General features: G+C 43.8%; 3 protein-coding genes, 3 long non-coding RNA genes, 1 other non-coding gene and 1 pseudogene across 7 annotated transcripts; 4 read left to right on the top strand and 4 right to left on the bottom strand.

The window, feature by feature from the left end:
* The first annotated feature begins 15,376 nt into the window (after nt 1–15,376).
* Nucleotides 15,377–118,876, top strand: LOC137312581 (uncharacterized). Its single transcript, XM_067979111.1, has 4 exons — nt 15,377–15,743; nt 65,772–65,782; nt 79,334–79,348; nt 118,460–118,876. The coding sequence occupies exons 1-4, from the start codon at nt 15,377–15,379 to the stop codon at nt 118,874–118,876; spliced, it is 810 nt and encodes a 269-aa protein (XP_067835212.1).
* On the bottom strand, nt 22,017–22,415 carry LOC137312472 (histone H2A.J-like). Its single transcript, XM_067979018.1, has one exon. The coding sequence runs from the start codon at nt 22,413–22,415 to the stop codon at nt 22,017–22,019; it is 399 nt and encodes a 132-aa protein (XP_067835119.1).
* On the bottom strand, nt 26,032–40,015 carry LOC137312647 (uncharacterized). Its single transcript, XR_010960770.1, has 4 exons — nt 39,495–40,015; nt 39,032–39,118; nt 34,401–34,486; nt 26,032–28,845 (listed from the first exon to the last, which is right to left on the bottom strand). It is a non-coding gene; the product is annotated as an uncharacterized lncRNA (long non-coding RNA).
* On the bottom strand, nt 43,286–43,612 carry LOC137312536 (histone H2A type 1-H-like). The gene has a single exon (XM_067979074.1). The coding sequence runs from the start codon at nt 43,610–43,612 to the stop codon at nt 43,286–43,288; it is 327 nt and encodes a 108-aa protein (XP_067835175.1).
* Nucleotides 44,137–44,208, top strand: trnag-ucc (transfer RNA glycine (anticodon UCC)). The gene has a single exon. It is a non-coding gene; the product is annotated as a tRNA-Gly (tRNA).
* LOC137312505 (uncharacterized) lies at nt 80,891–84,370 on the top strand. Its single transcript, XR_010960749.1, has 3 exons — nt 80,891–80,995; nt 82,281–82,370; nt 84,341–84,370. It is a non-coding gene; the product is annotated as an uncharacterized lncRNA (long non-coding RNA).
* On the top strand, nt 85,179–87,746 carry LOC137312441 (uncharacterized). The gene is made up of 3 exons (XR_010960738.1): nt 85,179–85,224; nt 86,600–86,640; nt 87,551–87,746. It is a non-coding gene; the product is annotated as an uncharacterized lncRNA (long non-coding RNA).
* LOC137312471 (zinc finger protein 501-like) lies at nt 111,440–118,226 on the bottom strand (annotated as a pseudogene).
* Nucleotides 118,877–122,518: the final 3,642 nt, after the last annotated feature.

Here is a 122,518-nt window from a genome sequence, read left to right as displayed (position 1 = left end):
TATCTCTGTTAATGATCATTTTGAATATCGACAAATGAAAACCAGCGATACAAACAATATCAGTGTCCGACTCCACTGCAGTACAGCAGCACTCAGGTTCTGCACACCAGGTGTGTTGGGCGATTTTTTAAACAATGACATCCAGACACAAACCAAACCCTCCACTGATCCAGAAATGGGACTACCCGAAGGGGCGGGGACTTTTGTACAGGCCTGGTTTCTAATCCCCTCTCCCATGGGACTAACCGTTTAACCGAAACCAAACAGCCGCTGTTTAAAATGTGTCCTTCACACTTCTCACCTGGTGCCTGCAATAGATGCTCTTTGTATAACTCCCCACATCCTTACTGTCCGGCTCTGTTTCAACTCTTCACTGTCCAATAACAACAAACAGGGTGAGACTGGAACTAAACCAGGAACATTCACTACTGGTTTGGGGAGAGAAAGCAGCAATGATTTTAAATAGCAGATTCTTCCCATTCTCTCTCCCTTACCCTGGACACACCCTGTACATACACAGCTCGAGAATGACCTCTCCCTTCCCCCGCTCATTCCATTTTCCGGGACCAGTTCCTGATCCACTCCGCCTCCTACAAACAGCACCCGGACTCCCCCTGCCCTTCCCCCGGACTCAATGCCGATCTCTCAGCCCATCTGCGGACACGGTCCCGAAGAGATGATCTGCTTTATACGAGGCTGCTCTTTGCTCCCTTCCCCCAGGGGCCGTGATCACTCCATTAAGCTATTAATCCCCCGTCCCACACACTCTCCCTCCTTGACAGGTCCTCTCTATTTGAAATCCATATTAATCGCAGCCTCTATTTTTTCTAGTTTTCTCTCCTGAAGGTGCTGAGTGATGGTGGGGTTCGGGCCCAGTCACTCTTTGCCCTCCAGTTCCCGGCCAAGTGGTAATTCTGCACTTGTGAGCCTTCACAGCGAGCTGTCGGCATTTCAACCATGGGGAGCAGCACAGCCGCAGAACCTGGCTGATTCTGTCCGGCAAAGCTGAGGGCAACGGGAACAGATCAACAACAACCTGCATTTACAATGAGCGGAGTCTCAGCACGACTGAGTGCGGCTCAGGCCCGGAATCAGAGCCGGAGTGCCCGGCGGGCAGGTGGGCGGGCTCCCCGGGATCCATCAAACCCCTCATCCAACGCCTCCCCCGTACAACCCGCCGCTACCCTGTTTCTTCTCCCGTTTCGACCGAGTCCGACTCGCGACAAACGACAGGGCCGAGGCGATCTGGAATGCAAGTCAGCCTTAGGAGCATGCGCAGTCTGATCAGGAAGTGAGCGCCTTGTAGAGACAGAGGGGTTTCTGTAGCGCGGGGGATTGTGGGGCCTGCGGCCGCCATTACTCGCCGGGTGTTGGTCAGTGCCCGCGTCCCCAACAGAACTGTGTCGTGAAATACAGACTGAGGAATTCAGAACGGGTTTACTGAACAGACACTGACCGTACAATGTAGAACAGTGTTTCTCAAACTGTTTTCCTCGCGACCCAGTGGAGGAAAAAGATTTCCCCAGGGACCCGAAACAATAATATCTTCTGACTGGAGTTTTCATCAAATCCCAATAAAGGTCAATACATGCTCGTTCTTCACTTCACTTCAAGTAATAAATAAAATTAGACATCCACGTTCCTTGAAAATCAATTTAAATACAGTTTAAATACAATAAGAAAACGGTCAGGTTGAGTTTCACTTAGTTAATGTGACGGGTGGGTCTGCCTGTTGTTCATGATCGCGTCCAATCTGGATCACAAGATGAAAGCGCTACACGCATATCAGATGCACTGTTGAGTCGGTTTCTTTCTCTTGTTTTTAACCTTGTCAGAGTCGAAAATCCCAGTTCGCACATGTAGGTTGTTGTGAACGGCAGCAACAACAGAACACTAATCTTACTCAACAGAGGATAGTCTTTGAAAGCACTGATCGAAAAAGATGACAAACTGAATGACTTGTGGCGTGTTTTCAGTGTGCTCACAGGTGAGTCGCATCAGCTCGTTTTCTTGCTCAAACATCAAGTTTAGCTTCATTATTGATTCAGGATTTTCGAAAGCAAAAGGATCTTTCACCCAACGCTTTCCCATCAAATTTTCAAACCCCTCTGCAGTGAGGTAGAGATCAAAATGGTCAGACAGAGCAGCGAGATGTAACTGTATGACAAATTTCACTTCATTCCCTTTATCTTCATTGATGCTGTTCTCTCCACCCCAGAGGGCTGTGGATGTTCAGTCGTTGAGTGTATTCAAGATTGAGTTTGATAGATTTTTGGACTTGGAAATCAAGGGATATGGGGATAGGGCGGTAAAGTGGAGTTGAGGTTCAAGATCAGCCATGATCTATTGATTGGCGGAGCAGGCTCGAGGCGCCGTATGACCTATTCCTGCTCATATTTCTTATGTTCTTATCCTGCCAGGGGTACGGTGCCCAGAACTGAACACAGTAATCTAAATAAGCTCTAACCAGAGCTCTGTATAACTGTGACATAACTTCCATTCTTTTTTATTCCAGATCTCTTGAGATAATGATCAAAATTCCATTACCATTTTAATTTTTTTTGCACCTTTTCGTGAATTCTGTACTTGGTCCCATAAATTTCACTGCTCATCCGCAGTTCCTGGTTTCCTGCCATTTAGAAAATACTCTAATCTATATTTTTATGATCCAAAGTGGATGATCTCATACGTCCCCACGTTGAACTCCATCTGCCACAGTTTTGCCCACTCACTGAATCTATCAATGACCCTTTGCAGCTTTCTGCTCCCATCTACAATGTTAATTGTGCCACCTAACTTAGTCTCATCAGCACACTTGGATATAAGGCTCTCTACATAAGAACGTAACAAATAGGAGCAGGAGTAGGCCATACGGCCCCACGAGCCCTCTCTGCCATTCAATCAGATCAGGGCTGATCTTCGACCTCAACTCCACTTTCCCTCCTGATCCCCATATCCCTTGATTCCCCGAGTTTCCAATAATCTATCGATCGCAGATTTGAATATAATCAAACACTGAGCATCCACATTCCTCTGGGGTAGAGAATTCCAAAGATTCACAATCCTTTGAATGAAGAAATTTTTCATCATGTCGGTCCTAAATGGCCGACCCCTTATCTTGTGACTACAAGCTTCAGTTCTTGACTCTCCAGCCAGGGGAATCAGCCTCTCAGCATCTACCCTGTCAAGCCGTCTAAGAATGTTATACATTTCAATGATATCAGCTCTCATTCTTCTATCTCCACAGAATATAGGCCAATTTTACACAATATTTCCTCATACGACAATTGCAGCAAGACCTCCTTACTCTCATATTCCAACACCCATACAATAAAGCCGACCATATCATTTGCTTTTCTCACTCTCATTAGACCCTTTGTAGCTCACTATTTCCAGCATGTTTTTCCTCTGTTCCTTTTATAGGGAAAAGAAAAGAAGGCTGAAATCATTTTACTATAATTACACCCGTTTATGTTTTGGAAACAATATCCAACTGAACTGTATCAAATTCGATTGCAAACTTAAGAGTTTCTGAAGGAAATAAACTAATATGAACACTTAATTAAGATGGCCGGGAATGGAACCCGAATCAACTGCTTAGAATGCAGTTATGCTCACCACTATGCCACCATCGCTGATAATGCACGATATTAAAATAGTTGATAAACACCAGACCCTGAACAGACACTGCAGGTTGTTGGATTTTTTCTTCGTTTAAACTGGTTTCTGACCGATCCTTGCTCGCTCTGTTGCAGTACCCGTATCCGCCCAGTAGATGTCGCCAACCCCCCAATCAATGGAAATTACACACCAGCCAGTAATCCTTCTCCTGATATCGGCAGCATCACCCATTTAGTGAGGTTAAATAATTACATTAAATTACGGAGACCTGACTACCAGCTGGGCACGACTGGCTGCTTAATATTCAACTCTATAAGATCTTTAGAAAGGACAGAGAAGTAGGGAAAGGAGGGGGAGCAGAAATATTGCTCAAGGACAGTTGAAAGATTGTATATCAGTGAGGGTGAGCGGGCAGTGTAAACACTCTGAGAGAGACCCATCACAAATGCCCCCACTGTACTCCCCCAGAAGGTATAAGAGGGGCGAGTGCTGGAGATTTCTTTATTCTGCATGAAAGTATTTGTGAGATTGTGGAAATCGGATCGGTCAATGCCCTGTGGGTGGCGGAGAGGGCCCAGGGGCGATGTGGCCGGGTCCTGCTCCGACTTCTTGTGTTCTTTAGATTTGTGGTTGGGATCAGATCAGCCATGATCTTATTGAATGGCGGAGCAGGCTCGAGGGGCCGATTGGCCTACTCCTGCTCCAATTTCTTATGTTCTTATGTTCTTATAAATGTCTGGAAGAGGAAAAACCGGCGGTAAAGCTCGGACCAAGGCCAAGCCTCGCTCATCCCGGGCCGGACGCTAATTCCATGTGGGCCGTGTTCACAGGCTCCTGCAAAAGGGGAACTATGCTGAACGTATGGGTGCCGGAGCCCCGGTCTATCTGGCTGTTGTGCTCGAGTATCTGGCGGCTGGAATCCTCGAGCTGCCGGCAACGCGACCATCGACAACAAGAAGACCCGCATCATCCCCAGACATCCGCAACAACGAGGAGCTCGACAAGCTGTTGGGAGGGGTGACCAACGCTCAGGGTGTTGCCAGATATCCAGGCCGTGCTGCTGCCGAAGAAAATCAGCATTGTCAGCTCCAAGAGCAAGTAAAGCGGCCAAGAGTAAATCTGATAAGCCGAAGGACAGGACCAACCTTATTGAATTCTTTGAAGAAGGAATAGAAAGTGTATACAAGTTTAATGCAGTCGATGCAATATATTTGGATTTTCCGAAGGCCTTCGATAAGTTACCGCATTGTAGACTCATGGGTAAGTTCAGAGCACGTGGAGTCAGGGGACAGGTGGCAGAATGGATAGCAAGTTCGCTACAAAACAGAAAACTAAAAATAGAGGTTAGGGGTCGCTACTCAGACTGGCAAAAGGTGGGAAGTGTTGTTCCAGTTGCTGGGACCACTGTTCATCACAATTTACATTAACGATTTGGATTCGGGAATCGGAAGTACAATTCCAAAATTTGTGGACGACACCAAATTGGGGGATATCGTTAATACAAAGGAAGAATGCATCAAAATGGAAGAGGACATTTATAAACTTGCAGAATGAAGAATAAGGTGATCACACACTGCTTGGATAATAAGAGTCTAAACGGGATAGAGGAGCAAAGGGATCCAGTGGTTAGATATACAAATTACAAGAAGTAGCGACGCAGGTCAATAAGGTCACAAAAAGAAAACTCAAACACGAGGATTCACTTCTTCTGAGATAGAATGGAAAAGCAAAGAAGTTATTTTAAACATGTATGGAAACTTGTTTACACCAAACTTGAAGTATTGTGCACAATTCTGGTCTCCATATTATAGAAAGGACGGAGAGGGATTGGAGAAGGTGCAAAAACGATTCTCATAATACGAGAAATGAGAGAATATTCTGATCAGGAAATGCTGGGTGTGTTTTCTCTGGAAAAGTGAAGGCTGAGCGGTGACCTGATAGAGGTCTTGCGATAGGGTTTCATGTGTTAGATATGGAGAAAATGTTTCGACTTGTGGGAAGTCCAAAACTAAAGGTAATAAAAATAAAATAGTCGCTAATAAATCCACTAGGGAATTCAGGAGAAACTGATTTACCCAAAGAGTGGATGGAATGTGGAAAACGCGACCACAAGCAGTAGTTGAGATAAATAGCACTGATCCATTCAAGGGGAAGCTGGATTAACACATGAGGAAGAAAGGAGTCGAAGGTTATTCTGACAGAGTTAGATAAATTAGGGGGGGAGGAGGCTCGAGTGGAGCATAAACGCCGGCACAGACCAGTTGGGCCCAATGGACTGTTTCAGTGCCTTTGTTTCGATGTAACTCGATGTAAAGGCTCTTTTCAGAGCCACCCACTGTATCTGTGAAAGGGCTGGTTACTGACTGAAGGGAGACGCTGATATCATGACACCAGTGTTGCTTTGAGCTGCTTTTGTCTCGTTGCAGACGTGATGAGGTATTAATGGGACTGGAGTCGGGGCACCGACCACAGTCCGGTACTTTAAACGGTGACCGATAGACCCAAGTCCACACATCACCAGATTTCTTGTATTTATTTAAACTACTTGCCATGCTGGGTTCGTAAAGCATCACCAGAACTGATCGACTAACCTTGCTGCATCTGTGGGATTCAGCGCTTCGCTCCGTTTCTGTTCTATTTTGTTGGATTATTAACATAACGCATCGAACACACTGGGGAATCACTGAAATGTAACTATGTACATGTGCCCAGTAGATTAGAAACATTAATCGCCTTTCGTCCTGTTAACAAGTAAACCGTGTTTAGAGTCCACCTACCCGCTTTGGTTCCATCTGGGGGATTAAACTGATAAAGCGGGAGGGGAGGAGTCAGAATGAGGGCCAGAGCGGAGAGCGGCCTCTGAACTTCCAGCTCCACCTCCAGCTTTCTCCATCTGCCAATTTCAAACCGTTTATCGATAATAGAACCGAAACACAGCGCTCCGCACAAAACCTTACAGACTCGGGCTTCATTTTCAAGGATTTCCAGATACCCGGAGCTTTAAATAAGCCCCGTTACAATTAACAGTCAGTAATATTCCTGCCGAAATAGAGTCCCTTCTATAACAAGTCAACCCGCCTCCTTCCATTTCAGTGGTAGACCCGATTCCATCTCCGCACACATCCCTCCCAGACGGGTTCAGCAGTTTACAAACACTTTATTCCAGCTGATTTGGAGAATCTCATGTGTTGTGCTTTGAATTATGACGCGTAGTTTTACCCTCTCAAAGAGACCCTCTCCCTGAATCTGTGAAAAGATTATGACCATGAACTGGGACTGGAACCGAACAAATCCCCAGTTGCAGTGAGGCCCGGCCTGGACATCTCATTCTCTCTGCTTTACATCGGACAATATCGCACCTTCATGTCCAGCACTAGAGAGAGAGAGACACACACTGTCATTCTTACACTTCCTATCAGTGTGCTCATATCACTCCCAATAGCAGCATCCCACCTTCATATACAGCACCAGAGAGAGAGAGACACACGTACACACCGTCAGTCTTACACTTCCCATCAGTGTGTTCATATCAAGCTCAATAACACTACCCCACTTTCATATATAGCACCAGAGAGAGAGAGAGGGAGAGGGCGACAGATACGGTGCGAGAGAGCAGAGAGACAAAGTGCCACATTATCAGTTGCAGACTGACCTGTAAAGTTTCGTTTTATCCAGAAAGATCCCATTGGAGTGACAAAAGATGCAATCTCATCTCTCACTGATATTGTACCAGAGGCAGACACACAATTAATCCCACACTCAGTGCAGAGAGTGATAAAAACAATGGGCCACATTTAACCCTCTCTTGCCTGTTGTACTATTTTTTTTTTGCAGCACAGGGACGTTTGGTATTACTCCCAGTAATCGAGAATTTCAATCTGATTAAATTAATCTGGGACCGGTGCTGTCAGATATTAATCCTACACGGTCCCAACAAACACACCGACTCACTCTTTCCTCCTCTTTTTCCCCAGGATTGGTTTGAGAAATCCTCCCCCCAATTTCTTCCTCACGCGTCAGTTTTATCAGCAAAGAGTCCAAGAATGAATCGAAGCCATAGGCCCATTTCACAGCCGCCCACTTTGTCTCTGAAAGGCTCTTTACCATCAAAAGATACCGAGAGAAACAGCAGGGATGGAAACATCTAGTTTCATAGTTAGAGATTGTAAAGTCAGTCACGATTCCAGCGTTAGGCACTGGTGGAATCCCAACTCTTTCCCATTCTGGTGCATGTTCCTGCACCGCCTGTGGACCCCATTCCCTCTGACCTTTCCCCCAGCCCCACTTCCTTTGCTCAGACTCTGAAAAATTCCAATTGGGGAAAGTTTCCATCGATTTTTGTATTGGGAATTAAACCAGATATCTGCGCATGCGCGACTCAGCTCCGCCCCCAGGGCTGCTTGTTGGTGAGTAGAAGAGCGCATGCGCGGTCCCTCCCCCAGTTCGGCCTGTGAGCGCCATTCCCTCAGTGAGCGGAAGAAGATGGTTTAAAACAGCCGGGAATGGAGAGATCACGGCCCCCGGGGGAAGGGAGCAAAGAGCAGCCTCGTTACAGCAGCTCATCGCTTCGGGACCGTGTCCGCAGATGGGCTCAGAGATCGGCATTGATTCCGAGTGAAGGTCAGGGGGAGTCCGGGGGCTGTTTGTAAGAGGCGGAGTGGACAGGAACTGGTCCCGGAACATGGAGTGAGAGGGGGAAGGGAGAGTCCATTCTTGGGCTCGAGGTGTGCAGGGTGTGTCCAGGGTAAGTGAGACAGAATGGGAAGAACCTGCTATTTAAAATCATTGCTGCTTTCTCTCCCCAAACCAGTAGTGAATGTTCCTGGTTTCGTTCCAGTCTCACCCTGTTTGTTGTTATTGGACAGTGAAGAGTGGAAACAGAGCCGGACAGGAAGGATGTGGAGAGTTATACAAAGAGCATCTATTGCAGGCACCAGGTGAGAAGTGTGAAGGACACATTTTAAACAACGGCTGTTTGGTTTCATTTGAACGGATAGTCCCATGGGAGAGGGGATTAGAGACCTGACCTGTACAAAGGTCCCTGCCCCATCGGGTAGTGCCACTCATGGATCAGTGCAGAGGTTGGGTTGTGTCTGGATGTCACGAAATTGTTGTAAAACAGCCCAACACACGTGGTGTGCAGAAGCTGAGTGCTGCAGTACTGCAGTGGAGTCAGACACTGACACTGTTTGTATCGCTGATTTTCATTTGTGGATATTCAAAATAATCATTAACATAGAAATTAATTCGAACACTTTTGTATTTTCTACCTCACTGGTTCTTGAGTTACAAGAGATAAATTTCTTCCGACAGGCAAATCCCTGAAGGACCCAGAATCAGTGTTATGTTTCCTGCACTCGAGGCACAAGGAACAGTGCAGCCAACTCCTTCTCCCACACAGTAAGTACATTATCACACACAGCGCACAGAGACACAGACAGGTCATCAGTTCCACAGTTTCAGACAGTAGAAGCACTCAGTCCCACACTGATCCCAAGTTCCACAGACACATTTTCAATCCAACATTCAAACAGAGCAGGTGAGGCAGACGCTGTTCCATTTGCTCCGAGCTGAGTCCCGCTGACAGGCAGATACAAAAATCCCAGTCCAAGATCACACTATCAGATTGAAAGGCACTGTGTCAATCTCACAATAGGGCAACATTAGGTACGAATTAAATAACAGATCGAAATCACACATGGCACCCGATTGGAAGGGACAGAATGAAACCCAATAATGTACCCTGAGTTTCCAATTGAATACTTGCCCAGAACTCACACACACATGTTAGTTTAGTGCACTATTCGAATGGATATTGCATGTATCATGTGATACAAATTCCATATATGTCCAAAACTCATGTACAGTATCAGATTGAGAAATGCTGTGACAGTGTAACCTGAGAAACAAATTAGATATCAGTTTATAATACACTCATAGTATGAGATTTATAGATACAGTATCAATTCTATTAGTGCAGACTGAGATACACATTATATACCATTTGAAAAGTGTCACCATATCAATTTGAAATGTACATTATCATTCACAATTGTACTTTCAGAGATACAGATTTAAAAGTAGTTCAAAAAGCACACAAATTATCTGATTAAAACCTACAGCGTCAAATCCTAAAGTTTACCCATATTTACCAGTTAAATAATGAGAAATATGACCTAAACATGAAGATATTAAAGCTACAATTTTGAACGCAATAAGGCAATCTGAGAGAATAATTACATGCAAATACAGAATGAATCTCACACTCAGATACAGTACCAGAGACTGACAGATGCAGAAGGAATCCCAAACTCACATACAATACTAGAGACTGACAGACACAGAGCGAATCCTACACTCACATATGGTACCAGAGATAACAGATACAGATTGAATCCCACACTGGCATACAGTACCAAGGACTGCTAGATATCTGGTTAATTACTCACTCTCATAAAGTACTAGAGACTGACAGATAATTAATGACACCCACATTCACACAGTACCAGAGTCTGACAGATAGAGAATGAATCACACACTCACACAAAGTAACAGAGACTGACAGATAGAGAATGCATCCCACACCAACATGCAGTCTGAGAGGCTGCATATATAGAATTAATTCAACACCCACATACAAGACTGGAGACTGAAAGACATAGAATAAATCCCACACTCACAGTATCAGAGACTGCATATATGGAATAAATCACAAACTCACACACACTACTGACAAGATACAGAATGAATCTCACACTCACACACTGTTCCAGAGACTGGGAGATACAAAATGAATCACACATTAGTGCAGGCTGAGTAACACATTACTTACCAGTCCAAGAAGTATCAGATTGAAAGATACAGTATCAATTCCATTAGTGCAGACTGATCTACACATTATAAACCACGACAAAAAACTGATGCAAATTCACTCTGAAATATACAGTATTCCATTCATGCAGACTAAGCTACACGTCATATACAAGTTCAAAAATGTCACTTTATCAGTTTGGAAGATAAACAAATGCACAATTGTGTTCACATCGATACAGATTTAATAGTATTCTCAAAAGTGCACACATTCTCTGACTATATTCTACAGAATTTCATTATCAGCCAATTAAACACTGGGAAAAATATGCATACATTGAGGTATTAAAGATACAGATTTGAACACCATACTGTAAATGGAGATACAAATTACATAGAGATAAAGAATGAATCTCACACTCAGATAGTGGGCCAGAGACTGACAAACTGAAGGAAAGCAGCGCTCACACAATGTAACAGTGACTGACAGATACAGAATGAATCCTATATTCACACACAGTACAAGGGATTGACAGATATAGAATGAATCACATACTTCCAAAGTACCAGAGCCTTGCAGATACAGAATGAATCACACATTCACAGACAGTACTTGGGACTGACAGATACAGAATGAATCTCACAGTCACACACATTAATGCAGTCTGAGTTACACAATACTTATCAGTGCAAAAATCTCACAGTGTCAGATTGAAAGATACAGTATCAATTGCATTAGTGCAGACTGATCTACACATTATAAACCACTACAAAAAACTGATACGGATTCAGACTGAAATACACTGTGTTCCATTCATGCAGACTGAGCTCCACATGATATAAAAGTTCAAAAATGTCACCATATCATTTTGGTAGATAAACTAATTCACAATTGTTTTCCCATCGATACAGATTTAATTGAAGTCCAAAAAGTGCCCACATTCTCTGATTATAACCTGCATTACATTTTAAAATGTATCATTATCTACCAATTAAACACTGGGAAAAATATTGATACATTGAGGTATTAAAGATAGTTTTGACCACCATAGTGTAAACGGAGATGCAAATTACATAAAGATAAAGAATGAATCTCACACTCAGATAGAGGGCCAGATACTGAGATGCAGATTGAAACCAACACTCAAACAATGTAACATTGACTGACAGATACCGAATGAATCCGACACTCACACACAGCACAAGGGACTGACAGACATGGAATGAATCACACACTCCCACAGTACCAGAGGCTGACAAATAGAATGAAACCCACACTCGCACAATATACCAGTGATTGACAGATACAGAATGAATCCTACACTCACACAACGTAACAGTGACTGACAGATACCGAATGAATCCGACACTCACACACAGTACAAGGGACTGACAGACATAGAATTAATCACACACTTCCACAGTACCAGAGACTGAAAAACAGAATGAAACCCACACTCGCACACTGTAGCACGGACTGACGGAGACAACATTCATATCACTCACAAACAGTACTAGAAATTGATAGATGCAGAATGAATGACTCCCTCACATATATCGCCTGACACTGAGGGGAACAGAATGAAACCCTCATTCACACACAATACCAGGGTCTAACAGATATTGAATGAATCCCACACTCACATACTGTACCAGAGACTGACAGATACAGAATGAATCCCACACTCACACACAGTAGCAGGGACTGACAGATACAGAATGATTCCCACACTCACATTCAGTACCAGGGACTGACAGATACAGAATGAATCCCACACTCACATTCAGTACCAGGGACGGACATACACAGAATGAATCTCACACTCACATGCAATACCAGAGACTGATCGATACAGAATGAAACCCACACTCACACACAGCACCAGAGACTGACAGATACAGAATGAATCCCACATTCACACACAGTACCAGAGACTGACAGATACAGAATGAATCCCACACTCACATACAGATCGAGAGACTGACAGATACAGAATGAATCCCACACCCACATACAGCACCAGAGACTGACAGATACAAAATTAAGCTCACTCACACACAGTACCAGAAACTGACAGGAACACAATGAATCCCACACTCACAGACAGTACTCACAGACATTATTGCAGATCTGAGCTACACATTACATACCAGTCCAATAATTTCACCATGAACAGATTGAAAGGTACATTATCATTCACATATGAGTTTAGAGATTAAGATGAAACACTACTCCAAAACCCACACACTTTGTTTGATTCAAGAAAATCGAAAAATATATCCATATTTACAAATTAAATACTTGACGAAAAACTGCATATACTTTAAAGTATGAAAGATACAGTTTCAAGTAAAATACTGGGAACTGAAATAAGAATACAGAGTGAATCCAGATTTGCACTTTGTCTCAGGGACTGAATTACAGAATGAATGCCACACTGAGATAAAGTAGCTGAGAATGGCAGATGCAGAATGAATCCCACACTCACAGATAGCACCAGAGACTGACAGTTACAGAGTTAATTCCACACTTATGCACAGTACCTGAGACTGGCAGATACAGAATTAATCCCTCTATCATATACAGTGAAAGAGACTGGCAGATACAGAACGATCCTAAACTCATATGTAGTGCCAGAGACTGAGAGATACAGAATAAATACCATGCTCATACTCAGTACCAGAGAATGACAGATGCAGAATGAATCCCACACACACAGTATCAGAGATTGACAGATACAGATGAAATCCCGCTCTCATACACAGTACAAGAGACTGACCTCTACTGGACGTAGGCGAGAACTGTGAAAGAGCGGAACAAATTCACATTATCTGTCGTGGTTGCAGAAACAGGACAATGTGCAATGTGAGGAAAGTTTCTGTCTGTCACTTCTACTCTCGTAATTTTGCACGTTTTGTGATTGCAAAATGAAGACAATTGATTCAAAATAAAGTTTTTGTTTCACTCATTCGATAGTTGTGAATTTACCCCGTTATTTTTCACTTACATTGCGCAGTATTTCTCTCTGATTTCTCAGGACACGATTTACATTGCTCCTCTACCCCTTTTAAACTCATATTTTCCAAGCAGCATGTGGCCTCCTTATTCCCCCTAACAAAATGCACCAGCTCACAACTTTCTATATTGAAATTCAATACGCATTTACACGGCCGTTCTGCAAGTATATTTTGTCGAAGTATTGGCTATAACCCAGCATTAAAACCAATGTTTGGTCCAACAAAATGTATTTGCATCTCGTCTCCATTCCCAGTTTTTCTAAATCACACTCGTGCAAGATATTGTGAAGAATGAGTTTATCTTCTGTCCCTCTCTCATCTGCAAACTTCAATGACCCGGGGTTTGGGGACATCTACTGGCCGGAAGCAGAACTGCAACAGTTCGGAACAAATTGCTGAAACCGGACAATGTGCAGTGTGAGCGTGTTTGTGATTGGTGGCAGGTTCTAAATCTGATTGGTTTCTTCAGGTATCCAATCAGAGAGTTACAGTGAATAATTATTGTTACATCACTATCAGTGGCCCAATCACAATCATTGCCTTCCCCCATCCCTCATTAGCATAGGGCTGTGGGGCTGCCTATTTAATCCGAGCTCGGAGCGGATTTGGGTCATTTCTGAGTCTCAAATTGAGTTTGAAAATGCCTGAGGACAAGAAAGCAGTTCCCAAGAAGGGCGCCAAGAAAACCTTGAGTAAAGCACCAGCCAAGGGCGGCAAGAAGCGGAGAAAGTCGAGGAAGGAGAGTTACTCCATCTACATCTACAAAGTGATGAAGCAGGTTCACCCCGACACCGGCATCTCCTCCAAGGCCATGGGCATCATGAACTCCTTTGTGAACGATATTTTCGAGCGCATCGCGGGTGAGGCTTCCCGCCTGGCCCATTACAACAAGCGGGCGACCATCAGCTCCCGGGAGATCCAGACCGCCGTGCGCCTGCTGCTGCCCGGGGAACTGGCCAAGCACGCTGTGTCGGAAGGGACAAAGGCGGTGACCAAGTACACCAGCTCCAAGTGAAACTCCACAATGTACTGAAAAAAAACCACAACGGCTCTTTTAAGAGCCACCCACAACCTCTCTGAAAGAGCTGCAGTTCCTATATAATTGCTTAGTATCTTTTTAATACCGCGATATTATTCCAATCCAAAACTGATACTGTAACTGCACCGTTGAAATTTCTGACCCATAAACTGAACGCGAGTTTCTGATCCGCTCCTTCCCATTCGTTTTGTTCTTAAAGCGTTACTATTCCAGCCACGAACACACCCTGAATGACCCCGGGAGCAATTCCATTATCTCTATGAATTCAATCTCAGAAATGTTTAATGTCTGAGGTGAAAATCCCCATATTAAAAGCAAACGCACCCCTTGCAGAAACACAGCGGAATAGGGGCAGAATGAGAATTCCGTCCGGGTCCCTCGTTTCATAGAAGCACTCCCGGCTCTGTGAGAAGGGAACAAACTATAACGTGTGACTTTCATAAAGACTGAATTCAAACGTGTCCCTTCACGGAATGCTATGAATGGGGCTTTAGTCCCGTCCGGTACAGTTTGTAAGCGATAATAGAATGAGCCATAAATTAAAGCAGATTTTAAAACAGCGCCAGCGATTGGTGACGGGTAGCGCTGAATAAGACAAGATAAAATGAATGGGTTTAAAATCTTGTGCTCAGGGCGACATTGATCTAAATCCGGTCCTTTACGACACTGGCGGGTTTTTTGAAATTCATAAAATTCCTGGCCGTTATAACGGCCGTTGAGGCCGTTATATCCCGCCCTCATCTAATTTCCAGCTATCTGATTGGTTATTGAAATAGGCAAATGAGGTGTAATAATGCCCAACCAATCAGATGATCTTTCAGTCAATAAAAAGGGTTAATACAGCCGTCATTCTTCATTCTTTGTGAAAGTGTTTGTGAGATTGTGGAAATGTCTGGAAGAGGAAAAACCGGCGGGAAAGCTCGGGCCAAGGCCAAGTCTCGCTCATCCCGGGCCGGACTGCAGTTCCCTGTGGGCCGTGTTGACAGGCACCTGCGAAAGGGGAACTGTGCTGAACGTGTGGGTGCCGGAGCCCCGGTCTATCTGGCTGCTGTGCTCGAGTATCTGACGGCTGAAATCCTCGAGCTGGCCGGCAACGCGGCCCGAGACAACAAGAAGACCCGCATCATCCCCAGACACCTGCAGCTGGCCATCCGCAACGACGAGGAGCTCAACAAGCTGCTGGGACGGGTGACCATCGCTCAGGGCGGGGTGCTGCCGAATATCCAGGCCGTGCTCCTGCCGAAGAAAACCAGCAGTGTGAGCACCAAGAGCAAGTAAACCGGTCAAGATTTAATCTGATAACCCAAAGGCTCTTTTCAGAGCCACCCATTGTATCTATGAAAGGGCTGAAGCGAGTCAGAGCTTAATTTAATAACAAATCGCTTAGTTAGAAACTAACGATATATTGTTAAATACAAATGATCTGTTCAATACTCGCTTCTGGACAGTAGATGTCGCCAACCTCCAATAGGTTGAAATTTACAGATTGTATCGGAAATGAGGCACAAAATAATCAGTTCATTAAACTGGGAGGGTGGAATCGAGGCACTCTATTGTGTTGCGGCCATTATTGTAAGTGTTATTTACAGTCTCATCCTCCCAGAACACTTACTCTGTCTGACTTCCAATACCCAGATTTGTCCGCCAGAAGGTGACGGATGTGTTGATTATTGTGTCAGCGATTGCTGAATCAGTGAATGAAATTTGTCTGTTATTGGCTGAGTGAGGGATTTATTCTGTCCCTGTCAGTCTGTTCCTGTGTCAGTGACGAGTACCGCAGTGAATGTGACACTAAGTTTTACACTGCTTCTGATTCTAGCGCTGAGCGAAAACACTTAAGTTCTATTCGTGCGAGTTACAGTGAAACAGCCTCTGTCACAATAACTGGAGAGGAAAAATAGACAAACTTTATTTGATCCGAGTCTGGTTCATTAGAGATGAAAATATTTCCAACAGTGCCAAGCTGATACTATATCGGAAATGAAAACTTGCATCTCTTGTACTTTGCACGCGTGCCCGAGCCTCTCCCTGTATCGATGTCCAAGTTACATTGACACTGCGGGTGTAGATGCCTCACGTGAAAGTGTAGGACCGGAATCAGACCATTCTGTACCTGTTTGCCAGTAGTTTCCCTGTCCAAATGTGCCACTGGATGTGTTGATGGGTTGACAGTTATTAAACTGATCACTTACGTATTTTCCACCTCACCTGTTCTTGAGTTACATGCGATACGTTTCTTTCGACAGGCAAAACCTTGATCGAGCCAGAGTGAATGTGACGTTTCCTCCACCCGAGGCAAAGGAACAGTGCAGCCAGCGCCTTCTCACACACAGTATGTATATTATCACTCTCAGAGCACAGAGACACAGACAGGTCATCAGTTCCACAGGCTCGGACAGCAGAAGTAGTCAGTCCCACACTGATCCCAAGTTCCAGAGTCACATTTTCAATCCAACAGCCAAACAGAGGAGGTGAGGCAGACACTGTTCCATTTCTCCCGAACTCAGTCCCGCTGACAGGTGGATTCTAAAATCCCAGTCCAAAGTCTCGCTTTCAGATTGTCAATTTCACAAAATGGCAATACTAGCCGTGAATTAAATACCAGATACCCCGAGATTCAAATTGAATACTAGCCCAGAACTCTCACACACACGTGAGTTCAATACATGCCTTATTCATTCGAATAGTGCTTCATTCGGATACAAATTGCAAGTCCAAAACTCATGTACAATATCAGATTGAGAAATGCTGTGACAGTATAACCTGAGAAACACATTAGATACCAGTTTATAATGTACTCATGTTAAGAGATTTAATGACACAGTATCACAGACACACAAGTCCAAAAATCTTACAAAAAAAAATTAAAGATGCAGTATTAATTCATTTCGTGCAGACTGATCTGCACATTATATACCAATTAAAAAATGTCAGTTTGAAAGATACATTATCATTCACAATATTACTCAGAGATACAGATTTAATAGTTGTCCAAAAAGCACACAAATTATCTGATTAAAACCTACAGCATCAAATCCTAAAGTGTATCCATATTGATAAAAACTATTTAAACATTAAGATATTAAAGCTACAATATTGAACACCATAATGTAATCTGAGAGAATAAATATAGACACAGAATGAATCTCACACTCAGATACAGTACAGAGACTGACATGCAGAAGGAATCCCAAACTCACATACAGTACTAGAGACTGACAGATACAGAGTGAATCCCACACACACACACAGTACCAGAGACTGATAGATACAGAATAAATCCCTCACTCACACACAGTACCAGAGACTGACAGATACAGAATGTATCCCACATTCACACACAGTACCAGAGACTAACAAATACAGAATGCACCCCACACTCACACACAGGACAAGAGACTGACTGATTTAGATTGAATCCTACATTCAAATACAGTACCAGAGACTGACAGATACAGAATGAATCCCACACTCACACACAGGACAAGTGACTGACAGATACAGAATGAATCCAACATTCACACACAGGCCAAGAGACTGACAGATACGGAATAAATCCCTCTCTCACACACAGTACCAGAAACTGACGAATACAGAATGTACCCCACACTCACACACAGGACAAGAGACAGAGAGATTTAGAATTAATCCCACATTCAAATACAGTACCAGAGACTGACAGATACAGAATGAATCCCACACTCACACATAGTACCAGAGACTGACAGATACAGGATGATTCCCACACTCACACACATAACCAGAGACTGACAGATACAGAATGAATCCCACACTCACACACAGTACTAGAGACTGACAGATACAGAATGAATCCCACACTCACACACAGTACCAGAGACTGACAGATACAGAATGAATCCCACACTCACACACAGTACTAGAGACTGATAGTAACAGAATGAATCCCACACTCACACACAGTACCAGAGACTGACAGATTCAGAATGAATCCGACTCACATACGGGACCAGAGACTGACAGATACAGAGTTGCTGCTTTACTCGGTCATCATGCTTTGAATCTGGTGGATAAATTGAAAGAAAGTCAGTGAAACTACTCCATTTTAATGTTTGTCTCTGTCGAATTTACTGCCCAATAAAGTGAACACGGGGCCGGGGTCCGTTCAATTCCCTTTTGCTTTGCTCTCGCTCTCATTCAGATTTACACCGCCACCGGTTTTCCCGTGAACCACCACTTTCAGGGCTATGAATCAGAATTCAGTTCCTTCCTCTTTCTCACTGTGGAGCCAATCTCTGAAATAATTAATTACTGATCTTAATATCCCGCATATTAGCAGCACGTTCCCCACAGTGTAACAATCCAGAATGAATGATTGGAGAAAAGAATTGGCTCATTTTCAGGCTTCGTCCATGATTCCGTTTTCAGGACACACGGTTCCTGTTCAGTCCCTGCAACGGAATCAATTGATAACCTGGAGTTTGTTATTTTTACAGGTAGAAGTGAAATTTGTCCATATCAGCAATCTATGATTGGGATTATATTCCGCAAGTTATAGACAATGTGTTTTTGAAACAGCGCTCGGAATTTGGGACGTGTAATACGGAATAACATTATTACAAAGAGATTTTAAGTCCTTGTGTAAAAACGACATGGCCGAGTAATTCACTTATTTCATACACTGAAATTGGCGGCCTTTTTCAAATTTTAAAAAATCGGTCAATTGTGGCCAACAATTTGCTCCGTTTTCTTATTGTCGTCTCTCCGATTTGTTAAGGAAATTAGTTTTCAAGCAAAGCAACCAATGAGAAGTAGTCTCGGTTTTGAGCGGGCTTTGCCATTTGGGCCTGTGGTAATTCCAGGTCCCCAATGACTGAGCTCAAACGGTTCAATTTCACAAACCCTCTCAGTATCAGTGTCAGAAACAACCGTCAGAGGGAAAATCCATATCACAAGCTGGGCCCTTATCACAGCGGCTCAGCTCAACCTGTTCTCCCATGGAAACCCCCGGTCCCACATCACAACATCTGACTGATAAATAGAACCAAAACAGAGCGAATGGAGTGAAGGGGCATTTCAGCGAGGGGGGGGGGGGGGAATTCAGCTCCGGGTAAACTCACTTGTAACGTTCCCTGGACAATTCAGTGCACTCAATAAGGGAAAGTTCCCTCTCAGTAACCGGTGCAGCTCGCCGCCGATCCCACCTAACCGTACTGTGTGTCACAGAAAACTCTTTAATTATAAAACTATTCCCTAGCCCCATATAACCCCGCACCAGTTCCCAGGTCAGTGCTCTCTCTCTGTGAGGCGGTGGGTGGCTCTTGGAAGAGCCTTTGGTTTGTGTTCCGTTAGAAAGGGTCGAGTCGTTCAGCCGCCGAATCCATAGAGAGAGCGTACACCACATCCATGGCAGTGACCGTCTTGCGCTTGGCGTGTTCAGTGTAGGTGACCGCGTCCCTGATCACATTCTCCAGGAAAACCTTCAGCACCCCGCGGGTTTCCTCGTAGATCAGACCCGAGATCCGCTTCACACCGCCACGGCGAGCCAGGCGGCGGATGGCTGGTTTGGTGATCCCCTGGATGTTATCACGAAGCACTTTCCGGTGCCGCTTGGCTCCGCCTTTGCCCAGTCCTTTGCCTCCTTTACCTCTGCCAGACATGATAATTCTTCACTCAGATCGCTGCTGAATGAAAAACCCTCGCCTTTCTTCTGTATTTATAAAGCCCGCCCCGACCTGGTTGAGAAAGGCACATTATCGGAGAGGCCGGGGAGGAGTGTTTGAATGACAGACAGAGCATGAAGTGCGGGAGGGAGGAGAATGGCTCAGAATGACGGACAAGCGGACGTGCAACTTCAAGCTCCGCCTCCAGGAATTAGTTACCATCCTTTTTAAAATTTTCACCAGTATCAAATGCGGAACATAAATTCGGACACAATCATTACAGACTCCGGCTTGATATTCAAGGATTGCTCGAAAAAAAAGGCGGAAAATAAAATTTAAATTCAATAATTGAGGCACACTACAGTTCCAATACAATCACTATCATAACAGAATCAATCAGTGCCGCTCCGGGACCGTTGGAAGAGGGAGTTTTAGTTTTCAGATTTGTAGCTGACAGGAGGCGCCCAATAGTTCAATAAACATAAATCGGTGTGGAAGGCACTCTATACCTTTCCGTGCTTGGGTCAGTATGGGACTGGATCGATTCAGGCACTGGGATGGATGGAGAATGATCCTGTGTGGGGACTGCATAGAATCAGGCACTGAGATGGATGGAGACTGGTCCTGTGTGGGGACTGGATAGATTCAGGCACTGGGATGGATGGAGAATGGACCTGTGAGGGGACTGGATAGATTCAGGCACTGGGATGGATGGAGACTGGTCCTGTGTGAGGACTGGATAGATTCAGGCACTGGGATGGATGCAGACTGGTCCTGTGTGGGGACTGGATAGATTCAGGTACCGGGATGGATGGAGAATGATCCTGTGTGGGGACTGGATAGATTCAGGCACTGGGATGGATGGAGAATGATCCTGTGTGGGGACTGGATAGATTCAGGTACCGGGATGGATGGAGAATGATCCTGTGTGGGGACTGGATAGATTCAGGTACCGGGATGGATGGAGACTGGTCCTGTGTGGGGACTGGATAGATTCAGGCACTGGGATGGATGGAGACTGGTCCTGTGAGGGGACCGGATAGATTCAGGTACTGGGATGGATGCAGACTGGTCCTGTGTGGGGACTGGATAGATTCAGGTACTGGGATGGATGCAGACTGGTCCTGTGTGGGGACTGGATAGATTCAGGTACTGGGATGGATGGAGACTGGTCCTGTGTGGGGACTGGATAGATTCAGGCACTGGGATGGATCGAGAATGGACCTGTGTGGGGACTGGATAGATTCAGGCACTGGGATGGATGGAGACTGGTCCTGTGTGGGGACTGGATAGATTCAGGTACTGGGATGGACAGAGACAGTTCCTGTGTGGGGACTGGATAGAATCAGGTACTGGGATGGACAGAGACAGTTCCTGTGTGAGGACTGGATTCAAGGACTGAGATGGACAGTGAAGCGGAATCATAAAACTTCGCAACCTCAGCGTCCAATTTACCCTGAGATAAGCATCTGACCCCATTTCCGCTCCACCAAGACCGCCAACTTCCACCTCCGAAACATCGCGCGTCTACTCCCCTGCCTCAGCTGATCTGGTGCTGAAACCCTCATCCACGCCCTTGTTACCTCCAGATTTGGCTCTTCCAATGCTCTCCTGGTCAGCCTCCTATCTGACGCCCTCTGCAAACTTCAACTCCTCCAAAACTCCGTTCCCCTATCCTAACTCCCACCAAGACCCGTTCACCTATCACCCATGTGCTCGGTGAATTACATTGCCTCCCATAAGTTTAACCGCTGTAGCGATGTAATATATTAACGTAGACCGGGGATAACTGTGATCAATAGGTCAGTCTCTTCAGACAGTAACCAGCCCTTTCATAGATACAGTGGGTGGCTCTGAAAAGAGCCTTTGGGTTATCAGATTAAATCTTAGCTGCTTTTCTTGCTCTTGGAGCTCACAGTGCTGGTTTTCTTCGGCAGCAGCACGGCCTGGATATTAGGCAGCACCCCGCCCTGAGCGATGGTCACCCGTCCCAGAAGCTTGTTGAGCTCCTCGTCGTTGCGGATGGCCAGCTGCAGGTGTCTGGGGATGATGCGGGTCTTCTTGTTGTCCCGGGCCGCGTTGCCGGCCAGCTCGAGGATTTCAGCCGTCAGATACTCGAGCACAGCAGCCAGATACACCGGAGCTCCGGCACCCACACGTTCAGCGTAGTTCCCCTTTCGCAGGAGCCTGTGAACACGGCCCATAGGGAACTGCAGTCCTGCCCGGGATGAGCGAGACTTGGCCTTGGCCCGAGCTTTACCGCCGGTTTTTCCTCTTCCAGACATTTCCACAATCTCACAAACACTTTCACAAAGAATGAATAAATCTTCCCGCACTCGCCCTTCTTTCCATTCTGGAGGAGTGCAGTGGGGGCACTTGTGATTGGTTCATCTGTTCTCAATCTCATTGGTTCAACGAACAGCCAAATGAGAGAGCTGTTTTATTCACCAATCAATAGCCGGCAATGAGAAAAAGGCGGAAAATACCGAACTGAACCGTTTTATTGAAATTTGAAAAGCCCGCCAATATATTTGTAATACAAGAAGCGGATTAAGTAAATAATGTCGCCTTAAGACAAAGATTTAAAAATCTCTCTCCTTTTACTCTGTTATTCCACATTTCCAGTCACAACTTCCAGAATCTTTTACATTCCGGTTAGAAGTCGCTTCATTCACCGTTCGCTTTCAATCCGGCGGGAATAAAGTCCCATTTTGTAACGGGACAGATCCCAGCTCAATCTTTGTAAAAGTAACAAACCACAGATTGTGGATTGATCCCTGTTCACAGGAGCTGCAGCGCGATCGAAACCGGAGCCGAGACTCCTGGTGTAAGAAGTCGAACAGTGACAGAGCCTTTAGACTATTCTGTAGTCGGTGTGAAGTCCCTTTCAGGGTTGTTGCTTGAAAGAGGATTGCGGTTCTGAAAGTGATATTCCCGAATAATGAACAAAAAAACGTGAAAAGGAAAAAGAAATGACCTTAAAACGGCTCTGAAGGGGCAGATGCGGAGGAAGGGGCGGAATATGACCGGGAACGAGAGGATCAGGGATACGTTTTTGGTTATTGAAACTAAATAAAACAACGACAGAGATTATACCGGGCAGTGATTATGAGAATCTACCAGATTTCAAGTGAAATTACAAAAGCACAAGTTAGAGAGACAGTGAGTATCAAACTATCGACAGTAAAATGATTCCATAGAGGTGTTGGTACAGTTTTTCAGAGAGACTGTGGGTGGCTCTGAAAAGAGCATTTGTGTTTATTTTCTTTTCAGTATATTGAGGAGTTTTACTTGGAGCTGGTGTACTTGGTCACCGCCTTTGTCCGTGCTTGGCCAGTTCCCCGGGCAGCAGCATGCGCACGGCGGTCTGGATCTCCCGGGAGCTGATGGTGCGCCGTTTATTATAATGGGCCAGGCGGGAAGCCTCACCCGCGATGCGCTCGAAAATATCGTTCACAAAGGAGTTCATGATGCTCATGGCCTTGGAGGAGATGCCGGTGTCGGGGTGAACCTGCTTCATCACTTTGTAGACGTAGATGGAGTAACTCTCCTTCCTCGCCTTTCTCCGCTTCTTGCCGCCCTTGCCTGGTGCTTTACTCAAGGTTTTCTTGGCGCCCTTCTTGGGAGCTGCTTTCTTATCCTCAGGCATTTTCAAACTCAATTTCAGACTCAGAAATGACCCAAATCCGCTCCGAGCTCGGATTAAATCGGCAGCCCCACAGCCCTATGGTAATGAGGGATGGAGGAAGGCAATGATTGTGATTGGGTCATTCGTAGTGAGGTCACAATAATTAACTGTAACTCTCTGATTGGTTTCTTCAAATATCCAATCAGATTTAATACCTGCCACCAATCACAAACACGCTCACACTGCACATTGTCCGGTTTCATCAATTTGTTCCGAACTGTTGCAGTTCTGCTTCCGGCCAGTAGATGTCCCCAAACCCCGGGTCATTGAAGTTTGCAGATGAGAGAGGGACAGAAGATAAACTCATTCTTCACATTATATTGCACGGGTGGGATTTCGAAAAACTGGGAATGGAAAACAGTTTGTTCGACAAAACATGAGTTGTAATGCTGTATTAAATGCTTGTAATTAATGTTGGGGGTATAGCTTATACTGAGGAAGACTACGACAAAATACAAGAAGACTTTAATAAGCTTGCTGAAAGGCGGTGTAAATGGCCATTGAATTTCCATATAGAAAGGTGTGAGGTGGTGCATTTTGCTCGGGGGAATAAGGAGGCCAAACACTGCTTTGAAAATAAGAGTCTAAATGGGGTAGAAGAGCAATGGGATTTAGGGGTACAGATTGACAAATCTTTAAAAGTAGCAACACAGGTTGATAAGGCCATGAAATGCAAACACAGAGGTTTATTTCTAGAGGAATATATTTGAAAAGCAGATAAGTTATGTTGAACTGTAATTTTAACTGTCAAACCTTCTGTCAAACTATTAAATCTTCCCTTTCTGAAATCCGTGCTGACTATTCTTTATTATATTTTCGGTTTCTGGATGTTTTTCTGTTGCTTCATTGAGTAAAAGATTCCATGATCATTCCTACCACTGACCTTTAGTTAACTGGTCCACAGTTCCCTGGACTTGTTCTATTTCCTGTTTCAAAATATAAGAATCACATCAACTGTCATCCAGTCCTCTGGCACTATTCCTTTCTGTAATGATTTTTTCTATATATGTAACAATGCCTCTGCTATCTCTTCCTTTGCTTCATTTAATAAGTGCAGATGCAATCCATCAGGATCAGGAGATTAACCACCCTTTCTAACTTAAATGCCTTGATATCTTTATTGACCTCTTCCTCTATATCATATTCACCCTGTTAATCTCCCGGGTAAATACTGAGGGAAAGTAATAATTCAATATTTCTGCCATTTCGCTGACGTTACCTGTGAGTTTATCTTGTCAATCCCTTAGTGGCCCTCAAGATATTCTGATTTTCCTTCTGTTATTTCTGGCTCTGTACAATAATTTACTATTTCTTTTTATATTCCTTGATAATTTGATTTCGTGATTCCTGTTTGCTTCCCTAATTGTTTTTGTGACTTCTTCCTAACCTCTTCCTATTCGCTTTTGTCATCCTCTTATTTAATATCTATAAATGAGAAATTCGACCAGCTTGTTGTGTCTGTTCAGGGGCTGATGTTTGGGAACTGTTTATTGTCTTTGATTAAAGTGCCAGAAACCCAAAGGGAGCAATTCAGTCCGAAACTCCACAAAAACGCTCTATTTCTCCCTCCCAGTGAACTAAGGTGCTATGATGGTGAGTATCGCTCCCTTCCAAACAATTAATTCCAACAGGTTTGAATCCCAGCACGCTGAATTCAGAAACACCAAGACTGGAACCGAATTTGATGATGTTCAGAGTGATAGTGTTTTCAAAACACAAACGGGTCTAATTTATATAAAAAAATATTTTTAAAATTCATTTATTTCCCCCATATCGTTGAATTTAACTCTGTTCCTTTGTATTATTATTTGCCCTGATCTGTACAGTGGATACGGGACACAATTGCTCGGATTCAGTGAAATTAATTGATTTTCTGAAGTTTTTCCCTCTGCTGATTCCCGTTCCTTATTTAAATTAAGTCGGATTAACCTTTCTGATCTATAGAAGGGTCATAGTCCTGAACCGTTAACCCGAGCTTCCCTTCTCCACAGATGCTGCCGGACCTGCTGAGCCTTTCCAGCATTTTCGGTTTGATTTTTTTCTATATTTTATCCCTTTCACTTTTGACGGTCGCCGTTGAAACTTGCAGATTTGCACTCAGTTTTTATTTGTGTTTCAGTTCGGTTTATTTGAATTAATATAAATCGTCTCCTGAGAATTCAGACAGAAATATTGCGCAATGTAGATTGAAATATAATGGGGCAACTTTCGAATGAGGAAAACAAAAACTTTATTCGAAATCAATTGTCTAATTTTTAACTGACAAAATTAGAAAAAGTGCGGGAGTAGAAGTTACAGAGAGAAACTATTTCCTCACATTGCACATTGTCCTTCATCTGTCACAACGAAGATAATGTGAATTTGTTCCACCCTGTTAGATGTCAGACTGCATGTGAGTGTGGCATTAATTCTATGTCTGTCATTCTCTGGTACTGTATGTGAGTGTGATATTCATTCTGTATCCGTCAGTCTCCAATACAGTCTGTGAGTGTGGTATTCATTCTGTATCTGTCAGTCTCTGGTACTGTGCGTGAGTGTGTGATTCGTTTTGTATCTCTCAATCTCTGGTGCTATCTGTGAGTGTGGGATTCATTCTGTGACTGTCAGTCTCTGGTATTCTATTTCAGTGTGGGATTAATTCTGTAACTCAGTCTCTGGGCAAAGTGCAAGTCTGGATTCGTTCTGTATTCTTATTTCAGGTTAGAGTATGGTACTTGAAACTGTATGTTTAATTAATTAATGTATGCAAATCTTTCGTGCTGCATTAATTTGTAAATATTGATACACTTTTGGATTTTCTTTTAATCAAACAATGTGTGCGAGTTTTGTTGAATGATTACATCTTAATCTCCGTGAAGATAATGTGTATTTCAATCTTTTACTGTGAAATTATTGGACTGGTATTTATTTTGTAGCTCAGTCTGGGCTAATAGAATAATTATTGTATCTTTCAGTCTGACACTGTATGAGATTTTTGGACTGGTATGTAATGTGTGGTTCAGTCTGTACTAATGGAATTCATACTGTACCTTTCAGTCTGATACTGTGTAATATATTTAGACAGGTTTGTAAGGTGTAGTTCAGTCTGCACTAAAGGACTTGATACTGTATCTTTCATTTTGACACTGAATGTGACTTTTGGACTGGTATCTAATCTACACCTCAGTCTGCACTAATTGGATTGATACTGTATCTTCCAGTCTGAAAGTGTGTGAGATTTTTGTACTGGTATGTAACGTGTAGGTCAGTCTGTACTAATTAAATCAATACTATTTCTTTCAGTATGGTACTGTACGTGATTTCTGGACAGGTATCTAATGTGAACCTCCGTCTGCAGTAAGGGAATTGATACTCTGCCTTTCAGTTTGATAAATATGATTTTTGGACAGGTAACTAATGTGTACCTCTGTCTAATGGGATTGATACTGTATCTTCCAGTATGATACTTTATGCAAATTTTGGACTGGTATATAATGTGTAGCTCAATCTGAAACAATAGGATTGAAACTGTACATTTCATTCTGACACTATGAGGTTTTTGGACATATATGTGAGTGAAATATGGGTAACATCTGAACTGGTATCTAATTTGTATCTCAGTGTATAATATTGGCATGAATACTGCATCTTTAAACTCATAATGTGGTGTGAGTTGTGGGCTGGTATTTAATTTGAATCTCGGGGTACACTATTGTGATTCATTCTGTACCTATCAATCAGTACCATGTGTCAGTTCTATCTGGTATTTAATTTGTAGCTAATTCTGATCTCATGTGAGATTAACACAGTGCCTTTCAATCTGATACTGGGTGTGATTTTGGACTGGGAATTATTTATCTGCCAGTCAGCGGTATTGAGTCATTGTGAAATAGAAATTCCGTCAGTCTCTCCTGCTCTGTTTGACTGTTGGATTGGGATCAGTTTGGCATTGACTATTTCTGCTGTGTGAGACTGTGGGATTGATGACCTGTCTGTGTCTCTGTGCTCTGTGAGTGATAATATACTCACAGAGTATATTAAGAAAGATTGGTAGGGTGGTAAATAGCGAGGAGGATAGCCTCAGTCTGCAGGACTAAAGAGATGGGTTGGTCAGATGGGCGGAACAGTGGCAAATGGAATTTAACCCGGAAAAGTGCGAGGTGATGCACTTTGGAGGGACTAACAAGGCAAGGGAATACACAATGAATGGGAGGACCCTAGGCAAGACAGAGGGTCAGAGGGATCTTGGTGTGCAAGTTCACAGATCCCTGAAGGCGGCGGAACAGGTAGATAAGGTGGTAAAGAAGGCATATGGGAGACTTGCCTTTATTAGCCGAGGCATAGAATATAAGAGCAAGGAGGTTATGATGGAGCTGTATAAAACACTGGTTAGGCCACAGCTGGAGTACTGTGTGCAGTTCTGGTCGCCACACTACAGGAAGGATGTGATCGCTTTGGAGAGGGTGCAGAGGAGATTCACCAGGATGTTACCAGGGCTGGAGCGCTTCAGCTATGAAGAGAGACTGGCAAGATTGGGTTTGTTTTCCTTGGAGCAGAGGAGGCTGAGGGGGGACATGATTGAGGTGTACAAAATTATGAGGGGCACAGATAGGATGGATACTAAGGAGCTTTTTCCCTTCTTTGAGGGTTCAATAACAAGTGGACATGGATTCAAGGTAAAAGGCGGGAGGTTTAGAGGGGAATTGAGAAAGAACTTTTTCACCCAGAGGGTGGTTGGAGTCTGGAACTCACTGTCTGAAAGGGTTGTGGAGGCAGGAACCCTCACAACATTCAAGAAGCATTTGGATGAGCACTTGAAATGCCATAGCATACAAGGCTACGGACCAAATGCTGGAATATGGGATTAGAGTAGACAGGGCTGATGGCCGGCGCGGACACGATGGGCCGAAGGGCCTCTATCCGTGCTGTATAACTCTATGACTCTATGACTCTATACATACTGTGTGTGAGAAGGAGCTGGCTGCACTGTTCCTTGTGCCCCGGGTGGAGGAAACATCACACTAATTCTGGGCCCTTCAAGGATTTGCCTGTAGGAAGAAAAATTATCTCTTGTAAGTCAAGAACAGTTGAGGTAGACAATACAAAAGTGATCAATTTAATCTCTCTGTTAATAATCATTGTAATATCCACAAATGAAAACCAGCGATACAAAGAGTGTCAGTGTCTGACTCCACTGCAGTACTGCAGCACTCAGCTTCTGCACACCAGGTAAGTTGGGCTGTTTTACAACAATTTAGTGACATCCAGACACAACCCAACCCCTGCACTGATCCATGAATGGGACTACCCGATGGGGCGGAGACCTTTGCATATATCAGATTTCTAATCCCCTCTCCCATGGGACTAACCGTTCAACCAAAACTAAACAGCCGCTGTTTAAAATGTGTCCTTCAAACTTCTCACCTGATGCCTGCAATAGATGCTTTTTGTATAACTCCCCATATCCTTACTGTCCGGCTCTGTTTACTGTTCTATAACAAACACTAAAGGTTAATGGGCAGGTTTAAAAAAATCAGATTTAATACCTGCCACCAATCACAAACACGCTCACACTGCACATTGTCCGGTTTCAGCAATTTGTTCTGAACTGTTGCAGTTCTGCTTCCGGCCAGTAGATGTCCCCAAACCCCGGGTCATTGAAGTTTGCAGATGAGCGAGGGACAGAAGATCAACTCATTCTTCACATTATATTGCACGGGTGGGATTTAGAAAAACTGGGGATGGAGACGAGCTGCAAGTACATTTTGTTAGAGCAAACACTAGTTGTGATACTGTGTTAAATTCTTGTAATTTGTTTCGGAGATATAGTCAATACAGATCAAGACTGGGACAAAATAAACATGCAGAACGGCCTTGTAAATGGCCATTGAATTTCAATATAGAAATGTGTGAGGTGATGCATTTCGCCAAGGGGAATAAGGAGGCCACATACTGCATGGAAAATAAGAGTCTAAATGGGGTAGAGGAGCAATGTAAATCATCCTGAGAAATCAGAGAGAAATACTGTGCAATGTACAGTGATATATAATGGGGCAAATTCACAACTATGGAACGAGTGAAACAAAAACTTTATTATGAATCAATTGTCTTCATTTTTCACCGTCAAAAAGTGCAAAAATACGAGAGTAAAAGTTACAGACAGAAACTTCCCTCACATTGCACATTGTCCTGTTTCTGGAACCACGACAGAGAATGTGAATTTGTTGCCTTATTATAGTTGTCGCTTCCCGTCAGTAGAGGTCAGTCTCTGGTACTGGATATGAGACTGGGGTTTATTCTGTATCTGTCAGTCTCTGTAACTGAGTGTGAGCATGGGGTATATTCTGCATCCATCAGTCGCTGGTACTGTCTGTGTGTGGGATACATTCTGTATCTGCCATGCTCTGCTACTTTATCTCAGTGTGGGATTCATTCTGCAATTCAATCTCTGTGACAATGTGCATTCCATACTCTTATTTCAGTTTCCACTATTGTATTGAAACTTTAAAGTATATACATGTCTTCATCGAGCATTTAATTTGTTTACACAGATACACTTTTTGATTTTCTTTAATCAAACAACGTGTGAGAGTTTTGGAGTCATGTTACATCTTAATCTCTGAACTCTATTGTGAATGATAATATACCTTTCAATCTGTTCACGTTGAAATTACTGGACTGGTGTGTAATGTGTAGTTCAGTCTGCAATAATGGGATTAATTCTGCATCTGAGTCTAACACTTTATGTGATTTTTGGACTGGTATGTAATATGTAGCTCATCCCGCACTAAAGGAATTGATACTGTATCTATCATTCTTATACTGTATGCAATTTTTGGACTTGAATGCAATGTATAGCTCAGGCTGCACGAATGGAATTGATACAGTGTCACATTGAAAGATTCAGTATGAGATTTTTGGACTGGTGAGTAACGTGTAGCTCAGTCTGTGCTAATGGAATTGATATTGTATCTTTGAGTCTGATACGGTATGAGATTCTTGGATTGCTATATAATGTGTGGCTCAGTTTTCACGAATTGAATCGATTCTCTATCTTTCAGTCTAATATCGTATGAGATTGTTGGACTGATATATAATGTTCAGCTCAGGCAGTGCGAATAGAATTTAAATTGTATCTTCCAAACTGATCATTTGTGATTTTTGGACTCGTACGTAATGTGCAGCTCAGTCTGTACCAATGGCATTGATAATGTTTATTTCAGCAAACACGAGTATTTACCACTATATCCAATATGTAGCTCAGTCTGCACCAATAGAATTTAGACTGTATCTTTCAATCTGCCATTATGAGATATTTGGACTGGTCTGTAAAGTGTAACTCAGTCTGCAGTAATGTGACTGTGACATTCATTCTATATCTGTCGTCTCCAGTTCAGTCTGTGAGTGTGGAGATTCATTCTGTATCTGTCGGTCTCTGGTACTGTGTTTGAGTGTGGGATTAATTCTGTATCTGTCAGTCTCTGGTACTGTATGTGAGTGTGGGATTCATTCTGTATCTGCAGGTCTCTGGTGATATGTGTGAGTGTGGGATTTATTCTGTATCTGTCAGTCTCTGCTACATTATCTCAGTGTGGGATTAATTCTGTAATTCAGTCTCTGAGACAATGTGCAAGTCTGGATTCATTCTGTATTCTTATTTCAGTTTACAGTATCGTATTTGAAACTGTATCTTTAATACTTTAAATTATATACAGTTCTTCGTCCAGTGTTTAATTTGTAAATATGGATACACTTTTCAATTTTCTTTAATCAAACAACGTGTGTGAGCTTTGGAGTGGGATTACATCTTAATCTCTGAACTCTATTGTGAATGATAATGTACCTTTCAATCTGTTCGTGGTGAAATTATTGGATTGGTATGTAATGTATAGCTCAGTCAGGAATAATAGGATTAATTCTGCATCTCAATCTAATATTGTATGAGATTTTTGAACTGGTATGTAATATGTAGCTCAGCCTGCACTAAAGGAATTGATACTGTATCTATCAGTCTGATACTGTATGAGATTTTTGGACTGGAATGTGATGTGTAGCTCATTCTGCACAAATGGAAGTGATACTGAATCTTTCAATCTGATATTCTATGAGATTTTTGGACTCGTCATCTGTGCTAATGGAATTGTTATTGTATCTTTGAGTCTGATAGGGTATGAGATTCTTGGACTGCTATATAATGTGTGGCTCAGTCTGCACTCATGGAATTGATACTGTTTATTTCAGTCGAAGATTTTATGGGATTTTCAGTCTGGTATGTAATGTACAGGTCAGGCAGTGCTAATAGAATTGATACTGTATCTTCCAGTCTGATCATTTATGAGGTTTTTGGACTGGTATATAATGTGTAGCTCAGTCTGAACCAATGATATTGATCCTGTTTATTTCAGTATATTACTCTATGAGTATTTACTAATATTTCTACTATGTAGCTCAGTCTGCACTAATGGAATTCATACCGTCGCTTTCAATCTGACACTATGATATCTTTGAACTGGTATGTAAAATGTAACTCAGTCTGCAGTAGTGTGACTGTGAGATTCATTCTGTGATTGTCAGTTCCTGATACTCTATGTGAATGTGGTATTCATTCTGGATCTATCAGTCTCTGGTACTGTGTGTGTGTTTGGGATTCATTCCATATCTCTCAGTCTCTGATTTTGTATGTGTGAGCGATTCGTTCTGTTCCTGTCAGTCTCTGGTGCTATATGTGAGTGAGACATTCATTCTGTATCTATCAATTTCTGAACTGTATGTGAGTGATATAAATTCTGTATCTGTCAGTCTGTGCTACAGTGTGTGAGTGTGGGATTCATTTTGAATCTGTCAGTCGCTGGTACATTGTATGAGTTTGGGATTCATTCTACATATCAGTCTCTGGCACTCTATCGGAGTGAGAGATTCATTCTTTATCTGTATCTAATTTATATCTTCATTTACAGGATGGCGTTCACATCTGTATCTTTAATACTGAAATGTATGAATAATTTTTCCCAGTTTTAATTGGTAGATAATGACATTTTAAAAAATGTAATAAGATAATGTGGGCATCTATTTTTGGAATTCTATTAAATCTACATTGGGAACACAATTGTGAATTTGTGCATCTTCCAATTGATATGGTGACATTTTTGAACTTGTATATAATGTGTAGCTCAGTCTGCATGAATGGAATACTGTATATTTCAGTCTGAATCTGTATCAGTTTTGTTGTCGTGGTTTCTAATGTGCAGCTCAGTCTGCACTAATGGAATTGATACTGTATCTTTCAATCTGACACTGAGATTTTTGGACTGGAACGTAATTTATAACTCAGCCTGCACTAATGTAGGTGACTGTGAGATTCACCTTGTATCTCTCAGTCTCTGGTACTGTGTGTGAGTGTGGGATTCATTTTGTATCTGTCAGTCTCGGGTGCTGTGAGTGAGTGTGGGATTCATTCTGTATCTGTCAGTCTCAGGTGCTGTGAGTGAGTGTGGGATTCATTCTGGATCTGTCATTCTCTGGTACTGTGTGTGAGTGTGGGATTCATTCTGTGTCTGTCAGTCTCTGCTGCTGTGTGTGAGTTTGCGATTCATACCTTATCTCTCAGTCTCTAGTGCTTTATTAGAATGTGGGATGAACTCGGTATTTGTCTGTCCTTGGTACTGTCTGCCTGAGTGGGATTCATTCTGTTTCTGTCATCTCTGGTACCATACTTGAGTATGGGATTCACTCTGTGTCTGGCAACCTCTAGTACTGTATGCGAGTTTGGGATTCCTTCTGCATGTCTGTCTCTGTACTGTATCGGAGTGTGAGAGTCATTCTGTTTCTGTCCATAATTATTCTCTCAGATTACATTATGATGTTCAATACTGTAGCTTTAATATGTTAATGTTTGAATAGCTTTTCTCATTATTTAATTGGTAAATATGGATACACTTTCGGATTTGAAGCTGGAGGCTTTAATCAGATAATTTGTGTGCTTTTTGGACTACTATTAAATCTGTAAATCTGTGAGTAATATTGTGAATGGTAATTTATCTTTCAAATTGATATGGTGACATTTCTGAATTGGTAAATAATGTGTATCTCAGTCTGTGCTAATAGAATTGATACTGTATCTTTAAATCTCATACTGTGAGTATATTATAAACTGGTATCTAATTTGTTTCTCTGGTTACACTGTCACAGCAATTCTCAATCTGATATTGTACATGAGTTTCGGCCTTCATTTTGTATTTGAATGATACACTATTCGAATGGATACTGCATGTATTAAACTCACGTGTGTGTGAGAGTTCTGGGCTAGTATTCAATTTGAATCTCGGGATATCTGGTATTTAATTCATGGCTAATGTTGCCCTTTTGTGAAATTGACAATCTGATAGTGTGATTTTGGGCTGGGATTTTTGAATCCACCTGTCAGCGGGACTGAGTTCGGGAGAAATGGAACAGTGTCTGCCTCACCTGCTCTGTTTGACTGTAGGATTGAAAATGTGACTCTGGAACTTGGGATCAGTGTGGGACTGACTACTTCTGCTGTGTGGGACTGTGGAACTGATGACCTGTCTGTGTCTCTGTGCTCTGAGAGTGATAATATACATACTGTGTGTGAGAAGGAGCTGGCTGCACTGTTCCTTTGCCTCGGGTGGAGGAAATTTCACATTCATTCTGGCTCCTTCAAGTATTTGCCTGTAGAAAGAAACGTATCTCTTGTAAATCAAGAACAGGTGAGGTAGAAAATGCAGAAGTGATCAGATTAATATCTGTTAATAATAATATTGAATAACCACAAATGAAAATCAGCGATACAAACAGTGTCAGTGTCTGACTCCACTGCAGTACAGCAGCACTCAGCTTCTGCACACCAGGTGTGTTGGGCTGTTTTACAACAGTTTAGTGACATTCAGACAAAATCCAACCCCTGGACTGATCCATGAATGGGACTACCCGATGGGGCGGGGAGCTTTGCACATATCAGATTTCTAATCCCCTCTTCCATGGGACTAACCGTTCAACCGAAACAAAACAGCCACTGTTTAAAATGAGTCCTTCAAACTTCTCACCTGATGCCTGCAATAGATACTCTTTGTATAACTCCCCACATCCTTACTGTCCGGCTCTGTTTACTCTTCAATAACAAACACTAAAGTTTAATGGTCAGGTTTTAAAAAATCAGATTTAATACCTGCCACCATTCACAAACACGCTCACACTGCACATTGTCCGGTTTCAGCAATTTGTTCCGAACTGTTGCAGTTCTGCTTCCGGCCAGTAGATGTCCCCAAACCCCGGGTCATTGAAGTTTACAGATGAGAGAGGGACAGAAGATAAACTCATTCTTCACATTATATTGTACGGGTGGGATTTAGAAAAACTGGGAATGGAGAACATTTTTTCGATAAAACATTGGTTGTAATGCTGTATTAAATGATTGTAATTAATTTAGGGGGTGTAGTCAATACTGAGGAAGACTACGACAAAATAAGCTTGCAGAACGGCCGTGTAAATGGCCATTGAATTTCAATATAGAAAGGTGTGAGCTGGTGCATTTTGCCAGGGGGAATAAGGAGGCCACATACTGCTTGGAAAATAAGTGTCTCAATGGGGTAAAGGAGCAATGCAAATCGTGTCCTGAGAAATCAGAGAGAAATACTGCGCAATGTACAGTGAAATATAATGGGGCAAATTCACAACTATCGAATGAGTGAAACAAAAAATTTATTATGAAACAATTGTCATCATTTTTCAATAACAAAACGAGCAAAAATACGGGAGTAGAAGTTACAGACAGAACCTTTCCTCACGTTGCACATTGTCCGATTTCTGTAACCACGACATAAAATGTGAATTTGTTCCGCTCTTTTACAGTTCTCGCTTACGTCCAGCAGAAGTCAGTCTCCAGTACTGTGTGTGAGAGCGGGGTTTACTCTGCATGTCAATATCTGATACTGTGTGAGTGTGGGATTCATTCTGTATCTGCCAGTCTCTGGTACTGAGTGTGAGCATGGTGTTAATTCTGTATCTCTCAGTCTCTGGCACTACATATGAGTTTGAGATCATTCTGTATCTGCAAGTCTGTGGCACTGTATATGAGAGTGGGATTAATTCTGTATCTGCCAGTCTCAGGTACTGTGTATAAGTGTGGAATTAACTCTGTATCTGTCAGTATCTGGTACTGTGTGTGAGTATGGGATTCATTCAATATCTGTTAGTCCCTGGTATTTTGTGTGAATGTGCGTTTCATTCTGTTTCCGTCAGTGTCAGGTGCTATATGTGAGGGAGACTTTCATTCTGCATCTCTCAATTTCTGGTACTGTTTGTGAGTGATATAAATGTTGTCTCTGTCAGTCTGTGCTACAGTGTGTGAGTTTAGGATTCATTCTGTATCTGTCAGTCTCTGGTACCGTGGGAGTGTGTGATTCATTCTAAGTCTGTCAGTCCCTTGTAATGTGTGTGAGTCTGGGATTCATTCTGTATCTGTCAGTCCCTTGTAATGTTTGTGAGTGTAGGATTCATTCTGTATCTGTCAGCCCCTTGTAATGTATGTGAGTGTAGGATTCATTCTGTATCTGTCAGTCACTGTTACATTGTTTGAGTGCTGTTTTCAATTTGCATGTCAGTCTCTGGCCCTCTATCTGAGTGTGAGATTCATTCTTTATCTGTATGTAATTTGTGTCTCTGTTTACAGTATGGTGTTCAAAACTCTCTCATTAATACCTCAATGTATCAATAATTTTTCCCAGTGTTTAATTGGTAGATAATGATACATTTTAAAATATAATGTTTTCGGTTATAATCAGAGAATGTGGGCACTTTTTGGACTTCTATTAAATCTGTATCGATGGGAAAAAAATTGTGAATTAGTTTATCTTCCAAAATGATATGGTGACATTTTTGAACTTGTATATGATGTGTAGCTCAGTCTGCTTGAAATGTATACTGTATATTTCAGTCTGAATCTTTATCAGTTTTTTGTAGTGCTTTATAATATGTAGATCAGTCTGCACTAATGGAATTGATACTGTATCTTTCAATCTGACACTATGAGATTTTTGGACTGATGTGTAATGTGTAACTCAGACTGCATGAATGTGTGTGACTGTGAGATTCATTCTGTATCTGTCAGTCCCTAGCACTGTCTGTGAGTGTGGGATTCATTCTATATCTGTCAGTCCCTCGTACTGTCTGTGAGTGTGGGATTCATTCTGTATCTGTCAGTCCCTAGTACTGTCTGTGCGTGTGGGATTCATTCTGTATCTGTCAGGCTCTGGTACTGTGGGTGTGTGTGATTCATTCTATATCTGTCAGTCCCTTGAACTGTGTGTGAGTGTCGGATTCATTTGGTATCTGTCAGACACTGTTACATTGTGTGAGTGCTGGTTTCATTCTGTGTGTCACTCTCTGGCCCTCTATCTGAGTGTGAGATTCATTCCTTATCTGTATGTAATTTGTATCTCCGTTTACAGTATGGTCTTCAAAACTTTATCTTTAATACCTCAATGAATGCATATTTTTCCCAGTGTTTAATTGGTTGATAATGAAATGCTTTAGAATGTAGTCAGAGAATGTGGGCACTTTTTGGACTACTATTAAATCTGTATCGATGGGAACACAATTGTGAATTAATTTATCTTCCAAACTGATATGGTGACATTTTTGAACTTGTATATGATGTGTAGCTCAGTCTGCAGGAATGGAATACTGTATATTTCAGTCTGAATCTGCATCAGTTTTTGTAGTGGTATACAATGTGTAGATCAGTCTGCACTAATGGAATTGATACTGTATCTTTCAATCTGATACTTCTTGGACTGGTAAATAATGTTACTCAGCCTGCACTAATGTGTGATTCATTTTGTATCTCTCAGTATCTGGAACAGTTTGTCAGTGTGGGATTCATTCTGTATCTTGTCAGTAGTGTGTGTGAGTTTGCGATTTAATCTATATATGCAGTCTCTGATACTGTGAGTGTGGGATTTATTCTGTGTCTTTCAGTCTCCAGTCTTGTATGTGGGTGTTGAATTCTTTCTGTATATGCAGCCTCTCAGACTGCATGTTGGTGTGGGATGCATTCTCTATCTGTCAGTCTCTGGTACTGTGTGTGAGTGTGTGATTCATTCTGTATCTCTCAGGCTCTGGTACTGTGTGAATGTGGGAGTCATTATCTTTCTGTCAGTCTCTAGTACTTTATGAGAGTGAGTAATTAACTAGATATCTATCAGCCCTTGGTACTGTATGCCAGTGTGGGATTCATTCGATATCTGTCATCTCTGGTACCATATGTGAGTGTCGGATTCGCTCTGTGTCTGTCAGTCTCTATTATTGTATGTGAGTTTGGGATTCCTTCTGCATCTGTCAGTCTCTGGTACTATATCTGAGTGTGAGATTCATTCTGTATCTGTATGTAATTATTCTCTCAGATTGCATTATGGCATAACATTTTTTAGCTTTAATATCTTCATGTTTAGATCATATTTCTCATTATTTAATTGGTAAATGTGGATACACTTTAGGATTTGACACTGTAGGTTTTAATCAGATAATTTGTGTGCTTTTTGAACTATTATTAAATCTGTATCTCTGTGAGTACTATTGTGAAAGATAATGTATCTTTCAAATTGATATGGTGACACTTTTCAAATGGCGTATAATGTATAGCTCAGTCTGTACTAATAGAAGTGATACTGTATCTTTACATCTCACAATATGATTCCATTATAAACTGATATCTAATTTGTTTCTCAGATTACACTCTCACAGCATTTTTAATCTGATACTGTACATGAGTTTTGGACTCGTATGCAATTTGTATCACATGATACATGCAATATCCATTCGCATAGTGTATCAACTCACATGTGTGTGAGAGTTCTGGGCGAGTAATCAATTGGAATCTCAGGGTACATTATTGGGATTCATTCTGCACCTTTAAATCGGGTACCATGTGTGATTTCGATCTGGTATTTAATTCGTAGCTAATGTTGCCCTATTGTGAGATTGATACAGTGCCTTTCAATCTGATAGTGTGATCTTGGACTGGGATTTTTGTATCCACCTGTCAGCGGGACTCAGCTCGGGGGAAATGGAACAGTGTCTGCCTCTGTTTGACTGTTGGATTGAAAATGTGTCTCTGGATCTTGGGATCAGTGTGGGACTGACTGCTTCTGCTGTCTGAGACTGTGGAACTGATGACCTCTCCGTGTCTCTGTGCGCTGTGTGTGATAATGTACTTACTGTGTGGGAGAAGGAGTTGGCTGCACTGTTCCTTGTGCCTCGAGTGGAGGAAACATAACACTGATTCTGGGTCCTTCAAGGATTTGCCTGCAGGAAGAAATTTATCTCTTGTAACTCAAGAACCAGTGAGGGAGAAAATACAAAAGTGTTCGAATTAATATCCATATCAATGATTATTTTGAATATCCACAAATGAGAACCAGTGATACAAACAGTGTCAGTTTCTGACTCCACTGCAGTACTGCAGCACTCAGCTTCTGCAAACCAGGTGTGTTGGGCAATTTTACAACAGTTTAGTGACATCCTGACACAACCCAACCTCTGCACTGATCCATGAATGGGACGACCCGATGGGGCGGGGACCTTTGCACACGTCAGGTTTCTAATCCCCTCTCCCATGGGACTAACCGTTCAACCGAAACCAAACAGCCGCTGTTTAAAATGTGTCCTTCACACTTCTCACCTGGTGCCTGCAATAGATGCTCTTTGTATAACTCCCCACATCCTTACTGTCCGGCTCTGTTTCCACTCTTCACTGTCCAATAACAATAAACAGAGTGAGACTGGAACTGAACCAGGAACATTCACTACTGGTTTGGGGAGAGAAAGCAGCAATGATTTTAAATAGCAGGTTCTTCCCATTCTGTCCCCCTTCCCCTGGACACACCCGGTACACACACAGCCCGAGAATGACCTCTCCCTTTCCCCGCTCACTCCATGTTCCGGGACCAGTTCCTGATCCACTCCGCCTCTTACAAACAGCCCCCGGACTCCCCCTGACCTTCCCCCGGACTCAATGCCGATCTCTGAGCCCATCTGCGGACTCGGTCCCGAAGCGATGAGCTGCTGTAACGAAGCTGCTCTTTGCCCCCTTCCCCCGGGGGCCGTGATCTCTCCATTCCCGGCTGTTTTAAACCATCTTCTTCCGCTCACTGAGGGAATGGCGCCCACAGGCCGAGCTGGGGGAGGGGAGCGCGCATGCGCTCTTCTGCTCACCAAAATCCAGCGCTGGGGGCGGGGCTGAGACGCGCATGCGCATATATCTGGTTTAATTCCCAATACAAAAATCAATGGAAACTTTCCCCAATTGGAATTTTTCAGAGTCTGAGCAAAGGAAGTGGGGCTGGGGGAAAGGTCAGAGGGAATGGGGTCCACAGGCAGTGCAGGAACAGGCACCAGAATGGAAACAGATGGGATTCCACCAGTGACTAACGCTGGAATCCAGACTGACTTTACAATCTCCAACTATTAAACGAGATGTTTCCATCCGTGCTTTTTCTCTCTGTATCTTTTGATGGTAAAGAGCCTTTCAGAGATAAAGTGAGCGGCTGTGAAATGAGCATGTGGTTTCTGTTCAGTCTTGGACTCTTTACTGAAACATCTGACGTGCAGCTCCGAAACTCGGGGATGGGGGAGGGAGGATTTCTCAAACCAATCCTGGAGAAACATGTGAGGAAAGAGTGAGTCAGTGTGTTTGTTGGGACCGTGCAGGATTAATATCTGACAGCACCGGTCCCAGATTTATTTAATCAGAGTGAAACTCTCGGTCACTGAGAGTATTACCGAACGGTCCTGAGCTGCAAAACCGAATATAGTACAGCAGGCAAGAGAGGGTTAAATGTGGCGCATTGTTTTTGTCACTCTCTGCACTGAGTGTAGGATTAATATTGTGTCTGCGTCTGGTACAATATCAGTGAGAGATGAGATTGCATCTTTTGTCTCTCCAATAGGATTTTTCTGGATTCAGCGGAACTTCACAGGTTCTTCTGAAACTGATACTGCGGCATCTGTCTCTCCGCTCTCTCTCACCGTGTCTGTCATCCCCTCTCTCTCTGATGCAGTATATTGGGGTCGATACTGCTTTTGAGCGTGATATGAACACACTGATAGGAAGTGTAAGAGTGACAGAGTGTGTGTGTTTCTGTTTTGCTGGACATGAAGGTGGGATACAGTCTGATATAAAACAGAGAGAATGAGATGTCCGGAACGGGCCTCACTGTAACTGGGGAAGTCTAAGGCTCCAGTCACAGTTCATGGTCATTTTCTTTTCACAGATTCAGGGCGAGAGTCTCTATGAGACGGTAACACTGGTGGAGAAACTCCGCATCACAACTCAAACCACAACACACGAGTTTCTCCAAATCAGCTGGAATAAGGTGTTTGTAAACTGCTGATCCCGTCTGTGAGGGGATGTGTGGGGAGATAGAATCGGGTCTGGGACTGAAATGGAAGGAGGCGGGGTGACTTGTTTTCGAAGGGACTGTATTTAGGCAGGAACATTACTGACTGTTAATTGTAACATGCCTTAGTTGAAGCTCCAGGTTTCTGGAAATCCTTGAATATGAAGCCCGAGTCTGTAAGGGTTTGTGCGGAGCGCTGTGTTTCGGTTCTATTATCGATAAACGGTTTTAAATTGGCGGGTGGAGAAAGCTGGAGGTGGAGCTGGAAGATCAGAGGCCGCTCTGCGCTCTGTCCGTCACTCTGACTCCTCCCCTCCCGCTTTATCTGCTTAATCCCCCATATGGAACCAACGCGGGTCGGTGGACTCGAAACACGGTTTAGTTGTTAACAGGCGAAGTAATGTTTCTGATCTCCTGGGCACCAGGCCGTTCACTGTTATTTGTTTCTGCTCAGAGTTAGATCTCACTGATTCTACAGTGTGTTTGATGCGTTTTGTAAATAATCCAACAAAATAGATTAGAAACGTAGCGAAGCGCTGAATTCCACAGATGTAGAAAGATTAGTCGATCAGTTCTGGTGATGCTTTACGAGCATGGCATGGCAAGTAGTTTAAATAAATACAAGAAATCAGATGATGTGTGGACTGGGGTCCAGAAGCGGTGGTCGGTGCACCGACTCCAGTCCCATTAGTACTTCATCTCGTCTACAACGAGACAAAAGCAGTTCAAAGCAACACAGGTCGCATGTTATCAGCGTCTCCCTTCAGACAGTAACAGATACAGTGGTTGGCACTGAAAAGAGCCTTTGCATTGAGTTATATCGAAATTAAGGCACCGAAACATGCCATTCGGCCCAACTGGTCTGTGCCGGCGTTTATGCTCCACACGAGCCTCCTCCCTCCCTAATTCGTCTAACTCTATCAGGATACCTTTCTATTCCTTTCTTCCTCGTGTCTTAATCTAGATTCCCCTTGAATGGATCTGTGCTATTTGTCTCAACTAATCCTTGTAGTAGCGTTTCCCACATTCTAACCACTCTTTGGGGAAATCAGTTTCTCCTGAATTCCCGATTGGATTTATTAGCGACCTTTTTATATTTATTACCTTTAGTTTTGGACTCCTCACAAGTGGAAACATTTTCTCTATGTCTACCCTATGAAAGCCTATCGTAAGACCTTTATCACGTCATCCCTCAGCCTTCACTTTTCCAGAGAAAATACACCCAGCATTTCCTGATAAGAATATTCTCTCATTTCTCGTATCATGAGAATCGTTTTTGCACCTTCTCCAATCCCTCTCCGTCCTTTCTATAATATGGAGACCAGAACTGTGCACAATACTCCAAGTTTGGTCTAACCAAGGTCCCATACAAGTTTAAGATAACTTCTTTGCTTTTCCATTCTATCTCTCAAGAAGTGAATCCGAGTGTTTGAGTTTCCTTTTTATGACCTTATTGAGCTGCGTCGCTACTTCTTGTAATTTGTATATCTGTACCCCTAGTTCCCTTTGCTCCTCTATCCCGTTTAGACTCTTATAATCCAAGCAGTGTGTGACCTCCTTATTCTTCATTCTGTAAGTTTATTAATGTCCTCTTGCATTTTGATGCATTCTTCCTTTGTATTAACTACATTCCCCAATTTGGTGTCGTCCACAAATTTTGGAATTGTACTTCCGATTCCCAAATCCAAATCGTTAATGTAAGTTGTGAAGAACAGTGGTCCCAGCAACTGGAACATCACTTCCCACATTTTGCCAGTCTGAGTAGCGACCCTTAACCTCTATTCTCAGTTTTATGTTTTGTAGCCAGCTTGCTATCCATTCTGCCACCTGTCCCCTGACACCACATGCTCTGAACTTAGCCATGAGTCTACAATGCGGTACCTTATCGAAGACCTTCGGAATATCCAAATATATTGCATCTACTGCATTAAACTTGTATTCAATTTCTGTTCCTTCTTCAAAGATTTCAATAAGTTGGTCCTGTCCTTTGGGTTATCAGATTAAGTCTTGGCCGCTTTACTTGCTCTTGGAGCCGACAATGCTGATTTTCTTCGGCAGCAGCACGGCCTGGATATCAGGCGACACATTGAGCGATGGTCACCACTCCCAGCAGCTTGTTGAGCTCCCCGTCGTTGCGGATGGCCAGCTGCAGGTGTCTGGGGATGATGCGGGTCTTCTTGTTGTCGCGGGCCGCGTTGCCGGCCAGCTCGAGGATTTCAGCCGCCAGATACTCGAGCACAGCAGCCAGATAGACCGGGGTTCCAGCATCCACACGTTTAGCATAGTTCCACTTTCGCAGGAGCCTGTGAACAAGGCCCACAGGGAACTGAAGTCTGGCCCGGGATGAGCGAGGTTTGGCCTTGGCCCGAGCTTTACCGTCGGATTTTCCTCTTCCAGACATTTCCACAATCTCACAAATACTTTTACGCAGAATGAAGAAATCTCCAGCACTCGCCCTTCTTATACCTTCTGGATGAATACAGTGGGGGCATTTGTGATGGGTCTCTCTCAGAGTGTTTACACTGCCCGCTCACCCTCATTGATATTCGATCTTTCAACTGCTGTAATATTGTCCTTTAGCAATATTGCTACTCCTCCTCTTTCCCTACTTCTCTGTCCTTTCTAAAGATCTTATAGACTTGAATATTAAGCAGCCAGTCGTGCCCAGCTGGTAGTCAGGTCTCCGTAATCATTTAATGTAATCATTTAACCTCACTGAATGGGTGATGCGGCCGATATTAGGTGAAGAATTACTGGCTGTTGTGTAATTTCCATTGATTGGGGGTTGGCGACATCTACTGGGCGGAGACGGGAACTGCAACAGATCCGTCAGAAAGCAGTTCAAATGAAGAACAAAATCCAACAGTTTGCAGTGTCTGTTCAGGTTCTGATGTTTATCAACTATCTTAGCATCGTGCATTGTCAGCGATGGTGGTATAGTGGTGAGCATAGCTGCCTTCCAAGCAGTTCATCCGGCTTCGATTCCCGGCCATCGCAATTAAGTGTTCTCATTTGTTTATTTCCTTCAGAAACTCTTAAGTTTGCAATCGAATTTGATACAGTTCAGTTGGATATTGTTTCCAAAACATAAACGGGTGTAATTATAGTAAAATGATTTCAGCCTTCATTTCTTTTCCCTCCAGAAGGAATAGAGGAAAAACATGCTGGAAATAGTGAGCTGCAAAGGGTCGAATGAGAGTGAGGAAGGCCAATGATATGGTAGCCTTTATTGTAAGGGTGTTGGAATGTAAAAGTAAGGGGGTCTTGCTGCAATTGTAGTATGAGGAAATATTGTGTAAAATTGGCCTATATTCTGTGGAGATAGAAGAATGAGAGGTGATGTCATTGAAATGTATAACATTCTTAGATGGCTTGACAGGTAGATGCTGAGAGGCTGATTCCCCTGGCTGGAGAGTCAAGAACTGAAGCTTATAGTCACAAGATAAGGGGGACGGCTATGTAGGATCGACTTATGGAAACATTTCTTCACTCAAAGCGTTGTGAATCTTTGGAATTCTCTACCCCAGAGGAATGTGGATGCTCAGTGGTTGAGTATGTTCAAAAGTTGAGATCGATAGATTTTTGGACTCTCGGGGAATCAAGAGATATGGGGATCGGGAGGGAAAGTGGAGTTGAGGTCGAAGATCAGCCCTGATCTGATTGAATGGCAGAGAGGGCTCGTGGGACCGTATGGGCTACTCCTGCTCCTATTTCTTACGGTCTTATGTAGAGAGCCTTATATCCAAGTGTGCTGATGACACGAAGTTAGGTGGCACAATTAACATTGTAGATGGGAGCAGAAAGTTGCAAAGGGACATTGATAGATTAAGTGAGTGGGCAAAACTGTGGAAGATGGAGTTCAACGTGGGGAAGTGTGAAGTCATCCACCTTGGACCATAAAACAGATAGATCAGGGTATATTCTAAATGCGGAGAAGCAGGGAACAGTGGGGGAGGAGAGACATTTAGGGGACCAAGTACACAATTCATTAAAGATGCAAAAAAAAGTTAAAACGGTAATGGAATTTTGATCTTTATCTCTAGGGATCTGGAATAAAAAGGAGTGGAAGTTATTTCACAGTTATACAGACCTCTGGTTAGACCTCATTTAGAGTACTGTGTTCAGTTCTGGGCACCGCACCTCTGTCAGGATAAGAACATAAGAAATATGAGCAGGAGTCGGCCTTACGGCCCCTCGAGCCTGCTCCGCCATTCAATAGATCATGCCTGAACTGGAACCTCAACTCCACTTTACCGCCCTATCTCCATATCCCTTGATTTCCTTCTCCAAAAATCTAACAAATCCATTCTTGAATACACTCAACGACTGAGCATCCACAGCCCTCTGGGGTGGAGAGAAAAGCATCGACGAAGATAAAGCGAATGAAATGAAATGTGTCATACAGTTACATCTCGCTGCTCTGTCTGAACATTTTGATCGCTACTTCCCTGCAGAGGGATTTGAAAATTTGATGGGAAAGCGTTGGGTGAAAGATCCTTTTGCTTTCGGAAATCCTGAATCAATAATGAAGCTAAACTTGATGCTTGAGGAAGAAAACGAGCTGATGCGACTCACCTGTGAGCACACTGAAAACACACCACAAGTCATTCAGTTTGTCATCTTTTTCGATCAGTGCTTTCAAAGAATATCCTCTGTTAAGTAAGATTAGTGTTCTGTTGTTGCTGCCGTTCACAACAAACTACATCTGCGAACTAGGATTTTCGACTCTGACAAGGTTAAAAACAAGAGAAAGAAAGCGACACCTGATATGCGTGAAGCGCTTTCATCCTGTGATCCAGATTGGAACGAGATCATGAACAACACCCGTCACATTAACTAAGTGAAACTCAACCTGACCGTTTTCTTGTATTTATACTGTATTTAAAATGATTTTCAAGGAACGTCGATGTCTAAGTTTATTTATTACTTGAAGTGGAGTGAAGAGCGAGCATGTATTGACCTTTATTGGGATTTGATGAAAACTCCAGTCAGAAGATATTATTGGTTTGGGTCCATGGGGAAATATTTTTCTTCCACTGGGTCGTGAGGAAAACAGTTTGAGAAACACTGTTCTACATTGTACGGTCAGTGTCTGTTCACCAAATCGGCTCAGAATTCCTCAATCTGTATTTCTCGACACAGTTCTGTTGGCGACGCGGGCACTGACCAACACCCGCCGAGTAATGGCGGCCGCACGCCCCACAATGCGCCGCGCCCCAGAAACTCCTCTGACTCTACAAGGCGCTCATTTCCTGATCATTTCCTGATCAGACTGCGCATGCTCCCAAGGCCGGCTTGCATTCCAGATCGCCAGATACCGGGAAGCGGCTAATAGAACGGGTGAGGCGCTGGATGAGGGGTTTGATGGAGCAGGGGTAGCCCGCCCGTCCACCGGGCCCCCGGTTCTGATTCAGGCCTGCCCCGCACTCGGTGTTGCTGAGACTCCGCTCAGTGTAAATGCAGGTTGTTGTTGATCTGCTCCCGTTGGCCTCAGCTTTGCCGGACAGAATCAGCCAGAGATGGCGGCTGTGCTGCTCCCCATGGTTGAACTGCCGACAGCTCGCTGTAAAGGCTCAAAGGTGCAGAATTACCACTTGGCCGGGTACTGGAGGGCAAACAGTGAGTGGGGCCGAACCCCAAGATCACTGAGCACCTTCAGGAGAGAAAGGGAGAAAAAATAGAGGCTGCGATGAATCTGGATTTCATAAGCGAGGATGTGTCAAGGAGGGAGAGTGTGTGGGACGGGGGATTTACAGCTTAATAGGGGCAAGGAGGGAGAGTGTGTGGGACGGGGAATTTACAGCTTAATAGAGGCAAGGAGGGAGAGTGTGTGGGACAGGGGATTTACAGCTTAATAGAGAGATCACGGCCCCCGGGGGAAGGGAGCAAAGAGCAGCCTTGATACAGCAGCTCATTGCTTCGGGACCGTGTCCGCAGATGGGCTCAGAGATCGGCATTGAGTCCGGGGGAAGGGCAGGGGGAGTCCGGGTGCTCTTTGTAAGAGGCGGAGTAGATCAGGTACATGGAGTGAGCGGGGGAAGGAAGAGGTCATTCTCGGGTTGTGTGTGTACATGGTGTGTCCAGGGGAAGGGAGAGAGAATGGGAAGAACCTGCTATTTAAAATCATTGCTGCTTTCTCTCCCCAAACCAGGAGTGAATGGTCCTGGTTTAGTTCCATTCTCACCCTGTTTATTGTTATTGGACAGTGAAGAGTGGAAACAGAGCCGGACAGTAAGGATGTGGGGAGTTATACAAAGATCATCTATTGCAGGCACCAGGTGAGAAGTGTGAAGGACACATTTTGAACAGCGGCTGTTTGGTTTCGGTTGAACGGTTAGTCCCATGGGAGAGGGGATTAGAAACCTGACGTGTGCAAAGGTCCCCGCCCAATCGGGTAGTCCCATTTATGAATCAGTGGAGGGTTTGGTTTGTGTCTGGATGTCAAACATTTTTTCTTAAATCGCCCAACACACCTGGTGTGCAGAAGCTGAGTGCTACAGTACTGCAGTGGAGTCAGACACTGACACTGTTTGTATCACTGGTTTTCATTTGTCGATATTCAAAATGATCATTTACAGAGATATTAAACTGATCACTTTTGTATTTTCTACCTCACCTTTTCTTGAGTAAGGAGAGTTTATTTTATTTCTACAGGCAAATCCTTGAAGGACCAAGAATAAATGTGATGTTTCCTCCATCCAAAGCAGAAGGAACAGTGCAGCCAGCTCCTTCTCACACACAGTAGGTACATTATCACTCACAGAGAGCATGGAGTCACAGACAGGTCATCAGTTCCACAGTCTCAGACAGCAGAAGTAGTCAGTCCCACACTGTTCCCAAGTTATAGAGATACATTTTCAATCCACTGTCAAACAGAGCAGGTGAAGTAGATACTGTTCCATTTCCCCCTAACTCAGTCCCGCTGACAGGGAGATACAAAAATCCCAGTCCAAAATCACACTCTTGGATTGAAAAGCATGCGTCAATCTCACAATAGGGCAACATTAAATACTAGATCGAAATCACACATGGTACCTGATTGAAGAGGTACAGAATGAATCCCAGTAATGTACCCTGAGATTCCAATTGAATACTGGCCCAGAACTCACATACAGTATCAGATTGAGAAATGCTGTGACAGTGTAACCTGAGAAAGAAATTAGATACCAGTTTATAATACTCAAAATATGAGATTTAAAGATACAGTATCAATTCTATTTGTGCAAACTGAGCTAGACATTACATACCAGTCCAAATATCTAATGCAGGATTAGACTGAGGGATACGGTATCAATTCCATTATTGTAAACTGAGGTACATATTATAGCTACTATACCAGTTCAAAAATGTCACCATATCAGTTTGAAAGATATATTGTTAATCAAAATTATACTCACAGAGATACAGATTTAAGAGTAGTCCAAAAATTGCACACATTATCTGACTAAAACCTAGATCATATCCTAAAGTGTATCCATATTTCCCAATTAAATAATGAGAAAAACTATGTCAGGATTAAATTATTTAAATCGTAGTTTTCAACATCATAATGTAACCTGAGAGAAAAATTCCATACAGATACAGAATGAATCCCAAACTCTCATACAATACCAGGGACTGACAGACACAGAATGAATCTCACTCAGATACAGTACTAGGGACTGACATATATGGAATGAATCCCACACTCACACACAGTACCACAGATACAGAATGAATCTCACAGTCACATTACTTCAGACTGAGTTACGTATAACTTGCCAGTCCAACAATCTTACAGCATCAGATTGAAAGACACAGTATCAATTCCATTAGCACGTACTCAGCTACATGATACACACCAGTCCAAAAATCTCATACAGTATCAGAATGAAAGATACAGTATCAATTCCATTAGCATGTACTGAGCTACATGTTGCACACCAGTCCAAAAATCTCATAGAGTATCAGACTGGTAGATGCAGTATCGATTCCATGAGCATGTACTGAGCTACACATCACATCACATTTCAGTCCAAAAATCTTATACAGGATCAAACTGATAGATACAGTATAAATTCCATTAGTGCAGGTTGAACTCCATATTACATTCCATTCCAAAAATCACATACAATGTCAGACTGAGATAGAGAATTAATCCCATTATTGCAGAATGAGCTACCCATTACATACCAGTCCAATAATGTCACCATTAACAGCATGAAAGGTACATGATCATTCACAATAGAGTTCAGAGATTAAGATGTAATATTATTCCAACACTCACACAAGTTTTATTGGAGAAAATCGAAAAGCGAATCCACATTTACAAATAAAACACTCGAAGAAAAACTGCATGTTCTTTGAAGTATTAAAGATATAGTTTTATGTAAAATAATGTCAACTGAAATAAGAATAAAGACTGAATTGCAGAATGAATCCCACACTGAGGTAAAGTACCAGGGACTGACAGATACAGAATGAATCCCATTCTCACACACAGTACCAGAGACTGACAGTTACAGAATGAATCCCATTCTCACAGACAGTACCAGAGACTGACAGATACAGAATAAACCCCACACTCATATACAGTGTCAGAGACTGACAGATACAGAATAAACCCCAAACTCATATACAGTGTCAGAGACTGACAGATACAGAATGAAATCCAAACTCGCATACAGCACCAGAGATGGACAGATGCAGAATAAACCCCACAATCATATACAGTATCAGAGAGTGACGAATACAGAATAAACCCCACACTCACACACAGTACCACAGACTGACAGATACAGAATAAACCCCACTCTCTTATACAGTATCAGAGACTGAACAAATACAGAATAAATCCCACATTCATGTACAGTAACAGAGACTGTCAGATACAGAATAAACCCCACATTCACATACAGTAACAGAGACAGACAGATACAGAATAAACCCCACACTCATGTACAGTAACAGAGACTGTCAGATACAGAATAAACCATACATTCATGTACAGTAACAGAGACTGTCAGATACAGAATAAACCATACATTCATGTACAGTAACAGAGATAGACATATACAGGATAAAACCCACACTCATGTACAGTAACAGAGACTGTCAGATACAGAATAAATCCCACATTCATGTGCAGTAACAGAGACTGTCAGATACAGAATAAACCCCACACTCATGGACAGTAACAGAGACTGACAGATACAGAATAAACCCCACATTCATGTAAAGTAACAGAGACTGTCAGATACAGAATAAACCCCACATTCATGTACAGTAACAGAGACTGACAGATACAGAATAAACCCCACATTCATGTACAGTAACAGAGACTGTCAGATACAGAATAATCCCTACACTCATGTACAGTACCAGAGGCTGACAGGCACAGAATGAATCCCAAACTCACACACAGTAGCAGAGACTGACAGATAGGGAATAAACCCCACTCTCATATACAGTGCCCGAGACTGACAGATACAGAATAAACCCGACTCTCATATACAGTATCAGAGACTTACAAATACAGAATAAACCCCACTCTCACACACAGCATCAGGTACTGACAGATGGAGAATTAAACCCAAACTCGCAGACAGCACCATAGACAGACACAGAATAAACCGTACTCTCAAAAACAGTATCAGAGACTGACAGATACAGAATGAATCCCACACTCGCACATAGCTCCACACACAGACATATACAGAATAAACCCCACATTCATGTACAGTAACAGAGTCTGTCAGATACAGAATGAATCCCACACTCACACACAATACCAGAGACTGACAGATACAGAATAAACCCCAAACTCACACACAGTACCAGAGACTGTCAGATACAGAATAAATCCCACACTCATGTGCAGTACGAGAGACTGACAGTTGCAGAGTTAATTCCACACTTATATACATTCCCGGCTGTTTTAAAGAGACTGACTGATACAGAATAAACCCCACATTCATGTCCACCGCTCACTGATGGAATGGCGCCCACAGGCCGAGCTGGGGAAGGAAGCGCGCATGCGCTCTTCAGCTCACCAACAACCAGCACTGGGGGCGGTTCTGAATCACGCATGCGCAGATATCTGGTTTAATTCCCAATACAAAAATCGATGGAAACTTTCTCCAATTGGAATTTTTCAGAGTCTGAGCAAAGGAAGTGGGGTTGGGGGAAAGGTCAGAGGGAATGGGGTCCACAGGCAGTGCAGGAACAGGCACCAGAATGGGAAACAGATGGGATTCCACCAGTGCCTAACGCTGGAATCCAGACTGACTTTACAATCTCGAACTATTAAACTAGATGTTTCCATCACTGCTGTTTCTCTCGGTATCTTTTGATGGTAAAGAGTCTTTCAGAGATAAAGTGGGCGATTTTGAAATGAGCCAATTGATTCTGTTCATTCTTGAACTCTCTGCTGATAAAACTGACGGGAGAGGTAGAAACTGCAGGGCTGTTTGGGAATTAGAACAGCAATGATTGATACAGTAAATCTTCTGAGGTTTGGGTTGAGGCATTTTGTTGTTACATTTTCCTGCACCTGAATTTTGGGTGCTTGATGCTGACACCGAGTGCCTGAAGTGGGACACGGTCCCTTCCCAGCAATAGAGATCCTGACCATGATGAGAGCAATCTTTCTAACGAAACACAAATGATTTACGGTGTTGTTCTGGGTACACGATCCATTCTAACCCCTTCATCCTATGATCACCGTCTAATAGTCAAAGGCTTCTATGTTAGATCATTGCAATGTTCCAAACCACATCTTATTTCGGGTTGTACAAAACTCGGTGCTGTTGCTTTAATTGTGGGGGGCAATTCATTTCCACCCAGCCTCTGTATCCGCTCTCAGTCTCTCAACCCGTCCGGGTTTGTCCTTCTTTGATTTGGAACAAGTGACTCAGTCGCCGTTCCTCACGGCTCTGATGCCTCAAAGTAGCACTTCTTCGAAAATGGATACAACCGCGTTTTTACTGTTGTTTGGTGAGTCGTGAAACAATTTTATACCAATTCCCGGTCTGAGTGGGCAATTGTAAGCGGGAGAGTGAGACTGAACCGGTAGCTCAGTGGATTGAAGCAACTCATAATTTGGTGTGGTGCCCTCCACATTGGAAAGCATTCAGAGCGATTGCTTGCTTGTGTTGAATTCTCTGCAGGTAACGGTGAGGGGGGTGTAACGAGTGTTAGTTTACAGGAATGGTGAGCGATTAGTCCGGAGAAAGAAGCAGAGAGAGTGGCCGTGGCGCCGGTTGTAATGTGCTGATTGGTGGATGTCTGCTGAGGACATTATCAGGTACTCGCATTTTCTGTGTTCAAACTGTCTGCGGACAAACAGCATCTGAGCTCAGGCATGGAAAGTGTCCACTCTATCGGAGCGCAAAACCGATAGGCGCCGCCCTTCGAACCGAGTTCCAGGGAGAGTCCACTCCTTCATAACAGAAAGGGGATAGATGGAGAAACAGAAATAAAACGGTCATGTATATGTCAGATAATGCGCGATTTCAGCCCGTGAGGTTTGAGGTTTCAAAAAGGCTTTAAGTTGAATTGAATGTTACTCTATTGGTTCCATAACACACTGGTAAATTTGCGGCACAGGACAGGAATGTGTCCTGCGCCAAACGATGTAAAATGGCGGGGGGTGGGGCGGGGGGATTCGCTCTGAGCCCGTTTCGTGTTACTGGTGCAGACCAACTTCACTCCCATTATATGGAAGACAATCTCTCTTCATATCGGTATTAAAGTATCTCGGATCCAGTTTTTCTTTCACAATTGAATCTATGAGAATCTGTCTGTTAAAACCGACAGCTTTGACCGACTGTTGGTCACCTGACCTAATATCTCCTTTAGCGGCTCGGTGTCACATTTTGTTTGTTAACGCTCCAGTGAGGCGCCTTGGGACGCGTTGAAAAGGGGAGATATTGGTCTGCCGATTGCCCAGTTACTGTCTATAGTGTAGGAGTAAGTTATATTTAAAAGGAAAATTCAACGATCAACATCCGCTGAGTTTGCCGTTCTCTATCAAGGGGCGGGGGGGATGGGTGGTAGCGGCGATACCATTGGGCTCAGTGTCCCAAAGCCATTGAATAAAATATCGGCCAAGTGTCGCCTTATCGCATCTTATTGCATCTCGGACGAGCACTGCTATTTTTGGCAGGGCAGTGGGACTCGCTGGATTTCTCATGCATTGAGCCGGCGCGGACTCGATGGGCCGAATGACCTCCTGCCGTGCAGTCACCTTCTCTGATTCTCTGATTCTATGATACTATATGTTCCATGCTTGGAAATGAGCATGCGCGGTAGGAGGGTGCATTTGTACAGGGGTCACCACGGCTGACCTCAGGTCAATCAACCCCTGCACTCAGACATGAGCAGATAATGCGGTGGGGTATTGGAGGGCGGCCCTGAGCAACTCCCTTCGTGAATACACGTCTTTGGGGGAGATAGAGAGAAAAAGGGGAGAAGAAACATTTTAACACATTCAGTGGATAAACTAGTAAATATATTTTTAGCTATTTCGTTGGTGCTGAGACATTGTTCCTTTTGTCAGAGGTTAAGTTCCTCTTTCTTTGAACTAACCCACCGCTGAGTTGAAACCGCTGTCTTCAGTCATGAAGCCAACTGCTTTTACTGTTCTCTTCAGTACTGGCCATTTTCAGTTTGCTTGCATATTTTTCATTCTCTATTCCGTCTTTCACCTCGATTTTAGGGGTTTTGTGATATTTGTGAGCGTGTGTGTACTGTCTGTAGAACGAAATGTTTCTGGTGAATAACTCAGCTCTAGGAATTTATTTTAACTCCACTTGCTCCTTCAGTGTGCTAGAATTGACCATGTCATTAAGATACAGATCTACACAGTGGGTGGAGACTAATGTTCCTCAATGAACACAGTGCTGCAGCTGCAAGTTGGGCTCAGTATTAACCCCTTATCTCCAACTTTTCATGCTGTTTTGTGTAATTAGGCCCAAGGGCACCAATTGATGCTTACCATGGATTATTGGAATTAGTTACAAATTTACACCTCTCGATAGTCCTTATTCAGTTATGGTGGTGAAATGGAGAACAATGGGGCACAATCTAATATATCCCCTTATTGCTAGCTTAGGAGATATTAGGTGGAATATTAAACATCTCAATCAATTTCAAGTGAATTCAATTCAATTTTATTAATAAATGAATGCCTGATAATCAGTGTGCTCCTGCACCACTATTAGGGGTGGATTTCAAAGAATTAATTAATTATTCGGTTAAAAGCCTATCAGAAAGATTGCCACAATATATTTTCATTCAATATATTTCAATACATTCTTGATTCTGCTCCAATGTTCTTACTGTCAGGGGTTCCCATTCTGTTTGAGTGTTGTCCCTAAATAGATCCCCTTAATTATAGCTTCGGAAATGTTAGTTGCAATATTAAATATTTTTATTTATTTAAGTGTCTTGAATTGTATTTTATTAATAAAAGAATGCCTGAGAATATATCTGTTACTGCACCTCTAATAGTGGTTGCTTTTAAAGAATTAATGAATATAACCATCGGTTGGAAGAAAATCAGAAAGATTGGCACAATGAATTTTCATTCAGTGTGTTTAAACACATTTTTGTTCTGCTGACTGTCCTTACTGTCAGCGGTTAAACTTCCTTTTTGTCCGAGGTGAAGCGCTTCTGAGCTGAAACCACTGGTTTCCGTTCTAAGTATTTGAGGTCACTGTTAAATTCTGCCTGCAATATTTTCAGATTCTTTCCTTATTCTTGTTCAATTTACTTCCTCCTTCCATGCCGTTCACCCGAATTGTGACATTTGTTAAAATGAGTGAACAGTTTGTAAAAGTATCGGTTCCCAGTGAGTTCAAACACCATTCTGTTCTCATTATTTAGACTCCACCTCCTCCTTCAATATGCTGCAATTGACCACAGCACTGAGATATAGATCTGCACAGTGGGTGGAGACTAATGTCCTTCAACAAACACAGTGCTACTGCTGGCCGTTGCTTAGAAAAAAATAGTGAAAGGTTTTAATCGAGTAGATGGAGAGACTGTTTCCACTGGCCGGAGGGTTGGCATTTACAGTTTAATCTCCAACTACCACCTTCAAAGATTTGTGTATATGAATCCCCAGGTCTCTCTGTTCCTACATTCACTATGAAATTTGATTATTTCGGTTATATTGCCTCTTCTCATTCTTCTTCCCAAAATATATCACTTCACACTTCTCTACATTAAATGTCATCTGCCATTTGTCTCCCCATTTCACCGTTCTATCAATGTCCTCCTGAGCTCTGCCAATATGCTCCTCACTGCTTACTACAATTTCAAGTTGACAAGAATCATAGAATCATAGAATCTTACAGCGTAGAAGGAGGCCATTCGTGCAATCCTGCCTATGCTGGCTCATTGAACGATTTGGATGAAGGCATAGAATGTCTCATCCACATTTGCCGATGCCACAAAGATTGGTCCAGCAATTTTATTTTAAATTCACAAGCTTTCGGAGGCTACCTCCTTCCTCAGGTGAACGATGTGGAAATGAAATCCTCGAAATGAAATCGCATTTATAATTCAGAGAACAATGCTTGGTGATTACAGACAGTTTTTTCAACTGCCCGTTGCCAAGGGGCAGTTGAAAAAACTTTCGAGGAAGGAGGTAGCCTCCGAAAGCTTGTGAATTTAAAATAAAATTGCTGGACTATAACTTGGTGTTGTAAAATTGTTTACAATTGTCAACCCCAGTCCATCACCGGCATCTCCACAACAAAGATTGGTGGCATTGTAAGCAGTGTAGATGGAAACATAAAATTACAAAGCGATATTGATAGATTAGATGAATGGGCAAAACTGTGGCAAGTGAAATTCAATGTAGACAAATGTGAGGTCATCCACTTTGGATCAAAAAAGGATAGAACAGTGTACTTTCTAAAAGGTAAAAAGTTAAAAACGGTGGATGCCCAAAGGGACTTCGGGGTTCATGTACATAGATCATTGAAGTGTCATGAACAGGTGCAGAAAATAATCAATAAGGCAAATGGAGTGCTGGCCTTTATATATAGAGGACTGGAGTACAAGGGGGCTGAGATTTTGCTGCAGCTATACAAAACCCTGGTTAGACCGCACCTGTGGGCAGTTCTGGGCACCACACCTTCGGAAGGACATATTGGCCTTGGAGGGAGTGCAGCGTAGGTTTACTAGAATGATACCCGGACTTCAAAGATTAAGTAACGAGGAGAGATTACACCAATTGCGGTTGTATTCTTTAGAGTTTAGTAGGTTAACGGGTGATCTGATCGAAGTTTATAAGATATTAAGGGGAACGGATAGGGTGGGTAAAGAGAAACTATTTCCGCTGGTTGGGGATTCTCGGAGTAGGGGGCACAGTCTAAAAATTAGAGCCAGACCTTTCAGGAGTGAGATTAGGAAACATTTCTACACACAAAGGGTGGTAGAAATTTGGAACTCTCTTCCACAAATGGCAATTGATATTAGCTCAATTGCTTAATTTAAATCTGAGATAGATAGCTTTCTGGCAACCAAATGTATTAAGGGATATGAGCCAAAGGCAAGTAAGTAGAGCTAAATCACAGATCAGCCATGAATTTATCAAATGGCGGAGCAGGCAAGAGTGTCTGAATGGCCTACTTATGTTCCTATGTTCCTATGTTCCTATCCAAATTTATCACACGCCCCAATTTTTCTCCATAACCCTGCAAATTAGTCCACATCAAGTACATGTCCAATTGCACTTTGGAAGTTCCTGTGGAATCTGCTTCCATCAAACATTCAAGTAGTCCATTCCAGATTTTCACAAGCCTCCTCATGTAGGCATTTCCACTCATTTCCCTCTAGTTCCTTTGTAAATTGTTTGAAATCTGTGACCTCTGGTTACAGACAACTTGTCAGAGGAAACAATTTCACCCTGCTTTCTCTGTTAATGCACCTCGCTATTTTGAACACCTCTATTTTTTTTATTCGGTCATGGGATGCGGGCATCGCTGGCGAGGCCAGCATTTATTGCCCATCCCAAATTGCCCTTGAGAAGGTGGTGGTGAGCCGCCTTCTTGAACTGTGTGCTGAAGGTACTCCCTTGAAGGGTCTGCCTTGACACTTATATGATCTAAGGAGAACAATCCCAGCTTTTCCATTCTCTCCACGTAAGTGAAGTCCCTCGTCTCTGGGATCATGCTGGTAAATTTCCTCTTTACCCTCTCCAAGGCCTTGACATCCTTCCGAAAGTGTGGTGCCCAGAGTTGTACACTCCCAAGGCCTCAGTCACTTCCTGGCAAGCATCATAACCCACATCTCCTTACTTATTTCAAATCAAATTACTTCTGCGTTCCACCTTTGGAATAAACACTTTCGCTCTCCCCGTTGAATAGGCTTTGACCCGCTATTCGTCATCATACTTCTGCGGCTGTCCATCCGCTCAACCACTCCCATTCCCCAACCGTTTGTCCTTGTCCCTAGTAAAACGTTTACTCTCTTCCATCCTGATCGTTCCTGCTGGTCCAGCCCCTCAATTCCAAGGGGTGCAGACTTGAGCATACCTGGATCATACCTTGAGTATACCTGGTATTAAGGGATATGGGCCAAAGGCAGGTACATGGAGTGAGATCACAGGTCAGCCATTATATTATCAAATGGCGGAGCAGGCACGAGGGGCTGAATGGCCGACTCCTGTTCCTATATTCCTATCCTCCTACAATTGGTTTAGCCATCCATCACCAGGTATGTTTGACCCAGAACTAAAACAAAGACAATATCCTCTCTGAAAACCGCCTGCTGCTCCAGGATGACTCTAGGGACCAAAGATAACCTCCAGCTTCTTTTGCTCACTACACACAATCTCCATAAATCTCTTTCCCATCCCTCTCCACACTCATCTCTAACAATAAATACGAGGACCTCGTGAACTTCATGAAGTCTTTCAGCACAGAGGAAGGCCACTCGGCTCCTCATGCATAAGCCAGCATTTAAAAGAGCGATTCAATTAATCCCACTCCCCTGATCTTTCACCATCTCTCAGCATTGTTTCCCTTTTCATGTTTCTATCCAATTCCCTTTTGAAAGTTACGATTGAATCTGCTTCCACCACCATTCCAGGTCATAACAACTTGTGGCGTAACAAAATTTATCCTAATTTCCTTCTGATTCTTTTGCCAATTAACTTAAATCAGTATCCACTGATTCCCGACCCTCCTGTCAGTGGAAACAGTTTCTCACTACACACTCAATCAAAACCCCTCATAATTTTGAACACCCCTATTAAATCTCCACTTAACCTTCTCTGCTCTAAGGAGAACAATCCCAGTTTCTCTAGTCTCTCCACATAACTGAAGTCACTAAGATTAAGACCATCCATTCAGATGCCTCTGCTGCATCCCACAATTCCCAATATCACCACGCCCAACCTCTCCAAAGGCTCCCCCATCACCCAGCCCTGATCCTGATCCTTTTTCTAGTTTCCCTCCGATTTCCACGTATGTATTTCTGAGCTGAGCTTGCCCATTAGACCCATCTCCTGTCCCTTGACCTTATTCGGAGGAAACAGCTGACTCCCCAACTTCCATTCCGGGACCCAAACCAGCTGAAATTGTGAATGGTCAGTTTCCTCAGGTACTCTCCTCCTCTTGCAAAACTGCCATGAGTCTGTTTGTATCCTCTGCTTTCTCCCATTCCGATTGAATGCTGTACCTAAATACTTCTCCTTATTTATGGCTTACGAGATATTAGTTGCAATATTAAACATGTCTCCGTATTTTAAGTGAATTGAATTGAATTTTATTAATAAACCAAAGACCAAGAATAAGTTTGTTTCTACACCTGTCATATTGGTGGTTTTCAGATAATTAAATAATTATTTGAAATTAACTTTCGGTTGAAAGCATATCAGAAAGATTGACACAGTGAATTTACGTTCAAAATGTTTAACCTCAGGTTTCTTTTTTACGCATTTGCTCTCACTGCTAACTTCAACCTGATATTACATAGCATTTACAGCATGGAAACAGGCCATTCGTCGTAAATGGTCTGTGCCGGTGTCTGTGCTCCACGCGAGTCTCGCCCCACCCTACATCATCTAACCCTATCAGCATATCCTTCTACACCTTCACCTCTCATGTACTTATCTAGCTTCCCCTTAAAGGCATCTATACTATTCGCCCAAACTACCCCATGTGGTTGCAAGTTTCACATTCTCACCACTCCCTTGGTAAAGAAGTTTCTCCTGAATTCCCTATTGGATTTATTTGTGACTATTTTATGTAGGGATCCTGGATTTGGACTGTCTCACAAGTGGAAATGTCTTCCATACTATTACCCTATCGAACCACTTTATAATTTTCAAAACCTCTATCATGTCACCCCTCAGCCTTCTCTTTTCCAGAGTAAGATCCCCAGAATGTTCAATCTTTACTGATGGGCGTAACCATTCATTTCTGGTTTCATTCTTCTGAATCTTTTTTGCACCTCCTCCAGTGCCTCTGCATCCGTTTTATAAAAAAATATGGCGACCAGAAGTGTACACAGTATTCTAAGTGTGGTCTAACCAAGTTTAACATAATTTACCTGCCTTTCAATTCTAGTGCTATAGAAATGAACCCCCGTGCTTTGTTTGCAATTTATGGCCTTGTTAACTTTCTTTGCTAGTGTCAATTATTTGTAAATCTGTACCCCTAGATCGATTTGCTCCTGTATCCCATTTAGACTCTTATTTTCCAAGTAGTATATGGCCTCCTTATTCATCAATAAAAATGTACCATGTAATATTTTCCAATTCTTTACTTATTCATCTCGGATCTTACCTTCCAAAGCGATGACACTCATGCTGTGATGTTCGTGACAGTGAGTGAAGTGTCTGTAAAAGTACCGGTTTACAGTGAATTCAAACACCATTCGGTTTTCATTATTTAGACTCCACTTCCTCTTTCAGTATGCTAGAGCTGATCATATGACTGAGATATAGATCTGCACAGTGAGTGGAGACTAATGTCCTTCAATAAACTCAGTGCTCAGTTGCCCGTTAGGCTCAGCATGAAGCTTTTAATCTCCAATGTTTCCATATCAACTCCTACCGTTAATGCATCCATCCATCCATCCATCCCATAATAGAGCTCCGACACTTCTAACGCAATTCTGTTTCGTGGTGAGGAGATGTGGGGATCTGTAAAAATGCAGTGTTTGGACAAACACCCAACCCAGCTGCTTCCCTTTATCTTTCAGTGACGGTTTCACTCAGTCCCAAAACGGGGCTTTTGTGCATTTTGAAGAACTTTTCACGCTGTTTTGTGTCAATTGGCTCAAGGCCACCTTTTGATAGTGACCATGGATTATTGGAATTATTTACAAACGGACATCTTGATAGACCTCACTGTGTCGACAAATTCTCCTCATCTTGCCTCTGGTTCTTTTGCCAATAATTTTCAATCTGACCCTCTGGCTACCGACTCTTCTGCCAGTGGAAACATGTACTCCTTATTTACTCTATCAAACACCTTCATTCTTTTGAACACCTCTATTAAATGGCCCTTTAACCTTCTCTGCTCTAAGGAGAACAATTCCAGCGTCTCTAGTCTCTCCAATTAATTGACGTTCCCTATCCTTGGTATCATTCCAATAAATATCCTCTGCACCTTCTGTAAGGTCTTGACATCCTTCCTAAAATGTGGTGCCCAGAATTGGACGCAGCACTTCAGCTGCGGTCAAACCAATGATTTATAAAGGTTTAGCATAACCTCTTTGCTTCTTTTCTCTATACCTCTATTTTCAAAGCCAATGATCCTATTAGTTTTATTTAACAGATTTATTGACTTGTACTGCCACCTTTCATGATTTGTGTACATACACCCACAGCTCGCTCTGTCCCTGCAACACCTTTAAAATTGTATCATTTAGTTCACATTGTCTCGCCTCACTCTTCCTCCCAAAATGCATCTCTTCACACTTCTCTGTATTAAATGACATCTGCCATGTGTCAGCCCATTTTATCACCAGTCTGTCTGAATTCTGCTACTATCCTCCTCACTGCTTACTACAATTTCAAGTTGATTACATTTTCAACCGAGCTGCAAGGTGACTTACTTTTTAAATAAATGAATGGTGGAAACTGGAACAAATAGATTTATTTCTTGTGAAAATATGATTCAAATCTTGTGGTTTCAACGTCATTTAATAAGTTTAAATAATTTGGACTCAGAAATAAATTAGTTTGGTTTCAAAGCCCAGTTAAAATTGCAGCATAATAAACGATTAAAAGGCCGATTATCACCTCCGATTTCTCCCAATCAGTTTTGTATATAAGTCGCCTTATATCAAATATAAGAGATGCTAGGTGAAATTCTATCTCTGCATGTATTTTAACAGAATTCAATGTTATTACTAACTGAATGCCTGAGAAGCAGTCTATTACTGCACCTCAAAAGGGAATTTGGTAAATACTTGAAAAGGACAAACATGCAGAACTATGGGCAAAGTGCAAGCCTCTGGGACTAATTGGATAGCACTTTCAAGGAGCCTGCACAGGCACGATGGGCTGAACGTCCTCCTTCTGCGCTGCAACATTCTATAACTTTATGATTCTAATTGTAGTGGCATCGAAAATTAATTATTCGGTTTAAAACGCATTACAAAGATTGCCACACTGTATTTTCATTGAACGTGTTTAAACATATCCTTGGCTCTGATGCTCTGTTCTTACTGTCAGGGTTTAACTTCCTGTTTGTCTGACGTGAAGCGCTTCTGAGCTGAAACCTTAGGTTTCCAATGTAAGCATTTCCTGTCGCTATTAACTTCAGCCTGAAATATTTTTTTCTGCTTTATTTTTTGGTATTCAGTTTTCCTCTTCCTTCTATGCCGACGACACCCGCATTGGGCAATTTGTGACAGTGAGTAAACTGACTGTAAAAGTATCGGTTTCCAGTGAATTCAAACACCATTCGGTTCTCATTATTTAGACTCCACTTCCTCCCTCAGTATGCTCGAGTTCACCACATCACTGAGATAAAGACATGCACAGTGGGTGGAGACTAACGTCCTTCAACAAACACAGTGCTGCAGCTGTCCGTTAAGCTCAGCATTAACCCCACCATCTCCATTTTTAAAAATCTCAACTCCCACCGTTAATGCATCCATCTATTCCATATTGGAGCTCCGACGCCTGCATTGCAATTCTGTTTCGTGATGTGGATGCATGTGAAGATCTGTAAAGATACACAGTGTCTGCACACATACTCCACACCAGCAGCTTTCCCTTGTCTTTTACTGACGGTTTCACTCAGCCACAAAATGGGACCTTCGTGTTTTTTGAACAAGTTTTCGTGCGGTTTTGTGTCATTAAGCCCAAGGGCACCTTTTGATACTTGTCGAGGGTAATTGGAATGATTTACAAAGGGACATCTCGATTGATTTTATTCAGTTATAGAGGGGAATCGAGAACAAGTGGTCATGGTATTAAAATTAGAGCTGGACCATTTGGAGTGAAAGCAGGAAGTACTTTTTCAAACAAAGAGTGGTGGAAATCTGGATCTCTCTCAAGTTCTGGAGTGGGAGTTTAACCGAAACGGACCAAAATGCCTCCAATGCAATCACACTGTGAAATATCCATATAACAATTCACGAAAATCAGCTTGTTATATTGATCGTCTAAAGGTGCTGGTGTTCATTTAACTAATTAATGTTTTCTCCTTTTAGTTATCTTTGGGGCTCGGCAGAGCGTTTCTCAAGGTTAGTGCCGACGTTTTTCTCTAAAATAATGAAATTCAATAACTAATGTTCTAGACTGCTAAATCATTCAGTTAGTTTTTATGTAAATGAATTTGATTACTGTAACCAATCATGTTGTGTCATTGGTAGCAGTAATACAGATCTGCATTGTCAGCAGCTGTCATTGCGAAGGCACTATGGGATATGTCCGTGTTTTCGAACGGTACATCCATAAACTTTCTCTGTCGTGTGTTATAAAACTGCAAACAACACTCCAGGTGGAACATCGGGACACAGGAACAAGTGTTGACCATTCGGCCCCTCGAGCTTATTCCACCATTCCTTCAGATCATGACTGATCTTGCTTAGATCACACTTGGAGTAATGTGAACAGTTCTGATCTCCATATTAGAAAATGGATAAGGAGGGACTGGAGAAAGTGCAAAAAGAATTACTAGGATGATTCCGGAATTGAGAAGTTATACCTATCAGGAAAGGTTGAGCAGGCTGAGGCGCTTTTCTCTTGAAAAGAACAGACTGAGGGATGACCTGATAGAGGTCATTAAGATTATCAAATGGTTTGATAGGGTAGACATAGAGATGGTGTTTCCACTTGCGGGGGAGACCAGAACTAGAGGCCATAAATATAAGGTAGTCACTAATAAATAGGGAATTCAGGAGAACCCGGGGCGTGGTTAGACGGTGGAACTCGCTACCACAGGGTGTTGTTGAGGCAGCTGCCTTAGATGCATTTAAAAGGAAGCTAGATAAACACATAAGGAAGAAAAGAATAGAAGGACATGCAGATACATTAGATTTGTAGGGAGGAAGAAGGCTGGTGTGTACAATAAACTGCGGCATGGAACTGTAGGGCCGAATGGCCTGTTTTTGTGCTGTACATTCTGTGTAATTCTATGTAATTCTATGATCTGAATCCTAACTCCGTTTACCTGCCTTGGTTCCATATCCCTCAATACCCTTGCCGAACAAAAATCTAACAAATTTTTCCAGGTTACTTGATTTATTAGAAATTATTGACAAAATGGAAGAGTTTGTGGTGGGGGGTTGGGAGGTGGGGGTAGCACTGATAATAAAGGATGAGGTAAAGAGAGAAAGGATCTTAGCTCAGGAAATCAGGAAGTAGAATCAGAATGGGTGGAGCTAAGAAATAACACGGAGCTGGAAACACTGTTGGGAGCAGTTTACATGCCCCCTAACGGTAGTTATAGTGTTGGGCAGAATATAAATCCGGAAATTCGAGGAGCATGTAACAAGGGTAATGCAATAATCGTGGGAGACTTTAATCTCCATATAGACTGAGAAAACCAAATTGGAAAAAAATGTAGGAAGAGTTAATGCAATGCATTCGAGACATGTTTCTGGAACAATATATCGAGGAACCAATTAGGGAACAGACTATATTATATCTAGTATTGTGTAATGAGACAGGGTTAATTCGTAATCTTATAGGCAAGGATCCTCTGGGGTAGAGTGACCAAGATATGATAGAATTTCATATTGAGTTTGAGAGTTATGTCCGAAACCAGGGACTTAAATTTAAACAAAGCTAATTATGTAAGTATGAGGGGCGAGTTGCCTAAGGTAGATTGGGAAATTAGATTAAAACAATATGATAGTCGATAAGCAATGGCGAACATTTAAAGAAATCATTCATAATTATCAACGAATATACATTCCCTTGAGGAATAGAAACACCATGAAAAAAGTGATCCATCCGTCACTAATTGGCGAAGTTAAGGATAGTATTAGATTAAAAGAAAAGGCTTACAATTGTACCAAAAGGAGGAGTAAGCTTAAGGATTGGGAGGGTTTGATAAATCATCAAAGGATGACCAAAAGATTGATAAAGAGGCAGAAAAATTAGTATAAGAGTAAACTAGCAAGAAATTTAAAATAGATTGGAAGAGCTTCCACAAGTATGTAAAAAGGAAGAGATTAGCGAAAGTAAACGTGGGTCCCTTAGAGGCAGAGACGCGAGAAATTATAATGGGGAATAAGGAAAGGGCAGAGTCGTTAAACAAATACTTTGTATCTGTCTTCATAGTAGAAGGCATAAAAAAACATATAGGAAATAGTGTGGAACCAAGGGTCCAATGAGAGTGAGGAACTTAAAGTGATTAAGATTAGAAAATAAAAATTACTGGATAAATTAATGGGGCCAAACGCCAACCAACCCTCTGTACCTGACAGCCTACATCCTAGGGTTTTAAAAGAGGTGGCTGTAGAGATAGTGGATGGTTTGGTTTTGATCTTCCAGAATTCCCTAGTTTCTAGAACGGTCCCTGTGAAATGGAAAGTAGCAAATGTAAACCCGCTATTCAAGAAAGGAGGGAGAGAGGAAACAGAGAACTATAGATCAGTTAGTCTGACATCAGATGTAGGGTAAAAGCTGGAATCTATTATTAAGGACATAGTAACAGGGCACTTAGAAAATCCTAAAATGATTTGGCAGTGTCAACACGGTTTTATGACAGGGAAATCGTATTTGACCAGTCTATTAGAGTTTTTGAGGATGTAACTATCAGGCTAGATAAAGGAGAACCAGTGGATGTGGAATATTTGGATTTTCAAAAGGTATCCGATAAGGTGCCATACAAGAGGCTGTTACACAAGATTAGGGCTCATGGGATAGGGGTAATATATTAGCGTGGATTGAGCATTGGTTAACGAACAGAAAATAGAGAGTAGGGATAAACGGTTCATTTTTAGATTGGTAGGCTGTAACTAATGGGCTGCCACATGGATCGGTGCTTGGCCATCAGCTATTTACAATCTATATTCACAACTTAGATGAAGGGACCCATTGTAATTTATCCAATTTGTTGACGGTACAAAGCTAGGCGAGAAAGTAAGCTTTGAAGAGGTCGCAAAGGTGCTGCAAAGGAATATAAACAGGTTAAGTGAGTGAGCAATCAGGTGGCAGATGGAGTATAATGTGGGGAAATGTGAGGTTATTCACTTTGGTAGGAAGAATAGAACAACAGAATATTTTTAAAGGGTGAGAGACTAAGAAATGTTGGTAGTCAGAGGGATTTGGGTGTCCTTGTGCATGAATCACAAAAAGTTAACATACAGATACAGAAATCAATTAGGAAGGCAAATGGTATGATAGCCTTTATTGCAAAAGGGTTGGAGTATAAGAGTAAGGAGGCCTTGTTGCAATTTAAAAGGCTTTGGTGGGACCACACCTGGAATATTGTGTACAGTTTTAGCCTCCTTACCTAAGGAAGGATAGACTTGCTTTAAACAGGGTTCAACGAAGGTTCGCTAGATTAATTCTTGGGATAAGAGGATTGTCCTATGAAGAGAGATTGAATATAATGGGCCCATACTCTCTGGAGCTTAGAAGAGTGAGAGGTGGTCTCATTGCAACGTATAACATTCATAGTCGATTTGATAGGGTAAATGCTGAGAGGCTATTTCCCCTGGCGGAAGAGTCTAGAACTACAGGCCATAGTCTCAACATAAGGGGTCGGCCAATTAGGAACGAGATGAGAAGAAATGTCTTCTCTCAGAGGGTTGTGAATGTTTAGAATTCTTTCCCCCAGAGGGCTGTGGATGCTCAGTCGTTGACTATATTCAAGGCTGAGTTCGATAGATTTTTGGACTCTAAGGGAATCAAGAGATATGGGAATCGGGCGAGAAAGTGGAGTGGAGATTGAAGATCAGCCGTGATCTTATTGAATGTCGGAGCAGGCTTGAGGCCTATTCCTGCTCCCATTTCTGATGGTCTTATATTCTTATTCGGTTTCAACTTCAGATGCCCGAAAAAACGTGCACTACCGCCATCTGTCGGTCAGTAATGCCAACACAAAAGATGATCACTGTTCTCAATCCCTTTTGGGCTTGGGCAGAACATTTGTGTTGCGGGACGAATCACATAAAATCGACACAGAAAAGTGATAAGCAAGTAAATATTTTGAAAATGACAATCTAACATCGATGGTTTTCCTTCTTTATTGTAGTGTGGAGACAATGTTATATTTCCCTTTCGTCAGAAAAGCTTCACTCCCAGACAGGCAGGCGGGGGAAATTAGCTGGAGTACCAGTCATCTCAGAAATGCGCATTTTCACACATCACATTCCTTTCAAACAATGGGAGTTCGGCCGTATCTTTCCAATGATATTCACAGCTTCAATATTACTCTGGCTTTCATTCCGAAGCGCTCTGTAGGGGGCTGATTACATAGAATTAATCGAATGTACAGCACAGAATCGGACCATTCGCTCCTGCTGGTCTATGCCAGGGTTTATACCCAACATTTTAATGACCGCTTCCCACCCTGCCCCCAAAGCCCTCTATTCCCTTCTCCCCCATGTATGCATCTAGCCCCCCTTAGATGCATCTATGCCACCTGCTTCAACCACTCCACTTGCCAGAGACTTTCACATTCACTGAATGAGGAGAAATTCCTCCCAAATTCTCAGTTAAAGGGACAACCGGCTTGGCGTAGCTCCAAAATTAAGTTGGGCGTGGTTTCTCGTGCAAGGCAGTTTGTTAGCTCAGAGAGCCAATCAGCGACAGATAGCTGAGGGAGAGGTCAAAGGTCCAGCTTCTCTCTCACTTTCTCCTCTCACTTCCTCTTTCCACTTCTTTTTTATTCCAGTCGCGTCTCCTATTTCACCGCACCCCCTCTCTCTCATTACCCACTGTCCATTCCCTGCCTCTCATTTTCATACTCTCTCTTTCGTCCCACTGTCTCATTGCACTTGTCACTCCCTCCCACTCGCTCCCTCTTTTTGCTTCCTGTCCAGCCTCGTTGATACCGCTCTTTCCATTTCTCCCTGATTCTTTCGCAGTCCTTCTCTCTGTTTCTCTTCCACTCCTATTTTTCATTCCTCTCTGTCGCTCTTTCTTTCTCTCCTGCCCTCTCCCACGCCATTTGCGTGATCTCTTTTAGCCTGTTCATTCTTCCTTCCACACTCTGATTTCCATCTCTCTCAGTCGCTCCCTCTGTATCTGATCACCATCTCCCGGTCTCTCTCTGTGGTCCTCTCCCTTCATCTCTCTCTTTTTCTTTCTTTGTCTCTATGTCTCCCTCTCTGCTTCCACTTCTCTTTCTCTTTCTCTCTGTATCCTTTCTTTCTCTTTCGCTCTTCTATCTATCACATAGCTCGGTACAACAACTCTGTAGTTTATAACCGCGGGTAGTTTTTATGTTCACAAGTAAACACAAACTGATCTATGTTCTACTGATGGGGCCGATAGCGCTTCAGATGTCGGTTGGGAGAGCAGCGCCCAGTTTCCCATCCTCTGTACCGCTTAGCCGCCAACTTGCCTTGTTGGTATCTACTCATTGACAGTCAATGTCATTTTTATATAGAATTTCCGGTGAAACCTGAAATTACCACGAATGAAGAGACTGGCGTGTACTTACCCGGAGAAACCATCACGATTACCTGCCTTGACGACAATAAATACCCGAGTGGTAATTATACTTTTTACAAAGCTGGGAACGAACTGCCAGTTTCCACGACCAGTTCAGTGTATCAAATTGCAACAACCAAAATAAATGATGAAGGATATTATCATTGCCGGTATAGGTATGAGATTAACGGGGAATGGAAATTGTCCTCCTTCAGTGACTGGGCGCCAGTAACAGTAACAGGTGAGTGAGACGGGGCAGGGTATTAAAAAAATTACAACAAGGCAAATGTTTCAGTTATGTGGATATATTAGATAAGATGTGATTGTACTCCTTAGAGCGGACATGAATAAGGGGTGATTCAATAAAGATGTGCAAAATGATGATGGGTTTTGATAGTGTAGATAGGGAGAAACTGTTCCCACTGACAGAGGGGTCGGCAACCAAAGTACACAGTTTAGAGTAATTGGCATAACAGCCAGGGAGAAGATAAGGACATTAGTTTTACGCAGCGAGTTATCATCTGGAATGCACTGCCTGAAAGGGTGGTAGAAGCGGTTTCAGTAATAAAATTCAAAAGGAAATTGTATATATACTTTAAATGGAAAAACTTGCAGGGGTAATGGGGAAAGAGCGGGGGGTGGTTGCGGGGGGGGGGGGGGGGTGGAGGGATTGGTTTAATTACTTATCTCTTTCAAAGGGCCTGCACAGGCACAATGGACAGAATGGCCTCCTTCAGTGCTCTAAGATTCAATGATTCGTTGTGAACAGTTAAATAGACGCCACACCTCACAGAAACTAAACAGAAAACAGAACGGAACAACTAATTTGGTGAAGATGCCCGGCCGCATATTGCACTGTCATTGGACAAGTTTCATTCAGATAACATCGCCACAACTGAAACTTAAAAGTTGGTTAATTGTTTGCAGAGTGAGAGTCTCAGTTAATTGTTTCAAACACAAACATTTGGGAATGAATCGTGAATCACAGTTAATCAGGTACCTGGAGAATGCTGTAACCAAGAGCCAATGGGAAAACTTAAAAAAAATTTGGACAGTTTCGTTTCCCACCATTACATAGAATTATATCGAATTTACAGCACAGGAAGAAGTCATTCGACCAAACAGGTCCGTGCCGGCGTTTATGCTCCACAAGCGCCTCCCCCACCCTATTCCGTTCTCCCTTATGTATTAATCTAGTTTCCCCTGAAATGCATCAATACTATTCAACTAAACTACTACTTGTGGTCATGAGTTGCACATTCTTACCACTCTTCCAGCACAGAAGCTCCTCCTGAATTCTCTAATTGATTTATTGGTGACTATCTTATATTTATGACACCCTAGTTTTGGTCTCCTCCATAAGTGGAACATCTTCTCTCCGTCTTCCCTATTAAATCACTTAATAACCTTAAAGACCTCCATCAGGTCACCCCTCAACCTTCTGTTTTCTAAAGAAAAGGGTCCCAGACAGTTCAGTCTTTCTTGATTAGGATATGCTCACAGTTTTCGTATCATCCCAGCAAATCGTTTTGCACTTGTCCCGTGTAATATGGAGATCAGAACTGTACACAGTACTCAAAGTGTGGTCTAACTAAGGTTCTATGCACGTTTAACATATTTCTCTTCGCAGAGATTCTTAAACTAAAATATGCAAGACAGATGCAATTCTGCTTGTCTGATTCTAGTAGGTTGCTGTAGGAATACAAGGAGATCATACAGATAGAATTGTGGAAAACATACAACACGGAGACAGGCCTTTCGGCTCAACCACTTCGTGTTGGTGTTTATCCTCCATTTATATAATCAATGTTCATTTGTTAGGACTCCTCAATCACCGGAAACCGCCTGTGTCTCTATACTCGGTCCCATCCGATCCGCAATTTAAACACGGCAACTAAATTACCTCGATTCTCCGTTGCTACAAGGAAAACAGCCACAGTTTTTGAATAAAAGAAAGAAGTAGCATTTATATGGCGCCTTTTGTTACCTCACGACGTCCCAAAGTGCTTTACATCGAATGAAATACTTTTGAAGTATAGACACTGTTATAATGCAGGAACCGCGACAGTGAAATTGCACTCAGGAAGGTCCCACATTCAGCAATGTGATAATGATCAGATAATCTGTTCTAGTGGTGTTGATTGAGGGGTAGATATTGGGCTCAGGACCGGGAAAAACTCTACTGCTCTTCTTCGAAATAATGGCCTGGGACCTTTTACATTCACTAGAAAAGGGCAGCCGGGGCCCTGGTTTAACGTCTCATCTGAAAGACGGGACCTGTGACGGTGCAGCACACCCTCAGTGCCGCACTGTGAGCGTCAGGCTCGATTTTATGTTCAAGTCTCTGGAGTGGATCTTGAAACTGCGACCTTCGAACTCAAAGGCGAGAGAGTGTTACTCAGTGAGCCCCAGCTGACACTGCAGAAGACTGATAAAGGTTTGCAATAAATTTACATGGAGAGTTAGCGAAGTTGAATCCATTCGATGAGTTTAAAATCCAGCTCAACCAATTAGAATAAGTTGAGGAATTAAAGGAGCGAGATTGGTTGGGCAAAAAAGCGTTTTCTCTATCTTGCCATTTTTTAAGTTATCTTATGTCAGTTGGCAAGAAATATATTCTGTAAATATTACAACTGGACTTTATTATGATTGCACCGATATCAGCAATATCTTCAGACGCCGCCCGATCCATATCTATAAATCTCAGCATGGATAAGTTGAAAATTAAATACATTTATTTGATCTGGAATGCACTGCCTGAAAGGGTGGTGAAAGAAGGTTCAATAGTAACTTTCAAAAGAGAATTGGATACATAATTGAAGGGGTGAAAATGCAGGGCCATGGGGAAAGAGCAGGGGAATGAGACTAATTGGATAGGTCTTTCAAAGAGTCAGCACAGGCCGATCTGGCCTCTTTCTGTCATTCCATGATTGCTGGAGCAAATATTTAGTCTCCAACTTATTAATGGGAAGGCCGAAGTCTTTTCCTTCCTGCCCACTGCCTGAGGCTGAACAAGACCGTTCGCAACCTTGACGTCCTATTTGACCCTGAGATGAGCTTCCGACCACATATCTGCTCTATCACCAAGGCCGCCTACTTCCATCTCCCTAACATTGCCCGTCTCCGCCCCTGCCTCAGCTCATCTGCTGATGAATCCCTGATCCATGCCTTTGTTACCTCTAGGCATGACTATTCCAATAGTCTCCTGGTCGAACTCCCATCTTCCACCCTCCATAACCTTGAGCTCATCCAAAACTCTGCTGCCCGTATCCTAACACGTACCAAGACCCGTTCTCCCATCATTCCTGTGCACGCTGACGTGCATTAGCTCCCAGTCTGGGAACGCTGCTATTTTAAAATTCTTATCCTTGTTTTCAAATCCCTCCTTAGCCTGGCTCCTCCCTATCTCTGTAACCTCTTCCAGCCCTTCAACCCTCTCTGCACTCCTCCAATTCTTGCCTCTTGTGCATCTCCGAATTTAATTGCCCCACCATTGGCGGTCATGCCTCCAGTCTGCCTAGGCCTTCGAATTCCCTCCATAAACCTCTCCGCCTCTCTACCTCACTATCCTCCTTTAAGACGCTCCTTAAGACCTATCTCTTTACCAAACTTTTGGTCACCTGTCCTAATATCTCCTTCTGTGTCTCGGTGTCAGCTTTTGTTTGAAAATCGCCCCTGTGAAGCGCCTTGGGACGTTTTAGTAATTTAAAGGCGCTATATAAATCACGTCGTTGTGGATAAGAAATTAAGTGGAATTCTAACAAACAGTAATAATATAATGCTAATATTTTAGTATTGCTATCTGTCTTCGTGTATTTATATTAATGTTCACATTCGAACTTTCAGTTCGCCCTCAGAAACCTTCAGTGTCACTCAACCGTCAGGATCAAGTGTTTGTGACAGGGGAAAGAGAAACCCAGCTGATTAATTTTCTTGGCACGGTCATTAACCTTACAACAGTGACTACACTTCAAATGTACTTCATTGGCCGTAAAGCGCTTTGGGAAGTACTGGGATGGTGAAAGGCGCCATATTAATGCAAGTCTTTCCTTGTTTCTTTTTAATCAAATCCCGAATCCTACTTTTGTGGAACCTCAGTCAGCGATGCAAACACTTCCCGTCAACACAGCTCAATCATTATTGAATTCCCAGCCTTCCAGTTTACAAGGAGCACCAGAGATCCATTTCTAATTGATCTTTCCATTTACTTCATCACAGATCCGCTAACAACGCCAGGGATATCTCTTGATGAATGGAGTGGTGTGTATGTAGAAGGAGAGATGGTCACCATTACCTGCACCGTGAGCGGAAAATATCGCGACAAAACATACTACTTTTACAGTGAGAAGGAACCACTGAACTCTGGTCAAATCACCACAAAGAACAACATTGGAACATTCCCGGTTACCGGTACAAACCAGGGAGGGCAGTACCGATGCCAATATGGAATTTCCGTCAAAACAAGACGGTTGCTGTCCAATATCAGCGACGCTGTGACGGTCACTATAGCAGGTGAGTGAAGGGGAAAAGAGATTGTTATTATTTCAACGCTCTTCGTGTTAATAAAAAATCATACTTGATTCAATGCAACCGTGCATAATGTTCACAGAGAAGATCTCTGCGCTCCGCTCCTGACAGGATCTCTATAACAGATTTCTTAAGGGAAGGTCGTGTTTGACTCAATTGATTCAATTTTTTGAGGAGGTAACAAGGAGGGTCGATGAGGTAGTGCATTTGATGTCGTCCACATGGATTTTAGCAGCGCTTTTGACAAGGTCCCACATGGCAGCCTAGTCAAAAACATAAACGCCCATGGGATCCAAGGGAAATTGGCTCGTTCGATCCAAAATTGGCTCAGTGGCAGGAGCAAAGTGTAATGGTTGACGGGTGTTATTGCGACTGGAAGGCTGTTTCCAGTGGGGTCCCACAAGGCTCGGTACTAGGTTCCTTGCTTTTTGTGGTATATATTAATGATTTGGACTTGAATGTGGGGAATTTGATCAATAAGTTTGCAGATGATACAAAAATTGACCGTGTGGTTGATAGTGAGGAGGAAAGATGTAGACTGCAGGAAGATATCAATGGACTAGTCAGGTGGGCAGAAAAGTGGTAAATGGAATTCAATCCAGAGAACTGTTTGTTAATACCTTTGGGGAGGGCAAACAAGGCAAGGGAGTACACAATAAATGGAAGGATACTGAGAGATGTAGAGGAACAAAGGGACCTTGGAGAGCGTGTCCTCGGATCACTGAAAGTAGCAGGACAGGTCGATAAGGCGTATGGGATACTTTCCTTTATTGGCCGAGGCATGGAACATAAGAGTAGGGAGGTTATGCTGAAACTGTATAAAACTTTGATAGTCCACAGCTTGAGTATTGCGTACAGTTCTGGTCACCTCATTACAGAAAATATGTGATTTCTCCAGAGAGTGTACAGAGGAGATTTACGTGGATGTCGCCAGGGCTGGAGAATTTTAGCTCTGAGGAATGATTGGATAGGCTGGGGTTGTTTTCTGTGCAACAAAGGAGGCTGAGGTGAGATTTGATTGATGTATATAAAATTATGACAGGAGCAGATAGAGTGGATAGGAAGGGCCTATTTCCCTTAGCAGAATTGTCCGTGAACAGGGGGCATTGATTTAAAGTAATTGGTGGAAGGATTAGAGGGGAGCTGAGGAGAATCTTTTCACCCAGAGGTTGGTGGGGGACTGGAACTCACTGCCTGAAAGGGTGGTAGACGCAGAAACGCTCAACTCATTTAAAAAGATCTTGGATTGCACTTGAAGTGCAGTAACCTACAGGGCTATGGACCAAGTTCTAGGACGGCGGATTAAGCGGGATAGATCTTTTTCGGCAGGGACGGGCACGATAGGTCGAAAGACCTCCTTCTGCGCCGTAATTTTCTATGATTCAACGATTCCATGATTCTAGGAAGAGTGTTTAATATTCACTAAGAGGGCCTCTGCGCTCAGCCCCTGACAGGCTCGCTGTAAGAGTGTTTAATATTCACAGTGACGGTCTGTTCCTTCAGCACCTGACAGTGTCTTTGTAACAATGTTTAATATTCACAGAGAGGGTCTCTGCACTCAGCTCCTGACAGGGTCTCTGTAACAGAGAACGTGTCTGCGATTTGCCCCTGACAGGTCTCAGTAAAAATGGAGTAGAAATCCGCCACGGGCAGTTTTGTAAGACGGGCGGGATCGGATCTGTCGTCTGATATCAGCCCGATCCGATATTCCGTTCCAGTGATGTCATTGATACACATCCCCAAGAATGATAAATAAAAAAAATCGACCATCACTTAACTCCTTTAATTGAGGTTCCAATCTCCACGGTTCAGCAGAGAAATTCACTCGTTGATATCCGGTTTGCACCATAGCCTAAATGACAAAGAATGGGAATTTCAAATCAGCGCATTGTCCATGTTCCCCTCCTATCGCAGGGTGTAATTTCAGAACTAAAACCTGATTTTGTAAATAGAACCACAAACTGATTTATTTTCTCTCTCACCTCAGTTTGATTCCACTAATGAATGGTCAATTCCCGTTTTGTCGAATCTCAGCCGGCGATACAAACATTTCCCCTCAACACCGCACAATCGGTGTTGAGTTCCCAAACTTCCACCGTACACTGAATTGTTCTTTCCATTTATTTTACCACAGATACGCTGAAAAAGCCACTGATATCCCCTGATCAACCAACTGGCGTATATTTGAAAGGAGAGACGGTTACCATTACCTGCACCGCGGCCGGAGACTATCGCTATAAAACCTTCCATTTTTACAGAGATCGCCAAACGCCGTACTCTCATCAAATCATCACGAAGGACAACGTTGCAGCATTCAGGTTCAGCAGAACAGACCAAGGAGGGAGGTACCACTGTCAATATGGAACCTCCGTCAATGGAAAGCAGTTTTGGTCCCAGTACAGCGAGGCTGTGACGGTCACTATAGCAGGTGAGTGAAAGGGGTGGAGGGGGGCAGAGATTGTTTAAATATCGATTCAACAGCATTAGGGGTAGATTATGACGATGCGTTATCCTAGAATGGACGATAGTGAATCGGCAGATCGTTTCTCATCTCTTCCGGTTTTTCTTTACATTTCCTTCAATGGAAATGATAATTGGGTGGTGTTTAAAATATGTGGAGTATAAAATGTGCTCGATCGCCCGTTTCAGGCCTCCGCCTCAGACGGATTTATATTCCACTGTCAGAAATTTGTGATATCAATCCCGAGTAAATCTTCATCTCACAGCCCAAGGTGATAGTTGGAGAATAATTTTAACTGAACACACCCGGCGGAAAAGGGGCGGATTCGAGTCTGCCACCTGTTTCAACTCCGCCCGATTTTGGCCAAAGTGACTTTAATGGAGCGTAAAATCGGGCAGAGTTTTCAACGGACGGTCGACAGAAGCGATCCAGCTCCCACAATGCCGGTTATTTTAATATTGTCCTTTTTAACTCAGTGTTGAGGGACTGAAGCATTCCAGAGGTGATGACGTCCCTTTCAGCAGTTGGCCAGAGAATAAACATGGAGATGTGAACGTAAGACCTTCAAAAAACAAAAAAAATGTAGGTTGTGTGATATTATTACATGATCTCTGTTCCTCATTTCCAATTTTACCCCCTACAGGTCTCAATTAACAGAGCGAACAATTTAATGTTACAATAAGAGCACAGCGCCGGGGTTCTAACTCCATTGAGTGTAGAGTCACCTCACGAGGCACTGCCAGACTGGCTGCCCTTGTCACGTTGCAAATTTTCAGTCTGATACCCGAAACTGCGTGCAGAGATTTTAAAAATGAACCTGTGTTGCGGGTTGCTTTAACTTAAATACGTTGTGGCTTTCCCTCTATCGACAGTACCTCACAAACCCGCGGCCTCCACCATCTTAGAAGGACAAGGAAGCAGGCACATGGGAACAACAACACCTGCACGTTCCTCTCCAAGTCACACACCATTCTGACTTTGACAAGCAGCACGGTTCCTTCATTGTCACTGGATTAAAATCCTGGAACTCCCGACCTAACAGTACTGTTAGACAACCTTCACCATACTGAGTGCAGCGGTTCAAGAAGGCAGCTCACCACCACCTTCTCAAGGGCAACAGGGGATGGGAATATATGCCGGCCTTGCCAGTGACGGCTACCTCTGTAATGTTAAGAACACATTTCGGCCACACCAAAACAACTCCATTATTTGAAACGCAAATCCCCGGTTTAATGGAGAAGTTCACTCTTTCTCTCTGCGTTCTCACCTGGGCTAAATTAGCAGAAATAGGGATTTCAAATCAAGCATTTTCCTTGTTCCACTCGTATCCCAAAGTACATTTCCTGGCCTAAACCCTGAGTTTGGAAAGAGAACACCAGCTGTGGCGCTGCCAATTGATTTCCTATTTTACAACAGTGACTACACTTCAAAAGTATTTCATTGGCTGTAAATCGCTTTGGGAAGTCCTGGGATGGTGAAAGGCACGGTATTAATGCAATTCTTTCCTTGTTTCTTGTTAAACAAATCCCGAATCCCACTTTTGTAGAACCGCAGTCAGCGATGCAAACCCTTCCCGTCAACACAGCTTAATCGTTATTGAGTCCCCACCTTACAGTGTACAAGGGAACGCCATGGATCCATTTCTAATTGCTCTTTCCATTTATTTTATCACAGATCCGCTAACAACGCCAGGGATATCTCTTGATCAAAGGAGTGGTGTGTATGTAGAAGGAGAGATGGTCACCATTACCTGCACAGTGAGTGGAGAATATCGCTATAAAACATATAACTTTTACAGAGAGCAGAAACTGCTGAACTCTGGTCAAATACCCACAAAGAACAACATCGGAACATTCCCGGTTACCGGTACAAACCAAGGAGGGCGGTACTACTGCCGATATACAATTTACGTCAAAACAAGACGGTTACTGTCCCAGCGCAGCAAGGCTGTGACGGTGACTATAGCGGGTGAGTGAAGGGGAATATATATTGTTCATATAATCAAAGTGAGGGCCTCTGCGCTCTGGTCCTGACAGGGGCTCAGTAACAATGTTCAATAGTCAAAGTGAGGGTCTCTGCGCTCACCCCCTGAAATGGTCTCTGTAACAGTGAATAATAGTCACAGAGAGGGATTCTGCGCTCAGCTCGTGACAAGTTCTCTCCAACAATGTTTAACATACACAGAGAAGGTGTCTGCACTCAGCTCCTAACAGGGTCTCTGTCACAATGTTTAATACTCAAAGTGAGGGTCTCTGTACTCAGCTCCTGACAGTGTCTCTGTAACAGTGTTTAATATTCACAGAGAGTGTCTCTGCAATCAGCTCCTGACAGTTTCCCTGTAACAGTGTTTAATACTCAAAGTGAGGGTCTCTGGGCTCAGCTTCTGACAGGGTCTCTGTAACAGTGTTTAATATACACACGCATGGTCTCTGCGCTCAGCTCCTGACAGGTTCCCTGTCACAGTGTTTAATACTCAAAGTGAGGGCCTCTGCGCTCAACCCCTGACAGGGTCTCTGCAACAGCGAATAATAGTCAGAGAGATTGAATCTGCGCTCAGCTCGTGACATGTTCTCTCTAACTGTGTTTAATATTCACAGGGAGGTTCCCTACGCTCTGCTCCTGAAAGGGTCCCTGTAACAGCGGTTAATATTAACAGAGAGGATCTCTGCACTCAGCTCCTGACAGGGTCTCTCTAACAGTGTTTAATATTCACAGAGAGGGTCTCTGCGCTCAGCTCCTGACAGGGTCCCGGTCACAGTGCTCAATACTCAAAGTGAGAGTCTCTGTACTCAGCTCCTGACAGTGTCTCTGTAAAAGTGTTTAATTCTCAAAGTGAAGGCCTCTGCGCTCAGCTCCTGACAGGTTTCCTTTCTCGGTGTTTAATACTCACAGGCATGATCTCTGCATTCAACTCCTGACAGGGTCCCTGTTACAGTGTTTAATACTCAAGGTGAGGGTCTCTGCGCTCAGCCCCTGACATGTTCTCTCGAACAGTATTTAATATTCACAGAGAGGGCCTCTGCGCTGAGCACCTGACAGGATCACTGTAATAGTGATAAATATTCACAAAGAGGTACCTGCACTCAGCCCCTGACAGGATCACTGTAACAGTGTTTCATATTCACAGAGAGGGTAACTGCACTCAGCCCCTGACAGGGTCTCTGTAACAGTGTTTAATATTCACAGAGAGGGTCTCTGCGCTCAGCTCCTGACAGTGTCTCTGTAACAATGGGGTGGAAATTCACCACGTGCGGTTGTGTAAAACGGGCGGGATCAAATGTGCCTCCTGTTATCAGCCCGATCGGATATTCAGTTCCAGTGATGTCATTGATTCTCATCCCCAAGAATGATAAATAAAAAATCGACCATCACTTAACTCCTTTATTGGAGTTCTAATCTCCACGGTTCAGCAGAGAAGTACAGTATTTGTTATCCGATTTGCACTGTAGCCGAAAAGACCAAGAATTTCAAATCAACGCATTGTCCATGTTCCCCTCGTATCGCAGAGTGCAATTTGTCCCGCCACCTTCAAAGTTTAGTGTTTGTACATCCCCAGGACTCTTTCTTCCCGCACCCCCTTTAAAATTGTACCATTTCGTTTATATTGCCTCGCCTCATTCTTCCTTCCAAAATGAATTAATTCGCACTTCTCTGTGTTAAATTTCATGTGCCATGTGTCTGCCCATTTCAACAGTCTGTCTATTTCCAGCTGAAGTTTGTAACCATCCTCTTGACTTCTTTCTATGATTTGTGTCACCTGCAAATTTTGAAATTAAATATACCCAAGTGCAGGTCATTACTGTATATCAAAAAGAGCAATGGTCCCATCAGCGACCCCTGGGTGACACCACTGCACGCTTCACTCCAGTTTGAAAATCAACCATTCACCACTACTCTGCTTTCTGTCCCTTTGCTAATTACGTATCCACGCATCCACTTTAATCCCATGAGCTTCAATTTCGCTAACAAGTCTATTATATGGTACTTAATGAAACTCCCTTTGAAGGTCCTGATACACAACATCAACTGCATTACCCTTATCAATCTTCTCCACTACTTCATCAAAGAACTCAATCAAATTAGTCCAACACGCTTTACCTTTAACAAATTCGTGCTGGCTTTCATTTATTAACCCATATTTTTCCAATTGCCAATTAATTTTTTCCCGGGTTATTGTCTCTAAAAGTTTCACCACGATCGACGTTAGTCTGACTGGCCTGTAGTTGCCGGGTTCATCCCTCCACAATTTCCACCCGTACTTTTCTCATCAAGCTAGGCTGCATCCCATCCGAACCGGGTGACTTTTCTACTTTGAGTTTTGCCAACCTTTTACGTGCCTCCTCTTTATCTATTCTCATCCTATCCAATTTCTCCTCCTTTACTGGAAAATGGGCAGCATCCTCTTCCTTAGTGAAGACAGATGCAAAGTACTCATGAGGTATCTCAGTCATGCCCTCTGCCTCCACAAGAAAATCGCCTTTTTGGTCCCTAATCGGCCCCAACATTCCTTTGACTTCCTTTTTACTATTAACTCCACTGAGTGTACTGTCACTTCATGAGGCACCTCCAAACTGGCTGGACTTGTCACATTACATATTTATCTGTCAGGTAACCGAAACTGCGTGCCGAGATTTTCAAAATAACCCTGTTACTCGGAGTTATTTAATGAATTATGTTCTGGTTTTCCATTTCATCTCACTGGGTGGGATTTCGACAGCAACGCCCATACCTGCGACCTCCAACACCTGGAAGGACAAGGGCAGTAGCTGAATGGGAAGAGCATCACCTCCAAATTTCCCCCAAGTTATAAATCATCTCGACTGAGGTATATGTCACCGTTCCTTCATCGTCAATGTATCAAAATCCTGGAACTCCCTACTTAGCAACAATGTGGGAGCACTTTCACCACATGGACTGCAGTTGTTCAACAAGGAGGCGGCTCACCACCACCTTCTCAATGGGCAATTCGGGACGGGCAACAAATGCTGGCCTGCCCAGCGTCGCGCTCATCCCAGAGCCCACTAACACTTAACTCCTTTATTTGAAATGGGAATCTCCACTGTTTAGCGGAGACCATAATTCTTTTTAATCTGGTTATGGCTTAATTTATCACAAATGTGAATTTCAAATCAATGCCTTACCTCTGTTCTTCTGGTATCCAAGAGGGAAATTTGAGGGATAAACGCTGATTTTGAAAATAGAACCCCAACTGATTTATTTCCTTCCGTTTGATCCCACTAATGAATGGCCAATTTCCCCCTTTGTATATGCTATCTTTCTCAGTGCTTACAATTTCTATGTTACGTATGATCAGCAAACTTTGAAATTATGCCCTGAATACATAAGTCCAGGTCATTGATATTTTAGTTCACAAAAATAAGTCTGTATTGCAGTTGAATCGATCATCACTACTTTTTCCTTTCGTATTACAGATCTACCCAAACCAAATATATCAGTGGATTCTAGTCTTATTGTGAAGGGTGGAAAAGTCACCTTTAATTGTACAACTCCCGGGGACCATCCTGGCTTCACATTTTACTTATACAGATATGGAGAAGCGAATTACTCGGATGTCCAGACTGCTGCTGCACAGGACAATTCTGTCACCTTCACCGTCACGAATATAGATCACACCGATGGAGGGAATTACACCTGTCTGTATAAAGGGGATGTGAGGGGAAGGCTGCGAACATCGGCTGAGAGTGACCCTGTACATATAACTGTAAGAGGTGAGTGAGATTCACACGGTGACTGTGTTCATCCGACCGCAGTACAAGGTATTCCTGTTACATTTCAGTCTGCATTCCGTGTTGTATTTAACGTTCAAAACTGGCGTGGAAATGACATCTAGGGGCAATATTTGGTCTTGGGCGGTATCGGATCGGGCATCCGTTTTACGCCCCGCCCGATATTCAACCAGATTGGCTTCACTAGAACTTGAATATCGAGTGCGGCGTAAAACAGGCGGCCGATGCGAATCCGTCCAGTTTGCGTTACCGCCCAAAGACCTTTTAACGCTTATTTCACGAACTGTTCGCTATTTATCCTGTTAGTGAGGAAAAGTTAAAGCACCAAACGTCGAACGGTTTTATTTCTCCAACTCTGATGAAAAGTTTGATTCACTAGTTGTGTCCTTTATTTCCGCTCCGGCCCCCTAATAGTCCAGGGTCGACTCCCAGAGAAGCTGAGAAAAAATAACACCCACTCTACCAAATTTAACACAAGCTAATTTTAAACTAGTAAGCAAAAAGCACAAAATAGATGCTGTAAACATACAGCCCGTCAGTGAGCTTCTGTGGAGAGAGCGGGTGAGTTCTGATCAAGGTCCCCACCTGAACCGTCAACACATCTGTTCTCTCTGCTAATGTGCAATTTTGACCCAGTGATCATTCAGAATGAAACTTACAGAATGTAACTGATTAATTCCCACACTGTCGCTATTATATTTTTGCAACCAGCTGGTAATAGTTAAACATTCACATGGCCCCAGATCAACGATTAACCAATGAACGAATCAATGAATTAACGAGGCAATTAATTAATCGAACAATTACAATTGAGCTTTGTGCCACGTCAGTTTTAACAGGTGCATCGTGATATCATCACGGTCCCAAACCACTCAGGGCCTCATGACTGATTCATTGACTTTGAAGCACTGAATCAATGGTGGGGGAGATTTTTCGGTGGAAAAGAGAGGAGGGGAGAAAGACTTAGAGTATCAGAGACTGAGGTACGTTATCAAAACAGTGCAAAGCTAGGGACAGAACAGGAGAGTGGGATCAATTGGACAGCTCTGTCAAAGAGCCAGCACAGTCGCAATGGGCAGAATGGCCTCCTTCTGCGCTCTAAGATTCTATGTGAACATTTTAATGCATTATTTTTTTCTGTTATGCAGCCCATTCCATCTACACAGTCCCAGTGCCTATTTTGTTCTTCTGTCAAGCAGCAGATTATTTATTCCGTGTAGATAATGTTGGTTAACTTGCTTCCACTGTGCCCCTTTATCTCATTTAGATAAATCCGTTGCGCTAGAGGCTGGTGTTCGCTCTGCTGTGGTTCTGATTCTTATCCTTGCTCTGTTGGGTGTGTGTTTCTGGAAGAAAGGTGCGTTAAACAGTGTGTAATATCCGTTCATTGCCAGCACATGGACCAAGCTAACTGTCGTCTCCCTTCTTCCCCACTACAAACCATCCACCACCTGACCCCTAACCTCGGACAGCAAATATAAGGAGATCACAGATTGACAGGTGAAATTGCTGGTGGCGAAGCTGAAGGAGACCTGGGCTGAAATCCATGTCGAGGGTTGGCGCAAAACAGGCCGTATCGCGTTTACCGCCTGTTATACACCCCACCAGATATTCAGCCCCATTAATGTGAATTGAACTGAACGTCAGGTGCAGTGTATAACTGGCACACTATGTCATACCACCCGATTTGCGTTACTGCCCAAAGACCAATTTCGACCCCATAGTGTCACATTATGAAGAATGACTACAAAAACTCGGGTTTCTCAGTCTGGAAGGAGACACGTGAGAGGTGATTCTATGGAGTTTCTTAAGATAGTAAATGTAATGGAAGAGATAAATCTGAAACGTGACATGAAATGAAGTTATAGGTTTGAGCAAAGGGAGACAGGTACAAACTGGTGAAAGATAATCTAAATTGGAAAAAAAGGAATTTCTTCATCACGCAGTGATCATGCTAGGAATGGACTCCCAGATACAGTTCTGGAGGCGAATGCCTTGGAATCATTGACAGAATATTGAGATGCAGCAACAGGGATGTGGGCTGTAGGGTCTTTCTGGTAGGGTGGTCGGGGTGAATTAACGTGCAATAACTGCCCTTCCTCATCCGTAAGTATCTTGTGATCCAAAGTCGAAAACAACCCTCTCCAGCCTGGGCCACTTCTGAACATTCTGCTTCCATAACACTTCCCAATCACCCTTGTGTAAACCTCTCCAACCTGACTCTATATTTTCTTTTCTATCTCCTTACCCATAAACATTAAACTAATCTCGTCCATAAAACCCACGAACTGCTCACATGACACTTTCCCTTCTGAGCTACTCGCCACAAAATTTCCGCACCTCAGTTGTCTGAGTACCAATGCACTGATCCGGTCCCTCCCTTTTTGCCTCAGTTGCTATATCCTGCAGAACGGCTGTCATCACGCAATTCCTAAGAAAGTCATCTCTTAATCCTCTCATCCTCTCCAGCTCCCGATATCCAAAGGCCGCTTTCTCTATAAAGGTGTGATTCCGTTACAAGTATGCACCTATTTCTCCCACCACTTCCTGTTCAAGGCTTTCCCATCAACCTTCCATCCATCCATAGTACCAGTCACTTCCTGTGTGACTGCTTTCATGGCTTGTTATCATTCCTCTTCTTCCTGAACCTTTAAAACATCGGTCATTCCTCAAGTGTCTGTCCTTCAGACACCGCCTTCCTGGAACTGCCCCGTTTATTTCCACTCCTACCTGTCACATCATAGTCATAACATTTCATCCATTGACATCGCCTCCCTTGGCTGCACAATCACCTCTGCCGTGCCCACGATTATCTCCTTTGAACCACTCATCTTCATCATTCGCATCCTACAGCTTAACTACATTGTTGAGAAGTATGGGGTCAACTCTCCTCGGTACCCTTACTCTATCTCCATGTCCCAGCGTCCTCCATAGCCACCACAGCTGTGACCATTCGCTCCAACTGATTAACAAACATTGAGACATTTGCAGCCAACACGTTGTCCAGATTAACATGCGTAAACACCGAAGCCATCTTCTTCAGCTCCTCAAAGCCTTGATGTACCTCTGGCCTGTCAATGGAGGGTAAAATCGGGCGGCGTGTAAAATGGAAGTCCTGTCCGAACCCGCCCGTAACGGACTCGGCGGTTTAGGTTAAAATTATACCCTACGGGTTTGTTCGTAATCGAGTTCGATGTGGTGACGGGAGGGAGATGGTTCTGGAGAATAAGTTTCAGTGGCCCAAAGACCTGTTCTGTTTCTTGACCTTTCTCATCTTCCTATTTTGTAATTGGATCCGGATTTCTAACACTTATGTTTTCTTTTCAGGGAAATGTGGAAACAGCAGAGAAATGAGGTGAGACATTAATTGTTGAATTTTAAATTTCAACCACGCTCAACCGAAATGAAACCCACCAGCAAACATTCGGAACAATTTGTCCGTGTGCTGGCTTTTAAATTTTAAAATCGAGCTCCCCCACTCGCACTCACACTTACACTCACACTCAAACACACAAACTCAAACACAAACACACAATCACACATACATACACGAATACAAACACGTATCAAACACAATCAAAGCACACACATGCGCACACTCTCACCCAAACACGTGCAGTTTCATTTACTTCAATAATTTTCATTTTATCTCCCTTTCATTTCTTTAAATATCTTTTCAGCCGCGTTGTTATTAAGATGTGGCCTTTCTCATCTGGGGATCCCATATTACCCACCGCTCAATGAGATCAGAAATTCCTCTGTTTGCTCTGTGTAACGACAGCGCGAATGCGTTTGTGATGATGTCTTTCCTTAGTTATTCTAGCCAATTGGAAACTGCGCTCGAAAAAATTGAGTGTCCAACGGGAGGCAATATTCACAAACAATTTAATGATGTCGCTACATATAGTGAGAGCAGGAGACGGTTCCTCATGAATCGCCCTACACGTCAAACAAATCCTGAGTTCTCGGGCAACAAAGAAAAATTCTCAAGAATAATCTTGGTTTTGCAACAGCTGGATCAAACCATTCTCCTGGCCATGTACCGAGGGGCATTTTTACATATAAGGCGGGATCTATCTCTACATCCATTCGCTACATGTCTTAGAATTACATGAACTGTGCCTTGCAAAATAAAATGATTGAATCGACGAATTCTATTCTTTTAAGGACCACGGCGCCTCCTAGTGACGAAACTAACGAAACCCTGACATGTAAGTTCTATTTTGTATTCGTGCATCCGGTCTGCCTTTGACGTTCAGTATTTTCTTTTTCTTTTAACGAACAAAAATGAACAAGAAGTTATTAGCAGTAGCAGTTTGTAGACAACAGTTTGTACTATATTTAACAAATCTGCTATGAATCACATACAGAGTCAATCATTTCTGAAATATTTTGTTAACCTGACCAAGAAGCAATATAAACATTGATTTTATTTTTTCACCGTGGAGTGGAGATCGATTGTATCCCACAGTTGAAGGAAAATAGCGGGAAAGAGATAATTGGAGCCCGGCGCACAGGCATAATTCAATACCACTTTTAAAATCCGAAGCTATGTGCTTATTTGTATATAATAGGAAGTGTGCACATACATTGTTTAAAATTGTTGTAGATTTACAGTAAATTAGTAAAATATTTGGCAATTTCTGAGGCAATTAGAGTTGGGTAAAGTATCAGACGTTTTGCAAACAGGCTGCGAAGGTGGGAGATGTAAAAACGAGGTGCGACATTGTCGCCGCTGGTGGGCGCGTGTAATTGCAGGATGGCAAATTTGCAGAGGCAGCTTTTTATTGTAAAAATGAATGCACTATCGGAATTTATAATGGAAAAGGCGACGCAAAAGTGTGATAAAAAATAACAACCGGAAATATGTTTGGTAAACAGGAAGTGGTGCAGGTGTAAGATTTTTAATCTATTGCGAATTGAACTCACAGGAAGTGGGCACTCGGACACAAGGCGAAGTCCAGTCTGCAGGTCAAGTGCGGCTGGAGGGTTGTGTATTCCTGGACGAGGCTGTGTAGATGTAATTCAATCCCCATTTTCCTTTCATGTATACAATACTTCACTTTTTATTGCTATTTATTATTAGGTGTCGGTCCTGGCTCATTGGGTAACACTCATCCTTTCAGCATCAATTCCATCCCCATCCAAATTCATAAAACTATAAAGCATGGATGTATCCGCATTAATCGTCAAAAGTGGAAAGTGATAAGTTCATCAATCATTGCGACCATAGGGCAACTCAAGACTTGGCACACTAACGCTGTATTTGCGATAGTCCTAAAAAATAACAAGCCACACAGTGCAAATCGATTTCCAATTCCAAGAGAAACCTTGGGAATCACATTCATTTCCTGGTGAAAGAGAGGAAATGGGAACGGAAACCAGCATAGGAAGTCCATTCGCTTCCCAGTGGACAGCCGGAGACCCGTTGGTACTCCCCACTCTTAGCTGTGGAGATGGTCCCATTCATATGCTGATTTAATTACATTTCATTTGAAGAGAGTAACCATAGAAAGAAACATTTTTAGTAAATGTTTCAAGTATTTACACATCAATGCATTCTTTGCTTTGTTTTGTTTTATTTAGACGCTGTCCTTAATCTACAAACGAAGCCGAGGAAAGTCGGAGTAAGTTACAAATAAACTGAGGGTTTATTTCTTAACTTTGATGTTATCATTTATCTCGCTCATTCATGCTCTTGCAAAGTTGATTCCAAATATTTGACCGTATTCTCTGAGTATCTTTGTTCTTTGTTTATCATCACAGTCGTCTTGTCTCATCCGTTAATATTCATGAGACTAAATACATTTGCAATCACATTTCAATATGTCCTAAAAGGGCTACAGAAAGGTTGTCAATATTGAGAAATAAACGAATCTTTTTTAAAGTTTTGTTTGAAAGGATCCTCATTAGAATACGAATCGTTCAGGGGTGAGATGATCTTTGCTCCCCCTATAGGAAATGAAGGGCGAAAGCAGGGGTGAGCAGATGGAGGCCTTGAAGATGATGATCGAGTAGCCAGGGAGTTAATGTTTTCACTTGTGGGGGAGCCTAAAACTAGAGGTCATAAATAGAAGATAGTCACTAATGAATCCAATAGGTAATTTAGGAGAAACTTCTTTGCACATGGTGAAGTGTGGAACATGCGACCACAGGAATAGTTGAGGCAAATAGCATAGATGCATTTAAAGGGAAGCTAGATGGGCACACGAGGAAGAAAGGACTAGAAGGATATCCTGATAGGATTAGATGAAGTAGGGAGGGAGGAAGCTGGTGTGCAGCATAAACGCCTTCATAGACCAGTTGGGCCCAAAGGCCTGTTTCTCAGCTGTAGACTCGATGTAACCGTTAGCAGACAGTCAAAATCCTTTAGAGTGGCTCAACATTTCAGCTTAATGACCGCTCACTCAAACAACGCCGCTTTTAGCATTTTGCCGCATTTTGCCGACATTCATCTGCTGATATAATTTCTCTGAACTGTTAACAGATTTGAAGCCGAACAATTGAACTTCTGACCAACTGCACCTTTCATTTCAGGGTCAGCGAAACATCGTCCGAACCTTCGGTGAGGAATCCACCACCTACGCAATGGTGAAGCGGTAGAAAATTTGCAGCTCTCTCGGGCACAAGGCGTGCCACCCTCAACAAGAGGTCCAGGGACGAGCATTGTCATGGTCGTTAGCATTTGACCCATTTCGATATGATCCAGAGTTGGTATTTGCTTATAGCCAGACAGAGAAATGTAATCAATTGGAGATGTCCTACCTGCCTCCTGGTACTTAGTTTACTTCAAGTTTCATTTGAACGATATTTTTGGAATATGGGATATAGGAATAGGCCATTCAGCCCTTCGAGCCTGCTCCATTATTCAATTAGATTATGGCTGATCTGTACCTCGATTACCCGTCTTTGCTCCATATCCCTTGATACCCTTATCGAACAAAAACCTTTTGGGTGAGCGAGTTCCAGATTTCCACTACCCTTTGTGTGAAAAAGTGCGTCCTGATTTTGCTCCTTAATGGCCTGGCTCTCATTTTAAGTTGATGTCCCCTTATCTTAATTCCCTCACCAGAGGCAATAGTTTCTCCGTATCTACCCAATCAAATCCTTAAGCGTTTTAAACATCTCGATTAGATCACCTCGTAACCTGCTAATCTCAAAGGAATACAAGCCGAGTTTATGTAATCTGTCCTCATAATTTAGCCTATTCGCCCCGGCTTCATCCTGGTGAATCTGTGATGCATTCCCTCCAAGGTCAATACATCCTTCCTCAGGCATGGTGCAGAAAAGAGATGGCAGTTTTGCAGATGTGGTCTGACCAAGGCTCTGTATAACTGAACCATAACATCCTGACCTTTGCAATTCCGTCCCTTCAGATAATTGCGACTGAATCGCTGTTTCTACGTAGCCCGACCACAAATAGTAAACTTGGTCCCAAGTCCATGAATGTTACTGGTCAATTAATCACATTATAGAGGGATGCACAATTTCGCGAAGCTTTCGGCTCCCATCATCCTATAGGAGGCTAAAATAGACGTTTTTTTTGTAACCCAGCACTTTAAAGAAGGGATCTCACCATGAGGAACGTAAAATAGGTTCGGAACATACATGAGCATCTTTGCTCCGTCATTTACTGCTATTTTATTTCCCAAAGAAAGTGAAATCTACGCAGAATAAATTGGTGTTAAACTGAGTAGATTGATGCCTTTACCGACTGAGCGTTGACTTTAACCTGAGTGGATCAACGAAAGGAAAATTTGGCGCGACTGCTTTTCCTTCCATTGGAATTAATGGTGACCTATTCTGTTCAAGCAGTGAGATTCCCCGCCCCCGCGCCAGATTTTCTTCTCTGTGTTCCCCTCGGGCGATGCTTAACGACCAGAGAATAAAGATGAAAATCAATTGCAGTATCACAGTGGGATCTCCATTATCTTTGTGGTAGGGGGTTCATTGTTGCCGTTAAGAGGTTTTTAAAAGCTTCATAAAGTCGTTTGTGTTTGGTTGTACAGTAATAGTAAGCTTTCAGTTTCTGAATAATTGCATTAGTTTCACTGAAGTCTATTGACACAGTACATGTGTTTGTGTAGCTACTGCGGGCCTTTTGTGATTCGATAGTTCAATAAACAAAAAAGCTCCGCATCCTAGGAGAAAGAAAATGACTTACATTATATTTAACTGTTGACTCTCTTATATCATCATCTCCTTGTCCTTCGTTTACAAACAAGACAAGTCTCTCCTAAACTCTACTAAGCCTTTGTGACCCCAGTTCCCCCATGTGCGCACTCGCGTGAGCGCAATGGCTGTCACTCCGCCCCCAAGCCCATTATTTCCAACTCTTTTTGTTCTCGAACCCTTCACTCCATCTTCTCCCCTTCCTGTCATTCAGTCATGCCACCTTTCATTTCTCCCATCTCGTGTTCTTCCTCCCACCCCACAGTCCCTACGCCAGCCCATCACTTCCCCTCTGCCATCCGACTGCCGCCATCCCAAGGCTTCAATTCCCTCTTAGATAAGCTCACACTTACTGTCTTTGCCTCACTACCTCCTCAGGAGCAGAACTGCCTCATCCTCCTCTCTAGCTAACCTTCCCTCCCAGTGCATCCACTGGGGTTATAATCTTGCCAAACACCTTCCTGCTCGATCACATCAGACACACCCCCACTGCTCATTTAGACACTGTCAGTGGATCATCAATCACCGCCCCTCTCCGACTTTCCCCTCCGGAATGGCCGTTCACTCACCAACCACGACCTCCGCATCCAGGACCTGATTGTGGGCGATTGCATTGGCATCATGGCTTTGACTGAAATTTGGCTCCAAGGTGGCGACATCTTGCCCCTTACTGAAGCCTCCCCAACTAACCATGATTTCCTCCACCTGCCCGGTACAATCCGCCGGGATGTCGGTGTACCCCTCATTATCAAATCACACCTTGGGCTCCCCCCTACTCCTCTAGTAAAATCATAGAATCATAGAAAGGTTACAGCACGGAAGGAGGCCATTCAGCCTATCGAGTCTGCGCCGGCTCCATGCAAGAGCAATCCAGCTAGTCCCACTCCCCCGCCCTTTCCCTGTACTTTCCCAAGTACATTGTCCTCTTTCAAGCATCTCACCCTATTCCATCTTTTTCACCTATCCTTTAAAATCCTTGTTTTCTTACGCTCCTAAAACCGATCCGGATTTCCTCCACGAGTTTTTGTCGTTTCTTTCCTCTCTCAAGATCAGCATTGCGCGACTCCTCGTCCGCGGTGATTCCAATTATCACCTCAAATCACTTTGCCCCTCTCTCCTCTGATTTCACTGGCTTTGCTGCCATTATACACGCCATAAACCTCTCCCTCCATATTAACGCTCCTACCCATATTGTCGAACGTTCGATCCACATCTTCACTCCCATGGTCTAAATCACAGATTAGTTAATCACCGACCTTTCCCTTATATCCCGCACCACCAACACCCTCATACCCCCTACCAACCCCATTGTTTTCCATATCCGCCGATAAGGTGAGAAACTCTGTGCAATTCATTTTCAACTGCCTGGTCTAGCTCCTGCCTGCCTTCCTTTCCATTCACTAAAATGCTTCTGTTGCTCTCAATCTCCCAACCATCCTCCCACCGACAACTTTGATTCCCTTCACCCCAGTGAAACCTATACTCTCACCAACCCTGTTATGGCCCCATCTTCACTCCCTCAAGACCAAAGTGCACAGCCCTTGATCGTATCTGGTGCACAACTGGCTGGACCAAATCAAGCACTGTTAGGCACTGTTAGGCAGAACTCTCCTCTGCAAAAACTAAGATGACTCTGGAGAGCCAATTTATATTCCGTGGCTTCTTTTGTCCACTACCAATCGTCTGCTTAAACACTTATGCCCTATACCCACCACCCACCTTCACCACACCTTCAAAAAAGAGTGAGGAACTCATGGAATTCTTTGTCACTAAGATTGAGACCATCCGTTCAGATGCCTCTGCCGTATTCCCCGTTCCCCTTTCCCACTAAACCAAGTTTTCTCCAAGACTCCTCCTGCCCGAGCCCTGATGCCACACCCTTCTCTACTTTCTTCTCCTACACTCTCTACGAGCTTATCTTGTATATGGTTCCCAACACCTGCTTCCATTAAACTTGTGACCACCCAAATTCCCTTGCTCCCCACATTCTAGCTGACAGTGTAAATGGTTCCCTCTCCTCATGTACTGCAAAATCCAGTCTCCACCATTCCCACCACCTCATTTCCAATTTTTCTACCCTCTTAAAAGTCCTAGTATATGCTGTCACCAAACATATCCCCGCCCATCTTTCCAGCAATTCCATATTTGAATCCATGGTATTAGATTTCCACACATGCCACAGTCCTGCAGTTGGGCTGTGCTTTAACCATCGTTCCTGTTTCAGGTCGCCGTTCTTCGAACGCTCCCGTTATCAGTCACGTGGCTGTCGGTTGGGCGGGACGAGAAATGTTCAGGCACATTGCAGCAGTGGCAGGCAAGACATATTTCGAGCCCTTGAGCTTTAGAGGAGGGTCACGTGTTGCAGAGAGCATTGAGTCTCATTTCACGAAAACTCCTCGAGGAGCTGCGGTTGGGAGCGGTTGAATTATAACCTGTGCCGAGCGTTAGGTTTTTCTCGAGGTAAAGAAACTCTTGCCTGTCCTTGTGTGTAAAGGTGAGGCGAGTCCAAAAGGAGCTTTTCATAAATATAAGGAGATGGGGGTTTGAACCCGGGCTTCATACATGAAAAGCAAACGTTCTACCACTGAGCTACATCCTCATGGTTATGCTACCTTGGTGTCAGATGTAAACAAATGGGCTTTCCGCTTTGTCTCTCCCAGACAACCAGCTGCCCAGCGGTCCCGAGTGTTCACAATAATTTTTAACCTTGGCTTCAGATCACAGGGTTTCTGCTCCTCTTTACTTTGAACTTGCCCAACAAAAAATCCTGCGGCATAAAACAATTACTAAGAAATCCCATCTCTGAATTACAGGGAAGAATTGCAGGGCGTCAAACGAGCTGTAACTGCTCGCTCGACATTGTGAGGGATTTCTTTGCCCAGCTCGGCCGGAATGAATCCCATTTGATTCTCTCCACTGATGTTACATCCTCAGGCCTCCGGACGCTGCACCAGTGCGCGGCATCTCCTGTCTTTACTCTGTCAGCTGCCTGAGGCATTAGTGGAACCGAACAATTTATGTCCACAACGACCAAACAAATGGAAGGGCGATCCTCAAATCTTCCAATTCAGACCTTCCGCCGACTGCAGAAACTGTGCAAAGAGCGCCCACCAGCGACAGCTGCAGGAATCTTCACCTGCGAAATGCAGAAACTGCTCCGCTCACTCCAAGCCGTCTTGTGCCCATTCAAGTTGAGCAGTCAAACCAAATTGGTCAGATATATAACTGAAGCTGCTTTGACCAATTCCATTCGGATACAAAACACTCTCATTGCTCTTTGTTGGCCTCCATGTTCTCGATCTCCAATGCTCGGCCGGAGCAGCAGGAATTTCCACTGCAGCAGCAATTATTGATTTAAATTGTAAAGGAACGTTTATATTTAGGTCCCAAAATAACAGGAGAGCTCCAGAAAGTGGGGAAGCAAAACCAATATAATTTGGCCGACTTTTGGTCCCCAGAAGATGAAAACATAATGAAAGGACATTGCAGGAGGACACGGTACCTTAGTGGTCGGAATGGGCCCAAAAGAACAGGAGGCACCCACCACTGGGATTTGAACCCAGCGTTTTGCTTTTTACTAGACATGTGCTTGGACCAGGTAATCCACGGGGTCGCGTTGTCTTTGATGACGCCACGATGCAATGAAAAATTAGATGTGGGTCTTGAACCATTTTCTGCATGAAACTACTGTCTACGCCGCAGCCTGGGTGTTTCGGTGGCGAGTTCGCTCAGTCATATTGCGGTTCCAATCATGCCAAGATCAACAATTATAATCCAGTGTTGATACTGGACACTCGGTAAAGGACCAGATCAACGTGTTCTTCAAATAACTCTTCTCCTGGTTCCTTGGGCTGTGCTTTAACCATCCTTCCTGATTCAGTTCGCCGTTTTCGAACGCTGCCGTTATCATTACCGTTGCCGAGGGCTAGGCGGGACGACAAATGATCAGACTCAGAGGCCTGCAAGAATATTTCGAATCATTGAGCTTTAGAGGAGGGGCAACGTGATGCGCGGAGAGCATTGAATCTCATTCACTAAAGACGGAGCCAGGACATGACCCAGGTCCCAAGATCGATCGAGTGAAAAAACCATTAACAGCTGTTGTTAGTAGCCATTAAAATGGTACATGAGCTCTCCGATCGAATCATATCCTGTGTCGAGCGTTAGGTTTCGTTCTAGGTAAAGAAAGTTTCACCTCTCCTTCTGTGTAAAGGCATGGCGCATCCTGGAGGATTGTTTTTTCTTTATTCGTTCATGGGATGTGGGCATCGCTGGCGAGGCCAGCATTTATTGCTCATCCAGAATTGCCCTTATAGCAGGCGGTGGTGATTCGCCTTCTTGAATTGTTTCACAATTTTATCCAAACTTTCCGATTTGGAGATGCCCGGGATTGAATCCAGTGCTTGTACTCTAACCACTAAGCTGCATCCCCACTGCCATAGCAATCATACCTTACAACTAAACACATGTGTTCTCGCCATCGTCTCTGCCAGACAACCAGCTATCAAGTGATCCCACGTGCTCATAATGTTCAACCTCGGCTTGTATTCACAGGGTTTCTGCTCCTCTTTAATTTAAACTTTCCAATAAAAAGGCTGCGGCAAAAAATAAACAATCATTAAGGTTCAGTGACCAGGCTGAATTCTGATCTTATATTCAGCAATGGAGATGGAAGAATAACAGGGCATCAAACAGAAACAAGAGCTGCGATTGCTCGCTCGACATTGGATCGTCACCTATTCAAGTCAATCGGCAACTGCGATGAGCTGAACTGGCCGTGAGATGAAGTGCTACTCCGGGACAATTGAATGTTTGTGGAGCCTCAGATGTTGGATCTCGCTGACCCTCAGAAAAAACGATTCGACTTTCAGTGGACAATACTGGTGAAGAAATATTTGTAGGAGATTGAATCCAGGACCCTATATATGCAAACCATGCCCCCATAACACCATGCCAACAGCCCAAAATGCAGCCGATCACTAACCAAGCATGAAAGGACTGGGTGCTTTCCTCTCTTCATAATATCATAGTAAGTACAGAATAGTAGGGGGCCATTCGGCCCATCGTGCCCGTGCCGGCACTACGAACGAGCGATACAACGAGTCCCATTCCCCTGCTCTTGCCCCGTAGCTCTGTACATTGTTTCACTTCAAGTATTTATCCAATTCGCTTTTGGAAGTTGTTATTGTATCTGCTTTCACAATACTTTCGGGCAGTGAATTCCAGATCATTGCAACTCACTGCGTAAAGAAATGTTGCTGCATGTCACCTCTGGTTCTTTTGCCGATCACCTTAAGTCTGTGACCTTTGGTTACTGATCCTTCTGCCACTGGAATCAGTTTATCCTTATTTACTCTTTCAAAGCTGTTTATGATTTTGAACAACTCTATTAAATCTCACCTTAACCCTTTCTGTTCGATGGAGAACAACCCCAGCTTCTCTAGTCTCTCCACATAACTGCTGATCACTGGAACCATTCTAGTAAATCTCTTCAGGACCCTCTCCAAGACCTTGACATCCTTCCGAAATTGTGGTGCTCGGAATTGAACACAATACTCCAGCTGAAGCCTAACCAGTTGTTATAAAGGCTTAGCATAACTTCCTTGCTTTTGTACTCCATGCCTCCATTAATAAAGCCCAGGATCCATATGCTTTTTTTTAACAGAATTCGCAACTTGTAATGTCACCTTCAACGATTTGTGAATGTGCACCCCCAGGTCTCTCAGTTCCTGCACCCTCTTAAAAATTGCACCATTTAGTTTGTATTGCCTCTCCTCATTCTTCCTGCCAAAATGCATCACTTCACACTTCTCTGCATTGCATTTCATCTGCCATGTGTCTGTCCATTTCACCAGTCTGTCAACATCCTCCTGAAATTTGTTACTACCCTCCACGTTGTTTACTCCATTTCATAGTTTAGTGTCGTCTGCAAACTTTGAAATTACACCCTCTATACCAAAGTCCATGTCATTAATATTTATCTGAAAGAGCAATGGTCCTAATACTGACCCAGGGGGAACACCACTGTATACTTCGCTCCAGTCTGAAAAACAACCATTCACCACTACTCTCTGCTTTCTGTCCCTTGGCCAATTTTGTATCCACACTGCCACTGTCCTTTAATCCCATGGGCTTTAATTTTGCGAACAAGTCTATTATGTGGTACTTGATCGAATGCCTTTTGAAAGTCTACATATACAAAATCAATTGCACTGCCCTCATTAACCCTCTCCGTTACTTCATCAAAGAACTCAATCATGTTAGTCAAACACGATTTTCCTTCAACACATTCTGCTGACTTTCTTTTATTAGTCCATAATTTTCGAAGTGCCAATTTATTTTGTCCCGGATTAATGTGTCTGAAAGTTTCCCCACCGTCGACGTTAGGCTGACGGGCCTGTACTTGCCGGGTTTGTCCCTCTCTCCTTTTTTTAACAGGGGTGTAACATTCGCAATCCTCCAGTCCTCTGACTCCATCCCCATATCTAAGGAGGATTGGAAGATTGTGGCCCAAGCCTCTGCAATTGCCACCCTTACTTCCCTCAGTAACCAAGGATGTATCCGGTCAGGACTGATTAACTTTTGTTCTTTGAGTACTGTCAATCGTTTAAATACCTCCTCTTTATCTATTTTTATCAAATATCGCTACGACCTCCTCCTTTACTGCTACAATGACAGCATGCTCTTCTCTAGTGAAGACGGAATCGAAGTATTAATTTAGCATCTCAGCCATGCCCTCTACCTCCAAGATAAGTTTTCTTTTTTTTTGCCCTCAGTCTCTCCAACGCTTCCTTTCACTACCCTTTTACGATTTATATGTTTGCATAAGACTTTATGTCAGCCACTAATCAATTCCCAAATTCACTCCTTGCCCCTCTTATTGCCTTCTTTGGATCTCCTCTGTACTTTCTGTATTCAGTCTGGTTCCTTACTGTATTATGACATTTACATTCATCATAACCCTTCCTTTTCTGTTTCATTTTAATCTCTGTATCTTTAGTCATCCAGGAAGCTTTGGATGCCTTTTCGTTCCGCCTCCTCGGAATGTTTCCACTTTGTTCCTGAACCGACTCCTCCTTGAAGGCCTCCCATTGTTAAATTACTGTTTTGCCGATCAATCTTTGTTTCCAATCCACCCGGAATCCCTTTTTTAAATCATTGAAATTTGCCCTCCTCCAGTTAAGCATTTTCAAATTTGATTGTTCCTTGTCCTTTTCCACATCTATTCTAAACGGAATGATATTATGATCACTGTTCCCCAAATACTCCCCCAATGAAACATACTCCAACTGCCCATTTCATTCTACAGATCTAGCACTTTTGGGCTGGAAACATTCAGTTCCAGAAAGTTCCCTTGAGCATATTTCAGGAATTCCTCCCCCCTTTGCCCTTTACACTGTTACTGTCACAGTCTATTTTGCGATACTTGTAATCCCCCATTATCACTGCTCTTTAGTTCTTGCATCTTTCTGTAATTTGCCTGCAAATGTTTCCTATATCTCCTTCCCACCATTTGGTGGTCTAAAGTATACACCCAGTAGCGTAAATAGCGCCTCTACTATTACTTAATTCAAACCAAATAGATTTTGTCTTTCACCCCTCAATTACATCACACCTTTCCAGTCCTCTAATATTTCCTTTGTCAATACTGCCCCCCCCCAACCCCACTTCTTTCTTTCCTCCTCTATTTTTCCTGAATACCTTCTTGCCAGGAATATTATCCTCCCCTTCTTTGAAGCACGTCTCTGTTATTGCCACTAGATCATAGTCCCATGCGGCGACTTGAGCCTGCAGCGCACCAACTTTATTTACAACGCTACGTGTGTTTTTTTTATTTATTCGTTCATGGGATGTGGGCGTCGCTGGCGAGGACGGCATTTATTGCCCATCCCGAATTGCCCTTGAGAAGGTGGTGGTGAGCCGCCTTCTTGAACCACTGCAGTCCGTGTGGTGAAGGTTCCCCCACAGTGCTGTTAGGAAGGGAGTTCCAGGATTTCGACCCAGCGGCGATATATTTCCAAGTCGGGATGGTGTGTGACTTGGAGGGGAACGTGCAGGTGGTGTTGTTCCTATGTACCTGCTGCTTATGTCCTTCTAGGTGGTAGAGGTCGCGGGTATGGGAGGTGCTGTCGAAGAAGCCTTGGCGAGTTGCTGCAGTGTATCCTGTGGATGGTACACACTGCAGCCACTGTGGGCCGGTGGTGAAGGGAGTGAATGTTTAGGGTGGTGGATGGGGTGCCAATCAAGCGGGCTGCAACCACTAACATCTTCCTTTGTGCGAGGTATGACTCCAGCCACTGGAGAGTTTCCCCCATGATTCCCATTGACTTCAATTTTACTAGGGCTCCTTGGTGCCACACTCGGTCAAATGCTGCCTGGATGTCAAGTGTAGTCACTCTCACCTCACCTCTGGAACGCAGCTCTTTTGTCCATGTTTGGGCCAAGGCTGTAATGAGCTCTGGAGCCGAGTGGTCCTGGCTGGACCCAAACTGAGCATCGGTGAGCAGGTTATTGGTGAGTAAGTGCCGCTTGATAGCACTGTCGACGACACCTTCCATCACTTTGCTGAAGATTGAGAGTAGACTGATGGGACGGTAATTGACCGCATTGGATTTGTCCTGCTTTTTGTGGACAGGACATACCTCGGCAATTTTCCAATTGTGGGGTAGATGCCAGTGTTGCAGCTGTACTGGAACAGCTTGGCTAGAGGCGCAGCTAGTTCTGGAGCACAAGTCTTCAGCACTACAGCCGGGATGTCGTCGGGGCCCATAGCCTTTGCTGTATCCAGTGCACTCAGCCGTTTCTTGATATCACTTGGAGTGAATTGAATTGGCTGAAGACTGGCTTCTCTAATGGTGTGGATATCGGGAGGAGGCCGAGATGGATCATCTACTCGGCACTTCTGGCTGAAGACGGTTGCAAACGCTTCAGCCTTAGCTTTTGCACTCACGTGCTGGATTCTGCCATCATTGAGGATGGGGATGTTTGCAGAGCCTCCTCCTCCCGTTAGTTGTTTAACTGTCCACCACCATTCACGACTGGATATGGCAGGACTGCAGAGCTTTGATCTGATCAGTTGTTTGTGGAATTGCTTAGCTCTGTCTGTAGCATGTTGCTTCCACTGTTTAGCATGCATGTAGCCCTGAGTTGTAGCTTCACCAGGTTGGCACCTCATTTTTAGGTACGCCTGATGCTGCTCCTGGAATGCTCTTCCACACTCCTCCTTGAATCAGGGTTGATCCCCTGCTTGTTGGTAATGGTAGAGTGAGGAATATGCCGGGCCATGAGGTTACAGATTGTGCTGGAATACAATTCTGCTGCTGCTGTCGGCCCATAGTGCCTCATGGATGCCCAGTTTTGACCTGCTAGATCTGTTCTGAATTAATCCCATTTAGCATGGTGATATTGCCACACAACACGTTGGATAGTGTCCTCAGTGCGAACACGGGGCTTCGTCTCCACGAGGGCTGTGAGGTGGTCACTCCTTCCAATACTGTCATGGACAGATGCATTTGCGACAGGTAGATTGGTTCACTCACCACCTGCCGCAGGCTCAGTCTGGCAGCTATGTCCTTCAGGAATCGGCCAGCTCGGTCAGTAGTGGTGCTACCGAGCCACTCTTGGTGATGGACATTGAAGTCCCCCAACCAGAGTAAATTCTGTGCCCTTGCTGCCCTCAGTGCTTCCTTCAAGTGGTGCTCAACATGGAGGAGGACTGATTCATCAGGTGATGGACGACGGTACGTGATAATCAGCAGGAGGTTTCCTTGCCCATGTTTGACCTGATGCCATGAGATTTCATGGGGTCCAGAGTCAATGTTGAGGACTCCCAGTGCCACTCCCTGCTTGGATTCCAGTTGAAGGAGCTGTCCACGACCGAGTGTTGCCGAATGGCACACTCCAAGGTCCAGGAGTATGTTCTGAGGGACGCACTGATGTGAGGTGCTGCCTCCGTAAAGGTTCTTTGAGGAATGGCGACCATGTAAGGCCATTTCACTTTGTATGGTACAGATTGTATTAGAAGATATGTACTGTGTTTTGAATTGTAATAATGAGGTCTTAGTGCGCACGATCTGTATTGTATTGTTTTGAAGGGTAATTGTGACATTTTCATTGAAATGTGTATATCATTAAATTTCATGAAAGAAAGCATATTGTGGCACGAATAGACCAATCACTAAAAGTAGCGACGCAGATTTACAAAAAGGCGAGTCAAGCACTGAGGTTCAATTCTGGAGGGATAGAATTGATAAACAAAGAAGTTATGTTAAACTTGTGTGGAGCCTTGGTTCGGCCACACTTCGATTATTGTGCACAGTCTGGTCTCCATATTATAGAAAGTATAGACAGGAATTGGAGAGGGTGCAAAAAAGATTCACAAGGATGATACCAGAACTGAGGGGATATCCTTATCAGGAAAGGCCGAACAGGCTGGGACTCTTTTCTTTTGAAAAGAGAAGACTGAGGGGTGACCTGATCGAGGTCTTTAAGATAATAATAGAATTTGGTCGGTGGATGTAGAGAAAATGCTTCCACTTGGGAGGGAGTATAAAATTAGAGGGAATAAATATAAGACTGTCACTAATAAATCCAATATGGAATTCCGGCGAAACTTCTTTACCGAATGAGTGGTAAGAATGGGCAATGCGTTACCACAAGGAGTAGTTGAGGGAAATAACGGAGATGCATTTAAGGGGAAGCTAGATAAGCACAAGAGGCATAATAGAATATCCTATCCTGATAGCGTTAGATGTAGTAGGGAGGGAGGAGGCTTGTATGGAGCATACATGCTGGCATAAATAAGTTGGTCCGAATGGTCTGTTTCTGTGCTGTAGTTTCGAAGTAACTCGATGGAACTCAATGTACTATTTTGAGGGTGGTGGAAGAGCAGACGGACCTGGGGGCACATATTCACAAATCTTTGATGGTGGCAGGCAAGTTGATAAGGCGGTTAAACAAGCACATGAGATACATGGGTTTGTAAAGAGGGGCATTGAATACACAAATAGGGAAGTCATGTTAAATCTTTACAAAAGACTGGTTAGGCCTCAGCTGGAGTATTGTGTACAGCACTGGACACCACTCTTTACGAAGGATGTAAAGGCCTTGGAAAGGTTACAGAGGAGATTTACCAGTGTGATGCCAGGGCTGAGGGACTTCAGTTATGTGGAGGGATTGGAGAAGCTGGGCTTGTTCTCCTTAGTGCAGAGAAGGTTAAGGGGAGATCAAAGAGAGGTCATCAAAATAATGAGGCGTTTTTATGGAGCAAATATGGGTAACTGTTTACTCTGGCAATTGGATTGATAATCAGAGGTCATAGGTTTACAATAATTGGCAAAACAACTAGAGGGGAAATAAGCAGAACATTTTTCACACAGAGTGTTGTTAAGCACTGCCTGAAAGGATGGTGTCTCTTTTAGAGGCTGTCTTCGTGTCAACATTCATATTTTCATTGAGAAACTGCAGGAACAGAGTGAAACGGGTTTGCTTGTGTCCCTGGATTCAATGCACAATGTGGAGAAATCGCTAGAACGTATGAATGAATCGGTAGGAGTGAACATGGTCAATACAATTATATGAAAACTGTAAATGAAAACGCTCATTGTTGTTGGACCAGTCCTTTCTGAGCACAGCTTCTAACTTTATTCCTGAGAGAGGTCTCATTAAGACAAGTTACTGAACTTTGAGATGTATGTGATATATCCACGTCATCATTTACATCGGAGCCAAAGCTGCTGATGTAATGTGTTTGTTCAAGTGACTGTAACTAATAGCAATGATCAGGGGTATAACCGTGTCAGTGGAGATTTACCCTCTGTATAAATCAGGGATCGTTGTAATAAATCCACTCATTCTGCCTGCCGGAGCTGCGGTTTCCAGGCCAACAGAAGTCACTGCTCCTCAAAGAAATGGGATATTCAGTAATGTATCAGATAGAATGTATTTATTATCCTGTTCTTGCAGCCGTTGGAGTTCCAGGTAAGCCATTATCTCAACTGTTCACGGTGTAAATCCTTATTAAATCTGCTGCTGTACTTGATACTTTTTTTTCTCCCGTCATATATTACACAGTTGACTGTTCTGTCCTCAGTCTCTGCTCTTTTGGTCTTGGAGCAGCTGCATTATATGCTTTACGATTTTGTTTATCCAATTCTGGCATTGTTACTGGATTATTCTCTGTACTGAATGTATTGGAGTCAAGTGTCTGGGCTAAGAGCTGGTATCAGACCATCAGGAGCTGTTAACAGTTTCATGTTGTGGAACTAACCTGTCCTGGAATATTTTTTTCATAAACGTGTTTTCAGTGATTGATAATGAGACAGCTGACGGTCTCGGTGTTAGAAGGAGGCAGCGCAATGCCCTCCCTCCACATTAATATGGTTCAGTTTAACTGGGATTTCAATGTATTTATTGGATATCACTATTCTGAAAGATTGTTTCATTGTGTGTGTATCTGACGCCGCTTCAGATGTCTGCCTATTGAACTGAGTTTGCTGCTGATCCTTTTACACCTCATTCTCTGCTTCCCTGTCGATGAATTCACTGTAAAATGCAATATTTTGGGGTTGTGTTGTATCAGTTTGCACTTTATCTGATGGAATCATGAGCCCTTCTATTTATCTGTCGATCAAAAGGAGCAGCGGTGATGTTGGTGTTTTGTTAATTGAACAATGCCGCCATCTAACGCTGTACTTTGTAATTACAGGAGAAGGAATTTCAATTATTTTGAGGTGTGTCTGGAAGAGGCATTCGATTCTGATTATTCCATGCATTTTGGATGAAGTGAACAGTGTTGGCGAACAGGTGGAGACTTGGGTGATCTGTAGAAACATTAAACTGTTCACAGAGGCCTCACAACTTAACAAACTGACACTAAGAATAGGATCGTTGGAACACGGGGCTGGTGAAGAGAAAGCAGGATCAGAATGTTAGTATTTACTCGGATGTTAAAAGCGGCATTGTGAAAGAGATTAGAGAGAGTGCGAAGAGATAGAGAGGAGCGATAGAGAACGCGACCGAGAAGGAAAACGAAAGGGAGGGGGAGAAGGAACGTGAGAAAGGGAGAAAGAGAGGCATACAGAGAATGAGAGAGAGCGAGAGAGCAGCAGCGTTGTGAATAATTCATCGGAATGAACTGCTGAAACTTCCAGTGCAATAATGTAAAGGAAATGTGACTTGAAGGTGTTATTAGGATGTTGTCAGATTGTGAGAGTTTTATTGTGCTTGCTCCGGATGTGCTTGTCGCTATCAGGTCCTCAGTCTGTTTATGTGAATGTTCAATTTACTTGAATTTAATTGAAATGTATTTAAAGTGATTTCTTGATAGCATTGAATTATTAGGATACTGTATTCTAGAAGCGATGAGTCAGTTTAATTCAATAAAGAATGAAGCTAATTCAATTAATGCATTTTTATTTAATTTTAATTGAATGTGCAAAGTCAATTTATTGACACATTCTGTAATGAACGAAATGTTCCCTGACAACAATGACCACAGAAATCAATCGTTGAATTTATTGTTTGGATTGTGTGAGTGGGACCTATAGATTAGATTTCCTCCAACAGTCTGCTGCAGTCTCTCCCTGTGAATCCCAGCCTCTCCTCCTACTGCATTGAATCCTCTGTCTCCTCATCCGTTGCTTCACATTATCCCCTTTCCCAAACCATCTGCTCCTGACTCGCCTCCACCTCCTACATGTCCTTTTCCTCGTATGCCTCCCACTCTCACTCACTGGCTCGGCCGCCAGCTGCCTATTTCAATCCGATTCAAAGACTCAAAAACACCGCTGCGGATCTCGGTCGTTCCCGTTTTGTGCCAGCCCCTGTCAGCTCTCTTCCACCACAGCAACAAACCCAGCAGCAGCTCTCCCTGTCCCCTCACCTTTACGGCCCTCGCTCACTTTCCCGCCCCTCTGGAGCCAAATCCGAATTTTACCCGTTGGATTCCCGCACAGTGCAGCCACTTCTCCCTTCCCCACCGGCACTGCACCCTCACTCGGCCCTTCCAGTCGGTGCTCATTTTATTCACTTTCTGTATCAATCTCCCAATGCATTATTGATAATTGTGTTGAAAAACTTTTCTCTGCCCGAAAGCACTGCCCAGATCAGTGAATCAGTTTCCACCGTTTGATGCAGCAATAAAGCTGCAAATTTCACCCCAGATCCTCTCAAACTGCTGCTTTGGCTCCAGGTCTGATCAGTAATTTCTCGACTTCCGTTTCTCTTTCTTACAGTTAACTTGGTGGCGATTGTGATCCTGTCACGAGGAAAGTGCGGACTCTCCAAATGTATCACTCGCTACCTGATGGGAATGGCAGCGGCCGATCTCCTACTAGTTATCACCGATGTCATACTGTGGCGAATTGTTAATATTTATTTCCCAGTTTCATTCTTGACCATTACCCCCGTGTGCCGTCTGATTGACATCCTGAGTTTTGCAGCCACAGCGGCCTCTGTCTGGTTTACAGTGGTTTTCACATTTGATCGATTTGTGGCCATTTGTTGTCAGAAGCTGAAAACAAAATATTGCACCGAGAAAACGGCGGCTGCTGTTATCGGGGTGGTGAGTGCGCTGAGCTGTTTACTAAACATTCCCTTGTCCTTTGTAATTGGCCCGGAATATACAATGGACAATATACCCCGGGGTTGTGTCGTGAAACTGACCTTTTTCACTTCACCCACATGGGCAGCTTTTGACTTGTTTTATCTTGTGTTAATATCTTGTCTCCCATTCATTCTGATTTTGCTGTTCAATGTTCTCACCGCCAGGTACATCTTAGTGGCCAGTGGAGTCCGCAGGGAACTCCGGGGCCGCAGCAATAGAGAGAATCACAAGGATCCAGAGATGGAGAACAGAAGGAAATCCATCATTTTACTCTTCAGTATATCAGGCAGTTTTATATTGTTATGGAGCGCAATCGTTTTTTATGTTATCTCTCTCCGAATAACAAACGCCCACTACTATCCGGCTAGTGACATTGAGTCAGCCGGATTCATGCTTCAGCTTCTCAGTTCCTGCACCAACACGTGTATTTATGTCCTGACTCAGACCAAATTCAGAGAGGAGCTGAAGAACGGGGTGAAATACCCACTGAATCTAATTGTTACATTAGTTAAATCATAGAAACATCTCAAGAGTTTGCATCTGAAATTAAATAAAAATTCTATTATTGTAGATTTTCACGTTTGGCGGTGGTGTAAGACGGGCGGTAGGGATCGGGCGCGCGTTATTCACCGCGCCTGATTTTATTATCTATTGACATCAATGAGTTCACTGAAGTAACTGATATCAATTCAATACTTCAGATAAATTTGGAAGTACCAGACAGGAAATACATTTTACCCGACAAATGCCGTGTTGTGAAATGATTCTAACATGTAATGGTTTGCTGTTATTCGTCTGGAAATGTTACGATTTCAATATTAAATGTGTAATCCTGAAATTAATAAAATCAAATCCTCATTTTCGGTTGATGATTATTTGCCAACACACACACTTCCCGGTGGGATGGACTGAGGGTGAGCTGTCAGGGACAGACAGCGTCCTGTTCAGTGGGACATTTGTTTTGACCAGAATAGAATAATAATGGACCAACACCCGGACCGTCACTAACTGGCAAAATATTAATGTAATTTCAAACTCCAGTGGGGAGTTCCCGAGATCGTTTCCTCTCTGAGCTGCTGTGCAGCAATGTTTACTCACTGCAGGGAGTTTAATCGGACATGAGGCTGGGCCTGGTTACACAGATCTGTAAGGAAACCTCCTGATGCATTTCTGTGACGATTAGGGGCCAACAGATTTCTCACGGCCGTAGCAGGCCAAGAGAAAGCTCTCCTGCTCCTCTTGTCCCACAAATTATAAGTTAAAAAGAAACTTCCCAATGTTCTGGACCACTCAATGCCCATCGAAAGAGCGGATCCTTCACCCATTTGTAACCAACATTAGATGAAGTTCCCTGTACGTCATAAATACACTGATTTACATATTACATGTGGCCTGTCCGGAAACTGTTGGGTGTTGCTCTGGCCGCTCTTCTCAGGACCTTACCCACGAATGGCTGAGGCAGGAACGCCCGTGTTAATGGCGAAGTAAGTGACCTGACATAATTTACTGGGCTCGACCACCCCATTTCCTTCAGCTGGGGATATCTAGAATCGACTACACCTTTCCTGACAGATGCACTAGTTCAATCTTCGAAGCACACAAGCTGGTCCATTATCTCAAACTGCATCAGTTCATAACACGTAGAGGGAAGTTTTCACCATCGCTGGGGACTGAATTGGTGGAGCGGATCACCCGCCCCTTATAGAACCGGCCCGATTTTAATTTCTGCTCCGTCAGTTTACCGCCCAAGCGGTGAAGGTGAAATTACCCCCTACGTCTCTGACCCCAAGGTTCGACGGGTGTGTTACATCAGATAGCGTTTGCCAAGCACTAACATGAATGTCGGCGAATGGATCCGTGTATTCAGTTAAAATCTGATAACCCCCCTCCATAGAGACAAAACCCCTATACCATGTAGTCGAAGAGGGGTTCACCACCCCCCAACAGCTGTGGGACACACTGAAGCGAGGTGCCGCCTACACAATGGCTCTATGGGGAAAGGCCACTGTTTAAGGCCATTTCACCTTGTATTGTACGTTATGTCTTAGAAAATATGTACTGTTTGTTGATGTGTAAAAATGGAATCGTAGTGCGTACGATCTGTACTGTATTGTTTTAATTGTAACTGTGATATTTACATTGAACTGTGTGTATCCATACATTTTATGAAATAAACTATATTTTGAAATACAAAAGAAAGTTCCAGTCTCACCGTCTCTTTTGTTATTGGGCAGTGAAGGGAGTATATACGGCCAGACTAAAGATGTGGGGAGCAATACAAAAAGCATCTATTGGGACTGTAGAGCAGCAAAGGGAATTTGGTGTCCAGGTACACCAATCAATAAAAGTCTGTTATTATTGGATGGTGAAGTGTGGAAAGCAAGTGCACATATACCAAAAATAACATTGAAGATCCCAATTTCCAGGCTGTCATACCTCAAGGAATAGAAAGATATGCTGATAGGGTTAGATGAGGAAGGGTGACAGGTGGCTCATGTAGAGCATAAACACCGGCATGGTCCTTTTGTACATTCTATATAATAGAAATAGTAGAATGTCCTCAAGGGTGAGAAACTAGGGACTGTAGAGGAGCAATGGTGTTTAGGTGTCTCGGTACAGCAATCACTAAAAACTAGTGCACATGTACCAAAAATCATTTTAAATTTCGAGGCTGTCGTATCCAAGGTATCGCTGTCAAGTACTTCTCCAACTCTCTGGAATTTGCTGATACAATCAGGCCCCACTGCCTCCCTCGCTGGTCCATTCCATCCATTCAGCACCCTCTGCATTAAAAAAGTAACATTCAAGCATTCTGCTCATCCTATGCCCCAGGTGGAGAAGACTAATAGTAGCAGGAGGACCCAGACCATCAGCCTGATGTGAGTTTAGACATTTCTGTTTTAAATTCAGATTATTGTATTTGCAGGTTTTTTTTTTCCTTTTTTGGTGCATTTCTATTTTGATTTCATTCTTGCACATTTTGCCTTTTAAACAAATTCTCCAAACCCTGTGCGCAGTGAGTGCTGAATCCGGGCCCTTTGATTGACAGGTCTCTCCTCCCTCTGACTCCTGGGCTGACACCTTCCAACACGTGACATTCTGAAGAATCACTCAACTTTGCGCGCTGACGTCACGAGGCTCGGCCCATCGCGCCTGTGCCGGCTCTGTGAAAGAGGCCGCTCGGCCCATCACGCCCGTGCCGGCTCTGTGAAAGAAGCCGCTCGGCCCATCACGCCCGTGCCGGCTCTGTGAAAGAGCCATCCGATTAGTCCCACTCTCCTGTTCTTTCCCCACAGTCCCGCAAATTTCCCCCTTCAAGGATTGACTCGATTCCCTTTTGAAAGTTATTATTGAATCTGCTCTCACCGCCCTTTCAGGCAGTGAATTCCAGATCATTACAACTCGCTCCCTAAAAACATTCTCCTCATCTCCCTCTGGCTTTTTTTCCAATTCCCTTCAATCTGTGTGCTCTGGTTACCGACCCTCCCGCTACTGGCAACAGTTTCTCCCCATCGACTCCATCAAAACCCCTCCTTATTTTGAACCCCTCGATTAAATCCCCCCTTAACCGTCTCTGCTCTAACGAGAACAATCCCAACTACTCCAGTCTCTCCATGTAGCTGAAGTCCCTCATCCCGGGTACCATTCCGGTAAATCTCCCCCGAACCTTCACTTGCTGCAAAGAGAGTGAAGCCAGCTTCTCGATTCTCTCCACACAGTTATTATTATTTATTAAGTGGGTTGTGCTGGGTATCTGGAAGCTGTAATTCGGTGAGTAGAAAGCAGTGGGAGGAAAAGTCTGCAGATTGATTTTGGGAGATGGTGAAGACGGCGATCGTGGTTTCTGACAAGGGAGGGAGGTGGTCTTTGAGACCGTCCGTGCTCTGTTGTAAGATCTGTGTGTGTGTGTCTTGTTCCAGCAGTTTCCATTTGTACCTGTGACCTGACTGGCGGATTCTGCGAACTCGACTGCTGCTGTGACCCTGACTGTTCCTCCGCGGACATCAATGTCTTCTCCACCTGTCTGCCGGGCAGTGAACCGTAAGTTTCTGTTCGTGTGTTACTAAATTGGCTCCCGGTCCGGCAAAGTTTCGATTTTAAAATCCTCACCCTCGTGTTCAAGTCGCACCATGGTCCTCGCCCCCTCCCTATCTCTGTAACATCCTCCATTCGATTTAATCTCTACCGTCAACCGCATGCCACTCCACCCTATCATGGAGTCTACCCCACCCATTTATCTCCTCCAACAGCCCATGTACACTCTACGCACAATCATGTACATTGGAAGAACAGTCAGTCTTGGGAAACTCAGTCCTGTTATACACACTGTCAGTGTTGGGACACTCAGTCCTGTTATACACACTGTCAGTGTTGGGACACTCAGTCCTGTTATACACACTGTCAGTCTTGGGAAACTCAGTCCTGTTATACACACCGTCAGTGCTGGGACAGTCAGTCCTGTTATACACACTGTCAGTGTTGGGACACTCAGTCCTGTTATACACACTGTCAGTCTTGGGAAACTCAGTCCTGTTATACACACCGTCAGTGCTGGGACAGTCAGTCCTCTTATACACACAGTCGGTGCTGGGACACTCAGTCCTATTATGCACACAGTCAATGCTGGGATACAGACTCCTGTTATATCGTCAGTGCTGGGACACTCAGTCCTGTTATATACACTGTCAGTGCTGGGAGACTCAGTCCTGTTACATACACCGTCAGTGCTGGGACTCTCAGTCCTGTTATACACAATCGGATAAATAAATAACTGCAAACAAAGAATGAAATCTCCAGGACCTGATGTTTTCCACCACAGGGTATTAAAGGAAACGGGTGGGGAAATTGTAGATGCATTGGTCATAATTTCCCAAATCTCTCCAGACTCAGGAATTGTGCATTTGGAGATGAAAATTGAAAACGTCACTCCGTTATTTTAGAAAGGAGGGAGGAAGAAACCAGGAAAATACAGACCTGTCAGTTTAAGGTCAGTTGTGGGGAAGTTCCTGGAATCTATCATCAGAGACAAAATGATTGAGCACTTGAACAAGTCTGAACTGATCAAAGAGAGTCAACGTCGATTTGTAAAGAGCAGGTCATGTCTGACTAATCCATTTGGATTTTTTGAGGTAATTAACAAGGTGGACAGGGGTGTGTCTATGGATGTTGTCTATATGGACTTCCAGAAGGCATTTGTTAAGGTTCAGCACAAGAGATTACGAGAATCAATAAAAATGCACAGAATTGAAAGAACCTTGTGACTTGGGTTGGAATTGGTTAGGAGGTAGGAGAAGAGAATAGGGATAAAGGGAAAGTTCGTTGATTGGCGGGATATGACAAGTGGTGTCCCCAGGGATCTGTACTGGGGCCTCAGCTTTTCACCATATTTATCAATAACTTGGATGAAGGAATAGAGTTGTAGATCCAAGTTTCGAAGTGACACTAAGTTAGGAGGCACAATAAGTGGTGTAGATGGGAGCAGGAAGTTACAAAGAGAATGTTTACGTGAATGGACAAACTGTGGCAGGTGGAGTTCAACGTGGGGAAGTGTGAGATCATTCACTTTGGATGCAAGAAGGAAACATGGGAGTATTTTCTTAAACTGAGAGACTGGGAGCGGTGGAGGAGCAAAGGGATTTGGGTGTCCATGTACACAAATCAGTAAAGGCTAGTGCACAGATAAAAAAGTAATGACAGACTAATGGAATATTGGCCTTTATCTCGAGGGCAGGAATACAAAGGGAAGGAAGTGATGCTTCAGTTCTACAGAGCCTTGGTCAGAGCCCATCTGGAGCACTGATCCTCACCAAGGATATATTGGCCTTGGAGGGGGACAGTGCAGATTCACCAGAATGACACTGGGGCTTGAATGGTTCAATTATGAGGATCGGTTGCATAAACTTGGTTTGCATTCCCTTGAGTTCAGAAGGTTGAGGGGTGATCTGAACCATACATTTAAAATTATAAAAGGATTCGATAGGGTAGAAATAGAAATGCGCATTTTCCACCAGCCGGGGCGGGGAGCGGGGGTGGCGGCGGCGGGGGGTTCCAATCTCTTAAAGGGAGGGTGTCTCTTAAAATCTCTTAAAGGTAGCCGGTACCTGTTACTTGCTAATAATAAGTCTGCTGTCTGCATGGAGATCAGACATCACACATGTAAAGCACAGATGCTTTACCCTATGTTACCCTAACCCTATGTTTACAAACTGATGAGTTGTGTTAAACATTGAATTAAGGTTGCACACTACTAAATCCCACATCCTCCAATCTGTATGCCAGACCTCTCTAATCTGCCAATCTGAGACTGCAAGAGCGCATGCACCAAGACTCTCTGCTGATGCACCTTGGTGCAGGAGGTGGTCAGAAGGAGGAACATCCTATATCCGCCGAGGGTCAAGACGCCCTCCAGACAAATGCCAAAAAGGCAGTGGGAGGCAGCAGGGAACGAGGTTAATGCCAGGCGCACAGCACCACGAACATGGATTCCGTGCAGGAAGAAGTTTAATACTTTGACACGAGTGGTCAAGGTGAGTGAGGTCAACTGTCAAGTGTCGTCTCCTACCAACTGCACCAGGCACTGCACCCACCATCACCCACATACCAACAAACGCTTTCAATCAGTACTCAACTCTTACAGTCAGATGCTTCCTCTCACCCTTACACATTATCACTGTTGCAAGCCACAGGACACACATACTAGTAGCTATTCACCCATGACAGTCACATCACCGAAATACATGTCCCACTTTCTCGCAGGAGAAGGTGGCGCCAAACAGGAGCCAATAAGTGGCAGTGGCATTTAGCCCCTCAAGCCTGTTCCGTCATTCAATGAGATCATGGTGGGCCTGTGACCTAACTCCGTATACCCGCCTTAGCCCCATATCCATTAATATCCTTGGTTCACAGAAATCTATCAATCTCAGATTTAGAATTCACAATTGAGCTCGCATCAACTACCCATTGCAGAACGAGAGCTCCAAACATCTCCCACCCTTTGTGTGTAGAATTGTTTCCTAACTTCTCTCCTGCAAGTCCTGGCTCTAAATTTTAGGCTACGTCCCCGCGTCGTCGTATTCAAGCATAGGAAACCTCCAAAAACAGTCACAAATCCATCAGCAGCCAGAATCAATAATCCAGCCGCTAGCGTGTACATCCTGCATGGTCCGTTTAAAATGCGCTGCTCCGGGGTCCTCCAGACACTCTAAAAAATGTTCTGATGGTCATGGTTATGACTGCATTGAGTTGAACCTTAAGTTCCAAAATGGTGTCTATCACTTTAAATTATCGTTGCACACTGATTGTATCCATTTTCTCCTTACTTTACATGCTGCCGGCGTTCGGTATTTGCGCACGTGCAAATACCTACTCAAAGATGGCGACCGGCGCACGTCACGCTGGGAATGTGCACACGCAGCCAAGACACTATCTTGGTACTTCGAGACGCCACGTAGCGCAGAAACAACGGGCGCTACACGACCCAATATTTAGCCCACTGTGTTTAAAAGAAAGCTGATTCATTAAACGCTTGTACAGATTACCAAACTCCAGCCCAGTTAAAGGGGTTATTAACATCAGAAACAAACCCCACCTGTCAGAATGAACGTGGTTCATTCCTAGATGTGATTTAGAGCAGAATCGAACCCCTGGAGTCATACATGAACTCTCTGGTGTCTCAGCAGGTGGGATGACCGAGTGAATCCCTTCCCACACACAGAGCAGGTAAACGGCCTCTCCCCAGTGTGAGTGCGTTGGTGTGATAGAAGATGCCTTTTAATTTTAAAACTCTTCTCACAGTCAGAACATTTAAAAAGTCTCTTACCAGTGTGAACAAATTGATGTTCAATGAGGTAGGATGAACGAGTGAATATCTTTCCACACGTGGAGCAGGTGAACGGCCTCTCCCCAGTGTGAACTCGCTGGTGTGTCAGCAGATGGGATGACTGGGTGAATCTCATCCCGTACTCAGTGCAGGTGAACGGCTTGTCCCCAGTGTGAGTGCGTTGATGTGTCAGCAGGTTGGATGTGAGAGTAAATCCCTTCCGACACTCAGTGCAGGTGAACGACCTCTCCCCTGTGTGAATCCGTTGGTGTGCCAGTAGATCTTTTGTACTTTTAAAGCTCTTTTCACAGTCAGAACATTTAAAACGTTTCTTATCAGTGTGAGCAAGTTGATGTGTCAGAAGACTGGATGAACAAGTGAATCCCTTCCCACACTCAGTGCAGGTGAACGGCCTCTCTCCAGTGTGAACTCGGTGGTGTTTCAGTCGGCTGGATGACTCATTCAATCCCTTCGTACACACGGTACTGAGGAACGGCCTCTCCCCAGTGTGTCTGCGCCGATGAGTTTCCAGCTGGGACGGGTAATTGAATCCCTTCCCACAATCCCCACATTTCCACGGTTTTTCCATGGTGCGGGTGTCCTTGTTTCTCTCCATGTTGGACGATCAGTTGAAGCCTGGTCCACATACACAACACGTGTCTGGTTTCTCCCCGCTGTGAATGGTGAAATGTTTTTTCAGGCTGTGTGTAAATGGTTAAAGCTCTTTCCACGGTCAGTGCACTGGAACACTCTCACTCGGGTATGTGTGTCTCGGTGCTTTTCCAGTTGCACTGATGTTTGAAATTTTTTCCCACAGACAGAACAGACAAACATTTCTCCTACTATATTCCAAGTCCGATGAACTTCAGGTGCTGATGAATTGAGTGACTGTCAGATCATGACGTGGTTTGGTTTGAGTTTCCCGTCTGCAAATCCTCCCCTTCTAATACACTGTAAAAGGAGTTTACACTGTGATTGGAGGATCGAAATTCAAAACAGGCAATTCTAGTTTCTATGGAACATTCTACCCGCTCATTCCCCCAGACAGTAAATCACCGTCCCACACACTCACCCTCCTCTCTCTGCTGAAATCCAACTCAATCGCACCATCTCCAACATTTTTCCTTCCATTTAAGTTTCTTTCTCTCCCCGGAAAGCTTTGAATCTGACTGGGGTCAGTTCTACACTCACCGCTTCCCCGCTCTCTCCACCCCTGATGGTTCTGACACTGACTGGGTTCAATTCTACACTCACAGGTTCCCCCACTCTCCTCTCCTGAAGGTACTGACTCTGGCTGGGTTCAGTTCTACACTCACTGGTTCCCCTCCCTCTCTTCCCCTGAAGGTACTGACTCTGGCTGGGTTCAGTTCTACACTCACTGGTTCCCCTCCCTCTCCTCCCCTGAAAGTGCTGACATTGGCTGGGTTCAGTTCTACACTCACTGGTTTCCATCCCTCTCCTCCCCTGAATATGTTGACTCTGGCTGGGTTCAGTTCTACACTCACTGGTTCCCCTCCCTCTCCTCCTCTGATGGTTCTGACTCTGGCTGGGTTCAGTACTACACTTACAGATCCCCCTCCCTCTCCTCCCCTGTAGGTGCTGGCTCTGGCTGGGTTCAGTTCTAAACTCATTGGTTCCACTCCCTCTCCTCTTCTGAAGATGCTGTCTCTGGCTGGGTGTATATGCTCTCCCCCTCATTTCGATACTATGTCCCTCCCTATTGCTGCCTGTAACCAGTCCAACTGTGCTATCTCCCAATTTTGGCGACGGACTCTCCCTGACCTGTCACCATTTTTCCTCTATTTAAAGACGGTCCATGATCTGTCACTATTTCTCCTTCATTTGCAGATTCTCCCTGACCTGCAGCTATTTCTCCTTCATTTACAGACCTCCATGACCCATCACCATTTAACCTGCATTTACAGACAGTCCCTGACCAATCACCATTTCTCCTTCATTTCCAGACACTCCCTGACGAGTCACCACTTCGATCCGCATCTCCCTCGTCCGTTCACTTGTGAACAAGGCCCTTGCCTTCCACAATCTAATTGCAGATGGCTGCATTTAGCAACACAGTAACAGCAGGAGGCCATTCAATTGGATCATGGTTGATTTATATCTTAACTCTATCTACCCTCCTTGGTATCATAACCCTTAATACTCGGGCCAAACAAAAATCAATCAATCTCAATTGTCAAATTTACAATTGACCCCCAGCCTCAACAGCTTTTTGGAGTTAAGAGAGTTCCAGATTTCCACTCCCCTTTGTGTGAAGAATTGCTTCCTGACATCACCCCTCAATGGCCTCGTTCCAATTTTAAGGTAATTCCCGCCTTGTTCTGGACTCTCCCATCAGAGGAAATAGTTTCTCTCCATCTACCCTATCAAATCCTTTAATCACCTTAAATACCTCAATTAGATCAATCTTTAATCTTGTACATTCAAGAGAATACAAGCCATGTCTCTGCAATCTGTCCTCATCATTTACGTAAGTGATCTCCGCAAGTCCAGGACAGAAATTCAGAACAGAGAGTTCTAGTTCTATTAAGCTGTAAATAACCCGTCCCACACTCTCCCTCCTTGCCTCTTTTAAGCTGTAAATCCCCCTTCCCACACACTCTCCCTCCTTGCCCCTATTAAGCTGTAAATCCCAGTCCCACACTCTCCCTCCTTGCCCGATTAAGCTGTAAATCCCCGTCCCACACACTCTCCCTCCTTGCCCCTATTAAGCTGTAAATCCCCCGTCCCACACATTCTCCCTCCTTGCCCCGATTAATCTGTAAATCCCCCGTTCCACACTCTCCCTCCTTGCCCCTATTAAGCTGTAAATCACCGTCACACACACTCTCCCTCCTTACCCCTTTTTATCTGTAAATCCCCCGTCCCACCCACTCTCCCTCCTTGCCCATATTAAGCTGTAAATCCCCCGTCCCACACACTCTCCCTCCTTGCCCCTATTAAGCTGTAAATCCCCCGTCCCACACACTCTCCCTCCTTGCCCCTATTAAGCTGCAAACCCCCCGTCCCACACACTCTCCCTCCTTGCCCCTATTAAGCAGTAAATCCCCCTTCCCACACACTCTCCCTCCTTACCACAATTAACCTGTAAATACCCCCTTCCCACACACTCTCCCTCTTTGACACGTCCTCGCTGTTTGAAATCCAGATTCATCGCAGACTCTATTTTTCTCCCTTTCTCTCCTGAATGTGCTCCGTGATGTTGGGATTCGGCCCCAGTCACTGTTTGCCCTCCAGTAACCGGCCAATTGGTAATTCTGAACCTGTGAGCCTTTACAACCAGCTGACTGCATTTCTACCATGGGGAGCAGCACAGCTACCGTCCCTGGCTGATTCTGTCCGGCAAAGCGGAGGCCAACGGGAGCAGATCAACAACAGCCTGCAAATACACTGAGCGGAGTCTCAGCAACAGCGAGTGCGGCTCAGGCACCGAATCAGAGCCGGGGTGCCCGGCGGACGGGCGAGTGTCCCTGGGCTCGACCAAACCCCTCATCCAGCCCCTCCCCCGTCCTACCCACCGCTTCCCGGTGTCTTGTCCCGTTTCCACCGAGTCCGACTCTCGCAAACGACAGGGCCGAGGCGCTCTGGAAGGCAAGGCGGCATTGGGAGCATGCGCAATCTGATCAGGGACTGAGCGCCTTGTACAGACAGAGGGGTTTCTGGGGCGCGGGGGATTGTGGGGCTTCCGGCCGCCATTATTCGCCGTTTGTTGGTCAGTATTTTATTGCCCGCGTCGCCCACAGAACCGTGTCGAGAAACAGAGACTGAGGAATTCAGAACGGGTTTGCTAAACAGACACTGAGCGTACAATGTAGAACAGTGTTTCTCAAACTGTTTTCCTCGCGACCCAGTGGAAGAAAAACACTTCCCCCAGGGACCCAAACAAATAATATCTTCTGACTGGAGTTTTCATCAAATCCGAATAAAGGTCAATATATGCTAGTTCTTCACCACTTCAAGCAATAAATAAAATTCGACATCCACGTTCCTTGAATATAATTTTAATTACAGTTTAAATACAATAAGAAAACGGTCAGGTTGAGTTTCACTTATTTAATGTGACGGGTGAGTCTGCCTGTTGTTCGTGATCTCGTTCCAATCTGGATCACAAGATGAAAGCGCTACACGCATATCAGGTGCGCTGTTGAGTCGGTTTCTTTCTCTTGTTTTTAACCTTGTCAGAGTCGAAAATCCCAGTTCGCACATGTAGATTGTTGGGAACGGCAGCAACAACAGAACACTAACCTTACTTAACAGAGGATAATCTTTGAAAGCAATGATCGAAAAAGATGACAAACTGAATGACTTGTGGTGTGTTTACAGTGTGCTCACAGGTGAGTCGCATCAGCTCGTTTTCTTGCTCAAGCATCAAGTTTAGCTTCATTATTGATTCAGGATTTTTGAAAGCAAAAGGATCTTTCACCCAACGCTTTTCCTTCAAATTTTCAAATCCCTCTGCAGGGAAGTAGCGATCAAAATGGTCAGACAGAGCAGCGAGATGTAACTGTATGACACATTTCATTTCATTCCCTTTATCTTAATTGGTGCTGTTCTCTCCACCCCAGAGGGCTGTGGATGCTCAGTCGTTGAGTGTATTCAAGATTTAGTTTAATATTGTTTTGGACAAGGAAATCAAGGGATAGGGGTCTAGGGCGGTAAAGTGGAGATGAGGTTCAAGATCAGCCATGATCTATTGAATGGCGGAGCAGGTTCGACGGGCCGTATGGCCTACTCCTGCAATTATTTCTTATGATCTTATCCTGACAGAGGTGCGGTGCCCAGAACACACAGTAATCTAAATGAGGTCTAACCAGAGCTCTGCATAACTGTGACATAACTTTCACATCTTTTTATTCCAGATCCCTTAAGATAAAGATCAAAATTCCATTACCATTTTAACTTTTTTTGCACCTTTTCTTGAATTCTGTACTTGGTCCTGTAAATTTCTCTGCTCACCCACAGTTCCTAGTTTCTTGCTAATTAGAAAATACTCTGATCTATCTTTTTATGGTCCAAAGTGGATGACCTCACACTTACTCACGTTGAATTCAATCTGCCACAGTTTTGCCCACTCACTGAATCTATCAATGTCCCTTTGCAACTTTCTGCTCCTATTTATAACGCTTATTGTGCTTCATAACTTAGTTTCATCAGCACACTTGGATATAAGGCTCTCGACATAAGAACATAAGAAATAGGAGCAGGAGTAGCCCATACGGCCCCACGAGACTGCTCTGCCGTTCAATCAGATCAGGGCTGATCTTCGACCTCATCTCCACTTTCCCGCCCGATCCCCATATCCTTTGACTCAACTAGAGTCCAAAAATCTATTGATCTCAGCTTTTAATGTACTCACGATGTGGAGATGCCGGTGATGGACTGGAGTTGACAAATGTAAGGAATCTTACAACACCAGGTTATAGTCCAACAGTTTTATTTGAAAATCACAAGCTTTCGGTGGCTTTCTCCTTCGTCAGGTGAAGTGTGGGATTCCTTGAATGTTACTGCATTTATAGTCAGAGAACAATACCCGGTGATTACAGATAATCTTTCCAACTGGCCATTGTCAAGGCAATCAAAGTGTTCAGACAGACAGATGTTACATACAGGACCAGCGAATATACAAACGGCCAGAACAAAAGACAGAGAGAGAGAAAGAGACAGAAACATCCGAAAGGAAGAGAAAGACAGAGAATGACCCGTTGTATTAAGAACAGATAACTTTATTTCGCTGGTGGGGTTACGTGTAGCGTGACATGAACCCAAGATCCCGGTTGAGGCCGTCCTCACGTGTGCGGAATTTGGCTATCAATTTCTGCTCGACGATTTTGCGTTGTCGTGTGTCTCGAAGTCCGCCTTGGAGATCGCTTACCCGAAGATCGGTGGCTGAATGACCTTGATTGCTGAAGTGTTCCCCGACTGGGAGGAAACCCTCCTGTCTGGCGATTGTTGCGCGGTGTCCTTTCATCCGTTGTCGCAGTGTTTGCATGGTCTCGCCAATGTACCATGCTCCGGGGCATCCTTTCCTGCAACTTATGAGGTAGACAACGTTGGCCGAGTCACAGGAGTATGAACCGTGCACCTGGTGGGTGGTGCCCTCTCGTGTGATGTTGGTATCTGTGTCGATGATCTGGCATGTTGCCGTGGCAGGGTCGTGTGGTGTGGTGGACGCTGTTCTCCTGAAAGCTGGGTAATTTGCCGCGAACGGCGGTCTGTTTGAGGTTTGGTGGCTGTTTGAAGGCGAGTAGTGGAGGGGTGGGGATGGCCTTAGCGAGGTGTTCGTCGTCATCGATGACATGTTGAAGGCTGCGCAGAACATGGCGTAGTTTATCCGCTCCGTGGGAGTACTGGACGACGAAGTGTACTCTGTTGGTTGCGTCCCGTGTTAGTCTTCTGAGGAGGTCTAATCGATTCTTTGCTGTGGCCCGTCGGAACTGTCGATCGACGAGTCGAGCGTCATATCCCGTTCTTAGCAGAGCGTCGTTCAGCGTTTGTAGGTGTCCATCGCGTTCCTCCTCGTCTGAGCAGATCACCTCGCAACAATCGCCGGACAGGCGGGTTTCCTCCCAGCTGGGGAACACTTCAGCAGTCAAGGACATTCAGCAACCAATCTTCGGGTAAGCGTTCTCCAAGGCGGCCTTCGAGACACACGACAACAGGACAGAGAAGTCGGGAAAGGAGGAGCAGCAGCAATATTGCTGCAGGACAATATTACAGCAGTTGAAAGATAGAATATCAGTGAGGGTGAGCGGGCAGTGTAAACACTCTGAGAGAAGATGTAAGAAGGGCGAGTGCTGGAGGATTCTTCATTCGTTTTGAAAGTGTTTGTGAGATTGTGGAAATGTCTGGAAGAGGAAAAACCGGCGGTAAAGCTCGGGTCAAGGCCAAGTCTCGCTCATCCCGGGCCGGACTGCAGTTCCCTGTCAGCCGTATGCGCAGGCTCCTGCGAAAGGGGAACTACGCTGAACGTGTGGGTGCCGGAGCCCCGGTCTATCTGGCGGCTGTGCTCGAGTATCTGACGGCTGGAATCCTCGAGCTGGCCGGCAACGCGGCCCTGGAAAACATGAAGATTCGCAACATCCCCAGACACCTGCAGCTGGCCATCCGCAACGACGAGAAGCTCAACAAGCTGCTGGGAAGGGTGACCATCGCTCAGGGCGGGGTGCTGCCTAATATTCAGGCCGTGCTGCTCCCGAAGAAAAGCCCTGGGAGCATCAAGAACAAGTGGAGCGGCCCAGATTTAATCTAATAACAGGACAAGGACAGGACCAAACTTAATAAATCATTTGAAGAAGGAACAAAAAGATAGACAGTGTTCATTTTGTAGATGTGATATATTTGGATTTTCTGAAGGCCCTCGATAATGTACCGCATTCTAGACTCATGGGTAAGTTCAGAGTACGTGGAGTCAGGGGACAGGTGGTAGAATGGATAGTCAGCTGGCTACAAAACAGAAAACCGAGAATAGAGGTTAAGGGTAGCTACTCAGATTGGCAAAAGGTGGGAAGTGGTGTTCCACAGGGATCGGTGCTGGGACCACTGTTTTTCACAATTTACAATAATGATTTGGATTCTGGAATCGAAAGTACAATTTCAAAATTTGCCGATGACATCAAATTGGGGGATGTATTTAATACAAAGGAAGAATGTGTAAAAATGCAAGATGACATTAATAAACTTTCAGAATGAAGAATAAGGAGATCACATACAGTTTGGATAATAAAAGTCTAAACGGTATTGAGGAGCAAATGGATCTCGTGGTACAGATATACAAATTACAAAAAGTAGCGACGCTGGTGAATAAGGTCATAAAAAGCAAAATCAAACACTAGCATTCATTTCTAGAGGGATAGAATTGAAAAGCAAAGAAGTTAAGTTAAATCTGTATGGAATCTTGGTTAGACCACATTTGGAATACGGCGAACAGTTCTGGTCTCCATATTATAGACATCGGGGCATTGGAGAAGATGCAAACAAGATTCACAAGGATGATACCAGAAATGGGAGGATATTCTTATCAGGAAAGGCCGAACAGACTGGGTCTCGTTTCACTGGAAAAGAGAAGACTGAGGGTGAACCTGATAGAGGTCTTTAAGATAATGATTGGGTTTGTTAGGACAGACGCAGAGAAAATGTTTCCACTTGTGGGGAGTTCAAAACTTCAAGTAATAAAAATAAAATAGTCGCTAATAAATCAAATAGGGAATTCAGGTGAAACTGCTTTACCCAGAGAGTGGTTAGAATGTGAACCTCGTAACTACAAGGAGTAGATGAGGCAAATAACATAGGGGCATTTAAGGGGAAGATAGATCAGCACATGAGGGCGAAAGGAATCTAAGGATATGCCGATAGGGTTGGGTGAAGTAAGGAAGGAGGAGGTTCGTGAGCAGCATAAACGCCGGTATGGACCAGTTGCGCCGAATGGCCTGTTTCTCTGCTGCAGTTTCAATGTAACTCGATGTAAAGGCTTTTTTCAGAGCCACGCACTGAATCTGTGAAAGGGCTGGTTACTGACTGAAGGAAGACGTTGATATCATGCTACCAGTGTTGCGTTGAGCTGTTTTTGTCTCATTGTAGACGAGATGGGGTATTAATGGGACTGGAGTCGGGGCACCGACCACAGTCCGGTATTTTAAACGGTGACCTTTGGACCCAGTCCACACATCACCAGATTTCTTGTATTTATTCAAACTATTTGCCATGCTGGGCTCGTAAAGCATCACCAGAACGGATCGACTAACCGTTCTACATTTGTGGGATTCAACGCTTTGCTCCGTTTCTGTTCGATTTTGTTGGATGATTTAAATAACGCATTAAACAAACTGGGGAATCACTGAAATGTAACTTTGTTAATAAAAACAATTAACAGTGAATTGCCTGGTGCCCAGGAGATTAGAAATATTACTCGCTTTTCGTCCTGTTAACAAGTAAACCGTCCCGCTTTGGTTCCAAATGGGGGATTAAACAGAGAAAGCGGGAGAGGAGGAGTCAGAGTGAGCGACAAAGCAGAGAGCGGCCTCTGATCTTCCAGCTCCACCTCCAGCTTTCTCCACCCGCCAATTTCAAATCGTTTATCGACAATTGAAACAAAACACAGCGGCCGGCACAAACGCTTACAGACTCGGGCTTCATATTCAAGGATTCCCGGAAATCCGGAGCTTTTAAATAAGCCCCGTTACAATTAACAGTCAGTAATATTCCTGCATAAATACAGTCCCTTCGATAACAAGTCAACCCGCCTCCTTCCATTTCAGTCCCAGGCCCGATTCTATCTCCCCACACATCCCCTCCCAGACGAGTTCAGCAGTTTACAAACACTTCATTCCAGCTGATTTGGAGAATCTCACGTGTTGGGGTTTCAGTTGCGACGCGGATTTTCTCCGCCAGTTTTACCGTCTCACAGAGACTCTCGTCCTGAATCTGTGAAAAGAAAATGACCGTGAACTGGGAATGGGGCCGAACACATCCCCAGTTACAGTGAGGACCGGATACTCCGTTCTCTCTGTTTTACATCAGGCAGTCTCCCACCTTCATGTTCAGCACTCGAGAAAGAGCGAGACACACACTGTCAGTCTTACACTTCCTATCAGTGTGTTTATGTCACGCTCAATAGCAGTATCCCACCTTCATATACAGCACCAGAGAGTTAGAGAGAAAGGGAAACAGATACGGTGACAGGGCGAGCGGAGATGCACAGTGCCACAGTATCAGTTGCAGACTGACCTGTGAAGTTCCGCTTCATCCAGAAAATCCCGTTGGAGAGACAGAAGATGCAATCTCATCTCTCACTGTTATACCAGAGACGGACACATTATTAATCCCAAACTCAGGGACAGTGCAGAGAGCGACAAAAACAATGTGGGCCGAATTTAACCCCCTCTTGCCTGTTGTGCTATATTCGGTATTGCAGATCACGGCCGTTCGCTCTTACTCGCAGTGACTGAGAGTTTCACTCTGATTATATTAATCTGGGACTGTAGCTGTCAGATATTAATGCAAATACACGGACATCGACATTCCACCCATATTTCTCCAGGATTGGTTTGAGAAATACTGCCTCAAGTTTCGGAGTCACAAGAATGAACAGAACCAATTGGTTCATTTCAAAATGTCACACTGTATCTATCAATCCCCCACAGTCAACATCCTGGGGGTCACCATTGACCAGAAACATTACTGGACCAGCCACATATATACTGTGGCTACAAGAGCAGGTCAGAGGCTGGGTATTTTGCTGCGAGTGACTCACCTCCTGACTCCCCAAAGACTTCCCACCATCTACAAGGCACAATTCAGGAGTGTGATGGAATACTCTCCACTTGCCTGGATGAGTGCAGCTCCAACAACACTCAAGGAGCTCGATAAAAACGAGGACAAAGCAGCCCGCTTGATTGGCATCCCATTCATCACCGTAAACATTCACTCCCTTCACCACCGGTGTACCATCCACAGATTGCACTGCAGCAACTCGCCAAGGCTTCTTCGACAGCACCTCCCAAACCCGCGACCTCTACCACCTAGAAGGACAAGGGCAGCAGGCGCATAGGAACAACACCACCTGCACGTTCCCCTTCAATTCACACACCATCCCGACTTGGAAATATCTCGCCGTTCCTTCATCGTAGCTGGGTCAAAATCCTGGAACTCCCTTCCTAACTGCACTGTGGGAGAACCTTCACCACACGGACTGCAGCGGTTCAAGAAGGCGGCTCACCACCGCCTTTTCAAGGGCAATTAGGGATGGGCAATAAATACTGGCCTCGCCAGCGACGCTCACATCCCACGAACGAATCAAATAAAATCCTGATTTCCTTCCATCAACGTGGGGAAATATCCACTCAAATTAGAAGCTTAAAAACTTTACGAAGTTCACATTCAGCAATATAAAAGT

Source organism: Heptranchias perlo, unplaced genomic scaffold (assembly GCF_035084215.1).
Source record: "Heptranchias perlo isolate sHepPer1 unplaced genomic scaffold, sHepPer1.hap1 HAP1_SCAFFOLD_43, whole genome shotgun sequence".
NCBI lineage: Eukaryota > Metazoa > Chordata > Chondrichthyes > Hexanchiformes > Hexanchidae > Heptranchias > Heptranchias perlo.
This window is presented reverse-complemented; position numbering and strand designations above follow the sequence as displayed.

What these genes read in the sequence shown, in the direction of transcription:
- LOC137312581 (XM_067979111.1), top strand. Translation starts at nt 15,377, where the DNA reads ATGTCTGGAAGAGGAAAAACCGGCGGGAAAGCTCGGGCCAAGGCCAAG.
- LOC137312472 (XM_067979018.1), bottom strand. Translation starts at nt 22,415, where the DNA reads ATGTCTGGAAGAGGAAAAACCGGCGGTAAAGCTCGGGCCAAGGCCAAG.
- LOC137312536 (XM_067979074.1), bottom strand. Translation starts at nt 43,612, where the DNA reads ATGTCTGGAAGAGGAAAATCCGACGGTAAAGCTCGGGCCAAGGCCAAA.